This window comes from Artemia franciscana, unplaced genomic scaffold (assembly GCF_032884065.1).
Source record: "Artemia franciscana unplaced genomic scaffold, ASM3288406v1 Scaffold_284, whole genome shotgun sequence".
NCBI lineage: Eukaryota > Metazoa > Arthropoda > Branchiopoda > Anostraca > Artemiidae > Artemia > Artemia franciscana.
This window is the reverse complement of record NW_027063596.1, coordinates 846141-990319: the sequence shown is the minus strand read 5'-3', so window position 1 is coordinate 990319 and position 144179 is coordinate 846141. Positions and strand designations below refer to the sequence as shown.

Sequence of the window (144179 nt, the reverse complement as noted above, 5' to 3'; positions counted from 1 at the left end):
TTTATATTCAAAGTCAAAGATATTATTCTTGAGGTACTTCAGACTTTCTTTGCCTTTTTTATTTGAAATAGAAGTAGCTCTAGTTCTAATTTGGTCGACACATTTTGTTGCTTAAAAATTTGGTTCTAGGATAAATTTGAAAATATTTTGTCAACTGGCATTTCAATGTCTTTTGTATGTAGAATGGTTGAGAATGTACATGATTTGTTTTGCTGGACTGGATTACAACTTGTAGTAGTAGTGGCAATTGTAGCCTGCAAGTATTACCTTTTTTGTCAATTGATCATTGCTTATTATTTTCTAAAAGTTCTATATTAAAATCCTTAGTCATTCTTGAATTACGCAGTCTTGACAACCCGTAACTGCATATTTTTTTTTATCTTCACTTTCGTCATTGACCCGTTGTAATTGTCACTTTCGCGAATATTTTACAAGAAAATTTTTGTTCTTCATTTTGTTTATTATTAATTCATATGTTTTTCAATGCTCTTTGTCCTAGCTGGTTGGATTGATCTTGTCAAATGGTTAGTTGCATAAAATAGTGCGTTAGAATTCACCACATAGACACTTTGTCTAGGACGAAAACCACAGATTTTCACAGCCCAAAAATTAGTTTTTCCCCAAATAGTTTTAGTCCTAGACTGTAAGCAGTAATTTCTTGCTGATATACAAAAAGATTTTGTACATGGAGAATTAATTTCACCGTCTTTATATAAAAAGCCAGAGTTTATATTTTTAAATTTGCAACTTTTCTAAAATTAATTGTTAAAGAAACAAAGAGATTTTTGGATAGGACTTATTTGGAAGAAAGATTACCGTTAATAAGGAATTAAATTTACCATACATTTGTCTTTTAAAAATTTCATTTATGATTTTATTGGTAAACATGATTCAAAAAGAAAAGCAAGCTAATGCAGTAAAACTGTATCAAAAAATCTTTAGAAAGAAGATTTTAATTGAATCCAACTCTAAATTAACCACTGCTGGCTAAATGATTAAACTGAAGGTCTACTGGAATGGATTTCTGGCAAATTTTTGCAGCAAACAATAAGGATTTAAGTTGTTTGGAAAAGATTCTTAAAAATGGAAAAGAAAGCTGTTTTAAACAATTTGCATCAAGATACCCTTAAACTAAAAAAAATATCATGCAAGTTTCTATTCTGGCACATACGCAGTGAATTGAAAGAGGGTGAAAAAGTTGGTTTTTGGGAATGGGTTGCTTCCAAGAGCATATTTTTCTACTCTTTGTAAAAATACAATATAACTTTATTCTGCCCCCCCTCAAAAAGTAGATGCGCTGGTTTCTAATGAATATTTCTTAAGTCATGGGTAGACATATTTTAATGACTGCATTGGTAGGATGTCACGCATTAAGTTTTTTTCTATTTACTCTTATTAAAGGGTCTTTCTTAATGTAATATGTATGGCTACTATGTGTTGCTTTCCTTAAGAATTATTTCTGTATTTCAGTTTAAAAGAGACCTTTTTGAGAGGTCAGTCGCCCGATTAGATAAATTAGAGGAAAAACTTGAAAAATTTGTTGCGATTCTGGCTACTAACCCTGTTCTGGCTCCAAATACAGAGGAGAATACAATCAAGAATACTAATCTTTCAAAAGAAAATCAAAACTTTGTTGGATGTGGCTCTTACCCAAACACTGATGGAGTGATGGAACTGCAGAAGCATCCTGCCCAGCTCAAAATATCCCAGTGTTCGTTTCCTAAAATACCAGCTGATACTGTAAAATTTGCTGCAACAGCAAACCAACGGGAACACTTGGATGAACCAGCTGTTGCCCTTGAATTTATTCAAGATACCCTTGCTATTGAAATACCTCACGTTGAACATCAAGGCACAGTAGAGTCCCCTATTTCCATGAATGCATTGCAAGTCCATACTGACAACATTCTATTAAAAGCTGCACCAGAATGTTTAAACAAAGCGACTGTGGCAACTGACGACCCATTATATGGCTCAAGAGAAATCCCAGTGAGTTATTTTTTTCTCTCTTTGTTGTTGTAAGACCCTAATTTTATTAATTTTTTTCGTTAGTTTTCCTTGAAAATAATCAGGTTTTACTTGTTAACTAAACTTATCGTTAAGTTACTTATAAAAGCTTTCTGAAAACAAAGAAACTCTAAATTGCTTGGTCCAGTTGTCCCAATGGGGCCTGAAGTTGTTCCAGTTTTATTCGTTAAACAACTAAAACAACAAGCTTTGTCTATGGCATATTTGCCATTACAACAATAGTTCCATTGATTGTAGTAATAGATTGATTCATCAGCTTTTCTCATATTTCACAAAATTTCTCATCAATCAGTGTCATGTTTTGTGTTTGAAGAATATCACATGCTATAGTTTTTCTTCACATTTTGCAAACAGTTACTGAAACTGTTCGTTAGCTGTTAATAAGCAGAAGATTGGGTGTATGGGGTATAGGATCTGGTGTGTTCTGAACGTGGTATATAAGCTGTGGACGATAATTTTAAGCAAGAACCAGATTCCAAATCTGGAAAACAAATAGAAAGCCCTGTTGTGACTTGTGAAAATTGTTGTTTATTTGTTTGACTACTTTCTGAAGATCTTGGTAGCAGTCCCACATCGGGTTATTGAATTTTGAGAAATATGCTTGGGATACATTGTAACAGTGAAAAGACTTTATTCTCAACCTTTCCCTCTCTCAGAATGGACAACAGTTCCAAGCAGTCTCTCAAATAAAAAGAGACAACATTCTAAATTAGCCTTCACATAGCTGTAACTTGCTCTCCGTTAAAAAAAAAAGTATTTTTATCTTTACAAATGTTTTTTTATTAAAATTGTTAATTTTTGGTTTGGGCTTACCAATAGCTGTGCATCAGGCTAAATCTACCCAATCTGAAACAAATTTATAGTAAATTACCTACTTACATAGACTTCGGTCTTCCACCACCTAATTTGAGATAGTGACAATTATTACATTTGGAATGTGTAAAAGATACCCATGCTTCTTACTGCTAAGTTTGATGACTCGTGAAAAGCCCCATTTACTCACTACAGTAGAGTGAGTGTTTTTAGTAAATAATTTTTGCAATACTGAAATTGGATTGACGTCTTGTTTTCGCTTTTGGTTGAACCATTTGCTTTTAGGGGTCGCAATATACAGTAGAAAAACATAAAGAAGAATCGATGTGTCATCATTCAGACTTAATGTACTCATTTGCAGAAAAACAACAACAGGAACTTGCGAAGCTACAATCTCAGATTGAGGCGCTAACGAAAGACAAGAAAGATTCAGGTATACAGCCTAAATAACTATCATTTAGTGTTTAAGCCTTATTTTGAATAGTTTTTTTTCTGGTTACACAATTTTTGAATGTCGTCTTTTGTCATAAATTATAGTCAAACTTACGATCTAAAAACACTAAATTAAATTTCTTAGTCTTATTGTTGATGTTTATAGCGTTTATGATTCATTTTAGACTATTTTGAAATTTTAGATTTAATTTATTTATTTATTCATTCAGAGTGGTTTAGTTTTATTTACATAGCAATTGAAAGTATGAATTAAGAAGCTAGAACTTTGAAATATTAGGTTTTGACCAATATAAGTTAAAACAAATTGTAATATTATAAATACAAATAGTAATGGAAAATGCAAATAGTAATAATGAAGTTAAATGCAATCAAAATACAGATAGTGACTAAAATTTTGTCTTCAAAATAGTGATGAAAAGAAATTTGTCAGTCACAAATGTTTCTACTCTACAAGAAATGTTTTAACTGTAACTATCTAACTATTTAATTAATTCATTCAAAGATACAAAAAAAAACATTTGATTCCAATGGAGAGCAAAGCTTGTATCATTGGGTTAGACACATAGTGTGGTATTTAAAAGAAATAATGAAACTCGTCATAACAATAGTAAAAATAGTATTAAAAACATAAGAAGCAAAAAATTTTTGGTAGGAGGGACGTAGAAGGGGATCTCTAGGCCGGGGCACAAAAATAAATTGACACACACAGAAAAATATGATATATTTTAAAATTTGAAACATTCCGCCATCAATTAACAATCTTTACTATGTCCTTCTTGAGATATTTTCTTAGAAAAAATTTACAAAATTTTTAGAATTCAGCCTAAATTTCTTGGAAATTAAAGTTATTGGTATTAGATCTTTGAAAACTTACAAAAATAATTTTTCAAATATCTTCTCGACCACTGACGAGCTTAACAAGGGGGCTAATCAGCAGAAATTTCTTGTAAAAATAATTATTAGGGTTTTTGTATTTGAAAATGCCATATTGAAATATTAACTTTTCATTTATGTTTAAATCTAACAAATTTAAGAAAAAGAATATCGTTTTCGTCTGTAATGCAGTTTTTAGTTTTGAAAGTCGATGTAAAAAATCCCCAAATATTCTTACTTCCCTATTTTGAAGACTTTTTAATGATTTTATTTGCGTATTAAACGTATACATATACCTTTGACAACAATCAAACAGTTTAGCAGCAATTCACATAATAAGCAATTAAAGAGTGATATTCATTCCTGAGAGTCTTAATAATTTTGGATTTCTTAAAGCAAAACAAGAGCTCATATGGCACTTGTGACGAGAGGTCCGATACGGTTCGGTAATGTAAATCACGCATCTAGAACTTGTGCTTATCCTTGAATTCGCCAAAGCATTAGAAATCCCCCATTTTCCCCAAAGATATCGAATCTGGTCCGGTTATGTCAATCAAGTATCTAAAACTTGTGCTTATTCTTCTCAATTCTAAGCGTTTTCCGAAATTTCTAGTTTCTGAGATTTCCATTCCCCCCTCCACCCTCTAATGTCCCCAGATCCAATCTGAATTAAAAATGGAGTATCTGAGACATGACATCTTCTTACATATCAAGTTTCATTAAGATCTGATCACTCATTCGTGAAATAAAAATATCTCAATTTTCACGATTTCCCCTCCCTCCAGCCCCCTCCAGATGGTCAAATCAGGAAAAAACTGTTATCAAGTCTATTTGTGCAGGGTTCTGACACGCCTGGCAATTTTCACTGTGCTAGCACGTTCAGAAGCACCAAACTCTCGAAAGCACTGGAAATCCGCCTCTCAATTCACCCAAGGAGAGCAGATCTGGTCTTGATATGTCAATCACGTATCTAGAACTTGTGTTTATTCTCCCTACCAAGTTTCATATCGATCTCTCCGCTCTAAGCGTTTTCCAAGATTTGCAGTGTCCACCTCCGACTCCCCCCCCCAGTGTCACCGGATCCCGTCGTGATTTAAACTAAAGGCTCTGAGACATATGGTCCTTCTAAACATTAAATTTCAATAAGATCTGATCACCCATTCATAGGTCAAAATACCTAATTACTTTTATTTTTTCCGAATTAACCGTCCTTACACTTCTATTTGTGCAGGGCTCTGACACGCCTAGCAATTTTCACCGTGCTAGCACATTCAGAAGCACCAAACTCACGAAAGTACTGGATATCCCCCTCTCAATTCACCCCAGGAGAGCAGATCTGGTCTTGATATGTCAATCACGTATCTAGGACTTGTGCTTATTCTTCCTACCAAGTTTCATACAGATCTCTCCGCTCTAGGCATTATCCAAGATTTGCAGTGACTCCCCTCCCACACTGTCACCGGATCCCGTCGTGATTTAAACTAAAAGCTCTGAGACATAGGGTCCTTCTAATTATTAAATTTCATTAAGATCCGATCACTCATTCATAAGTCAAAATACCTAATTATTTTTAATTTTTCAATTTTTCATCCTTGACATTGGATTCAAATAAACTTTTGGCCTCTTCTGCATCTTCAGTTGTCTAAAAAACCAGCCCTGTCTCCTTATTTTCCAGCAGCCCCAGTATATATTTTATAGCCTTACGAACGGGAAATGTTTGTTCGAAAATTAACTTCAAGCCATTAAACTCGTTAACAACAATCAAAGGTATCAACAAAATCATCTTCACCACATTCCTCTCAGCCATATTTTGAAGTTCCATTAGAAGCGAAAGCAAATTTTATTCGTAACAAATGAGCAAATGGGCAACCCCAATCTAAATCAGGGAAAAGACTATTTCTAATTTAATATGCTCTAACTACTAGTTTAGTGCCCAAACTGGTGAAACCAGGGCCGACAGACAGACACACCGACAGTCAGAAATTGCGATCGCTATGCGTCACTTGGTAAAAACCAAATGTCATAAAAAGAGAAAACAATTAAAATGTATCTTGTGTTTAGTAAAGTATTTTGAACAGTGTATTTTGGTTTCCGTATTTTAAATAGTAACAGTAATCACTGAATTAATCACCAGATGTGTAAATAGTTCCAAAGCTGCCAGTAGCAGAATTTCAAAAGCTGTCGACACTTTTAGCAGCACGAGTTGTGCTTGGACAGGTTTGCTTTGAGCAAAGTGTTTCTATGTGTAAAATATACCGAAGAGTAACAAAATTATCTTAGTATAGCTTACAGATAGAAATATCAATAGTTTTCTGAATCACAATTAACAATTGAACCTAAATCAGTGCTATACACTAGCCATAAATATACTTCTTAATTTTATATGTACCTTTTTCTCAAAATTACTGTACCATATTTACTTTTTTACTGCTTATTGAGTATAGTATTCAAAGTCGGAAGTATACTGTATATAGCTTAGTAATGTTACTTTACGGATCATGTTTACGGATTGAGAGTAAAAAATAGTTCCTTTGCAACGGCATGTTTTAAACTCATTGATCACTATACTACAACTCTAAAAAGCACCCTTTTATTCTCTGGGAGGACAATATTGAATGGGAGCCTGGCAGTTGGGAGGCCAATATTAAATGGTAGACTCTGCTTTAACTGTATGTGCACCTTGACAGCTTTCAGCTCTTTAAAAATTCTTTCAAAAGAGAAATTAAATGTTTAGAGAGAACTCGGCTATTTGTGCAAAAATTGGACAAATATTTAGTTCCAGTTGAAAAGAAGTGGAATAGCTAAGAACTTCTTCAAAAGAAAGAAGGATAACAATGGCTGAAAAGTTATTTTTCAAATAGTAAGATTGAAACTCAATGAGCTTTTAGTTTGAACAAGTTTTAAAAAGTAGTAGCGTGAGAAGAGATACATCTCTTCTTGCAGAGGAGAAAAAATGTATAAATCTTGTGAGAAGAGATATTTCAGAGCAGATACATTTGTAAAGAAAAAAACATGAAAAACAAAAAAAGCTCTTTCTTGTTTTGTAGTTCCTCTTGTCTAGGGTTTTGATTCCCTCTAATTCGAGTCACTTACAGTTCATTACCACAAACCGTTTGATCAATCGTTAAACACATATATCAGTTAATAGAGCAAGAAATAAAGACCAACCGCTTATAGAAAAATAAGTCTGAGAATGATATAGAACTTTACAAGAAAACAATCTGAAAATAATAACCAAATTTTATATTCGAATATAATAAACAACTTCTTATGAATCATGTTTTGAGGTCAAATCTTTTTTAATCAACTCTTCCCCGAATTTGAGTATAATCTATAGCTTAATATTATCTCGCTAAAGGGGTAGAGGAGAGGGGCTGTAATTTCTACGGTAAAAAGATTATATTTAAATTTAAATTCAGTTAATAGAGCAAGAAATAAAGACCAACCGTTTATAGAAAAATAAGTCTGAAAATGATATAGAACTTTACAAGAAAAGAATCACCATAATCTGGAAAATGTAACACTCTTATGCATTGTCTTGTCTTATTTGGCTCCCTGTTCAACAATATGTCCATATATAATGGTAGCTACTATGACAATTTCATTCCAGCCTCTCTTAATCTGTTCAGATTTAACCAGATTAACCGAAGTATGTTGGTTTAAGTTTTTTTTGTATTTAATTCTCGTCAACAGATGCTTCTTTATGCAAAACAAAACCAATTCGAAAAAACAGCAAAATTCTGTATATAATAAAAGGGCTATGTGTAGGCCCATTAAGAGAGGGAGGGCTAGACACAGTTTCCAGGGTAGTGACCTTCATATTAAACATAAACCTTTTTCTCTAATATTTATGGCTGCAGTCTTAACATTTTTCCTAATACACCACCAGTAACTTCAAAAAAGTCTTATAAAATTATTCCAATCATCTTCCACACTGTAAATTTTAAACTCTAAAGTTGAGTATTCAACTGTTCCTGGAAAGTTTCTCTCAAATTCTCATCCTGAAGTCTACTAACACAAAAATTTCACCAAACATAACTTTCTTTCTGAAATTTCAGCTTTAAATTAACCCTAGACATTACTAAATAGTAACTTTTAATTTTAGCATCAATAACAAAACGCCTCAATACCCTAGTATCTTGTATTGATCCTACTAGTCCTTAGTTTATTATAACATAATCGATAAAGATGGCCCTCACCATCACATGAATATCATGTCAACTCATGGGCCATTTTATGGCCGGACACCTAATTGGTTATAACTAGATTGTTATACCTACAAAACTGCAAAAGTCTGTAGACCAGGACACCATCTGTTTCGGTTCGCCTGGGTGTTAAAACTTCCTAGTATAAACACAATATTTGTACCTGGGACCCTATCTATTGGCTTCCGTACCTGTGATGAATATTTAACTTAGTCGCTTGTATCTCTGTCAATCGGTTAAACAGGGGCATATCTTACTATATTTGATACCCTGAACATTTTAGTCATAAAATGAGCAAATGATAAAATGATTAGTATTCTATTTATAATGCCTTCCCATCCTATACTAGACTTATTGATTTTCTTATTCATCAGGAATCGTACTCGTTGTCTATGTTCTTCATCCTTCCTACATGAGTATGAAAATTCTCTATTGCATAATTTCCTGCTTCATAAACCTAGGATATTAGTATTTGAAACTCCAAATAAGTCTATTTTGACTCGTCTGAATTCGGAAGTAAAAATGTTAATACGATAGTAACCTTTTAACGTCGTATACTTTCAAGTTCTAAATTTCATGTTTTTTAAATCATTGAAATTATTTTGGATTCAAGAAAAGCAATGGTCCTTGATACCAGTGTAGGACGGGGATCAACATATCTTCTCAAGTTTATACCAAGGTACTTAAGCCAGTTTAGAACCGGGTAGCAAGAAGTCTGTGGAACCTCGAAGATGAATGGAGCCGTTGTGCAATCCTGCTCATGCTGGCAAATATGATGTTACTAATGGGAGGCAACCTATAGTAGATAAATTAGTTAAAAAGGGTTATTTCAGCCCGAAAACGCCAGTTAAAACAAACCAAGCCCAGAAGAATTATCCATTAATCTGAACCCCGTGCAAATGCTGTTTCGTTTACTAGACTATAATTTCCTCGCTATGCACCATTTCTCAATTGGGTTGGTGGGGGGGCTGATGTCCTCAGAAACCTAATTAATGAACCTTAAAACTATGTTAACAAAATAGCTGTTTCAAAAATTTGACTGAATATGTGGCACTGGGTAGATTGCCCTCTTATTACTTTTGACGCTGAAAAGTAAAAAAAAAAACAAGTTCATTTTCTAATTTGGAAGCTCTCGTCTACATTATTCTATTAAGACGTATGTAAATTTTTCTTTTTTCAGTTTTCAATTTAACTTCCTTTTCCCAATTCGGTTTTATGTCACTATCTTTAGACTATCTGGCTTTATTAGAGTGGTTCTTGGATTAAATTACAACTCAGCCATTGAACCTAAGTTGTTTCTTTGCTTTTTCCAAAGACAAAACCACAAAAAGTGCCTGTTTTATACAATATAACGTGCTTATGGTTAGGAACAGAGTTCTCAAAATTAAGAATAAGAACAAACACAGAGTTTAAAATGGAAAAAAACAAACAGCCTGTATTTTTACTCATAGATTAATCATGAAGATGTTTAATTAAATTAAAGATGTTTCATAAAAGGGTACAAAAATATTTTGAAGAAATATTTAAAATGTAAATCATCTCAATAGTTAAGATAAGTTGAGCTATACGCGGTTGAGTCCAATGGTTAATAAGTAAATCTTACCGATATTAAAAAATCTAAGAACTATATCTCCTTTTACTATAACTAAACAATGTTTCAGTCAAAATCAAGTGTATATTTCTTATGATATTTTGTTATAGGCATTTTTATCCGTGTTGCTGAACCTATTCCACTTTCCGAAGATGAATGTTACGTAGATGGATTAAAGGATGATCAAAAAGTCCATCTATCCAATATTTTATCGATCAAATTCGACAAAAATCTTACAAACCCCGTTAGCCAAGTAAATCCACCAATAAAGTTTTCGCGAGGGCATGTGTTGCAAAGTATGTGTTGGAAGGTTAATGGTATCAGGGCGTTAGATTTTATGTCGTTTTTAAAGAAAAAGTATAAAGCCAAAATCATCAGCTTTGACAATTTTAATTGTCATGCGTATGTCCCCATCAACTTTCGTCACCCAAGGCCTTATCCTCCACCAACAGGAGTAGCATTTTGGATATTAGAGGTTGACGAAACTTAAACAGGTGTTTATATAAAGAGGTGTAAATATAAACAGGTATTACAGGTGTTGGAAGGTTAATGGTATCAGGGCGTTAGATTTTATGTCGTTTTTAAAGGAAGAGTAGAGCCAAAATCATCAGCTTTGACAATTTCAATTGTCACGAGTATGTCCTAAACAACCCTCTTCGCCCAAGGCCTTATCTTCCACCAAGAGGAGTAATATTTTGGATATTGGAGGTTGACGAATTATAAAAGAATTTGATGCTTTAACCATAATTAGGTTTTTATAAACGTGTTTTTTTTCGGATTATTTTATACAAATAAATCTATTATTTGAAGCTACTAATTTACAACTAATTATGTCCAATTAAGACAGTTAAGACATCCTTGACATTCATCTTGTAAATGATTAACAAACTGAATTCAAAATCAGAATTGAATCGCTCCTGATATTTTTTTTACTCTTCCTTTGGGAGGTTTTGCTGAGCATTTTCCCGAACTGTTCATAAATGTTGCATGACTGAGTCATTGAAAATTATAGATTTTGATTACCTTTATATGCCCAAGGCCTTATCCTCCACCAAAAAAGTAGCATTTTGGATGTTGGAGGTTGACGAAATATAAAAGTATTTGGTGCTTTAACCATAATTAGGTTTTTATAAACGTGTTTTTTTGGATTACTTGATACAAATAAATCTATTATTTAAAGCGACTAATTTTGTCAAATTCAGACAGGCTAGAAATCCTTGACACTCATCTTGGTAATGATTAGCACACTGATTTCAAAATAAGAATTGAACCTCTCCTGATATTTTTTTTACTCTTCCTTTGGGAGCTTTTGCTGAGCATTTTCCGAACTGTTCACATATGTTGCATGACTGAGTCATTGAAAATTATAGATTTTGACAACTATACCGTGATAGCCAAATTCAAAAAAAGCTATAAAAAAGCATTCCTTTTACTAATACATGGAACATACTTATTGGTTGTTGATAGCATATTCATGTGTGAGTTCGTATTTCAAAGCCATTCTCTTAAGATAATATTCATTAATCCAACCAAAAGAAGTATACTGCAAGTATTATAGTAATACTGATAGTCATAAAAACAAAATATTTCACATCAAATACCCGCCCCTGCTAAAAGAGACAAAGAGCAAAATACAAAAAAAAACAAGTTCACGTTAAAAGGAGAACCATGAACCACCTATAGAGATTTCGTCAAAAGGAGAGAAATGTTGTCATTCATAAAATGGGGCAATAAGTGACGTAAGACTGAAATATACTGTGGAAATAATTTTGTTGAATCTCTTCAGGGAAAAGAAGTTCAAGCTTTTAAAGAATTCAAAGATAATTATCATTATAGTTTGGTTAATTTGAAGCCTGAAGGAGAGATTCTCATCAAGCAAACTACCCAGGAACTGAAAAATAATGGTAACTAGTTTCTAATGATAGTTAAAACTACTTATACAATAAAAGAAGACAAAATGAAAGAAAGGTGTTATCCACTGCCTTGCAAAAATTCTAGAATAAAATTGACTGTAGCTATTAAATAACATTTTCGATTAGCTATAAAACATGTAGACCAATGTCCTCCCATAAACTTGAACCACAGTCATCTTACAGATAAATCTTTCCCGTACTAATTTGTGAATTGGAATTCTGAGCGCTGTCTGAGCTTCTTCAACATTGATACTAGATAATTAGCAATAAGTGTTGCATACACATGATAAGTTTTTGGATATTTACGTGAAACATTATATTGCCAACACGTTTATCCGTGGAAATGACAGGTAAAATGGTAGTTCTGACAGCATAATTCTGGGTTGGGATTTCAATTGTTATCCTAAGAATGAATCTAGCCGTCGAACTCTTCGGGTCCAAAAGGATTTAAAATATGTGATAAATGTTACTGACTTAAAACGCATTCACTCCATGAATTCAACCTCTTCCTGGAATTGAAGGCCAATCTCTTGTCTGAACTTTTCATCCTAATTTCTATACGAACCACCGCTAAAGCAATCAATAAAGTGGCGAATTATAGCAACAAATCTGAACATTTTCCAATTATTAATAAGTCTGAGTGTGATAAAAAAAATGACTTGTTTCAGTCAGGCTGTAATTTTACACTTGACAAGATTAAGGTGAAAGTTTAGCTACTAGAAATAGCCCCATCATTAAATATGTCACAAAAGCAGGTTCTCCCAAATACCTATGCAAGTGATAGCATTTTCACTTTACCTTTTGCAAAAAAAGGCTTTCCCGATAAAATTGTTTTGCGTAGGATATGAAGTCCATGTTATGTCCGAAAACACTGAGATTGTAGCTTATCAGCGTGCCTTTGAGTTCCGGTTTTCTTTATGGAAGGCGTAAGAAGTCTTTTATGGGTCTTACCAATAAATTTAGGTCGTATGCAAAATGTCACTTTCCCAAGTCTCTGTTTAAACATTGCGCTAACATTGTTAATCAAAATAATGAAATTCAATTGGCTTGAAAACAAGAGGAATCGCCGAAACAACAAAAATCTATATGGAATGTATCCTTTTTTCATTTTTTTTATCTTTTTAAGAGCCACTGGGAAACAGGAATATCAAAAAATCACATTTAAGGTCTCAATTTAAAGGAATTTTTTTAAAATAGTCATTTTTGTAATTAACAAAAATAATATTTAAAATACATTTTTTTACTTAATTTAAAGAAACTTAATTTTCATATATAAAATGGTGGTATACCTAAAAGAGTGTTTTGGGGTGCAGTTTTATAACAAAGAATACATTCTAGCCAAAAGTAACTGAAATTAATTTTCCTTCTTTTGAAATAAATGAAAAAATGAAATTAATATTCCGGTTTTGAAGAAAAAATATATACATAGATATACATTTGCTCGTTTGAGATAAATTCTTAGTTTTCTAAAAGAAATTAATGATTTTTTGTTTTTTATATGAATGAGATTTATTATATATATATATATATATATATATATATATATATATATATATATATATATATATATATATATATATATATATATATATATATATATATATATATACTAGCTGTTGGGGTGGCGCCATATTAGTTACCTGCCATTGTAGTTGTGTCCCTATGTCCCACCTATGAATATATATATATATATATATATATATATATATATATATATATATATATATATATATATATATATATATATATATATATATATATGTATATATATATATATATATATATATATATATATATATATATATATATATATATATATATATATATATGTTTTTAACTACGTAAAACTTGCGAATATACAACATTGTTTGCTGTCCCATTGTCTGTACATATAAATAGATTGTCAGGTTTACCAACTCTTGAACATGCAACATATGATGGTCCATGGGAAAACAATCCGTATTCAGATCTATACCTCATGATTCTAATGATTGCCCTTGAGCTTTGTTGATGGTGATTGCTAATCGACGATTCCCTGTGTCGCCGTCGTTATTTATATATCCCCCTGTGCCCCCCGGTGTCCCCGTTGTAGTTGTGCCCTGTGTCCCGGTCGTCATTTATATTCCCGGTGTCCCGGTCGTCATTTGTGTCCCGGTGTCCCGGTCTGTATATACATTCGTTTTTGAATTGGTCTTTTTTTAGCTTTTAGTTTTTACCTTTTTTTTATTTTTTTAGTTATACCTCATGATTCTAATGATTCCCCTTGATCTTTGTTGATGGTGATTGCTAATTGAACATTCCCTGTGTCCCCGTCGTAATTTATATATCCCCCTGTGCCCTCCTGCGTCCCCGTTGTAGTTGTGTCCCTGTGTCCCGGTCGTCATTTATATTCCCTGTGTCCCGGTCGTCATTTGTATCCCGGTGTCCCGGTCTGTATATACATTCGTTTTTGAAATGGTATATGATGAAATAAATTTTTGTTTTTTCCCCTTTTTTTCTTTTTAGTTTTTTTTTGGTTTTTACTTTTTTTTAGTTTTTTTAGTTTTTTTTTTCTTTTTTCTTTTTAGTTTTTTTTTATTTTTATTTTTTTTAGTTTTGTTTTTCTCCTTTATTTTTCATTTTTTTTCCCTTTTTTCTTTTTTTTTCTTTTTTGGTTTTTTTAGTTTTTTAGCTTTTTTAGTTTTTTTATTAGTTTTTAGTTTTTTTTCTTTTCAGTTTTCTTGTAGTTTTTACCTTTTTTTAGTTTTTTTATTCATGTCCTGGTCGTCGTTTATACTCCCTGTGTTCCGGTCGTCATTTGTGTCCCGTTGCTTTGTTGTACTAATCGAACATTCTTTGTGTCCCGGTCGCTTTCTCTTTGAGTGTTCCGGTTGTCATTTATATTCCCTATGTGCCGGTGTCCCGGTCGTCATTTGTGTCCCGATGTCCCGGTATGTAATTTCGTCAGTCGAAAACATGACGTCAGTCGACACACAAACATGACGTCACTCGACAGACACACACACACAGACAACTTATTTTTATATATATATATATATATATATATATATATATATATATATATATATATATATACATATATATATAGACATAGACATAGACATTTTTTATTTTCATCCAAAACATATAAATTGAACCAAATATTTACCATTAACGACCACTGTTAAGAAGTATTATATAAGTTTATATATATAAGTTTCACATTTTTCCATTTCCCTGTCAGTTTTTACCTATATATTCTTTTTTCAAATATTTTGCCTCTGGTAGTCAATAAGATTATTCAATTGGAGTTCACACTAGGAACAGTAAATTTTTACAAATTCCTTAATTGAATACCCAGTTTTATTCGTCTTCTTTTACTTGCCTTTCAAGCCCTTGCTTCATAGATTTATTTTTTTTCACAAAGATTTTTCATCTTTGTAAGACAAATTCTATACAACAATCAGAAAGGAATCGGGCAGCAAAGTCAATCAAAAATGACATCATACCCCAGAGAAGCGAATTTTGAAAATATACTTGATTTATATTATCTTTTCAAAAGGCACGCATGTTGGATCAATATAATGATTCAGATTTGTCGATGATTCTCTTTGAGGATCTTTTGCTATTTTAGAGTTTGTTATTTTGTATGTCTCATTTTTTTGGCTGATGTGTCCTTTAACTCTAAAGCCGAGCTTCATCAAAAGGCAGCTTCGTCTCTCCTGGCCAGCTTGAGGGCTTTCTTGTGCAGTTCTCTGAATTTTTCACTGTTGGTGGTTTTTCTCTTGTCCTCCAGAGCAGTGAATCATTCTGCGGCAAACCACTCCTTAGTGCTTTTGGCTTTCTTTCCTAGAGCTTCCCAAGCAACTCCATTTGTGATATTTGCAGGAACTTCTTTATGATTTCCTGTGCTTTTGTACCATATTCATGTTCCAGTTGTTCCTTGACCTGAAAATGATTTCAGACCAAAATCAGCTCCTTTTCCTTGAATCTTGAATTTTTCTATGTTATATCCGGGAATGGTCGTCGTTTCTTCTGGTTAGAATGTTTTATTGTCATAACTAAGAAAAAATGGATCTGAAACATTCTTCGATCCATTCTCTGGTCATCTGACCACTTTACAGTAAACTAGGAACGAATTTCATCACTGACGAGTCTTCATATAGTAAAGTTGAAAAAGGTACAAGTATCTCTCGATTTCGGCGTGAAAGTTCTTGAGCTGAATACGAGTATATTACCTCGTTATATTGTATTATCTCGTTTTACTGTAATACCTTAATTTTCAAGCCAAGGGACTGTATGTATCCTGGATAGAGTTTTGGCCAAGGAAAATCTGATGGTGTACTTTGCATTTCGACCTGACACCATTCTTAGAGGTTTTACGTATTTTTTGGGGGGTTACTACGGACCACTTTCGTATTTTACTAGTTTGTAACTATTTCTGCGACCAAGATAAAATGTTGTAACATATGATTATCAAGTCACCATTTGTCATCGTGTATACGAAAGTAGGATTTTCTGTAAAATTGGAATTTATTTTAAGAATTGTGTTTTGTTAATTCTCTTATATTTGAGACAGTAGACTTTCCTTGTTATTTAAGCCAAGGAACTCTAAGCTACTTGTATCAGGGGCTCTAAGATTTTTAAAACTATGGACCATATTGTATTTTACTAAGTTGCAGCTACCACTTCAACCAAAGTGAAAAGAAAAGTATGTTACATTATGTAGCCTATGATGATTTAGTTTTTATTGAAAATTGCATTATTTTATTATGTCAGTTACTATGGTCAGTCGTCAATTTTCTTATTCAAATAACAGATGTTTTTCCCTCAATAATGGTGGAGGGTAGTGAAACAGTCAGAACCATGGTCTGACCATGCATTTTTCGGATCTGCCTTTTCGGAAAATTTTAAAACGGTCCAGAATCTCAGAGTGGTCGTTTTATATTGCATTAGATTAACGGACTGTCTTGACTACTATTGATCTTGTTTTGCCTTCCAATATGCTACTACACCCAGGTTTGATATCTGGGTCAATTATTAGCAAGCTGAGATAGAACCCACTGCATCACGATAGGGCCTAGTTTCGCACAACACTGGTGGGGCGAAGCAGGGACCTTAGTAGTCAAGAAGCTTCGTTAATCCGACTACTTACTTACTAAGAATATTTAACGTTGTTAAAATTCCCAACATAATCTACAACTTTCGTTAAATCTTCTGACATCTCCCCCTATTTGATAAGATTTTTGTCAATATGACGTAAAATATAATTTCCATTTTTAACTCAACATTTTGTTATAGTTGTTAAGTGGTTACTACCATAACTCTTCGCAAAACAGCCTCAAAGGAAAAGAAAAAACTATCAATTTCGTTTGTCCTTTATCTTCTTCAGTTGCTTTCTCTACTAAGCACCAATTTTTATATGGCTGCTTACTGTAGATACGTTCAGTGATTGTTTGATATTCAATTGGAATCATTTCTTTCTATCTATAAAATTATAAATATTAATTATTTTGAAAGCGAACGAAATTTACTTGGCTCGGAGTTATAAGTTTTATTATTTACACTCAAGTTTTCTACTTATATAAATTTTTTCATATATTTTTGCATCTAATAGTCCTTAAGATTTTTCAACTGGAGTTTCCATTAGTAATAGCAAATTTTTACAAATTGTACACACATTTTAATCGTCTCCTTTTACTTGCATTTCAAGCTCTTGCTTCATGGATTTAAGTAAATTTTTCTTCTCCTTCTAAAAACCAACATTCTTCATAGTTGTATTGGTTGCTAATTCCATGTTAAAATTAGAAGTAATATAGCTTCTATAATGAAGCAAGGTCTTGGAAGGCTTTTTGTCAAGTTTTGAATCTTTTAGAAAAATACTTGTACAATTATTGTAGGAGAAATTTAATTTATGTAGGAGAAGCACTAAATAACTTAATCGTCTTAATCGTCAGAAGGAAATCAGAAGGAAATCAGGCAGCAGAGTCATTAAAATATGACGTCATACCCTAGAGAACTTAATTTTGAAAAGATCCTTGGTTTATATTATCTTGTCAAAAGGTACGCGTTTAGCATCAACATGTATATGATGATTCAGTTTAGTCGAGGATTCTCTTTTAGGATCTTTTACTGATTGTAGTTCTCATTTTTGGCTGCTTTCTCCTCTAACTCTTCAGCCAAGCTTGACAAAAGGGCAGTTTCGTCACTCCTAGCCAGTATAGGGGGTGTCTTGCGCAGTTATCTGAATGCTGCCCTGTTGGTGGCTTTTCTCTTGTCCTCCAGAGCAGTGAGTGTTTCCACTCTGCACCATTTTTTGGTGCCTTTGGTTCTATTTCCTAGAACTTGACCAGGAACTCCATGTATGAATCCTGCCAAAACTTCACTATGACTCCTTTGCTTATGTATCATATTCATGTTCAAGTTGTTCTTGGACCTGAAGATGGTTTAGACTAAACTCAGCTCCTTTTTTTTCGTAATGTTTTCGTGTAAAATCCGGGATGTTCTCTGTGTTTCTTCTGCATGGAAGGTTTTAGTCTTACTCTTTTTACTTGAAAGAAATGATCCGAGGCATTCTTTGATGCAGTGTCTGAACATCTTAGCATTCTACAGTTTTCTATGGATGACAAACATCAATGACGGGTCTGTAAATGGTCAAGTTGAGAAAGGACACTAGTATCTCTCGATTTTCAGGTGAAAGTTTTTGAGCTGAATAAGGGTATTTAATACTGACAGATGGTTTTGCATAGCCAGAAGCAGTAGCTGTGCTCCGTTGGAGCATCTTTCTCGTCGGTCAAAGACTAACATACTCAGAAGGGCCGAGCTGAGAAGTACTTCGGGCATTAAGGCCCCAGCAACGAACAGTTTGTCTTGATTTGGATAACTATCTATCATATGCTGGAGCATATAATACAATTCAATTATTCAGGGGGTCAGAGGATTTGCGGGTCGGTGTGTATGCGGTGGTGACTGTATTATTGAATTGGTTACTCACAATCCTGATCTGGGGTAGGCGACTATGTATCGGTTCTCATTCCAAGACTGCTGCATTTATACTCTCTTTTGGGATGACTCTGACAGCGTGTTAATCAGATCTATCACTGGATCTACTGTTCCAGCGATAAAAATTTCTTGCCACTGACTGGTTCCTTGGCTATTTTTTGGTCCGATCGTTCGTTGTGGTCTCTGTTAGGCATAGAGCACCTAACCTCTAACAATAAGCTTCTGCGGTCATAAAAGGCTGAGTCACATCACATTTTACAGAAAAAATGTACTAGGTGCACTAATTTAAGGCTTAACCTTAACATTCAGAGATGGCTTTGGTTGACGCTTTGCAGCAGTCCCAGAGACCTTTCTAAGTATAGCTTAATTGTGCCTGTTTCATGTAATATAACGAAAGGATACTGTTTATTATATAATTATTGACACTACTAATTATTGTTTGTCTAATGTGTGTGCCATGCCATTGAAATATGATAGAGTAGTCTTAATCGGACTGTTTTCACCTAACTTAACTGTGGCACCATCTTTTTTTGGCAAAAATTCTAAGTTTAGCTGAATTGTGCCTGTTTCAGGCAATATGACGAAAGAATACTATTTATAATATAGTTATTGACACTATTAAGTTTGTCTAATATGATAAAGAAGCCTTAATTGGACTGTTTTAACCTGAGTTAACTGTGGCACCATCTTTTTTTGCAAAACTTGTAGCATTAAATTTGCTCGGAAGAACACCAGATGACAGACCACTGCCCTAAGAGCTCCTGTCTAACCGTAAGAAGCGGAAGCGATGCCGCAAGCGTGGCGGCAAACGAGGTCAGCTGATGATCCCAGTTATCGTTTCATTAAGATCAACTAGTCTTGCTCCGAAAACCTCACCCCATCAACGTATCCTGGTTAAGATAGACTGTTCTACAAATGCCAATATGCCATCTCTTATTCCTTTCAATCAAGCTCCGGTATATTCGACTAGTAGTGATCAGTCTCCCCCCCCCCCCCTATTAAGATCAGTGACTTTTAATTCGAAAAAAAGAATGCCAAATTTTCTCGTTATAAACTGCCAGTCATTGTGTAACAAAATGGAAGAATTTGAAGTTATCGTCCGTCAAAATAGTTTCCCAGTTATCAAAGTTACAGAAACTTGGAATCCTGATAGGTTGTCAGGTCATATGGCAGGCTACGAAATTTTCCTGAGCACACGTGCTGATCAAGGTGAGCATAGACTAGGTGGAGGTTTGCCTTATACATACGGAAAGACATCCCTTGCAAATTATTACCGGAATTATTTGATCCAGCTCATGAAGTAATCTGGGCTATTTGCAAACCTAATTCTCTTCCCCAGCGTTTTTCTTGTATTATAGTCGCTTCAGCATATTACCCAGAAAGTGCCAGAAACCGAGATGGCTTGGTTTTCCACTTCCAAACGACTATCGATCACCTGAGAAGTATATACAGTAGCCCTGCTTTTATTATAGGAGGAGACTTTAACCAAACCAAGAAGAGTTGGTTATCATCTTGTTTGTCTTTAAAACAAGTAGAACACATACCCACCCACTCTTTGGGGGGCATATTAGACCTTATACTCACAAATTGTGATGATTTTTACTCCCCTCCCTTTTCTCTTGGTTCCGTTGGCATGTCAGACCACAACACAATTCTTTGGAAAGTAAGAGAGTCTTTACCAAAGCCCAAACTATCCCGTGTCACTCTTCGTCCTTGTACGGAGTCGGCCATCTGTGAATACGGTCGATGGATTGAAACATATGACTTCTCCGAAGTATACAATACCGGGCTCTTGGAAACTAAGGTATCCGATTTCAATGCCATGTTATACAGTCAATACCTAAAGATCTTTACAACAAAATCATTTGTTGTTAGTCAATACGACAAACCATGGATATCTCCAGCTATTAAATCACTAATAAAAGAGAGGTCTCACCTCTACTCCAGTAGTGATATTATCAACGGCAAGAAATTGCGAAATCAAATAGTCTCTTTGGTAAGGAAAGCCAAAGCTCGCTATGGTCGTGAAACCATGCCCTCCCAATTACTTACTTCAGACCCCAAAAAGTGGCATAACGCTGTTAAAAAAGTAGCCGGCCAAGCTTTTGACAGCAGTGTAAAGATCAGCAATGATGGTGGGACCTTAAACAGTGCAGAAGAAGTGAGTGAATTCTTCGCCAGGATCTGCACTACCTATCCAACTATTACGGCTCATGAAATGTCAACCATACTTGAAAAATGTGAGCCTGAGAAAAACATAATAGTCAGTGAGTTTGACGTATACACGGAATTACGGAAGATCAAACTGAACACATCTTCATACCCTGGTGAATTACCTGCCAAACTGCTACGTGAATATGCAGCCTTCATAGCATTACCACTGTCCAGCATCATTAACGAGTGTTTTGCTTCTGGCTATTTCCCGTCACAGTGGAAAAGGGCCTATATTAGAATTATTCCAAAAAAGCACGTCCCTAGTGCATGCGATGATCTCCGCCCGATCTCACTTACACCTTGTTGGTCGACAGTAACCGAGGCCTTTATACTCAAGTTTCTTCTGAAACAAATTCATGGGCGTATTGATAAATTCCAGTATGGTGGACTCCCCAAGTGTAGTACTACAATCTACCTAGTACGGATCTTTGACTGCGTTCTCCAATGGCTTGAAAAAGGTAGCTGTTTCGTCGACATTTGCGCAGTGGATTTCCTAAAGGCCTTTGACCTAATCCGCCACCTGACTGCAGGCATGAATCTCCAGGAAATGGGGGCCAAACGACGCACCCTTGGCCTTGTACTTGACTTCTTAACTGGCCAAAACAAAAAGTCTTTGAACTCCACGAAAACGATTTGGATTCATCATGGTCAGATACTTCCTGCAGCACCCCAAAAGGCACGAAATTAGCTGGAATAATTTTCCTGGCTGTAATTAGTTCTTTGCTTAATCATCACGACGACTGTTACAAGTTTGTAGATGATCTGTCCATACTGCTCGCTTACCTGGTCGAAAACACTATCATAACAAAGCAGTTTTCAGACCAGTTATTAGATCAGCTAAAGACCGAATGCTCAAGTCATGATCTTACCATTAACGTAGCCAAGTCGACGGTAATTCGTTTCAACCCTCTGAAGCGGACTAGTGACTTTCACTAGTGCCTTTAGTTTCAGTGCCCATATTAATTTAGCCGTCCACAAGGCTAATGCAAGCCTTCAGACATTTACCAAAATGAGGTGTTTTGGGTGTGATACTGAAAGTCTTCTCCATGCCTACATGTGTTATATTCGCCCGTTGCTCGAGTACGCGTGCCCGGTGTGGGGTCCTTCTGATATCCGCACAGCGTACCTATTACGCGACATAGAGTGTGTCCAGAAAAAAGCAACAAGGATTATACTCTGAAACCGTGGCATATCCTATGGTCAATCCCTCCCTAAATTAAATTTATCTCTACTTAAAGTCCGGCTTGAACACCTTATTCAGCAATTTGGAAAATCCGTCCTAGCCAATAAGAGCCACCGATCACTACTACCCAAACCAGCCCCTCCCAATAGCCGAACTCGGTTACAAAATAAACTTCTACCCCCCAAAGTACGAACTAATCGATACGCCACCTCATTTGTGCCTTTCTTCCCATAAATTTTTAATGCTGAGTTGTAGTGTGTGATTTTTGTTTAAATGTATGATTTTTGTGGAAAAAACTGAATTTAGCTATGCTACGATAGTTTTTAAATATATATATATATATCGCTCTCTCTCTCTCTCTTGCTCTCTCTCTCTCTCTCTCTCTCTCTCTCTCTCTCTCTCTCTCTCTCTCTCTCTCTCTCTCTCTCTCTCTCTCTCTCTCTCTCTCTCTCTCTCTCTCTCTCTCTCTCTCTCTCTCTCTCTCTCTCTTTCTCTCTCTCTCTCTCTCTCTGTCTATCCTCACTACACAACCGGCTTCCAGATTTTTCTCCAAGGACGCCAGTTTCCTTGGCGCTTCTTATTTGAGAAATATATGATCTGACGTCTTATTTTGGTCCAACATTTCATTATGTTTCGTGAAGATTTGATTTTCCGATGGTTTAACACACCTTTGTTTACCCCAGTGCACTACTACCCCTTTCAACTGAGAGTAGGCAGTTCGCAGGGGAGGTACAACCTTCCAGCACTTTGAGGTGTACTTTAGGGACATCGCCTTCAGAGGATATAAGCCGGAGTCAAAATACTTCAGCCCGAACTTCCTTTGGTGTGTGCCTACAGTTGCCTTATGCAGTGAGTAGAATCTATATTGAACCAAAAGCCTATATGCAGGACTAATAAGGTATGGTAATGGTATAGTAAAAAGTATACTATAGAAAAAATGTAGTAGATGTTCAAACAAAGAGTTAAACGCATTAAACCGGAAATTTATCAAAAATTGAATTTTTATCAGAAATTCAGAACAGCTAACTAGGTATATCAAAAAGCAAAATTTTAGGATGAATTTTTCTAGTGGTATGAGTGAAGGATTGCTAGGGAGAGGCTTTACCATTTATTCTGCCTATGTGTAAGTCATGAATTGGTAATGCTAGTAATTGTAATGGTAAGAGCAACTGAAGTAATTTTACAAGAACTGGTAGTTTTGCACGAACTTTTTACACAAACTGATAATTATTTTTGCACAAACTGATAATTCTATATGCATTTTTAAGGAGGAAATAACGTAGAAAGTCTTCAGTTAAAATTACAAAACAAATGAAAAATACCACCAATTGTTCATTTGTTACTGACAACTTCGAAAGCTTTCCCTGAAATTGTCTAAAAAATTGGAGCCATTGAGCATCTAGACACCATGAGCTTTTTCTCATACAGTATGATCAAAGCGTATTTTTCCACAGTAATTTTTGTAATTAAGCCAAAAAACAAAATTAGTATTAACAGCCACACCGAGAAATAAAAATCTTGTCTGACGGGGCGGTAAGAATACATTAAAAATAAAACACGAAAAATAAAGTATGAAATAACTAATACAAATCTCACATTCCATTTGGCACAAAAAACCTTACAACAAAACAAATTCAACTTTTTTCGAAATAACACTTCTTTGGTGTTTCAGTACATAAGGAATTAGACGTACTTTCTTAAATGCATTAATTTGGAAAGTTTTTGTCCCTTAGGAATTCTAAGACGAGCACAAATAGACTGCAGTATGTGCAGGAGACGGCCCTTACAATTTAGTGCGTTGTGAATGTACTTTTATTGGGTCTCTAATTATTTTTTTTATTATTCCTTTCATTTATGTACAATTATTTTCAATAAAATTACGTCTACAACATTAGTGACATTCAAACGCAAGTTTTCTTTTGACTAGATTGGTACTTGAGTTAATAAAAATCTGACTCCCTTTCAAGCAGCACTTGATTTTTATGATTCTAAATATGTTTCATCAAAGGAACTTCTGAAAATGACAATTTCAGAAGAAAATGACAATTTCTATACAGCACATCTACACAGTTTTTTTCCCATGTGAATTGTTCTATGACCAAATAAAGAAAATTTACGACCAAATGTTTTTTTGCACATATTTTTGGTCCAAAAGGTATACCTTCAATGCGAGCCCTTTTTTGGTCGGATAAAATGAAACGAGAAGCAAAGCTTTTCATAACTTTGAAAATTGGAAGGATTTTTTCAAGTAGAAGTTTTTTGTGGTAAAAAAAACTGCAAATAAAATAACAACGTTCCTCACATAAATTACACTAAAAAGGTTTCTTCTTAGAGTGAGTTTTTGGTGTTTGGATAAATAAGAATTGGAAGAGAAACATTTTTCACATATTCGATACTCGAATAATTTTTCCCCAGTATGGGTTTTCTGGTTTATAGATAAGTAATAGCTAGAAGCAAAGCTTTTGTCACATATTTGACACTTAAAGGGCTTCTCTCCGGAGTAGTTCTTCTGTGTACTGATAAAGTAGATTTGCGAGCAAACATTCTCTTGCATATATAACATTCAAAAGGTTTCTCTCCAGTATGAATTCTTAGGTGGTTAGACAAGTCGGAACTAGAAGCGAAGCTTTTTTCACATAGTTGGAACTTAAAGGGCTTCTCTCCAGTGTGACTTCTTCTATGTAAAGACAAATTGGATTTACAAGCAAAAGTTTTATTGCACGTATCACATTTGAAAGGTTTTTCCCCAGTATGAGTTCTGTGATGTTTACTTAAATGATAACTGGTAGAGAAAGTTTTGTCACATATTTGACACTCAAAAGATTTTTCTGCAGCTTGACTTCTTCGTTGTATGGTTAAATCAGGCCTATAAATGCAGCTTTTAGCTTATTTTTGACACCTAAATGACTTCTTTTTAGTGTGTTGTTTCTCGTGGCTGCATTTCCACCAAAAAATCTGTGTTTTGTTCAATCATCTTATTCTCTATGATAAAGGCTTCGAAAACTTCATCAAACTCGGTCACAAGCTCATGATTAAAACTAAAATCAGTTTCTTGCTTAATGTAAACGTTAGCATAGCTAGTTGCAAAAGATTCCACATAATCTTGCTTGGATTGAAAGTCTTCAGCTAACAACACCTTATTGCCATCTAGAAAAAAATATCAAGTGAAATCACAGGCATTCACTGGGGGCGGAGGTGGTCGTACCTTAGACTGAAGATTGGCAAATTTAGTAAAAATAGACAGAGGTCAGATTACATTCACTAAAGTTTTATATTAGCCCTTCACCCTTGTATTTAATATGATTTTTCAAAAGGCCCTTATACACATCGTTTGCATAACTGTTATCAGAAAGACATTTTTCACACCACATCAAGCGAAGGCTCAAACCCACGTCATAAATGAAAGAGTTTAAGGAAACAAAACAAAGAGAGCTGAGAGATACCTTTTATATATCACAGGCACCACTGCCTCTGGGGTGCTAAAACGGCGTATATGAAATATCTCATTGACAATTTCGAAGAGCAAGCTTCCTTTCCATGACGATAAATAAAAGTTCAAATAGGGATAACTTCTTTTTAATAGACAGTGATAAATTTCCCGTGTCTCTATTTAAACCCAAATTCTTGAATAAAATTTTCTTAATTTCAAGAGCTACACAAAAATTTTGTCTTATAACCCAGGCCCTAGAAATCAAAGAGACATTATTGAACAAAATAAAATGGTCTGGAATATTAAAATATGTTCCCAAAAGGGCTGAAATGAAATCTCCAGGCTTTGAATTTTGCTTTAAATTCGATAAAATAGAGTCTTTATGCTCTAGCAATATCATTTCTAAATTTTGGTTAGTACGTCAAACACATGAGCTTCCACAAGTACAGGGGAAATGATAGATACCACATTGCTGCCCCAATGAAGTGAGATCCTTCCCAGAGTTTAGAAAACTACCCAAAGTATTGCTACTCTTTAACGCTACCTTTAGACCATTACCCTGTTATATTCTTTTAAGTTTTTCACTTAGCCTGGGTACATATGGTAAGGAACAAAAACATCCTTCTCCTGAGTTGTCTCCAAGACTTTTTTAGAAATCTCTAGAAAAAATTTTCAAAGAGAAACTAGTTCACTTTATAAAAGAAAAATTCCAGGGTAAGTTGAGCGGGATTTTGAACTAATCGTTGAAAAAAAGAACGCACAGTGGGAAAGAAAGTTTCAAGAGTTAGAGTTAAAGAGAGCTGAGTGATGCATGTGATATACATTACTTCCGTTATTCCATTTTCATTAATTTGAATAATGAAATATTCTATTTAACACAATATTGAACATCATTTTCAGGATACTTCTTTTGAGTTGGTCTTGAATATACAGCTTAGTTCAACGCTCGCCCCAAGCCTTTATTTCAATGTGAAAGATTTTTATGGAATAATTATATAGAATAAAATCATTCAACACTCAGCTCACCTTATACAACTTGAGAATTTAATTTAGAATTAGATACCATGCTTTTTGAACTGAAGAAAACTGAAAAAAATATGTTCGAAATACTAACCAATTATAAAAGTTTGGCAATCAAACATGAATAGAAATTAATTCCGAAGTAAATTACTCAGTACAGTGATTCCTTTTAGACTTTGGGATACTGTATATACATTTTTAAGAGAAGAATAGTGAGGTTTTTGAAAGGGCAGAGAGTGTATTGACCAGTTTTCCACTCTTAGATTATTAATCAAGAAGTACCTGAGTCAGCAAACACCTTTAGTCCTCAGTTTTATAGATTATAAACAAGTGTTTGATCCAGCTGATGGAAGAGCTTTAGCGAGGGTCTTATCCTTGTATGGTATACAAGGCAAATACATTAAACTGATTATTGCAAAGTAAGAGAAAAAATATTGCTGCTGAAATGAAATGGGTTATTTGCTGGTTTCGTACTAAGTCAGGAGTTTGGCAGGGGTATGTAATATCCTCATTTGTATGGATCATTTTCATGGACTTCATCATAAGCAGCAAAGCTAAGGCAATACGAAAACACGAAATCAAATAGGGAAGTAAAACTCTCCGGGACTTAAATTACCCTAATGATTTAAACATAGTAGTAGAAAGTGTTAGAAAAATGTTCAGATTTTTAGAGATTTTGCAAGTTCAGGGTGCAAGAATAGGCTTTAAAATTACAGTTAAGAAGACTAATTTGCAAAGGCTAAGGCTAATTTGGTAAGGCTCATACTTAAAAAAAAGTTTGGAAGATTAGGAAGATAAGTCTGCCACCTAAGATTAGAACATTGGAAATTGCAGTGATGATAGCGGTCAAGTACGGTTCTGAACCATTGTTTCAGGTACCCGACTGACTGGCCGCATCTCAAACAGAAGGTTGTTCAAAAAGTGTGATTGAATCCTACTCTGTAGGGCTATAATGAGGGAAAGATTGAGATGAATAAGGCATGTTCTACGGATGAAGGATGTCAGATTATCCTTTTCGGCCTTTCTGGGCAATACAATAAGCAGGCTGTCCCAAGTTTGGGTGGAAGGATATCGTAAAGAACGATATAAGAGAAGCGGGAACTTTCTGGAATTGTAAAGAAGGAGGGTTTGAATAGATTGGGATGATAGAGGAGCATGCATGGCTGTGTTCTCCTCAGGCTTCTTTGAGATTTAGTGAGATTTTAGTAGTTTAGTGAGCTTTTTTCAGTCTTGGTTTACTCTAGAAAGTGATAACATCTTTTCTGGATTTTATCAACTTGAAACTCGGTAGGATCTTCAATTAATTCAGTTACCAGTTTTAATAGTGTGACCATTCTTTCAAAACATTTTTACACGGATTAAAAATGTTGTAATATACCGATCTTGTATCTGGACATTTAATTATATTTTGTAAAATAGATTTTTGATGGTTTCAATTTAAGTGTGCCAAGCCGTTTTTTACGTAACCCTATTTGACAAGTAGAAGAGGGGAAGTTTCTTGTCGCAAGTACCATTGTTCCTGCCGGGAGAGTCTTCTTTAGACTTCGGGAATCAGGTGGAACGGGGGCTGACGGTTCCCTTGTCTATTGGGGTTCGTCCCAGGATACTTCCAGATGAAACAAGTAGAGAATGCTGTGCTGAATTTTCCCGTAAGGGCGTAATCAAAAGGAAATGCCAACTCCGATATAATTAAATGTGGTTGCTTTTTTTTTGCAAAAGATATGTTAAACGAAGCAAAACAATTTATTTGGTCTATGGCAAGGTATGCTACTCGGCAAACCGAGAGGTGGAAAGTTGGTGACACTTTTGCAGACATTTTCAAAGTTCTTGACTATTGTAATAAAAATTCAGTTACCAAGCCAAAGTTCGCTATATAGGAACTAGATGAAGCCCCTACAATTGTTGGCGAGGCAAGCGCTACACAAACCCACAAGGTAAACGATTTATGCCTAGAATTCAAGAGTTTTGTGGCTACAGCTAAAGTGTGAGTCTGGCACTCCCTTGACGAGTAAATCCCCACGCCTTGCTAATCCAGCAGCTGTCAATCCTCAGCCATCTTATGCTGTTGTTCTCAAAATGCCAAAATCTCTCGAGAGCTCCGATGCTCATAAGCAGTTTTTTGATGGCGTATGTCCCAACTCAGCAGAAATAAGTGAGCTAAGAAAGTTGAAACAGGACTGGAAATTGTACGTCACATCTAAATCATCTACTGAGAATATTGTTGAGAAAATGAAAGCTAGTAAGCCTGAGGTTCCTACTATGCTCAAAGAGAAAATGTTTATGGCCGTCTTGAAGCAGGTTATACCTGACATGACTCATGCTAGTGCAGAATCCCTTGTTCCAAGTGAAACAAGGGCAAAAAAAATCGGTAACTTCGCAAAAAAAATTGTTTGAGCTGGATTTCCGGACCAGCAAGGATCTTAAATATTTTCTTGCGGTATCAGTTCGGGTCAGCTAAGAGATGCTGCCTGCGGAAGAGGTCAAATTTCTCCCAAAAAGGTGTTTTTTCTGTCATGGAGTTGGTCACAATGTGACCGACTGCGGACTGACGTCAATTTGTGGTCGCTGTAGTGCTTCTGATCACTCATCCACGAAGGTAATAGGTGCACGAAAGATATGCTCTGCATTTTGTGCAAAAAGTAAGGTCATGCATACTTCAGTGCAATGTGTCCAGCTAATAAGTTGATAAACAATGCTAAGTCCCTATCACAATGAGTCTAAAACCCACCCACCCAAGATGCAACGAAGATATAAACCAAGGATCTTTTGTCTCTTATGCGATTGTCAAATAGATTTTGAATGGAAATTGGCTAAATCGGTGTGTGTTTTTAAAAGACTTTTTATCCAAATGTTACATATGTATATTCAGGAGCACTTTGCAACTACTTTGAGTCTGAGCCTTTTAGAACAATCAGCCAATGGTAAAGTATTTTTGGTGGCTGTACACCGCTCTCAGTCTCAGTTGTGGTGGTCTAGCAAACTTTGTTAAATCATCTTTTCCGTCTTCAATTTAGATTCAACAATGTTGAATCCCTGTTTGTGTGACCTTTTGCCAATGAAGATCCAGAAATTTGTTGTGCTAAACACATATCTGCTCACAACTACCGTGACGACCGATCTGAAAGACTTTTCACCATTAGTGCCACTCGTTTATATAAATGCTTGCGAAAAATAAAAGTGCATAGTTTATGCTGTATCGCAACCGGTGATTTCAATTGTGATATAACCGATACACTTAATTCTTCTGGTGATTATGATCGCCCAAGTATTATTTTCGGTCTGTTCGATGATGATTATGTAGTTGCACTGAAGAATGAGAGTTTTAATTGCGTCCATAATTCGTGATTTACACCTAGCTCAGAACATATTTGTCATACGTCAACCGTAACTACCACGGGAATTGTTGTTAGTGATTCCAATTTAACTCAGAACACATCCATTTGTCTTTTAATGCTCTGATCAGTGATTGTGACCCGTCTTCTAGCCGGCTTCCGAAAAAGAAAGCTGTATTTTATGCTAATTATTAGGACAGGGCGTCTCAAGATCTTTCCCAGAATGCGAGCAATGATGTTCTCGCAAAAATTTGTATACAAACTGATTTGTTGATGCAGAGTTCAAAAAAGAATATGTGTAACTCCCGAGTTAGGCTGAACATTTATTTTAGTGAACTTACACATACCCTAGCTCTTGTAGAAAAATCGACGGTACCTATTAGGCGAGTAAAAGTTGGAACAGTAAGATCTCGGCTGGACAACTAATTATAACTTGCGAAATACTTCCTTGTCTGCTAAGTTTTGGCTTTCAGTTTGGATTAATGTGAATAAACCACACGATCTTGGTTGCTAGAAATGTGTATTTATACTACAGACCACTTTTCAAAGCAGCTTTCTCTGCATCAGACTTCAATTATTTCGGCTTGTTCGGAAGAAGCTAGGTCTCGGCCGAAAAAGTTGTGGTCCAGTCTTGCAAAAGATATGCCAAGTAACATACGGTCTCACATACCGCTTTCCTTATGGGTTGATCATTACAAAAAAGAATTTTTAGCTCCAGATCCATGTCTGCAAAATAATTAAAAATTGAAACTCCGAGATTTTTTAAGCACGCTATTAGTCCAGGACTGATAATTACAAAGAGCCCGATTATTTCTGCAATTGGAAAACTGAAGAAAAAAAGTCTGGCACAGCATTTTGGCACAGCATGAGTCATTGTGCGGTAAACTGTTGATGGAAAACTTAGTACTCCTTCACCAAATGATATTTAATCTGGGATTTGTCCCTGATTCCTTTTCAATTGAAATGTTTGACTCCTAATCTTAAGAAAAATATACCTCCTTCTGGATGTTCATCTTTTCACTCAGTAACAGTTACAATTTATTTTTTAATATTTTTGAGAAATTGATAATTGAAGAGATGAGGACTAAAAAGTACAGTTCAGGCCCACCGATTCAGTTTTTAATCTCGGCTTGGGCGTGGTCATGCCTTTTCTTCTTTGGCATCTGCTTTAGTTGAGTCAGAAAAACATGGTGAAAGCATTACTTTAGCAGCCGATGATGTAACACCCGCAATTTATTCACTTCTCCATGAGGAGATTATATTTGATTTGGGTTTTGCCGGTGTCGGGCCGTGCATCCTAGCCCCTCTGGCTGACATATATGAAAATCTGAAAGTGGAACTTAGGCTCCATTTCTTGCTAAGGGGTGAGCTAGTCTCTTATATGATTCTGCTCTGTTTCTCCGTGGAAATCCCCTTCCCCAAGTATAGAAGGGGGTAAGACAATGTGTTATTTCGTCACTGACAGTATTTAATAACAGTATTGTAATGCCACAATCGAAGTCACTTATGACTTCTAGAGACACGGCAGCAACTGCTTTCTTATTTTTAGAAGCGACCTTCTTTAGGTACAGCTGTATAGTTGTAAATAAGCGGCAGTTTGATCGTCGTCTGTTGGCCCAGGTGTAAAATGCTTTGATTTTGCCTCATTGTCTGTAACTTAGCCCATTTGGTGCATTTTTACAGCTACAAATAAACTGAAATTACGCTCACTGTACTATAAGTATGCAAAGTTTTGCTACGTAACCACGATCGACAAGCAATATGTATGTTACGCGCCAGTACAGTGTTACCACCCCTGAAGAAGCGATTCTGTCGCAAACTGACCGATATTATTCATCAGTCAAGGTCCACCCTTGAACCAATGTTTTACAGTAGTAGTCGGCATCAGTTTGTGATTGTTTCGTTTTTCTGTTTTGTTTGTGTTAAATGAATTAGCGTCTTGAACTTTGTTGCTGTTTTCTTTTTTGTGCTCCATCTGTTTATCCAATGACAGGTGTTCAATTCAATTCAATTCAATTTATTCAAAAAGAAAAGAAAAGACATAACAACAATAATAATAAAGATCCTAGAAGCGAACTTGTTAAGGACCAAAACAACAAAAAATTGTAAATGAAAAAGAGAGAGAAGAAAAAAAAAAAGAAAAGAGAAAACAAGGGTAATTAAAGCAAATTGAACAAACATTTAGAGAAATATAATATCAAGATTTTAGTACATTGTTATATAGCGTCCGAAAACTTGTGGATAGCTCAACACTGGTGGGTATTAAATTCCATTGAATTATAGATTTATAAATTGGGGATCGCTGGGTGGAACTAGAGATACACCTGGGGACAATGAAGGAACGGTTGGATGAACGGAGACAGTGGCCTTCAGAATTATTACTATTAAAATAAGATAATAAGTGGGGAGGAAGATTTTTATGGTAAGCGGTGTATGCAAGGGATATATTTAACTTTTTGATGTTTTTTTCAAAAGGGATAATACCAAAATCGGAGTACAAGTCCTTGGTGGGATATAGTCGTGGCAACCGAAAAACTGCTTTGACGGCACGGTTTTGAGCATATTTTAATTTATTGGTAACTGAAGGATAAATATTGCACCATACAGATCCGCAGTATGAGATATATGGGTAAATAAAAGAATAATAAAGGGTGACAAGGATATCGGGAGGAAGAAAATAATTCACACAATTAATTATACTTACCTGTCGCAAAATTATGGCTCTGATATAGGACACATGTGTTGCAAATGATAGGCAGGAGTCTATGTGGACACCAAGAAACTTGGCAACTTCGACCTGTGGGAGGAGATTGGTAGAATATTTTAGGCCAAGTGCTGGCTGAACTTCATTTTTTTTGTAAGAGGTTTGAAATAATACCACTTGACTTTTCTTGCTGTTAATGGTCATGCAGTTAACGAGACACCACTCCTGTACTCTATTCAGAAGGGTTTGAGTAGAGGTGACGACGGATGGTAAATTAGAACCGGTGATGAAAAAGTTGCTATCGTCAGCAAAAAGTACTTGGTGCACTGATGGGCCCAGGTCCGTAATCAAATCATTAATATAAAGGAGAAAAAGCATTGGACCAAGAACAGAGCCCTGTGGGACGCCCCTCCGGACAGGTAGGGGATGTGAAGTCACCCCGCCCAGTCTCACACTCTGTACTCTACCAGAGAGATAAGAGCCGAACCATGAGAAAGGAACTCCGCGAATCCCTAGGTTATTGAGTTTACTTAATAAAACACTGTGATCAACCATGTCAAAGGCCTTTGAAAAATCCAGAAATAAGCCCAATACAGTATTTTTAAGGTCAAGTTGGGAACGTATAAACTGTGTGGCGTCTATTAGTGCATGAGCAGTTGAAAATTTGGCACGGAAGCCATATTGATGAGGAGAAATCAACGAATCTGATGAATGATTCCCAAATACAAAGGGAGAAAGACGTCGGAATATAATTCTCTCGAGCACCTTAGATATAACTGGGAGAAGTGAGATTGGACGATAATTGCTTATCTCAGACGGATCACCTTTTTTATGAATCGGGATAACAATTGCTGATTTAAATATTTCTGGGAAGACTCCTTTGGTCATAGACAGGTTTGCTATGTGCACAATGGATTCACAAATATAGGAAGATACGGTCCTAAGAAGCTTATTACTTATGCCAAAGAAGTCAGGTGTACAACTATTAGAGAGAGATTCGATAACTTGAAGCACCTCTTTGCGATCAGTTGGAGAGGAAAACATGGATCTGGGATTCTTGCTAGGGTGTACTGACTGTGAGAAGGAACAGGAGTTAGCATTTGGAATATTAGTGAAATAATTATTAAAAGCATCCGGTACTAAAATTGGGTCAATTAATCTGCCACTGATGTCCCTAAGGTTAATAGGAACAGATCTTGAATTCCTTTTTTTTTGAAAGGATTTCATTTATTGTAGACCAAATTTTTTGCAAGTTCCCTTTGCAGTGAGAGATTTTTGAATAATAATAATTTTTGTTTGCTTCCCGGATGAGTTTGGTATATATGTTTTTGTATTTTTTATAATTAGTCAGGTCAATAACGCTACTAGTTTCGCAAGCTAACTTATATAGGTCATTTTTTCGGTATGAAGAGATTATCAGGCTATTTGACATCCAGGGGCGTATATGGGTAGTTTTTCGGTTTGATTTACGAACTGGAAAGGTTGAACTAATAAGATCACTCAATCCCTGTGTAAAACTACTTGTAGCTGAATTAACATCCTGACAATCCAAAGTCTTGGACCAGTCGAAGGATTTCAAACAATCCGTGAACCGGTTCATATTCACAGTATTATATATTTTATTAGACGTAGGGGCATTAGTTCTACGGGGTTGAGTAGCTGATAGGGAGGGTAAGGAAAGATAGATTGGAAAGTGATCTGACAGGTCAGAAAATATTATTTTGGAGGACAGGTGGTTTCCCAGGGAAGTGGATACAAAAATGTTATCAATTAAAGTAGCGGTAGACCTCATGGGATCAACTCTAGTAGGAAAAAGGATTGTGGGAAGAAGACCACTTGAGGTAAATGTTTCAAAGAAGGTGTCACTACCATTGTTATTGCTAACATTTAATAAATTACAATTGAAGTCCCCAAAAACTATTGCCTTCTTTTGTGGTAAATTAATAAAACTAGAAAAATCATCAAACTGATTACAAAAGAAAGGTGTCGGAAATGAGGGTGGTTTATAAAATAACGAAAAAATAAAAGAATTCTCGTCTACACTTATGTCGACGATTATTGAATAAATGCATCTATTATTTATAGGTTGCGAGAACAAGAATTCACAATCTAATAGTCTGGTGAATTTTAGACTTGATCGGATGTAAAGAGAAATGCCACCAGAGGACTTGGTTAATTTTCTTTCAATATGAACAGCTTGAAAGCCAGTGAGGGAAAAATCATTAGTATCATCAATTTCTGAAAGCCACGTCTCCGTTACTCCAATTACGTCGAAAGGGCAGTAACCATTTGTTAAAATTAAATCTTTAAAATTAGCCCACTTATCCCGTATGCTTCTGATATTAAAGCAAATTACATTAAGTTTGGTCTCTTCCATTAGCTTAGGTTTCACATTTTTCACAAAATCAAAAGTGTCGAGATATTTACAGTTAATTTGGTTTAAAGGGCTATCGGGGCTAGCTAAGGTGTTGGTGGACAGATTATTTTGGTCATCGTAATAATTAAAAACAATATTATTGCACAGTGACAAATTATTAAGAAACGTAAAATCTTGTAAAGTACTTGTACTTGTGTTTGTTTGACTGTTCATTTCTTAAGCAGTAGTTTCTGTGCTTCTGGACATTTATACGAATAACAGGGGTGATCGGAGGAGCCACAGAGAGCACATTTCATGACAAGTTGACACGGGTTTTCTTTGGAGTTCTGGTGGTCACCAGCGCATTAAGAGCATTTCGGGGAAGCTTTACAGTTATTTGCAGTATGGCCGTAGCACTGGCATTTGTAGCACTGGGTAGGCAAAAACTTGTACTTAGTTATAGGTAGACGCTCGTAACCAATAACAAGGGGATTCTCAGTGGCATAGTTTAGGTGGTCACGTGACTCAAACTTTAATCGAAAAGACCTCGTACTTCCTAACTGAACAACTTCTATACAGTTATTAGCGAGATCGCATAGGTCACTTTTAGATGTTCCGTCAGGTACTCGGCGTACTATACCGAAAAAGGCAGGACTCTTTACTTTAGCATTAATGGATTGGTCTGCTTTGCTTAATGCATCTGCCAAAGTATTGGCGGCACCCTTGTCCGACAGAACTACTTGCCATGCCTCCCTCCTAGGCCTCAAAACAACTATGCTTGAACTGACACCCCCACAAGCTTTATCCAGGAAATCTTTTCGAGCGTCAGGATTATTCAAGTTTTTTGGTGGATTTTTCACAATAACTGAATAGGACGGTTTTGCGGGTGGGGGAAGTTTCATATCAGGAATAGTTTGCACGACTGACCTTGCTTTATGGTGCTCAGCGAAGCTTTTAAATTCCATGTAGAGTTCATTAACCTTTCGAGTTAACGTAGCTGTTGTCTCCCCTGGTACACATGGGACCTGATCTGGCTCGAAAATCAGATACTGAGGTAGGCTGATCTTTTTCTCATCACAAAGATCAAAGGCTCGAACCATATCACTTACATTATCAGTCACTTTGGGGCGCTCAGTTACCCTAGTAATAGAGGCGTCAGCCCACAAAATCTTCTTTGCTTCAATTAACATATCTCCTTTGAAAAAATCGCAAGCAATTTTTACAATATTATCAGCTGAACAACCTGGATTTCTAGCCCGTGAAATGAAATTCAGCACGGGATTCAAGACAAGTCTTTCACCTGGCATCATCCGGTGAAATGATCAAATTTCATCAAAATTCGTGGGCGGGGCCACAATAGTTGTCAGTAAAAGCAATAGCAAATCAGGTAGCAATACTCACAAGATATATATTCAGAAGTTGCGTACACAATTTTAATTATCCAAAATCCAATTATTCAAAGCAAATTGTGCACAGCACGTTACACAACTTAAATAGTTGCGTACACGATTTTAATTATCCAATTATCAAAAGCAAATTGTTCACAGCACTATATAGCATTGTACACAATTTCAATAGTTGCGCAATGAAATAAATATCCAAACAATAATCCTCTGCAAGTTAACCAACCAATATAAACTGGTTTTCATCCATATAGGTCAAAGACTGAATGAAGACTGAGTTAAATACAGCTGTTAAATACATTTATTCATTCAGTAGTAGAATTAAAAACTTATGACGAGCAAAAGTATATCCTATAGTAATTTGCACTTAGAACGACCAGAACTAACTACCAAAGAATAAATGAACCCCAGAACAGACAAATATAAAAATAGACATATCATCAAACAGAGAGATAGCATATATATCGTGATGCTTTCTGAAATAATTAGTTTAATGTCTATTCAGTCTATGTTTATTGCTGTATTTTTTTCACTTCTTTTGTGTAGGTCACCATGGCCCAATTGGGCTTTTTGTGTGAATAAATCGATCTATCTATCTATACTGATATAGATGAATAAATCATTCCTGAAACAAGTAGAACTTAAAATATATAGTGAAGCCAAACTTAAAATGAGCAGAAATTACCACAAACATGAGTTTGTCTACTACTCCCTCATCTCCCTAAATGTGTCTTGTAAAGCCTAATGCATCCTTTGCACTTAATTGAAATCAAATATTTTAAATTTATAACTTTGAAAAATAAAATAAAACTGTTATTTAGAACATTGAGTTCTTCAGTTATTTTGGAATTCATATAGATGCGTATTAAACATTCGGTTTACTTTCATAGGTTCTTTCCAGTTACCTTGATGAAAATAGAAAATTCACAGTAGTTTTTCATATTTTTTGCAAACATTTAAGAAAATTCAAGCAAACTAGTCAAAATTGATTTAGTTTTCAACAACCTCGATTTGAAGAACCAAGAAAAGGCCATAGAGGGCAAATGTTAAGTCTTCAATGTAGTGAGGAGACACAGTCTTATCTGTAGCAACTTCATTTCTTTTATTAGTTTGACTTGTGAAACTAAGTATTATTCTAATTTTTTTGTTGACCTCTATAAGTATCTTTTAGGTAAATGTTTGATGTTATTATTTCTTCTAATTTGTATTCGTTTTGGGTATCAGTTGTACTTTAATAGTTGTTTCTGGTCGTTTTATGTTTAAATTATCATAAGAATAGATTTTGACTCGTTCTACAATTTTAAGTTTTGATATGCCTCTTTACCTTTCTTTGAAAAACTTGTTTTTCAAATTTTTTTCGTTTATTAATACCTAAAACATACAAACCCAAAAATACCATACCTGAACATACAAACCCAACCCTTATCCAGTCTTTCGAAAAAGGCTTACACGTTATGGGAAGAAAGGAGAGATTTTGGGCCGGTTTATAAATATATTTAGTCATAGAGCAGGAACTGATGAGAAGTCTGAAAACAGAAACCGGATTGACTAGAGGTAGAAGAGTAAAGCAAGTACCGGGACTTCAGTGGGTAATGGGATCTCCAGACTGTGCTTACGTTAATCTTCTGATGCAAGAACTGACAGTTGTTTCGTATCACACAAGCGACTAACACATAGAGTCTGGTATTTCAAGGCAGCAGAGGGACTGCAAATAAACACAAATAATTATTGATTTTGTCGAGCAGTCATCTTCTTTCGAAGGTTATCCGCTATCACTTTGAAGACTTGCTACTGGCAAGACTGCTGCAGAAAACTTTAATACCGAAAAAGCAGTGGAAGTCGGGAAGAATAGTCTTGACGGAATGGTAGGGAAATCTCTGAGGGAGCACTCTTTCAGACAGAAAGATCAGACAGTCCTTGCTAAGGCGAAGCAGATAAACTGGGAAAAAATCTACCACATAAACCATTCATTTCTGTTTCAGGGTCTTTGAACTATACGCAAAAGAATGAATATGGGTGAAGAATCTTCATTTGAACATGAACTTTTGTTCCGATTCTGCGTCGCTTTCTTATGATTTTAGAACGCCAAATAAACCAGAACTAGCGAAAACTATCAAGCTACTTCAAAAATTGATGCAATTGGGAAAAACATACTATGAATCGCACCTGTGTCTTAGACGCAGGTGCATTGCTTCGCAGGATTCCCTGGGTGAAGAAAGAAACATATTCGGAGATCTTAAACCGATATTGGAGCATTTTTTCGGCCAAATGTCCAGACGCCATTATTGTCTTTGATGGCTACATCGCCGCTTGTTGGTCTTGTTACTTTATCGTTGTATTCCTGAGCACCACAAGGTGTAATTGCAGAGTGGGCCTAAGCCAACCACTTTAGGTGCAACTTGGTATATCGAAGCCATTGTTAAGAAGAGTGGGACTGAAACTTCCTTTTGCTCACGCCATTCTAGGCTGCGACACAACTTCCCGTCTACAAGGACTTAGCAAAGTGATTGTGCTTAAACGGCTGAGAGACTACAATAAGCTTTGGAAAAATACTAAAACCATTCCTAAAATTGATGCCTCGAAAGAAGAAATTAAAGCAGCGGAAGAGGCTGTAATTTCTATATTGTACCAGTGGCATATTAAGAGGGGGGCGCAACCCGTCGGGTGTAGTGGTTGATTTCTGGTTAGGACCACTTGCTCTGGTTTGAGTTGGGACGAAAGTTATTTTTTTTTTGTATTTGGTTTTTAATAGTTGAGTTTGTAATAAGTTTTTAATTAATAAGACTGTTTTTTTTTGCAAACAAGTTTGAAACAATGATTTCGTCACTTTGTTTGGTCTCTGTTAGTTTTTACTAATATTGCATACCGCCAAAAAGTATTTAATTAAATTCAGGTTTATCAAGGAAATCTGTCTGCATTACTACAAAAGCCAACCGAGAGGTGAGAATCTTTATTTCCTAATAAAAAGGAGGGAAAATCTAAAATCCTACCTTCTTTAGGCTGTCAAAATGATATTTCGAGATTAAGCTTTTCCAACGGGACTGAAAAGCAAAATATTTACTTCTTTTTACTGGTAAACATTCACGATGGCACTGAAGGGAAAAAATTGCTATCATTACTTTTTTTGGCTGTCTGTTTTGGTTTTTTGGGGTTGCTTTTTTTGCGAAGCGGGCTAGTTTTTAAAACATTGTTGTTTTTAGAATATTTGTATAAAAGAATTTAAATGCATGAGACGTGCAAAAATTATTAATTTAAGTTTCGGATTTTGTTGAAGAAATGGTGACCAGTTTATTGCCTATTTACATGTATTTACAGCTCTGCATTATATGACATATCACCTCCTCTGTTCATCCTAAAACAATAAAATAAAGGCCAAACTCTTTAGAACTTTAACAAAAGTTCGTATGAGTATATACTTAAAACTAAGTTTATGATTCGAAATACTCCTTCCAAGGTCGGAGCAATCATTTAAGAAAAATAAATTTTCGAAAAATTGTTTATAAAAGAAGGCAAATAATTACGTATTTGTTTTTTTTTATCCTGCTGGTATAGATGGGTCTGAATTCTCAGTTTGAATCAGTTGAATGGCATCAATTTTTTTTCAAATATTTAATAATAAAATAAAAGTGGAAACTCACACAACTTGAGTTAATCGAAGAAACGGAGTGCAACTAAAAATTACCTCAGAATTGCTCACCTTCCTGAATACCAACCAGTTACAACAAACAGATATGTTTTTGTATAGGGGTTGCATATATTTGTCTACGAAATTGTCTAAACTGCTATATATACCGCTGAGGATTTTATACTTATTTTGATACAACCCATCCAATCATATTTCCATGATTGATTGTTTATAAATCAAAATTTTCACACGACAATTCTCTAACTTAAGGCGAAATCTGAGACAAATTTCATATTTTAATTTTGTGCTCAACAGACTTAACAAATTTAAACGTTTGAATTGAATATCTGAAAACCTCAGATTAAAAAAAATAATTAGAATCTACCACAACTTGGAACCCTTGGAATTTAAATCACCAATCTAATTAGCAAAGACAAGAATAACAAACGCATAATTATTTATTCTTTAAGGAGTATTTCGACTCATATGCTTAGTTTGAAGCAAATACCTACATGCATCTTTATTAGAGTTCATAATTTTCTGACGATTTTGGCCTTTATTCGAGTATTTGAGGATGAATAGAAGAGGAAATGGTAACAAAAGGGCTTTAAACTGACAGAACCAATATTCACCTAAATATTAAGGTAGACTTCGATCGTGTAATAAATAGATATGGCGGGAGTGGAAATAGATAAATAAACTTTTTCCAATGAAAGTGTAAATTCTGTTATTTAAGTGAAATATATTGAACTTCCAAACTTAAAAAGATTAAAACACTCCAAACTTTTGTTTATTAAAACACTATTTTTAAAAAGAAACAGTGATTTGATAATGCGTTATTGCCTATACTTAAAACCCTCGTTTTAAATGTCTTCCATGTATTTCTATCTCTTCGTTCCGTTTTTCTTGTTACATTCCTAAAAGAACTAGTAATTAATGTTTAATATATCTTTTATGAACATACAAGTTTTATCTTTATTCTCATTTCCTACTCATCATTGCTATCATAGTTACTAAGCCATGCCACAAAGCTAGGCGACATGGCAAATGGTTTGACCTATACGAATTGTCACAAAGAGTGCATGACGCCAAAAGGTGGTTCAAGACCAATTTTTTTTTGCAATAAGAAGATTGACTCACTTGCTATAGTGGTCAGAAGTGAAAAGGCAAAAATTTACGCAGAAAATATTAAATATCCTTTTTTTTATAGATGGTGAAAAGCTTTTTTTTATGGCAGGATGGTTTCCATAACTTAATATTTTTGTATTAATATTTTTATACCATTTTAATTTTAACATATATATTAGAACTTTTATCCTTACCAGATATCCTTACCAGATTTTAGATTAAATAACGATCATTTTCACTTCCTACCTACGACGCATAATTGTCAAGGTTCCCTTTAAATTGCGAGTATTTCTTTGTTCGCCAGTTTATCCAAGCAACCTATATTGTGCACCCCATAAAGAAAATTCTAGATCCGCCCCTGTATTGCACATTGGCAAATCTACTGACAATCTTGACAGTTACAGACACCAAGTCTTTCAGCAGAAAGTAGCAACGTCTACTACTTTTGTCCATCCCCAAGATCTACCTCCTAATTCAACAACAGTGAAAATTAACTGTGTCCTATCCTATCTTCAAGTACAAAATTGGATTGGGCTTCAGCGCCCTGCCCCTCTAGAAACACATGTTGTACCCTACCCTCACGGATCTTCCAGTGACACCGAAGAAAATTGTCATCGTCTTGAATTGTGGTTGTAAGAGATCCCGTGATGGTGACCGGAGCAGTTGTCATGAAATGGCATTGAATGCAACATTACTTAAAAATTTTGCAAACGAACTAGTTGCTTTAATGCTTAGGTCCAAGTAAAAGATAAAGAAAAAATGTGATTAATTAAATAAATATGATAAGTCTTCAATCCTTTTGCAATTTCATATTATCCGATATTCTTTGTGCAAATTAAGATCTATGAATTAGCTAGTTGTGAGAAGTTGCTTATTAGATTCTAAGAATTCGGGGTAATCAAGCTTAGCTTGGATGGTAGTAGTGAGGGGGTGTGGTGGTAAAATAACATCGACGGGACTTCTTTTCTGCATTAGCAGTCTAGGTTTTTCCTGTGTAAAGTCAACTTCGCAAACTATTTATCTTAAACCTATATCGACGCTTTTCTTATGAGTGGGAGGGGGGACGGCTGAGCTTGAGCATTCAAAACAAAAAGACTGCATATTCGTGATCTATATTGACTTTCTATAACTGCAAATTAATTTGTTTTTAAAATGTCGCAATTTTAGAAGAAAAACGGAAAACAATGGATTTTGCCCCGTCCGATTTTTATATGTTGTAGAGAATTTATTTCCGATTTGAATGGTACAAACATCCAAACTATTGTAATTTGTTTGAGGTTGAACTTTAATATGACTGTACTATAAGGCTTAGGAAGCAAAGACTGATGAGTTTTAGAGAGGGCAAAGAACTGTTTGCACATTTTTTTATAATTTGATTTAAGTTTGATGTGATTTTTTTCATATTCGAGCTCTAGAGAGGGTAGAAAACTGTTTGTGCCTCTTTTTTTTTAATTTCATACATTTTTTTTTAAATTGGAGCTCTAAAGAGGGTAAAGTACTGTGCACACTTTTTTTTAGATTCAAGGCAGTTGGAGCAAGTTTTAAATCTTTGTTTTACGATAAGACCCACTTGAGCAACAAGTTGACTACTTATGCAATTATTGGTTCTTAAGAAATGCCTTATCTGATAGAGACTAAGCATCGTATATTTTGGTTTTATGAGTCTGCGCTTCTATTCAAAAAAAAAATATATTCGAGTCACGATGCTCTACTGTGCAGCTGCCTTTAACCAGTCTCCTCTCTGACAATATTCATTTCTCACGCAAAGACTATTTCTCTCAATTGATATTAAACATAAAACCTAAGAGAGTTGACAAGTCAAGATCAAATCTTCTAGGTCACAAATTAGAGGAAAACCAGCAGTTCTTGTAAACAGTTGAAAATATACCTTTGCCCGAGCTAGTATTTGGCTCCGGATGATCTTCATCAGGTTTCGGAAACAAACGTTTTTTAGGTAACATACGCCAAAAAACCCTGATCCGTCTTCATTGTACAATCGTTACGGGCTAAGATTTAAATCATTCACCTTTTTCAAAAATCATAATTTGAATGGTGGCTCTGTCCACTATTCAAACAGGTCTGGATAATCATTAGAAAAGTTTTCCTCTTTTCTAATTCCATTAGAAAATCCATTCCATTCTTTGGAATTTTTGGAATATATTCTTTGGAATATATCTTTTCCATTAGAAAAGTCATAAAACATATGCCATGACAACTTTTGTAAAGTTTTAGCCACCCCTTTCTAGCCACAAAATGATCTTTTTTTCTTACTTTTTTTTACGCAGCTTTAATGACCAATATAGATCCCAAATTGTAACCTGTTCAATCTTGCATCAAATAATTAGCAAAAGTTGTCAAAAATAAATATGCAATAATAATAGACAAGTCAGATTATAGGAGACGACAGATTACATAGGGCCTTTGAATAGATTGGGCGTAGAATAAAGCTGAAGCGAAACACATGTTCAAGTTTTGAATTTGTTTCTGAAAGTCTTTACAGAGAAATTGACGTCCTTAAAAAAGGCCAAAACAATTCATCTGGAAATTTTGGAGGTTGCAATGCAAGTCGATCCAGCAAAGAGCAATCGCCTTTATTTGCTACCCTTTCTTTGGGAAAAATGTGGGGCTCTACAGGGAATGCATGTAACGTTGGAGCCCAATGACTATAATTAAAACTTGTGTAGTTTACGGCATCTCTGTAGGTTTTCTTTGGGTTTTGCTCCACAGTTTGTTTGCTTCACAAATTATGATATGAATTATTCTTCTAGCGTAATATAATCGTGACATTATTATTATTAACTGTACTATTATTATTATTAACATTATCATTCACGTGACATTATTCTGAATTGATTCACAGTTCAAAATGAACACACCTGTGCTAAATTGGATATTCCTTTTACAAACCAGTTGGCTTTTTAAGTGAATTAAATAAAAAAATAATTTTTTTAGCTGAAAGTAAGGAGCGACATTAAAACTTAAAACGAACAGAAATTACTCAATATATGAAATGGGTTGTCCCCTCCGCAATCCCTCGCTCTTTACGCTAAAGCTTTTAATTGTTTTAAAAAGCAGAATTGTGGCAAAGAGTCAAACTTTAGCGTAAAGAGCGAGGGATTGCGGAGGGGACAATCCATTTCATATACGGAGTAATTTCTGTTCGTTTTAAGTTTTAATGTCGCTCCTTACTTTCAGCTAAAAAAATAAGTTTTTTTTTATTTAATTTCTGAACGTTTTTGAATTAATGCATGTTTGGTTTTGGCTCTCCGCACATAAGTTATTAAAATGAAATTTGCATATTAATTCCTTTTTTGGCTAAATGGCTTTCTCTTAGTTTTGATCAGAGGATGTTGAGAAATAAGGGGTGAGGAAGGAGGCCTAGTTGCCCTGTAATTTTTCGGTTACTTAAAAAGGCAACTAGAACTTTGAATTTTAACGAACGTTTTATTAGTAAAAAATATGCGTAACTTAAGAATTAACTTACGTAACAAACTTTCATAACCTTATATTTTTATTATGTATACGAGGGGGTTTGTACCTTCGTTAATACCTCCCTCTTTACACTAAATCGTAAGTTTTGTCCCAATTCTTTAAGAATGACCCCTGAATCAGAAAGGCCGTAGAATAAATAGTTGAAATTACTAAAAATACTTTACCATAAAGAGCAAGGTATTTATCTCCTCCTAAATACGTCGCTCTTTATGCTAAAGTATTTTAAAACCCCTCATATGCGTAATAATCTCTGTTCGTTTTAAGTTTCAATGCTACTTCTTCCTTTCATTTGAAAAAACGTTTTCATGTTTATTTTTCATTGTTTTCCTATAGTAATGCTAGACAATCCTGCGCCCTTTACATTGAATTTTTCTTCCCCCATGACAGATTCCTCCAAGGAAAGATCCTCCAACATAGCCCCCTCTCCTCAGCCCCACTCCCAAACAAAATAAAATCCCCTTGAAAACGTCTGTACACTTCCCAATAACCATTACTATATGTAAACACTGGTCAAAGTTTGTAACTTGCAGCCCGTCCCCCAGGGATTGTGGGGGAGTAAGTCATCCCCAAAGACATAGTTATTATGGTATTCGACTATGCTGAACAAAATGGCTATCTCAAAATTTTGATCCGTTGATTTTGGGAAAAAAATGAGCGTGGGAGGGGGCCTAGTTGCCCTCCAATTTTTTTGGTCACTTAAAAAGGGCGCTAGAACTTTTCATTTCCGTTAGAATGAGCCCTCTTGCGACATTCTAGGACCACTTGGTCGATAAGATGACCCCTGGGGAAAAAAAACAAACAAACAAATAAAGACGCACCCGTGATTTGGCTTCTGGCAAAAAATACAAAATTCCACATTTTTTTAGATAGGAGCTTGAAACTTCTACAGTATTCTCTGATACGCTGAATCTGATGGTGTCATTTTCGTTAAGATCCTACGACTTTTAGGGGGTGTTTCCCCCTATTTTCCTAAATAAGGCAAATTTCCTCAGGCTCGTAACTTTTGATGGGCAAGACTAAACTTGATGAAACTTATATATTTAAAATCAGCATTAACATGCGATTCTTTTGATGTAGCTATTGATGTCAAAATTCAATTTTTTAGAGTTTTGGTTACTATTGAGCCAGGTCGCTCCTTACTACAGTTCGTTACCACGAACTGTTTGACTTAATCCCTGTCTGTCAGATTTTGCAATCTTTGGCAAAGGATTATAGGTCCTGACTTAAATAAAATTATTGTTATTAATATGTGACGTCACCATTACATTACCGGTTCAACGACAGTCTTTGGACTTTGATTACTCCGTATATGAAAGGGGCTTTTCCTCCTCAACGCCCCGTTCTTTACGCTAAAGTTTGACTCTTTCCTTAAACTCTACTGTTTAAAACAGTAAAAATCTTTAGCGTAAAGAGCGGGGCGTTGAGGAGGAAAAGCCCCTTTCATATATGGAGTATTTCTGTTCGTTTTAGGTTTTAATGTCGCTCCTTACTTTCAGTTAAAAAACTTTTTTTTTCTTATTTAATTTCTGAACGTTTTTGAATTAACGTATGTTTTGATTTTAGCTCTCCGCACATAGCTAATAAACACGAAATTTGTGTATTAATTTTTTTTGGCTAAATGGCTTTCTCACTTTTAATTGGAAAATTTTGAGAAAAAAGGAGCTGGGGAGGAGGCCTAGTTGCCCTCCAATTTTTTGATTACTTAAAAAGGCAACTAGAACTTCTAATTTTTTACGAACGTTTTCATTAGTAAAAAATATACGTGACTTACGAATTAACTTATGTAACGAAATTCTATATTCGTATGTTTTTATTACGTATATGAGGGGAGTTAACCCCCTCGTCAGTACCTCGCTCTTTACACAAAAACTTGAATTTTGCCCCAGTTCCTTAAGAATGACCCCTGAATCTCAAAGGCCGTAGAATACATAGTTGAAATTACTAAAAATACTTTAGCGTAAAGAGCGAGGTATTGCGAGGAGGTAAGCCCCTAATATGCGTAATAATTTCTGTTTGGTTTAAGTTTTAATGCTGCTCCTTACTTTCAGTTGAAAAAACGTTTCATATTTATTTTTTCATTGTTTTTCTAAATAATGTTATAAAGTCCTGCGCCCCCTTCATTGTAATTTTCTTCCCCCATGAAAAATTCCACTATGGAAAGATCCTCTCACCTAGGCTCCCAACTTCTCCCCCCAAACCAAAAAATTCCCCTGAAAATGTCTGTACACTTCCCAATAGCCATTAGTATATGTAAACAATGGTCAAAATTTGTAACTTGCAGCCCCTCCTACGGGGACTGTGGGGGAGTAAGTCGTCCCCAAAGACATAGGTGAATAAAATGGCTATCTTAGAATTTTGATCCCGTGACTTTTGGGAAAAAATGAGCGTGGGAGGGGGTCTAGGTGCCCTCCAAAATTTTTGGTCACTTAAAAAGGGCACTAGAACTTTTAATTTCCGTTAGAATGAGGCCTCTTGCAACATTCTAGGACAACTGAGTCGATACGATCACCCCTGGAAAAAAAAAACAAAAAAAAAGACAAAAAACACGCATCCGTGATCTGTCTTCTGGCGAAAAATTTGAAATTCTACATTTTTGTAGATAGGAGCTTGAAACTTCTACTATAGGGTTTTCGGATGTGCCGAATCTGATGGTGTGATTTTCGTTAAGATTGTATAATTTTTTTGGGGATGTTCCCACTATTTTCTAAAATAACGCAAAGTTTCTCAGGCTCGTAACTTTTGATGGGTACTATTAAACTTGATGAAACTTATGGGTTTAAAAATCAGCATTAAAATGTGATTCTTTTGATGCAACTATTGGTATCAGAATTCCGTTTTTTGGAGTTTCGGTTACTATTGAGCCGGGTCGCTCCTTGCGACCCGATTTGGATTGTGGCTGCTTATGAGTGAAATAAGATGGTTGAATTGTAAGTGTTTGGCCCAGTTCTGAGCTTTTTGAGTAGGTCACTCAAACAAGGTCTTAAACTTGATCCGATCGTCAAGACTGCTATTAATTTTTTCAAACACGATGCAGTTTTACAAGCTAAGAAGATCCTTCACAGTGAGCTGGATATCCAAACCCGGATGGTTTCGTATGCTAAAAATGATGACAATATTACTGATATGTGCAAGTCGCTAGTCACGGCGGTAAAGCAAAATATGCTGATCTTGAACTTTGTAATTTTTAGTCCGTGAAGTACCTGCGATCGCCAAGTCTGTTCATGCCACAGTAGTTTCGAAAGTAAACTAAGTTGAAAAAATAAGATGTATCTACGTTGAATGGTAGTCGCTTCCCGAACAGTCTGCCTAACAAGTCCTAGCCACCTCAATCCACAGCTCCCTCACCAGTCTACTCTGTGATACTTAAGAACGTCCTGAAAGACTTCAAAGGCCCAAATGAACGAAAAACATTCATTGACAAGGTACGTTCAAATTCGAGCGATATAGCCGAGTTACGCCACTCCAACAACAAATGGAAACTTGTGATTCTGTCCAAAAAAAAAACACAAGCCAGATAGTCGAAAATGTTAAGCGCGCCGAACCATCGCTAAAAATTTTCGCCAAGGAGCCTGATTTTGTCACGGCGATTGAGCGAGTGCCAGAAGATTTGGACGAACTGTCCCTGAAACCGCTAATCCCCAAGTGTACTAAAACTGTAAATTATGGCAAGTCCCAAACTTTAAAGTTTACTTTCCGTCTCGAACTGATCTTGATAAGTTTCTGAAAGCATGTATAAAAGTTGGATATGAACACCTTCCTGTTGAAGAGTTGGTGTTCCTACCACATTGTTACTTCCATTGCGATGCAATCGGTCAACTCGCCGTAAATTTTAAGAACAGTGCACGGTGTTCTAAATGTGGCTCCTTCGATCATAAATTAACGCCTGATACTCCATGCCAAAAAAGTGCCTTTTGCGTTTGCAAGACCAATAGTCATACATGTTATCGTATAAAATTCGGCAAAGTTGCCGAAAAACCGCATAACTTAAACCCACAGACTCGTCTCTACTTTTTTGGATTAAACAGGTCATTTACAAATAAACTTTTTGTGTTACAAAGCCACTGCTCCAGTTATAATAGGATTTTCCTCCAGGAACATTTTGATTACTAAACATGGTATCAACATACTTACGCTATATGTAATGATGTTGTACTCCATGCCTGGCAGAAAGCTGAATAACATAGGCCAGGAATAACCTGGTTGACTTGTTACTTTCGTTAAATTGGCTCTCGGTTCTATCTTGTTTAAACTAAATGATCATTACTTAGCCGTGAGAGTGGAGTCCTGCGTTCATATTAGTGTGTACCTACCCACTGATTAAACCAACGATCATTCAGAGCGATTATTTGCTTTATCGTGCGAAAAGTTAGGTCCTTGTGTAGAAAAAAATTGGTGTCTAGGTTTACCTTATCATATAGCCGGAGATATTAATTATAGTTTGTCTAAACCAGATTCTCAGGCGTCTCTATGTACTACTATAGTTAAGGGTTTATTTAGTGATTTTTAGCGAGTATTAGATAAAATGTCCAATTTTGTGTATATTCACACGTCTTCGCAAACTTCCAACTTGAATGTTGTCACTCTATCCTCAAATCTGACCGCCAATATAGTTAATGATATATTTGATTATCAGCTGCCTGACCACTTACTTATAACTTGCTCTATCGGTGTACCATCTTGAGTTCCTCAAAGTAAGTCCGCTAGCACGGGATTCCTCAGCGCGGCGGTCTCGTCGTCACCGGTCAAAGATTGACCAAACACAGTTCCTGGAATCGGTTGAGTCGATTCTAAGTAAAATTAATGTCCCATTTCACCTCCTCCAAAAGTCATTCCAGTTGCTTAAGAATGGAGTCCTGGTTTGTCTTGATATATATATGTGCTGAAATAAGCCAAGCCCTGCATTTTACCGAAAAACAAGCTGTAAGTTCCATCTTGATACCCTTAGAATCAGTAGTTACAGTAACTGTAGTGGTAGTGTAAAAGTATGCATATAGTGCCTTCTGGCTACTTCAAATTCTCCCACAAATTACTCTTAAAGGTATGGATTAATAATATAAGCAGCTCTTCAGATATTGCTTTGCTACCTTTTTGAAAGTCCACATATTCATAGTTTGTTTTGATTTAGTTCAACATCCGCCTAAATACAACGTGTCTTCAAAGGAATTGTTCTGGGATAGTCTGCAAATCCAGAGCTTTTTACTTCGTGCACAAAAAAAAATTTGATTTTCCGTATGGAATGAGTGTGGGTGTCCTAACACTGGGCATGTGAATGACACATAGATCTTTACAAAGCAGAGGTTTTCCAAAATTCTTGATCACCATCGTAGAGTTCTTATTATAACTATTCTGCCCGAGCAAAACAAAATCGAAATATGGTATTTTAAATTTGCTGTTTTCTCAGCACCTCTTTCTTCGTCATAGTCCTCGGCTGACATTCCAGAAGCTGAAAGGCATTCGAGAGAGAGAGAGAGAGAGAGAGAGAGAGAGAGAGAGAGAGAGAGAGAGAGAGAGAGAGAGAGAGAGAGAGAGAGAGAGAGAGATAATTTATTATTCAAAATAACACGCATATAATCTTTCAACAATCATCGGGGAAACCCATTGGGTTGCATACGATTGTTGTCTCCATCCTTATGATCTAGTGATATATGTTCACAGTTCACCTATAAATAAAAAAAAGTTGTGAAAATATAACAACTTTTAACTATTAGGACACACTATTAAACAATGTCGTCGATTAGACCATAAATGATTTAGAAACGAATCACTTGCCAGACAACTTAAATCCACTGAAATTATTAACAACATCCCAGAAGGTAACGTTTCGACCCATTCTTGAAATGGCTAACAATGTCTGTCCTCTTTATACTGTCGAGGAGTGAACTCCACAGCTGTGAGCCTGTAAAACATAAAGATAAAGATCCACGTTGAGTACTTCGAGCCCCGAGACACTATCCCTGAAGAATGCCTAGTTTCATAACAATTAGACTTAAAGATTTCCTAAAAGCACTCCGGTGAATAATGATTCATACACTGATAAACAAAAATAGCTAATTAATAGTCTCTTAACGTATAAACATTTAGAACTTTCATTTTGGTGAAGCATCTCAAAGCACTATTTTCAAATCCCATGTAATCTCCTAAGTCACGAACAATTATATTTTGCAAAATTTGTACTCTTTTTAAACCTGTCACAAAGAACTAGTCCACAGCAAATAACCATAAGATATATACGGACTGATTAGAAAATGATAGAAGATCATTAAAATTATTGGTGGGAGTTCATTCCTTAGCCTTCTTGTAACAATACACTGCATCACAATGGAATTTCCAGCTAGAATAACAATCAAGATTAAATGTTTTACACTAAAAGCTTGTTTTAAGAATACACCATTCAGACGTACTAAATCTAGAAAAAGTCATAAATCGTCTTAAGAACACCAATAGATACAGCCACATCTCGTAAAACTTACCAGTTCATTTAGGGCCTAATTTTCCTTATCAATCGAAAGATTTACACAAGATAATGCTACTGTAAACACGGTGTTATCAGCAAGGGATGTGATTAATATCCCAGGAATATAAAATCGCATGGTATCTGCATAAATTAGGTTAAGTAGGGGACCAAGCACTGAACCTTGTGAAGCTTCGCAATGGACTCTATAACTTCTTGATTTGCAGCCATCTACATTCGCTCACACTGTCCTCCCTCCAAGATAAGATTCAAACCAATTCAAAGATACACCCTGAACACCTAAAAAACGTAGCCTACTCAATGAGATCCTAAAAACAACAGCATCAAAAGCTTTGCTAAGATCTATGGAAATTGAAAGCACTAGCTCCCCAGGTTCAAGCGCAGAGTTAACAAAATCTGTGAGTGGATAGTGGACTGCATGTATCGTATAATGGCATTTCCTGAATCCAAACTGTGTTTGTACGAGAAATCCATGTAGACTCAGATGGTTATACCATCTTCTATTCATGAAATTTTTATGTAGCTTTGAAAACAAAGACAACATTGAAACCAATCTGTAGTCCGAAGGATCTGTCTTGAGACCTCCTTTATCAAAGGGATAACTGTGGCCTCTTTCAATCGTGAAGGAAATTCATCTTATTTCAGTGATAAGCTAATAAAATATACGAGGCAGGGCAGAAAATATTCCATTATTAATTTAAATGTTTTAGATCATTTTTTGCTTCATTTCCTCTAGATTAGTTTCAGCAATGTTCATGGTTACCCAAAAAATCTCTTTCATTATTTAAATGGTTCAGCAGTTTTACTGCTATAATTATATGAATTTTCGCTTTCCGATTTACCTACTTTTGAAAAATACTATCCCAAAACATCAGAAATTTCCTTCGTTTCAACAACTATTCTATCATCAAGTTTTAGCTAGCTGGATTTTCATTTATCTTGCCACCATTTAATAATTCATTAATTGTCTTCCATGTACCTTTCCCATTTCTATTTTCAAATTTCATCCCAAAATGTTTTTGAGCACAAGATACGCGAAATCGATTAGTTTCATTACAAAATTTTTAAGTCATTGAACACCTCCTGTGACTCAGAATTCAGAAAAAAGTACGTACAAATCATTTCTTTTCTGGATTAGTCGAAGAAGCTCCTGGCTGGCCTATAGTTTTCTAGGAGTAGATTTCTTCAGCTTGACATTCTCACTGGACATGTTGAATCAAATTTTGGTTGAACAATACCTATAAGCTTATCAAATGCAGCGGATGGACATTCATATTCGCCATACTCCTCTTGTCATGAAAGAACACTCAGTTCTTGCCAAAATTCATCAAGATTCTCTTTTTCAGTAGTCTTTTCTTTATCCTCTGTATTTTTGGCTTTCGTGTACGTAGGAACGAAGTCACTGCCACCATAGGAAAATGATAAAAAAAACTCACCGATTATTACATCAGCAAAAGAAGTAGCAAGTAGGCGAGGTTGAACAAATATGTTATCGATTAATGTTGCTGAGTGTTGAGTAACACGCGTTGAGATTCTTACTAGAGGATATGAGAGCTAATAGAGCTAAATCAATAAGATGGTTTAGCCCAATATTCCCTTCGAAAATCCCTCAAAGTTCAACCTTGATACAGTAAGCCAGATAGCCTACTAGCAGCAGGAGTAGTATTAGAAGTATGCACTGCTACCAACACAATTTACTAGTTTAATTTCCCTTCAACATGCCCTGAAAGTTTCAAATTAATTCTCAAAACAGTTTCTAAGACATGGTTGATATATATTTTTGACAGTCTGCAGACATACCGTGTGTTTTGATGAATTTCACCTATAATATTCCTGGAAATTTCATCTTAATTCCAATAGTTTTAGTAATAGTAAACCATTTGCAAGTATAAGCACCTTTTAGAAAGATACTGCTAAATTATCCTGAACATGAACTGAAAGCTTTAACTAAATGATCCACGCTATTCCTGGGATAAAGCTATTACCCTTTCTTGATAGCCAGCATTCATAAAGTGTGTTTCACTTTAGTTAAACATTCCATGACAGTTTCACTGTAATACTAACTGTAATGCTACAGTGTAAGAGGGTGTAGGACTAGCTATAGAACCAGTTATTGGAGCAGTAGTAACAGAAGTAGTATGCACATAATGGGTATCATTTAGCTAAAAATTCGCATTATCATGCCATAAAAGTTTCAACTTAATACCCTAAGCTGTTCCTAAGCAATTGTTTATGTTCCAAGTATATAAGATTCGTCAGGTTTATTTTTACTTATCAAAAGTTAGGAGCATGAAACAATTTGTCTGATTTTATATATAGAGGAGACACTTTAAAATTCAAAAAACATTCATGAAAATCTTGTCATCATATTCAGCGTACCAGAGAGCCATGTTGTAGAAGTTTCAAGCTTCCGAGTAAAAAAATGTGGAATTTCAATATTTTTGTCAGAAGACAGATGACAATTACGTGTTTATTTGTCTGTTTTTTTTTCCAGAGGTGATCGTCTTACAAGAGGGAGAGTGTGCATTTGAACAGAAATTAAAGGTTCTAGTATCTTTTTAAGTGACCAAATAGATTGGTGTTCAGCTTTAACACCCATTTTTTACTAAAGTTTAATATGGCCATCTCGCCAAAATTTTGAGATATCCATTTTGTTCAGTATAGATAAAAGAAAAAAAACTATGTTTCTAGGTGTAAAATAGCCCGAGGAACACTTTAAGTACTGAAATTTGCCTGTTGTTTGAATATAGTATTTGTTATTGGGAAGTTTAAAGACAATTTTCAGGGGGGGAGTTATGCTAGGATTGGATTTCGATGGGAAGAATCTTTCTTAGGGAGAAAATTTCCTGGGGAATGAATATTTCAGCGGAAATGTTGCACCGATGGTATTTGATAGAATTACTGTACGAAATTCTCTAATTTTCCTACTTTATCTCTGCCAATTTTTCATGTGGAGATATTGCAAGGAAATTTCCACGGAAGGGGCATTCCTGGAATGACTGAGAATCCTATTAAAGATTAAAATCCTATTCAGATGAAAAAATGTAAGAAAAATGTGTTAAAATGTAAGGGAAAATTTTTCAGGCTGAATCGTCCGCTAGAAATTTTATGGGGAGAATGGATTTTCAGTGACGATGGAACTGACCTGAGGGAAATGGACGGGGGGAGCACACTTTATGTTCGATGAAATTCTGTGGAGGAGCCTTAGTAAGGATATTGTGGTATATCTTATAAATGGTGAGCCAGATTTTTTGGATTTGAAAAACTATCAGAAATTGGATAAATAGATTTTGTGTCAAAATATGCCGTGTCAAAATTGAACCTGTTCTAGTTGAAAATTGTTCAGAAATAAAAAAAAAGTTTTGTTTAACTGAAAGTTAGTACGGACAGTAAAAATTAAAACGAACAGGCTTTTTCCGCATATAAAAGGGGGTGTCCCATCCTCAACGCCTCATTCTTTCCACTAAATTTCTACCCTTTTTCACAGCTCCACTTTTTCAAACAATAAGAAACTTTAGCGTTAAAAGTGAGGGGATGAGCAGGGGACAGCCCATTTCATCTAAGGAATTATTTTTAAGTTTTAATTTAGTTCCTTACTTTTGGTTATAAAAATCGTTCTTTATTTATTAATTTTAAAAGGTATAGGCTAGCTTTGGCACAAGGAAACAATTTATTTTCTTACTATTGTAAAATGTATTTAAAATTTCACCTTATATAGAGTCACTGAAGCCTGTTAATAAATGCGAAGTAACCGTAATAATGAATCGGAAATCACTTTTATTATTTTCATAGGCACCTGTCTTCGTGAGGAAAATGGAGAAATGGCAGTCCTCTGGCAATAAACAAGAGGCTTAAAACAGCCTTGGTGAACTTGCCTTTGGTGAACTTTAAGGTACAATGAAATCTAAAGAGTAGTAAATATATGGAATAGTAAATCATGCGCAGTTGAATTTATGGTTTACTCAGATCAGAAAGATTGATAACTAGCTAACTAAAAGTTCACTGCCCTCCAAAATGCAAGCATAGGTTCTGATTAGTATTGCAGGCTGGGTGCATTAGTATGTGTGTTAGCCATAGCAGAGCCATGTTCATAGTTGAAGAGATTCTAGACAGGGTTGACTCCTTTGTGTTTAGTACCTTTGCACTCGTTTTTGTGTAGGCCCTACTGCCGACTGGGCAATTTGTTGGGGTAAGGCATGTACTGTGCCGAAAATCATATTGGCAAGTATGTATTCCTCCGAGGAGTCATGATGTGAGGTGGGCATCTGTGAATACAGGAAAGTTAATAATTCATTTCAAGATATAGACTCTCGGGAAACAGTTTCAACCTGAAGAGTACATGCACATAATTTTACAGCGTTATCTACTCATCTACCTCTTATTCATGATGTGAGGTGGGTATCTGTGAATACAGGAAAGTTAATAATTCATTTCAAGATATAGACTCTCGGGAAACAGTTTCAACCAGAAGAATACATGCATATAATTTTACAGCGTTATCTACTCATCTACCTCTTATTCTAGTATTAGACATTAAATAAAGTTTATTAAGAAACCTTTCCTTTTGTCTATTTTTATAATGACAGTTATAATAAGAAGGCTAGATCGACTAACTTCCTTAAAAGTGATATTAGATCAAGATGCAATAGTTTGGATATGGTTTATGATTCATTATAATTTATTCTACTGAACACATTTATAAAGTTAAATGGTAATTTGTGTAAGCAAATTGTTGGAATTTCTATAGAAGGTAATGTCAGTTCATTTATAATGGACTTATTTGTAAGCCAACTAAATTATGAGTTTACGATCCATAAAAACAACCTGAATAATACTCATCCGAGTAAAAATAACCTGAGTATACCCACCAGAGCTAATTCCAGAATCTAGCAATGGGAAAGGCAATTCTGAGCCCTTTTAGGGTTTAGATATTAATGTTTCACATTATCATAAATTAGTTTTTAAAATATATAATAAAAAGGTTTATTTTAATTTGGAGCAGCTGATTTCCTATTCCATGAAAGCAACCTTCATTCAAATATCTCATATTCAGCTTTTATTCCTATCCATTTAGATATCTGAGAATTTGCAGTAACGAAATTCACTTTAAAATAGATTTTAAATACATAGCCATAGATTAATAATAAGAGGATTTTCTACAATTGTTATAATTTAAAAAATCTAGTTTTCAGTATAATAAACTTTTCAATAAATATAATAAAAGTTATCAAGAGACCTTGAATGATATTTTGATGTAAGTTTTGGTTTACCTTTCTTTCCATGATTTGATAAATTAGGGCAAGTTTCAACTCAAGCTTGTGATGTGTTAATGGTGGGTAGTGTTGAATATTTTCTTGGAAGGTTTCGCTCTAAAGGAAATTTCTAGTTTCTGAGAGACATTTTTAAGCAAATAGGAGTTATATTATTGTGGATGGTATATTTTCAGAATAGTGTCAATTTTTATTAATTAGTCGTTGGTGAGAGATGGTGAAGAGTTGAAAGAGGGGTTGGGTGCATCCCTCTCGGGAATTTTAGTTCCCCACCCTGCCGCTAGGGGACTTCGTGTTACTAAGTATGTATTTTAGGATGACTAAATCCACCGTGGAAAAGCGCTACTAGTTATGAACTTTGCCCATTGTTTGCATATAATAATCGTTATAATTAAGTATTCAGATATTTTCAGGAGTAAATTTTTCTGGTAGGGGTTCAGGAGAGAGGATTACTTAAATCTTTTTATGGAAGAAGTTTTCATGAGGGAAGGGACATTTCTTTGAAGGGGGCACTGGATTTCACAGCATTATTTAAAAAATGATCAGAAATTAAATAAAAGACAAGTTTTTTTTACTGAAAGTAAGGAGCAACATTGAAAATTAAAATGAACAAAAACTATTGTACATATGAGGGGGCTCTCCTCCTAGTCAATACCTCGCTTTTTAAGCAAAAGTTTTTCACTTTTTTTCAAAAGAGTTTTTGAAAATTTTTCAAAACTCTTCTAATTAAACGGCTTTTATGTTTCAGAGGTCATTTATAAAGAATTTGAGCAAAATTCAAACTTTAGCGTAAAGAGTGAGGTTTTTACTAGAGAGCATGGCCCCTCAAATACGTAATAGTTTCCACTGGTTTTAAGTTTTAAATTTGCTCTTTACTTTTAGTTGGAATTTTGTTTTATTTAATTTTAAAAAGTGCATGTTGTCCTACAAAACAAACGGCTTACATAAATATTTAGTCAAAAAGACTGTCTCACAACAAGCGTTTTTATCAAGCATTTTCTTATGTGAAACATCAAATCTAGTCTAAAGAGGTTCAAGATTCTCTTGCGGGAAAATTCCGAGATAGTTATATTGAGCCCTGAGTGTTAGAGGCAGTAAAGCTGTACGGTGGCACATTTGTTTCTAAAGTTACAGGAAGTCTAACAAAATAAACTTCTAACATAGACATTTGTTTAAGTTAAAACGGACTGTCCCACAGCGAAGCGAGTTTTCACCCATTTTTTGATATAAAACAATACTTCTAATCAAAACAAGTTCAAAATTCTATTGTGTGAAAATTCTGAAATACTCAATTGATTTAGAATTATCGGAAAAACTAGACACAAATTAAACCACAAGTTTCAGAGGCAGTAAATCCTGCACAGAGGCGCATTTGCTTTTACATGGTACAGGTGGTCCTACAGAACAAACGAGTAAAATAGACATTTATTTTAACGTTTCATGTAACTTGATGATTCAGTTGTGGCTTGGAAAAATTGCGTACAGGTTTAAACCAGTTTTAGTTTATAACAAATAAATGATACATAGCTTTGTCCTTCAGCGTCCCCTAGACCATCATGACTGCTTGAAAATCGTTCGAGCACTTTTTACGCGTCGGCAGAATTAAATCGGGATAAACTAGTTAAAAAAAGTCAATCCAGTTGCTTCAAAAAGAGATTCCGATCTTTCTAGAAATGAGCTGGAGCTAAAATTTGCCATCCTTCGGTGGAATTGATTGCTAGGGCCCTCTGCTGGAATTAGTTGCTAGGGGTCCCCCACGGTGAAATTTGATGCTATGAGGATTAGTCGGGTAGAATGATGGGGGCCCGGTGGGATTAAATGCTATGGTCCCTGCTGGAATTGCTTGCTATGATTCCCAACTTTTTTAATTCATGGTTCTTTCCGCTTATATTTCATCCTTTATAAGTATTTTACGGTTTGTTCTTTCGTTTTTTGTTTAGATTTACTTTTCTTTGTGTTTAATAATGCTTGTAAATGCATTTTTATTAAAAGAAATTGTGTATATTATTCCTTAGATTTATTGTTCCACAATAAATCTTCAATATATGCCGCTAATGCAATTTAAGCATCTTGTACCCTATGTACTTAGGTATGCTCGTTCAAGATTGTCTCTAATATAAGTGCTTATTTCTGTGTAGTGAAGAGGAAAAGAAATACTTTTGATTATATATGAAGGTATATCATACTCTAACCATAATGTTACTCTCACTTTTATCTCTGATAACACGTTATGAACAAGCCCCAATATTATACAATTATACTCTCTAAAGCATTACTTAACCTACAGATGCATATCAAATGTAAATAATTTCTAGTAATCAATTTTTTCCTCGGCGTGTCAATTAATGCGGCCAAATTGGAACTCGCAATTCATTTAATTGTTTTAGAAGCTGGGCAAGGATTTCTCCGTGCGAGGAATAGGTTATCGTGTTGAAAGTATCCCCAAATCATAATAATGGAGAAGCATTCATAGTCCACCCTTCTAGCACTCCATTTTATGGCAACAATATGTCTTTTGAATCCTAATCTGGAAAAAAAATCTTTGGATTATAAGAGTTCCCTGACAAAAACGATTTGAAAAAAAAACACCTTGAAACTAATTAAATCCCGAAGAAAAAGCAAAACCTGAAGAAAATTTTTTCTTAAAGTATTAGGTAACAACCAACGTTTTATTCCAATCAGTTACGACTGGGATTGCCCTCTTCACTGGTAGACTCTAACAAGTCCTATTACGTAACAGCTAAAAGTAAACAAAGCCCATTACGTAATAAGCACCAGATTGGTCAGTTATTTGGATACTAGGGGCTCGGTGACGTAGGTTGCTAGAGCTCCAGTGGAATGATTGGGTCATTCCAGATGTTATCCCGTTGGAATAGAATGCTCGGCCCTTTTCGTTGAAAAGACTACTAGATTTCCCGGTGAAATTAGAAACTAAGGCTTCCGTTGGAAATGAATGTTAGGATAAACAATGAAAATGGAGGCTAAGGCCCCCTGGTCGTTAGGTTTATGGGTCTGATGAAAGTTGTTGCTAGGGACCCTGTTGGAATTCCTCTCTAGGGCCTCGGGTGATTTTGCTGCTATGAACCTAGTAGAATTTCTCGCTAGGGTCCTTTGTCTTGAAGGTTCCTCACTAGCGGGACCTTAAGGCTTTTCCCTAGCCCTTGCAGATCTTTAAGAAAGAACACTTGCTATTGCGTAACAAACAATCCCTATGATGTAACATCTAAAGAAATACTTATTTTTCTTACCCTGAAGGTTTTTCTCTACAACCTTAGGTTTTTTACAGACTTTAAGAAACTGTGACGTAACAATCAAGGAAGACAGGATTTGGTGGGGGTCCCAAAGGTTTCCTTAAGGAGTCATAGAAAAACTATTAAGTAGTTAATTCATGCATCGGTTATTTAGCCCTCTCAATTACGTATTGAACACCAACATCTCTTAGAAAATTAGTAACGTCTGTGTCTCAAGAATTTTTGAAGGAAAACATGTCTGGACCGGGTTTCGAAGTGGTACTGTGTTGTTGGACATTAAAAGCTTACACTACCTAAAGAGAAAGAATCTTTTTAAGTAGATACAATTAACAAATTCACCATTTTCTTTTATTCAAAAAGTCCATAAGTCCTATTATTGAATAGACTCAAATCTCAAGCCGTCTGAAAAATATGTGACGGTCGGATGAGAGTTTATTTAAATTTGTTTATTTTAGGTCTTATCAAAGTCTTTTTTTATTATCTATACTGGATTTTAGATTGCTCAAACAATTTAAGAGATAACAGAACACACAAAGATCATATGACATATATTTTTTTGAGCTGTGGCATAGGTTCGTTGTTGTGGTTTAGTTAATAGCATTTAGTCTTTTTTGTCAAGTAAGTCTTATAGCCTTATCCATCTAATTCCCTTATACCCTCAACATACCCTGAAAGTTTCAGTTTAGTAGGTCAAATTTTGTTTGTCAAAAGGGCGCACCAGCAATATCTTAGGATTGTCCAAGGCATTACATTGAAACTTTTGGGGAGTGTTCATGAGGGTGTGAAAGTCATATAACAGCAATAAGTTTCACATATATATATATATATATATATATATATATATATATATATATATATATATATATATATATATATATATATATATATATATATATATATATATATATATATATATATATATATATGTATATATATATATATATATATATATATATATATATATATATATATATATATATATGTGTGCATATATATATATATGTATATATATATATATATATATATATATATATATATATATATATATATATATATATATATATATATATATATATATATATACATATATATATAATAGTTAATAGCATTTAGTCTTTTTTTGTCAAGTAAGTCTTATAGCCTTATCCATCTAATTCCCTTATACCCTCAACATACACTGAAAGTTTCAGTTTAGTAGGTCAAATTTTGTTTGTCAAAATGGCACACCAGCAATATCTTAAGAGTGTCTAAGGGCATTACATTGAAATTTTTGGGGAGTGTTCATGAGAGGGTGAAAGTCATATAACAGCAATATGATTTATATATATATATATATATATATATATATATATATATATATATATATATATATATATATATATATATATATATATATATGTATATATATATATATATATATTTATATATATATATATATATATATATATATATATATATATATATATATATATATATGTATATATATAAATATATATATATATATATATATATATATATATATATATATATATATATATATATATATATATATATATATATATATATATATATATATATATATATATATATATATTGTCTTTGTAATTTAGCGTGTTTGTTTTCTTAGCAACTGTTAAGGGTATATAATTTCAAAAATGGATGTTACACACGATTAATAAAGAATGTGTGCATCCCGGTTATTTAGAATCTGCAAAATGCAGGAAAACCGAATGATATTTTTTAGAAAGGATCGTTGCTGGGAATTTCCGATTAATCAAAACACACTAATTAGAAACAAAAACTAGAACTATATATTTTAATTCCCAAGATAAGTACATGAAAATATAACAATCTTTTGCACTGGAAAACAAAAAAAATATTAATTTTACAAAACTTTCTGGGAAAGACGTTTTTCAAAGAAAAGTAAAGAGCAATATAAAATCTAGGACAAGCAAAACTAGAAATCAAAATTACCACAAATTAGAATTCTAGAATAATTGATACCCCAAACGAACATTTATCATAGGTTGTGCAATAGCGCAGCCTTAGTAAAGAGCGATGTTTTTCGGACTAATGCACTTCGTAAGGAAAAAATTGTCATAGATATTTTTAAGCGAGTCATTCCATTGGAAATTGAAAGTTTTACTCTCTTTTTTAAGAAAAATAAGCGATTGGAGGGCAGCAAATCGCCCTTCAAGTCCCAAAAATTTTATTTTTAAGAGAATACTGCTATTGTAAATTGAAAGTTCTAGTGTACTTTTTAAGAAGAAAAAGAGATTGGAGGGCAACCAGCCCCCATATCCCCCCAAAAAATTAGAATTTATGATAATTTTTCTATTGGAAATTGAAACGTCTTGTGTTCTTTTAAAGAATAAGAAATGACTGGAGCACAACGAATTCCCTCTCCAGCCCAAACAGTTTCTTAAGCCAATCAAATCAAAACTTTGAGATTGCTATTTTGTTCAAATTAATTGAAAGGTCCAATAGTTATGTTTTTGGGCATGGCAATCTCCCAAATACCCCAGGGCAAGAGGTTTGAGTCAAATTAGTTGCCAATTAGTAAAATATTAGGTTCTTATGGAAATAATGGTCCTATATACTCCTAAGGGGGCCCATTTAATTTAAAATCATGAGTTCTAGTTTTTCTTGTAAAGAGTCAAAAGTGATCGGACGGAAAATCGCCTTGCTCTCTTGAGGTTTCCTCTAGATTGCAGTGAACAGAAATTTTAGAATTGTCATTATAATAAAAGAAAAATCCAAAAGATACATAACAAGACTTTCAAAGTTGACACAACCCCCCGAGCATAGAAGCAAGGGTCATAAGTTATTCGCTTGGGGCATGTAAGCCTCTAATTGAACGGGTGGTCGTATTAACTTGAGCAGAGGCTCTTTTGATTATAAATCTAAGGTTATAGTCTGTTTTATGAGTTGAAACTAATAGACGATTGCTGTTGCCCTTTTAAGAGCCAAAAGTGAACGGAAGGTCATCAGCCCCCTTACCCTTCATTAGCTCTTTAAAAATCTCGATTGATTATATATCCAATCCAAATTTCAAGTGAGCTATTTTGTTCAGCAATGTTCAAAGGTCCAGTAATTATATTTTTTGGGAAACCTATCCCTCCCCCTACCACCCTCAGGGCAAGGGCTTTTAGCGAGTTTTTTTTCTGTTTTTTATCCAGATGTATAGAATATCCAGATGAACCACAACAGTGCTGCTTAAGCAAATATCTATGTGGGCGCAGGATTTTATTTACTTACTAATTTATTTTCTTTGACCAAGTTATTTTGTAAAGGCCGAGTTGTCACGAAAGATTCAAAAAGAGAATATTTGATTAGAAACTTAAGGTTCTACTGCAGTTTTTGAGAGCCAAAGTCATTGAAGGGCAGTAAGTCGCCTCCCACGCCCGTTCTTTCCCCTGACATACCCAGTCAAAATACTGAGATAACTGTTTTGTTCAACATAAAAGGTCGTAAAAGGTCTAAAGAGTCATAAACCTAAAAGGTCCACTAATCATATATTTTGGGCTAACATTTCCCCCACTGTCCTCGGAGAAAGGGCTGTTGGTCATTCTAGTTACCATCATTAGTATGTAAAGCTCTTATAGAAGGGGTGGTCGCATAAATTTCGAAGGGGGATTGTTCGATTGTTAATCTCAAATCCTAGTGTATTCTATTCAGCACTGTTGACAGATCCAGTAAATATATCTTTGGGGATACCTATCCCTCCCTCTACCACCCTCAGAGCAAGGTCTGTAAGTCAGGTAGTTGGCCCGTTTTCTAAATATGGTATGCTCATATGCAGCACAGTAGCACTGCCTAAGTAAAGATTGATGTGGGTGCAGCGTAATATTTATGTACTAATTTATTTTCTTTTACCAATGTATTTTTTAAAAGCCTGAGTTGTCACAAATGATTCAAAAAAAGCATATTCGATTAGATATGAAAGGTTCTACTGTAGTTTTTGAGTCAAAAGTCATTCGAGGGTAGCTAGTCTCCGCCTCACGCCCTATCTAGTCATATCTAGTCAAAATTTTGAGATAACTATTTTGTTCAACATATTTGGTCGTATAAGGTCTAAAAGGTCATAGAGCTTAAAAGTTCAGTAGTCACGTCTTTTGGGATGACAAGTCCCCCACTGTTCTCAGGGAAAGGGTTTGGGTTATTCCATTTAACTATTATTAGTATGTAAGGCTCTTGTAAAAGGGGCGGTCGTATAATTTTTGAAGGGACATCGTTCGATTGTTAATCGCAAGTCCTCCTGCCCCTTTTTAGAGCAAAAAAGATTGGAGAGCAACTATCTCCCCTTATGTCCTTTTTTTCCTAGGTGCAATCAATTGAAAGTTTGAGATAGCCATATTGCTTAATTAGTCCAAAAATTAAACAACAATACTATGGCATTGACACAACGTTTCAGAGCCTGGAGGAAAGGATTGAAAATCATACCCCATGGTTATATATGGTTTTAATGAAATGAATGGCCATATAATTTTTAAAGGAGGCTCATTTGATTGGAAATAGAAACTTCTAGCTCCTTGTTAAGAGAAAAAAAATTATAGAATTCAAATTAATACCCCTTTCAATGCCATATTTTCTCCAATTATAACCCATAATCAGCGGGAAGAAATTATAACTTATGTTCTAAGTGGATATAAGATTCTTATGGATCCCCTAGCCTCCTTTTTAAGAGTCTTTTGAGGCAAATATTTTGTTCAAAATACACCAAATATTATATAAATATAACTCTAGGGTTTAAGTACCCCCCCCCCCCAGAAAAAAAAGAAAAAATAATAAAAAACAACAACCTATTTAGGACATTTTATTCTAACTATCCTAGGAGTCAACCCCTGGCTCTCTCTTCAAGCCCTCCGAAAAAAAAACTCACTAATGATATTTGGCTTCAAAAATCTTGGGATCTGATCCCTGATCCTCCCCCCACGGCCTAAAGCCCTTATCCTAAAAAGCCTGTCCTTATCCTAAAAACCACAACTCATTAGCGATATACTATTTTAAAATAATAGGAGCAGACCCCTAGCCTTCCCTCTATAAGGAAACCTCCTCCCCCTAAAAAAAACTTAATAACGTTATTTTATTCCAAAGAACATTGGAGCTGACACCTGGTCTTTTCTCCATAGACCAACTCCTTCCCCTCTTAAAATAAAATCAAGAATGAAGTTTTTAGATCTTATTATTATTTATTATTAACTTGATTTTAATTCAACATATTTTCAAATTAAAATCAAGTTGGTTGACTGTGATGAAAGAGTCAAGAGCCAATGATGATTGGAGAAAAAACAAGACGTAAAAACCATGACTGATTGGAGAAAAGCCCAAAATGGGTTTGTTACTGATATTTTATTCAAAATAACCCAAGGAGATGACCCCCGGCCCTTGTTCCATGACCTGACCCCCCTTTCACCCCAAAAAAAATATTAAAGGTAGTTTGCTTCTGTGTTTTGGAATTACAAAAAAAAAGAAATTAAAAATAAAATCGGTGAACTGTTATGAAAAAATATCAGGGCTAATTCAATTAAAAGACAATGCAAACTTATTAACGATATTTTATTCCAAAAAATCAAAGAAGCTAACCCCTGGCTTTCTATTAATGATCCCCCCCCCCGCAAAAAATACATAAGCGAACAGACAATTGATTAGCGATATTGTATTCTAAAATCATGAGAGCTAACCCCAGGCCCTCCCATAATGGCCTAACCCCCACCCTTGTCTCTCGAAAAATATTATTTTTTTTATACCAAATTCATAAGTGTTGACCTTTTGTCCTCCTATCAAGGCTAGATTTGCCCCTTGAAAAATTCTGTTAGTTAAATTTCGTTCCAAAACAACAATATGTTTTTTCCCCAGAGACACGTCATATGAAGAGGTGGTCGTATAAGCTTTGGAGGAGGCTCATTCAATTACACATGGAAGTTATATTCCCTTTTTAAGAGTCAAAAGATCAGAGGGTATAAACCCCCTCATCATCACGTCCTTTTTCCAAAAATGCATTCAATATAAATTTTGAATTAGTCATTTATTAAAAATGGGTGTTATACTCCTACGGTATATAAGTTTCTTATGGAAGGATTTGTCGTATAAACTTGAGAGAGGTCTCATTTGATTAAATTTGCAGTTTCTATTACCTTTCTTAAGAGAGAAAAGTGATCAGAGGGTAAATAGCCCACTTCACGGTCTTTTGTCCCAAAATGCGTCCGATTAAAAGTTTAAATATTGTGGGACTCTCAGAAACAAACTTATTTACCACTGGTTAAGAAAGAATCAACTATGCTAGTCTGATAGTGTTAGGAAAAACTGAGAGTCTCCAATGCTAAGGTGTTGATTTTTATTGATTAGTGATCCCTTACTTCCACAATACGTGGGTCAGAACGGCTGATGATGATACGAATAAAAGATGTATGGATCAACATAATAATTATACAGACCTATGCTCCAAACTGCATTAGGCCACATGTCAAGTCTGAAAATTTTTGGTTTCAACTGCAAAAGCAAGTTGAGATATTTCCATAATAAGACCTTGTCCTTGTCACCTGCAACTTTGATTATATTGTTGGAGCCACTCTTACTAGAAACAAGGTTGTTATGGGTAGATTTAGCCTAAGACGACTTAACAAGAGGAAAGAACTTTCCATTGAGTTCTATAGAGATGACAATATGGATATTGCTAACACTCTCTTCCCGCACCAAGGACACTAAAGGAAACATCGAAGTCGCCAGACGGAAAAACCTAAAGTCTCATTGATTACACGCTCGTAACTAGGCATCTAAATTCATATGAGTTAGATACTCTTACCAAGGTTCATGGTTATTCTGGCAGTGACCATTCTCTGGTCATGCAGTAGAGATACTTCTGAAATTGATCCTTATGAAACACCCTCAAATACGCCAGACTTAAATCTTGGTACTCTGTGTTCACCCAAATATTGGGTGGGTAAATCTCTCAAATACTCCTATAACTCTATTAAAACAGGATTTTGATAAATTGATCAGTGACTCCTGTAAGACTAATTTCAGCAGAGTTCAGAATTAGGTTCAATTGTGATATGTTTTGTAAGGAAAACTTTTATAACATGTTTGGTGTTTTGTTGCTTCTTATAACATATTTGTTGTTATAAAGTTGGTTTTAGTGTTATTGATTGGGAAAATCACAAGTGGAAACCTTTTAACCGCTCAGACAACGCCAATCTTATAGGGATATTTGCAAAACAAGGAAAATTATCTCATTTGCAATAAACTACATCAATACAAGTGGGGTATCGCGGGACTCTCTAAAACACACTTTTCCACCACTGGTTAGAAAAAGGATCATTCTAGTGAAATGTTTGTTGTTGAAAAGTCTGTTTCCGTGTTATTTTACTAAAATTTGTTTTTAATGCTGAAATGTTTACTTTGACAAGTCTTGTAAAGCTCGGTGAACTTAGAACTAATAAACATATTAAACTTAAAGTTTAATATAAAAGTTAAATTAAAGTTTAATAAAGTTAAAGTTTAGTAAGTTTATAACAAATAAACTTAAAGCTTAATAGTAATAGTAACTTACAGCAAAACTAGCCCTACTTTAAATAAAGTGTGCGGCAAACTACTTTTAATTATCTGTAAAATAGGATTAATTATTGTGTAATCCTTTTGAAGGAACTAAATTGTTGAACACCTCTTAGACAATAAAATTACATGAAGTGTAATAAAGAAAGATCTAAACTTCTTGCAAATGGAAAAGAAGATTTTTATCTTATAATCATAAAATATTACTTCGAATATCGATAATTGGAATTCATTATTGAAAATAACATAGATAATAATTTTGCTAAGCACTGTGAATTAATGGCATTGTTAGAAATTTTCAAAAATATGAATTGGGCACATGTATGATAAACGCCCAACTAATGTTAGTCATTCATTAACGCATTATAGGACCATTAGTTTTTTTCATTAGTTTTTTCAGTTTAGCATGAGATAGATAAAGAGATTTGACAAACTATATGTAAAATATTCAATTTGGGCTATAAATTTGCACATTAGGTGGGGGGAGGGAGGTAAAGTATTTGGTCAGTGTTAAGTTAGGTACTTGATATGCAGAATAATTGTACCTAATAAATTAGGCATGCAGACCCGCTATACTTTTACCCTTCTTCCTTTTATGTATAGAAATGTATCCCAAATTTGCCTCTAAAGTATTATATTTTTATCTTACTTTGGTATATTTTATTAGGACTGAGCGTCAGAGAAACGTGTTTGAAGATCATTAAGTGGGGCATTTATCAGACACCTACCATGAGTAGCTGTAGTCCTATTATTGCATTAGTCTGAGTTTTCTGTGAATATTGTCAAAACTATTTTCTTATGCATGTTTACTTACTTGTTGACTTGTACCCTGACCTTTTTTTCAAAGGCAAAGATGAATTACATAGGTGTAAATTCTCCCAGATGTGGAAGAACTATCGAGCTACCATTGGAAGATGACGATTCCCTCCTCCTAACTACCCTGACAAGTCAGTTTCCAGATGCAATTGGGTTGATGTTCTATTGTGAATCATCACAAGCAACAAGAGGACTGAAACTTAGCGAAGGGAAACTATGGCCCCCTAGAGGAGGATGGTCAAACATCATTTACAGTTGCACCAGTATTAAAGGTAAGAATTGCTTATTGAAGTATTTCAATAAGTATGGATTGCAGAAAGTTCGAATTTTAAAAGTATAAACGGAAGTCAAAGACTCAAAGTGGAATATTTTTCCCTTTATTTTCATTCTAACGTTGTTTTAGAACAAACTCAGCCATAAAGAAAATTGAAATTGGATATTTAACACCTGGATAAGGATGGGGTATGGTAATGGTAAGTGGTAGTGGGCAGTGTGTTCAAAATACAAAGCTACTGGAGGCGGAGCAAACCTTTGTAATGTACAATTAAGCTCACCAGGTCGCTTGGTAAGTATACCCAATCATACCTTGCAGAGTGTTCAAATTTTAAAAGGATAAACAGAAGTCAAAGACTCAAAGTGGAGTATTCTGTAGTTATTTTCATTCTAACGTTGTTTTAGAGCAAATTCAGCCATCTAGAAAGTTAGAATTGGATTTTTAACACTTGAATAAGGATGGAGGATGGTAATACTAAATAATAGTGGTGAGTGTGTTCAAAATACAAAGCTATTAGAGGCAGCGCAATCCCTTGTCATGTAAAATTAAGCTCGCTTGGTCGCCTAATAGGTGTACCCAAGCATATATTGTAGAACGTTAAAATTTTAAAAGGATAAACAGAAGTCAAAGACTCGAAGTGCAGTATTTTGTATTTATTTTTATTATGACGTTGTTTTGAAATAAAAAAAAAATACCCATCCTGAAAATTGGACCTGAAATCTTAACACCTTGATAAGGATGGAGGATGGTAGTGGTAAGTGTGTTCAAAATACACTATAAGCTAGTACATTTATAAGAGCTAAAAAGAACTAATTTTTGTAAAAAATGCCAAATGTCCAATTTATCAAACAAATTCAACTTGAAAATCTTCCAAAATGAAGGATTCAATGAGTAATCCCCGCGAAAGCAACCAGTAGCCATAAGCGTACCGCATCTGGCAATACAGTGACAGTGGTCAGGTATGGCTTTGTAGTCAATGCGCTTAGGAAGGTTAAGAAGGCAAAAAATATTTTCGAGAGGACTGATGATGGATTGCCAAAAATCAGGCTTTTTTGGCCCTTCATTTAGGGCTAATCAAAAAACAATTTGTCCTCAAATGGCATAGGATAGTGTCAAAATGAAGGATTTGAAGGAAACTGGAACTTCATTGGGGAGATTAAAAATTGAGCTTTGGGATGAGGGAAAGCTACTAGAGACAGAGCAAACCCTTGTCATGTGAAATTAGACTCGCCCAGTAAGTTAAAATATTATGGCTACAGATCCTGTCCTAAACTAGCTTTGTCTAATATTGGACAGGCGTGACGTAGTTCTCTGCTTTGTTATTATATTTCTCTTGACAGAATCAGACCCCCCAGTCACATCATTGTTACATCTGTTAATAAGAAAAGAAAATCATGAAAGACATGATATTTGCTTGATTTAATAGTCGTACTTGTATTTGAAAAGCCTAAAATGGAAATTGGGTAAAATTAGTTTAAACAGTTTCCACCAGCACTAATTTGTTCCCTAATATGAAGAAATCATTGAATTGTTGTACCCTAATTTAACATTAAGAGAGTTAGTTTAAAAAGTTTCTACCAACACTAATTTCTCTCCTTATACTCCGTCCTCTTAAGTTTTTTTCCAGATTTCTCTAACAGATAGAGGAATCAGTGTTCTAAGTTATGTTCTTCTGTCTAAACTATCTTTATTTGGAGTGCATGGAGTCTCACTAGAATGGTTTAGGTCCTACCTCTCAGAGAGATCTCAGTATGTTTTGGTTAACTGTACTTCTTCCTCTACTTTGCCTGTATTGAAAGGTGTCCCACAAGGCTCTGTGCTTGGTCCACTTTTATTTCTAATTTACATCAATGATCTTGTTGATGGTCTTCATCCCCATGTTCACCCTGTTCTTTTTGCTGATGACAGTAACTTTTTCATTGCTGCGGTGGACCTGCCATCTGCCACTTCTATGGCTCAAGGTCTTCTTGATAAAATAAAGGATTGGTGCTGGTCAAATGGTATGGCTCTTAACAGCCGAAAGAGTGCCATTGTCAACTTCAGGACCCCTTACCGTATGCGAGACGTACAGGAGCCAATCACCCTGACTTTTGGGAATGATATTATACCACAAGCTACTGTGGTGAAATTTCTTGGTGTGTATCTTGACTGTTTTCTTTCTTTCAAACCGCATATAACTCACACCCGTTCCTTAATCCTCCGCCAGTCTTCAATGTTGCACCGGATTAACTCATTTCTTCCTCCTGATATTATGGTTTCTCTTTATTATGCTTTTATTTATCCTTACCTTTCTTATTGCTGCTCTGTCTGGGGTAATAATAATAAATCTCTTCTCTGCTCACTTCAAAGAGCCCAAAATAGGGCAGTGAAGGCTACTTTTCTTCTCCCTCGGCTTTACCCTTCCTCTGATCTTTATAATGATACTGGAATAGCTCCGCTGGATCATATTATAGGTAAAAGTACCCTTTATTTTGCGCATTCTGCTTTTCTAGGTACTCTCCCACCGCCCCTACAGCAGTTTTTCTCACGGACAGGCTCAGGTAGGTACTTTTCTTCTTTACGTAATTCTTCTCGACGATTTATTTTACCAAAACGATCTTCTACAGCAAGCCAGAGGTCTCCAGTATATCAATCAATTCTATTATGGAACTCCATCCCTTCGGATGTCCCTCTTTTTCTTTCTGCAAAGGCATTATTTCGTCGGGTATTTCCAATTCAATAATTTTTCTCTCTTTATTAATCCTTTCCTAATTTGTATGTCTCTTCTCTTCTTTTAAAATCATTTTCAGCTATATGTTAATCTCCTTCTAAATCTTCTATCTGTTAAATATCCTATCTATTCAATGTCCTTGTCTTGTTCCAGTGTTTTTTTTTTCTTTTTTTTTTTTTTTCTTGTTTTTTTTTTGTATATATTTTATAGTAGTGTTTTATTCTTGTTCTCTGTGGTCCATTACAAGCAAAGCTTCTTGGGCCTAGTAACCACTTTACTTTTGTAATAGTTTTTTCTTTTAGTATCAATAAATTGATTGATTGATTGATTGATTGATTGAAGTTTTCATCTTTTCTAGTTTCAAAAGTTATGCCTTAAACTTTGACTCATTGGTCAGTCAAGAAATTTATGCTTGAAATTTGAACAATGTTTAGGTCGAGAAATTATAGTGAACATAAATGTTGCTGTAGTCGTGTGTAATTTTGATTTTACCAACAGATGTGACTATGCTGTTGCTCAGGGATAAGTCACTTGTCTAGATTCTAACTGAGAATATTGTTAGTCGTTAGATTTCACCTGACTATCAGACCTTCTTAGATTTGTTTTAATTGCTCTTAATTTTAATTTTTTTTTACCTGTTATTTTATTCTGTTTTGATTTTTTTTTTTTTTAAATTTGGATTTGTTTCATCTTGATATCCATGTTTTTTTTCTTATCTTTTTCTTTATTTTATTTTTATTATGGTCTAAAACTTTCCAATTTTTGCCCAGAAAATGGGAACTAGATTACTTTGGGACATTCTCTAATATCAAACAGTTCGTGGTAACGAACTGTAGTAAGGAGCGACCCGGCTCAATAGTAACCAAAACTCTAAAAAATGGAATTTTGATGCCAATAATTACATCAAATGAATTGTATTTTAATGCTAATTTTAAATATCTAAATTTCATCAAGATTAGTCTTACCCGTCAAAAGTTACGAGCCTGAGAAAATTTGCCTCATTTTAGGTTTAGGTTAAATAGGGGGAAATACCCCCTAGAAGCCATACGATCTTAACAAAAATCACACCATCAGATTCACCGTATCAGAGAACCTTTTTGTAGAAGTTTTAAGCCCTTATCGACAAAAATGTGGAATTTCGCATTTTTTGGCAGAAGACAAGTGACGGATGCGTGTTTATTTTTTTTTTGTTTTTGTTTTTTTGTTTTTCTCCCAGGGGTGATCATATCGACTCATTGGTCCTAGAGTGTCGCAAAAGGGCTCATTCTAACGGAAATTAAAGTTCTAGTGCCCTTTTTAAGTGACCAAAAAAATTGGAGGGCTCCAAGGCCCCCTCCCACGCTCATTTTCCTCCAAAGTCACCAGATCAAAATTCTGAGATAGCCATTTTATTCACCATAGTCAAAATACCTAATAACTATGTCTTTGGGGACGACTTACTCCCCCGCAGTCCCCGTGGGAGGGGCTGCCAATTACAAACTTTGACCTGTGTTTAAACATAGTAATTGTTACTGGGAAGTGTATAGACGTTTTCAGGGGGACTGTTTGGTTTGAGGGGAGAGTTGAGGGGGGGGGCTTACGTGGGAGGATATTTCCATGGACGAACTTCTCATGGGGGAAGAGACTTTCAATGGAGGGGGCGCAGGATTTTCTAGCATTATTTAAAAAAACAATGAAAAAATTAATATGAAAAGTTTTTTCTACTGAAAGTGAGGAGCAGCATTAATACTTAAAACGAACAGAAATTATTACGCATATCAGGCGTTTACCTACTCGTAATACCTCGTTCTTAACGCAAAAGCGTTTTTAGTAATTTCAACTATTTATTCTACGGCCTTTGTGATTCAAGGGTCATTCTTAAAGAATTTCGGACAAAAATTAAGCTTTAGTGTAAAGAGCGAGGTATCGACGAGGGCTGAACCCCCTCATATACGCAATAAAACATACTAGTATAGAAGTTCACTACGTAAGTTAATTTGTAAGTTACGTATACTTTTTACTTATGAAAACGTTAGTAAAAAATTAAAAGTTATAGTTGCCTTTTTACGCAATAAAAAAATTGAAGGGCAACTAGGCCTCCTCTCTAGCTCTTTTTTTCTCAAAATCTTCCAATTATTACTATGAAAAACCCATTTAGCCCCAAAAAATTAGTAAGCAAATTTCGTTTTAATTATTTATGCGCGGAAAGCCAAGATAAAAAAATGCATTAATTTAAAAACGTCCAGAAATTAAACAAAAAGAACAAGTTTTTTTAAATGAAAGTAAGGATGACATTAAATGTTAAAACGAACAAAAATTAATCCGTATGTGAAAGGGGCTTTTTGTCCTCAACGCCTCGCTCTTTACGCTAAAGTTTTTAAAAATTTTAAGAAGTCGAGTTAAGAGAAAAAGTCAAACTTTAGCGTAAAGAGCGAGGCGATGAGGATGAAAAGCTCATCAGTCTCTCCACACATAGGGCAACTGTAAGGACCGGTAAAGGCAACTATATAATAGTTAATCACAAGCTACAAGAATTTGGCTCACCATACACCTAAATTATAGTTAGTTACTAAAACTGTTACTTAGTTACTTAGTGATATTTACTAAAACTCTAAATTCGAGCTAACAGGATTGTCAATAAAATTATGATCGACTGTATAATTTTGTAGACTTGTGTTTCCCTGACATTATGTTACAAAATCAACAAGTTCAGTCAAAGTACAAAATAAAACAAACAAGGCAGTTCAAATACAAACTAATCATTGTGCAGAAATATTTACTAAAATAGCGCATTTTAGGCTAGATCGGTATTTCATTGGGCCTCAATCTGCAAGCATTTAAGTTAGTATGGTGTATTTGTTGCCTTGCCTTGTATACTGTATTTTGTGTATTTGTATATTTTATTTAATTTGGGAAGTGTACAGACGTTTTCAGGGGAATTCGTTTGGTTTGGGAGGCTGGGTTGATGGGAGGAGGCTATGTGGGAGGATCTTTCCTTGGAGGAATATGTCATGGGGGATGAGAAACTCAATGAAAAGGACGCATGATTTTCTAGCATTACTATAAAAAAAAATAAAAAATAAACATGAACAAGTTTTTCAATTGAAACTAAGGAGTAGCATTAAAACTTAAAACGAACAGAGATTATTAAGCATATGAGGGTTTCTAAAAATACTTTATCATAAAGAGCGAGGTATTTAGGAGGAGATCAATACATAACTCTTTATGCTAAAGTACTTTTCGTAATTTCAACTACTTTTTCTACGGCCTTTCTGATTAAGGGGTCATTCTTAAAGAATTTGGACAAAACTTTAGATGTAAACTTAGGATTGATCAAAATTAAGAGAAAGCCATTTAGCCAAAAAAAGAATTAGTATGCAAATTTCATTTTAATAATTTATGTGCGGAGAGCCAAAATCAAACATGCATTAATTCAAAAACGTTTAGAAATTACATAAAAAGACTAGTTTTTTAACTGAAAGTAAGGAGCGACATTAAAACGAACAGAAATTACTCCGTATATGAAATATGTTTTCCCCTCCGCAATCCCTCGCTCTTTACGCTAAAGTTTGACTCTTTGCCATAATCCAATTTTTAAAACAATTAAAAACTTTAGCGTAAAGAGCGAGGCATTGCGGAGGGGAAAACCCATTTCATATACAGAGTAATTTCTGTACATTTTAAGTTTTAATGTTGCTAATTACGTTCAGTTAAAAAACTAGTTTTTTTTTTTAATTGCTCAAGAGAAGCAGTTGTGTTCTGAAAAATCTCGTTAAGTGTCCAGTATTTTGTTGGCCTTACAAGACCTAGTTTCTCCTTTTCTTTCTTTTTTTGATGGCAAACTAATGTGGCTTAAGAAATTGTCTTTGCCACCTCATAGTCAGAAATTAATTTTAGACATATTTTTTCAATTGAAACTAAGGAGCAGCCTGAAAACTTGAGATGAAAAGAAAATAATCTGCATTTGAGCAGGACTGCCCCCTCCTTAATACCTCGTTCATTATAATAAATTTTGACATTTTATCCCAATTCTTTAATTCATGAAACACGAAGTTGGTTTAATTAGAATAAAAAGCTTTTTAAAAGCACTAAAAAAATAACTTTTTTGGGGAGAGCGAGAAACTGAGGTGGGAACAACCCTGCTCACATAGGGAATGATGTCTGGATGTTTTAAGTTTTAATGTTGCCTATTACTTTCAGTTGAATTCCTTTTTCCCGATTTTATTAGTAGTAATGACGGCGGGTGCGGCAGAGATGTTAAAAGTTTAAAAAAGTTTGCCAGACTACCATCTAGAGTGAAACGAAATGCAGGTCGTCTCCGAATGGAGTAGAAGGGGGCCGTAGTGAAAGTTTTAAGGGAGATCTGAACATCATGGGAGTATACAAAGAGAGAGGATTTGTATGGTTTGGAATGGAGGAGAAGTTAGGCGGCTTGATGATGCAGCAATTAATACTAGTAAGTATAATGGTAGCAATAGCAATAGTAGTAATAGTATTTATAGGTTATTCAAGCCCGCCTCTAGTTATTCTGTATCTAAACAAGATATAATTTTTAGAACCTTATTTGCGAACTGTGACCCTTTGCCAATGTTGTCATGCAACTTTTTAGTCATGTCAATGCCTAACCTTATCGGCTCTTCCGTGAACCTCAATGGGTTAGCCTGGACCACCATAGGAGTTACCGATATAGATGAACAAATAAATCTTGAAAGGAATCTAAACTATATCAAATACACATACCCATCTTAAAAGAGAACAGACATTACTGTCCTCTTCTCTCTTCCCTAACCAAAAAGGTTCTATCATAAAAGTTTTTAAGTTTCGTCCCTAGGCGCAAAAGTTTTTCTGTGCCATCGTTTATTTTTTGAAAACTATGTGTATTTCAAACACTGTAAATTAATTTTTCAATACATCGATGAAAAATGAGAAATAAATCCCTAGAAGAATCAAGAGAGCTGGGGAAAAGTGGCGAGATTAATTCATATAGATCTCAGCAAATCAAACTGTTAAGCACACATATCTTTGCTACCAATTTAAATGTGAACAATAAAAATATTGGTGTTTCAAAATATATAGAACTCATTATTTATAATAATACCAGGCAAAAATTATAAGCCTGAAAAAAAACTAGAATGTTTTTTAAAAGGCAAGTAAACATCCAAAAAACAAAATGATCTTGATAAATATCAATCTCTACATCTATCAACTAATAAATTAAATTTAGGATTTTTAACCAGAAGATACTTGTCACAGATGCGTGTTTATTTGCTGTTTTTTTTTTTCATTCTAAGGATGATCATGCCAAACTAATTGTAAAAAAAAAAAAAAAAATGGGAAGAGGGTGCATTCAACCGGAAACTGAAAATTCAAGCGCTCTTATTAAGTAGCCAAAAATATTAGAGAACAGCTAACCCACCCTTCCAGAGACCTTCGAATTCCTCAAAATTCATAAAAAAAATTAAATAGAAAATTCTGACATACCCATTTGATGCAGCATAGTCAAAATTTTACGAACAACATAGTCAAATAATTATACCTTTGGAAATAAACATGACCCAATATCCCTTTGGTAAAATGCAGTAACTCATAAAAAAGTTTGACTCTTTCTCTCAACTCTACTTTTTAAAACAGTAAAAAAACTTTAGCGTAAAGAGCGGGGCGTGGAAGAGGGATCAGTCTCTTTCATATACGGAGTATTTTCTGTTCGTTTTAAGTTTTAATGTCGCTGCTCACTTTCAGTTATTTAATTTCTGAATGTTTTTTAATTAATGCATGGTTTGATTTTGGCTCTCCGCAAATGAATAATAAAATGAAATTTGCATATTAATATTTTTTTTTGGCTAAATGGCTTTCTCTTAGTTTCGATCGGACGATTTTGAGAAAAAAGGAGCGGGGGAGTCGCCTTACTTACCCTCAAATTTTTGGGCTATTTAAAAATGCCGCCCCCAAACCCCCCGTTGTTAAAGACTCTTTTGTACAGGTTTTTTGTTGTGGGGGGACTTCATTGTTACTAATTACTAGTTTCGGCGCAATGGTTCTCCTGTCCTCTTGTGTTTAACATTTTTTGAAGTTATTCCACTATTCATTCATTTCAATTTTTTTTAATTAAAAGAGGGCCTTTCTGAAGCCAAGAGCGGGGGGTTAGGGGGGCGGTAGCCCCCCACAACAAAAAACCTGTACAAAAGAGTCTTTAAAAGGGGGGTTTGGGGGGAGGCAGCCCCCCAACTGCCTCTTCTAATTCCTGTACGTTTTAAGGTTCGACTTTGGGACGCAGCCTCTTTAACTCTTTAAGAAAACGAAGTTTTTTTTCATATTATTTCTGTACGTTTTTCTTCAATCCATGGTGGATGTAATTTAATAATAATTTTCCATGTTTATTTTCTCACTTTCTGTATCAATAAATTCAAACTGACAAAATTATCTAATTTTGATAATTTTAATAGTTTAGCAGCTTAATTAAAATTTAGCAGATAGTGGTTTTTACCCACCCGCCTCCGGTTTATGGGCCCAGCGCGCTTCCGCTGCGCCAATCTGCTGTTATGCTTGTTATCAAACAAGTTATTACAATAGAAAATTTCACCAACGGCTTCAATTAGGAAATCAATTTAAATCGTTCTTTTAACTTGTTTCCATCAAGCCTTACCCCCCGCTTCAGTATAAATTCTTGTGGACATTCCAGTATGTAATTCTGATCACATTATTTTCTCCCTTTCTGTAAAAATAAATTCAAACTGACAAAATTACCTAATTTTACAAATTTTAAAAAATTAGCAGCTAGCGGTTTCGATCCACCGACCTCTGGGTTATGGGCCCAGCACGCTTCCGCTACGCCAAGCTGCTGTTAGTGTAAGAATTTTTCAAACAAGTGATGTTATTACAAGAAAAAATTTTACCTTCAATGGGGAAATGGGTTTTTCTAAGCTAGAAAATCGGGGGGTTAAGATGTTCCAACGAAACTTTCCAGGAAAATTACTCGGAGAATTCCGCGTCGAATGGGTCTTCGTAAACCCAGATCCGATGTCGGCTGTGACCTGTAGGCGTCTCAGAAAAAAAATAATATGAACATTAAGTGACTATGCGTGGTTTCTGGAAAACTGGGAAGGAGTTATTGGATCGAGCTGAAATTTCGCGGATAAGCTCCTGGGCCCTAGGGGACCTTAACTTGTGAATTTCAGCCCGATCGGACAACGTTAAAGGGGGGCTGGGGTTGACGGGTCGAAACTTTCGGCCAGATTTTCCCCATGAAGGAAAAGTCGGAGGGGGATGAAATTTGGCAGGTTTCTTAGTTGGAGCTCGGGCTACGAAATGCATCCCTCACCATCCCTCTGCAACCGCGGGAACCGAAGATCGCTTAACATTGTCGTGGTTCGCCTCTTTAAAGAGGCACGAGTGTGCCTCCTTGACTTAAAGCTTACTACATCATTTGCGTTTCACAGGAAACGAATAATATCCCATATGTTTTCCTTTGTAATTATTACAGTCTTCCAAATAATAATAGAAATTACCATGAAATGAGGTCTTTACATATCAGATTTTCTCAATTTACACAATTATAAATCGTGTATTCAGTTTTGTTTAATTAGTTCCTTACAAGACTGTTCAGAACCCTTACAGTTCTTAGTATAGTGTCAGTGGCGCAGTAAACTTTAATTTTTATAGGTAGGGTAAGGGGTAGTAGCCAAAGTCTTGTTTGTAATGATTTTGGTTCGTTTTAAGCTTGATTTGCATATTCAATTTTAAGTTTTCTTAGGTTTAAGATATATTTTTTTTTTATTGAGTGCCTGTATTATATTTGTTTGCTATGATTGTTTATTTGATTTTTGTTCCATTTGCATTTTACTTATCCTTTAATAGTAATTTCTCGTTGTTTTGAGTTTCTAATTATTATAGTTATTTGTCTCTGCTGATCTTAAGTTTATTATGTCCTGTACTTTTCTTTGAAAAACCTTCTTTTACTAAAAGATTTTTTTACGAATTGTTGATCATTTTTTACCAAAGGTTCAGGATTTTCAACATTCTCATCAATTTTTTTTCATTCAAATTTTCTTCTTTGTATCAAAACACCAAAGTGTTTTATGTAACATTAACATTTATAAGTTCAACGTGTATAAAAATTAGTCACAAATAGATATAGTACACTTACAAGCAGTCACAACAACAGTTGCAAGTTGTCGCAGTTGGCAGCTGTCACAGTTCCAATCACAACCAGTCTCATTTGTAGCCCTAATAGTAGCAGGAGAGTTTGTGATTCTGAATATTTTCGAGCTAATACCCTTACCTCTTCCTATAGATAGGGTTTTTTCATAACATGTCAGTTTATATATTTTTTTGCTCAATACATTGCTAAACATTTTGCCTAAATACCCCTAGCCTTTTTGGATACATCCAGGATTAAACACTCCTCTCTTTCTTAATGATGAATTGTGATAATAATAATAGTAATTTATTTATGTCATGTATGCATGCATGGATGTCAAATAGGAGTATAGGAAATAAATGAAAAGGAAACTGAAAAATTCAAAATTACACTTCGAACGAAAAGGACGACAATAAGTAACTCATAATACTAATAATAACTCATATATCTTTGATAACTCATTAGTGCATAGCACTGAAATCACTGAAACATAACGCATAAACACTCATAATACACAGCTGTTTTGTTTAAGCAATGGCGACAGAACTGTTTTTCCATTAAACATAACAATTGCGGGAAAATGTATTCTATTTTCTGTAGATCGTCTAAGAAATTGATCGCATTGTTAATTCATTTTAACATTAATATCAAATATTCGGAATTTCCGTATGATATACTTGTTTTGGAATCATTGTGGAATTCCAAGTAAATATTTACAAAACCGGAAAAAAGTAAACGAATTTTTATCACTTTTACTAAACTGGAAAAATGAAAAATATATGAAGTGCAAACATTAAATTATAAATTATAGAGAGTGTTCCTTTATCAAAGTGACCATTCACCCTGACTAGCAGGTCATAAGTTTTCCAAAGTTTTCCCAATACAGACGGTAACACCAACTCCTGCTTAGATTAAATTGACAGATCATAAGACAACCCAGGTAATTAATGGAATGTTTCTTTAAAATAATTAAATAAAAAAAAAGTTTTTTGAAATGAAAGTAAGGAGTGATATTAAAACTTAAAACGAACAGAAATTACTCCTTATATGAAAGGGGCTTTTCCTCCTCGACATCCCGCTCCTTACGCTGAAGTTTTTTATTGTTTTAAAAAGTAGGGTTGCGAGAAAGAATCAAACTTTAGCGCATGGAGCGGTGTGTCGAGGAGGAAAAGCCCCTTTCATATATGGAGTAATTTCTGTTCGTTTTAAGTTTTAATGTCGCTCCTTACTTTCAATTCAAAAAACTTTTGTTTATTTAATTTCTGAAAGTTTCTGAATTAATGCAAGTCTGATTTTGGCTCTCTGCACATAAATAATTTAAAATGAAATTTGTATATTAATTCTTTTTTTGGCTAAATGGCTTTCTCTTAGTTTTGATCAGACGATTTTGAGAAATAAGGGGTGGGGAAGGAGGCCTAGTTGCCCTCCAATTTTTCGGTTACTCAAAAAGGGGACTAGATCTTTTAATTTTTAACGAACGTTTTTATTAGTAAACAAAATACGTAACTTAAGAATTAACATACGTAACAAACTTTTATATTCTTATATTTTTGATTATATATATGAGAGGGTTGGTCCCCTCGTTAATACCTTGCTCTTCACAATAAATTTTGTTTTGTCCCAATTCTTTAAGAATCACCCCTGGATCAGAAAGGCCGTAGAATAAATAGTTGAAATTACTTATTTTTTTTTTAGCATAAAGAGCGAAGTATTTATCTCCTCCTAAATACCTCGCTCTTTGTGCTAAAGTATTTTTAGAACCTCTCATATGCTTAATAATCTCTGTTTGTTTTAAGTTTTAATGCTTCTCCTTACTTTCAATTGAAAAAAACTTTTTCATGTTTATATTTTCATTGTTTTTTTTTATAGTAATGCTAGCAAGTCCTGCGCCCTTTTCATTGAATTTCTCTTCCCCCATGAAATATTCCTCCAAGGAAAGATCCTCCAAAATAGCCCCCTCCCCTGAACCCCACACCCAAACCAAAAAAATCCCCTTGATAACGTCGGTACACTTCCCAGTAACTATTACTGTATGCAAACATTGGTCAAAGTTTGTAACTTGGAGCCCCTCCCCCAGAGACTGTGGGGGTAAGTCATCCCCAAAGACATAGTTATTATGGTTTTCGACTATGCAGAACAAAATGGCTATCTCAAAATTTTAATCCGTTGACAATGGGAAAAAAATGAGCGTGGGAGGGGGCCTAGGTGCCCTCAAATTTTTTTGGTCACTTGAAAAGGGCACTAGAACTTTTTATTTCCGTTAGAATGAGCCCTCTTGCAACACTCTAGGACCACTTGGTCGATACGATGACCCCTGGGGAAAAAAAAACAAATAAACACGCACCCGTGATTTGTCTTCTGGCCAAAAATATGAAATTCCACATTTTTGTAGATTGGACCTTGAGATTTTTTCTGTAGGGTTCTCTGATACGCTGAATGCGATGGTGCGATTTTCGTTAAGATCCTATGACTTTTAGGGGGTGTTATCCCCTATTTTCCAAAATAAGGCAAATTTTCTCAGGCGCGTAACTTTTGATGACAAAGACTAAATTTGATGAAACGTATATATTTAAAATCAGCATAAAAATCCGATTCTTTTGATATTGTCTTTTAGCATCGAAATTCCGTTTTTTAGAGTTTCGTTTACTATTGAGCCGGGCCGCTCCTTACTACAGTTCGTTACCACGAAATGTTTGATTCCCATATTCGGTTAAGTTTCACTCTAATTGTTATGGGAATATCCCAACCCGCTTGGAAGTGCGTCAAGGTGGTGTTCTTTCACCGTATCTTTTCAGTATTTGTATCTGCAGTGTGTTATACAAAATTAAGCCCTTTCTTTTTTTTAATTTGGTAAATGTCTCTTTTATTGTGTATGCGGGTGATATACTTCTAGATCTAGCCGTTCAAGATCTAGCCTCTCGAATTCCGTATCATCTATTTCAAAACATTTCAAAACTGTTGGTCTGTCATTGAGTATTGATAAGTGTGAGTACCTAGTCTTTAATGCAAAGTCTATGCCCATTTAAAATCCGCATTCTAACTTCTCCATCCATTGTGTCTCTGATTTGCGGCGGTCAAGCATTCATATTTATTGGAATCTACTAACTTTTAGGATCAATATTGTACGGCATATTAAAGAAAACTTAAAGCGGGTTATGGTAAAATAGTAGCTAATCGTGTACATTAGTATAGAAAAGCGCTTGCATTGCTATAAACTGGTTTTTGCGACCATTCAATACTTTTCCTATCCGGTATTTCACCTATCCTGAAAAAAAGACAAGATATGGCTGAATTGTGTATATTATATTTCCGCTATTGTAAGTTCCTCTTTCATTTACCCCGGTCTTATAGGACAAAGAAAATAATTCGGTATTTTTGGGCTTCTGACATTATTACTCCTCTGCGGAAGTTAGGCTCAAAATTGGAAAAGGATTATAATTTTTCTCTGGGCCCCTTCCACCTCTTAGTTCGTTTATTTTCCCGTTAGTTTTCACCTGTTTTCGCTTTATAGTTGTGTTATCTCTAAGCAGTTCTTTCGTTAGTAGAGTTATGGTTGTGGTATATATGTTTTATAGCTCGTATAGTTGTGTTATTTTCAAATGATACTCCATAATAGAGGCTCCGAACACCCAGCATTGTATATTAAGCTCTGAATTTGACGTTTTTTCTAACGTGACCAGATTCGTCCTGCACCGTGTGCCCTTTTCATTGAGTTTTTCTTCCCCCATGACATATTTCTCCAAGGAAAAATCCTCTCAAATAGTCCCGTCCCCTCAATCCTACTTCCAAAACCAGAAAAATCCCCCTGAAAACGTATGTACACTTCCCAATAACCATTATTATAAGTAAACACTGGTCGAAGTTTGTAACTTGCAGCCCCTCCCCCATGGACTGTGGGGGAATAAGTCGTCCCCAAAGACATAATTATTATGATTTTCGACTATGTTGAACAAAATGGCTATCTCAAAATTTTGATCCGTTGACTTTGGGAAAAAAATAAGCGTGGGAGGGGGCCTAGATGCCCTCCAATTTTTTTGGTCACTTAAAAAGGGCACTAGAACTTTTCATTTCCATTAGAATGAGCCCTCTTGCGACATTCTAGGACCACTTGGTCGATACGATTACCCCTGGGGAAAAGAAAAAAGAAAAGAGAAAAACAAACAAACAAATAAACACGCACCCGTGATTTGTCTTCTGGCAAAAAATACAGAATTCCACATTTTTGTAGATAGGAGTTTGAAACTTCTACAATTGGGTTCTCTGAGACGCTGAATCTGATGGTGTCATTTTCGTTAAGATCCTACGACTTTTAGGGGGTGTTTCCCCCTATTTTCCTAAATAAGGCAAATTTTCTCAGGCTCGTAACTTCTGATGGGTAAAACTAAACTTAATGAAACTTATATATTTAAAATCAGCATTAAAATGCAATTCTTTTGATGTAGCTATTGATATCAAAATTCCATTTTTTAGAGTTTTGGTTACTATTGAGCCGGATCGCTCCTTACTACAGTTTGTTACCACGAACTGTTTGAATTCGGTTTAGTAGGATCAATCCCTAATTCTATCTCCCGTAGATGTGAGTTTAATATTTACAAGGAAAGCAGTTGAGGTTTTTTAAGCGTATGTTAGACCTTGATAATAAGTTTAGACCTTGTTAGACCTTAATAATAGGTTAGTGCTGAGAGGGGGTATAGGATCAAAGTGCATGAGACAGAGTAGGTTAATTAGTATGGTTAAATATTGGGAAAGGGTATCATCGATAGAAGATAATAGGTTAGTTAAACAAGCATTTTTAGTGATGCTTCGAGATAGGAGGAAGGATTCATAGCCAAATCAGGTGAAGAAAATATTAGACCGTGCAGGGCTAGGTAAATGCTCGAATGAGGGAAATGGGATAGGGGAGATGGTAGGGAATGTATCTAAATTAGTTGCTACTAGGCTAGAATCTCAGGAAGTTCCCGTCTCTTGGAATATATGTGGAGGTCAAGGGGAACTGGGGCGAAGAAATTTATCTAAAAATGGGATTGGCCCAGAAAGATTTTAAATGGGTAGTGTATGTAAGGGGGAATTTTATATATCTCGGAGAACGTAGGAAATATATAGGGAGAAATAGATTAAGGGATGGTCCTTACAGTTGCCCTATGTGTGAAAAGATGGATGAGTCTCTGTGCATCATTTCTTAGGGGAATTTAGGGAGTTGTGTTTGAAAATATTTGGTAGGGAGGTTGGAAGAAGATATTGGATTTTGGAAATTTTAAGGATCAAGTGCTACTTAAATATAAATAATATTGAAAAGTTCACCCAGGTATGTAGTATCGTGATAATTTTCTTAAAAAAATTACTTTTAATGTCTTTTCAGTCTATGTTTTGTTGCTGCATTATTTTGCTTTTTTAATGAATATCACCATGACCCAATTGGGCTTTCATGTGAATAAATCTATTCATCTATCTATCTATCCATCTATCTGTCTATATGTCTATCAGTCTATCTATTTATATTAATTACATTCTGCATTGATATTAAATTTTCAGAAAATAACAAAATATTATGAGCATACGACAAGTGACTAATGTCTATACCGTCAATCACATATTGGGGGTAGGTACCAAGTGGCTGTTCTGATTGCGTTATTAAATATGAAGGGGGTAAGAACCAACCCTTGTTTTAATCCACTACGTAGAAAAATTTGGTCCGAAAGTCGCCCTCTCAAAAATTTTTCACCGATGAATTACCATACCTACCCGTCAAACAATGGCTAGTAACTGACAATGGGTTCACTCGACTACGCAACAATGATAAAGACGCAATTTTAGCTGTTCCCTAGATATTTCTGTTGTGTTCTTTAGAGAACCCTTCTGAACATAGTGTGATTTGAACTTGTTTGATACACCCCTTAACATTATCTAAAAGTTTTACCTTTATATTCTAAGCATTTTGAAGACTATGGATAAAAAATGTCTGCTCTTCCCAATAGCCAACTCTGTAAATAAGAATTGGGCAGCTTAAAACACTTGCCCCAGAGATTCTGGGGGTTACGTCATCACCGGAGGAACAGTTTTGTGAGTTTATTGACTAGATAAAACAAGATGTTTACTCCAAAATTTTCATTAGATATCTTTGGAGGGAGGGCAGCTAAAAAGGAAATGGGAGCGAGACTGGTTGTCTTCCAACCACTTTAAATATCTTCCGTAACATGCCCCGAGAGTTTGAACTTAATGCTTCCAGCTGTTCTTGCGATATGGTATATACACCCTTTTGAATAAGCAGGATGCATAATATATTTAGATTTAATTTAACGTGCCCCCTAAAGATTCTCTTAAAGTTTCACCTTCATACCCTTAGCCTTTTCGAACATTCCTAGAATTAAAAATTCCTGTTTTTTTTAATAATAAATCCTGCATGTAAAAAAGGGTAAATTATATAATTTACAATCTTTACTCTGGGAGTATTGTAACACCGGAGGCATAGTTACTAGACCTTACGACTGTATTGGACCAAATAACTTTTTTTTTAGTATTGATCAGCACTGAGAATAAGTAGTATCTAAGAATGGTAAAATGGCTAGTTACCCTTCGATAGCTTTTCAGCATTCTCTTAGCAACTGAGTAACCTCAGCCGTTTATTAAAGAGGACCTGGGAGGTTGTCGTCATCTGGTCATCTCTGACTTTTAAAAGGGGAACTACAACTATCAGTGTTCAATTAGATGATATTTCTTCAAAATTTTTACAGCCATCCCTTCCATGAAATCTTTGTATACCCCCAGTGTATAACTTATAACCATAGCCCCCAGGATCTGGAAGGGGGCTGTGTTTACCCCATATGCATTGTTATATCATATTTGGACTCTTTTAAACAATGCCCCAGAGGCATTGTCCCATTATAATTGGACTATTTTAAACACAATAGCTATCTCATAATTTTATTCGGATACGTTTGGGAAAGAGGGGTTATGGTAGGCCTAGTTTCCATTCGATCACCTTTAATTCTTAAAAAGGCAATAATAACTTTTGATGTCAATTCTAATGAACCTCTTCCGAAGTTTAGACAACCACCCCTTTCACAAGAAGCTTATACATCCATGGGGTATAACATACAATAGTTACCCTGGGCTCTGGAAGGATTGATACATGATTTTTAATGAATCTGAACAAAAGGGATATCTCAAAATTTTGATCGAGTGTATTTGACTAACAGAAGTGGGGGAGGGGGGGGGGGGGTTATCCCCCTCCCTCTGGTTGGGCTGGACAGGTACTAGACCATTCTCAGGGCCGAAACCAGGTGCAGCAATAATGCTAAAAAATTGAAAAATGAATTGGATATTGTATTTTTGAAGATAAAATTAATTAAAAAATAGTTAAGAAACATAAAATATACAACAAAGACAGCAGCATCAACTTTTCCCGTAGACTGAACCAAACAGAAACAGCAAGTTATATATATATATATATATATATATATATATATATATATATATATATATATATATATATATATATATATATATATATATATATATATATATATATATATATATATATATATATACATGTTTATATTTCTTATATATATTTTATATAGATAAAAAATATAATAAGATGAGCTACAACCTTCTTCTCTCCTTTCCATCCTCAATTCATATGGAAGAAAATAATACAATGTTTAAATTATCTTGTCAAGACCAAGATGTTATCTAAATTTACACATTCATCTTGGTCTGAAGTCAGATAGTGTCCATATGACTGCATCATCAAACCGACCTCACATGCATAGACCTTATCATATATAATATGAAAAAACTTCGTTTTCTTAAAGAGTTAAAGAGGCTGCGTCCCAAAGTCAAACCTTAAAACGTACAGGAATTAGGAGAGGCAGTTGGGGGCCTGCCGTCCCCCGAACCTCCCGCTTTTAAAGACTCTTTTGTACATGGTTTTTGTTGTACACCAACAAACCCCCAGCTCTTAGTTTGTGTGCTCTGTGTCTGGGAAACAGTTTCAATAATTATTTTAGAATGTAAATGGAGTGGTCAACTTCATTGTTACTAATTACTAGTTTCGGCGCAATGGTTCTCCTGTCCTCTTGTGTTTAACATTTTTCGAAGTTTTTCCATTATTCATTCATTTCAATTTTTTGTTAATTAAAAGTGGGCCTTTCCGAAGCCAAGAGCGGGGGGTTAGGGGGCGGCAGCCCCCACAACAAAAAACCTGTACAAAAGAGTCTTTAAAAGCGTGGGGTTTGGTGGGCGGCAGCCCCCCAACTTCCTCTCCTAATTCCTGTACGTTTTAAGGTTCGACTTTGGGACGCAACCTCTTTAACTCTTTAAGAAAACGAAGTTTTTGTCATATTATTTCTGTACGTTTTTCTACAATCCATGGTGGATGTAATTTAATAATAATTTTCCATGCTTATTTTCTCGCTTTCTGTATCAATAAATTCAAACTGACAAAATTATCTAATTTTGATAATTTTAATAGTTTCGCAGCTTAATTAAACATTTAGCAGCTAGTGGTTTTTACCCACCCGCCTCCGCTTGATGGGCCCAGCGCGCTTCCGCTGCGCCAAGCTCTGTTATGCTTGTTATCAAACAAGTTATTACAATAGAAAATTTCACCAACGGCTTCAATTAGGAAATCAATTTAAATGGTTCTTTTAACTTGCTTCCATCAAGCCTTACCCCCGCTTCAGTATAAATTCTTGTGAACATTCCGGTATGTAATTCTGATCACATGTTTCCATGTTTATTTTCTCCCTTTCTGTATCAATAAATTCAAACTGACAAAATTACCTAATTTTACAAATTTTAAAAAATTAGCAGCTAGCGATTTCGATCCACCGACCTCTTGGCTATGGGCCCAGCACGCTTCCGCTGCGCCAAGCTGCTGTTAGTGTAAGAATTTTTCAAACAAGTGATGTTATTACAAGAGAAAATTTTACCTTCAATGGGGAAATGGGTTTTTCTAAACTAGAAAATCGGGGGGTTAAGATTTTCCCACGAAACTTTCCAGGAAAACTACTTGGAGAATTTCGCATCGAATGAGTCTTCGTACACCCAGATCCGATGTCGGCTGTAACCTGTAGGCGTCTCGGAAAAAAAGAAAATGAACATTAAGTGGCTATGCGTGGTTTCTGGAAAACAGGGAAGGAGTTATCGGATCGAGCTGAAATTTCGCGGATAAGCTCCTGGGCCCCGGGGGACATTAACCTGTGAATTTCAGAAGCAGAATTTTTGGCGCAGCTTCCGCTGCACTAAGCTGCTATTAGTGTAAGAGTTTTTCAAACAAGTGATGTTATTACAAGAGAAAATTTTACCTTCAATGGGGAAATGGGTTTTTCTAAGCTAGAAAATTGGGGGGTTTATATTTTCCGACGAAACTCTCCAGGAAAATTACTCGGAGAATTCCGCGTCGAATGAGTCTTCGTACACCCAGATCCGATGTCGGCTTTAACCTGTTGGCTTCTCGGAAAAAAAGAAAATGAACATTAAGTGGCTAAGCGTGGTTTCTGGAAAACAGGGAAGAAATTATCGGATCGAGCTGAAATTTCGCGGATAAGCTCCTGGGCCCTAGGGGACCTTAACTGGTGAATTTCAGCCCGATCGGACAACGTTAAAGGGGGCTGGGGTTGACGGGTCGAAAATTTTGGCCAGATTTTCCCCATGAAGGAAACGTCGGAGGGGGATGAAATTTGGCAGTTTTCTTAGTTGGAGCTCGGGCTACAAAATGCATCCCTCTCCATCCCTCAGCGACCACTGGAACCGAAGATCGCTTAACATTGTCGTGGTTCGCCTCTTTAAAGAGGCACGAGTGTGCCTCCTTGATATCTGACATGACAATTTCTTCTATTTTAACTATGAAATTTTTTTCAAGAGAGAATAGACGAAGATCGAATAAAACAAGAAGAACGAGACTATGAACTTGCTCGAAGACTAGCCCAACTTAATTGTGGCACTGTGGAAGTACCAGTTGAGTTCCAACCACCAAAAAGGTAGCAAAATTTTGATTGGCTTTTCCAAACCTGCCTAATATTTTTTCTGTACGGTTGAAGAAAAGCTAACCCTGACAACCTAATTTTAATCTAGGTAAAAGTAATCTAAAGTAAATCTAAAGTAATCCAAGTAAAAAGGGATTTAAAGTGATTAAAGATATTTAATAATGTAAAAATACTTTAATAATAAATAAATATTTCATTATACTGTTAGGAAAATATATTCAAGACCAATAAGAGTATTAAACATCCTTTATGACTGAAAAAAAAAATCATGGGATGACATAAATTTTTCTAGAATATCAAAATACACTTGTGCACAAGGAAATGTATTTGTACTGAGAGAATATTGACATTGAGAGTATATATTGAGAGAATATTGAGAATATGACAAAATTGAATACCAAAGATTTCTGCTGAGTTCCGCTCAGTGCAGCTTAAATTCCTCGTAACACTCAACTAACAGACACACGCCTTTACTCTTTTGGTACTTAGATGCTTAGAAGTCTATATTTAGAAACAACCCAATATATTGTTTTTTTGAAACGCAATTAAAATTTTGATTGGTTTTCCCAAACTTGCTTAAAAATTTTGCTGCGCCGCTGAAGAAAAGCATAACCGTGACAGCCTCATTTTAATCTAACCATAGGTACAGTATTTTTTTTGTCCCTTCTAATATGTAGTTTTGAAACAGACAAAACTCTTAATGTTATATTAGAGGACCTAACTCTAGTGGTGTTTCTCCGCTTTTAAGTCAATGTTTAGCCTAAATGTGTAGTGTAATAAGAGATTAAGTAATTTCTTATTACAAAAAGTGATTTAAAGAGATTAAGGATATTTAATAATATAATAAGACTTTATTAATAAATAAATATTTCATTATACTCTTAGGAAAATATCTTCAGGACATACAAGAGATTTGAACATCCTTTTGGAAGTAACAAAATAATTTTTTGAGATGACATACATTTTATTAAAATTTCAATATACTATTGTATACAAAGAAATAGATTTGTACTAAGAGAATATTGTTTAAGACAAAATTGAACACAAAAAATTCTGGTGAGTTCCGCTCAGTGCAGCTCATCTTTTTCTTAACACTCTATTAACAGACACACGCCTTCACTCTCTTGGTACTTAGATGTTTAGAAGTCTATATTTAGAAACAACCTAGTATATTGCGTTTTGGAAACTTCAGCACTGCTATTTTTCGTGTAAGTTGCATTACTATACATTTTAATTAATAAGGTAGCAATAAATCGTTCATTTTGTGTGCATACACCTATAAAAATTATTGACTAACTGCAAGCTGCTTTCCAGAAAGTATTTATCGACACAAGTTTTATTAACATACTAAAGCATGGATTAATGTCCTTTAAGCAAACCCAAAATGTTTGGGAGTTTCTAAATAAAGTTACATTATTGGCAAAAGTTTGATATGGCCGTGGGAAGGGAGAACTCTAGGAAAAAAACACGCTGAATTCATTTAAACAAGGGTTGAGTCCGAAGCTTTGTGGGCTGCTAACTTCAAAGTACATCAAAACCTGGAATTAATCATAGAGGAAGTGAAAAGGATGTCTGAGAAAGATTCCATGACCTTACAACACCAGAATATGTCAATAAATAGCCTAAAAACAAAATTATCTATTTCATCAAGAGAATCTTCTCCAAATTTGACGTCGAATTTAGTTTGTTGTTTTATACCCCCTGAAACAAAGAGAAATAAGTTTTTTCTCCAATTACAAAAAAAACTCTAGTGAGCAGCCCCTAAGATGCTACAGCTGTAATCACATAGGTTTTTTCAATTATTATTGCCTTACGAAATAAAACTTTCAACCAAATTATCTTGGCTCAGTATAAATTTGCTCATGGGAAAAAATATCAGGAGATATAGCCAAAGAAATACCAGAAATCCCTCCTTAAGAAGTGGTTACCACGTTTAAACAAAATTATAAGCCAAAACTTGAAGCGCAATGCTTCTCAACATCTTAGAAAAACCAATTCCCCAAGAAGATGTAGTTGTAGAAGTAACAAAAACCAATGGATTTCATCTAATAAATCTAACTCGTATTACGAACAATCAAATGGAGAACATATAATCAACTGGATTTCTCTGGGACACGATTAAAGCTTCTAAAACCTATACGACCAAACTTCGGCGGCAAAATGTATTATAGATCGAAATTATAATAATACCAGTCCTTAGTAACCACCAAAATAAAACACCAAGAATTTTTAGTAGTTTTTTATAGTCAATACACATATTTCTGCCCTTGTAGACTCAATAGTATCGGTAAATGTTTTCAGCACTTTTATGACTAATAAATTACCTAGGTTCATTATAACAAATGGATAGATCAAATCCTAATTTATCAAATTAAATAAAAAAACTAATTTTTTTAGCTGAAAGTAAGGAGCGACATTAAAACTTAAAATGAAACAGAAATTACTCTGTATATGAAATGGGTTGTCCCCCCCGCAATCCCTCGCTCTTTACGCTAAAGCTTTTAATTGTTTTAAAAAGTAGAATTGTGGCAAAGAGTCAAACTTTAGCGTAAAGAGCGAGGGATTGCGGAGGGGACAACCCATTTCATATACGGAGTAATTTCTGTTCGTTTTAAGTTTTAATGTCGCTAATTACTTTCAGCTAAAAAAATGGGTTTTTTTTATTTAATTTCTGAACGTTTTTGAATTAATGCATGTTTGGTTTTGGCTCTCCGCACATAAATTATTAAAATGAAATTTGTATATTAATTATTTTTTTGGCTAAATGGCTTTCTCTTAGTTTTGATCACAGGATTTTGAGAAATAAGGGGTGGAGAAGGAGGCCTAGTTGCCCTCCAATTTTTCAGTTACTTAAAATGGCAACTAGAACTTTTAATTTTTAACGAACGTTTTCATTAGTAAACAATTTACGTAACTTAAGAATTAACTTACGTAACAAACTTTCATAACCTTATATTTTTATTATGTATACGAGGGGGTTTGTACCCTCGTTAATACCTCGCTCTTTAAACTAAATAGTAAGTTTTGTCCCTATTGTTTAAGAATGACCCCTGAATCAGAAAGGCCGTAGAATAAATATTTGAAATTACTAAAAATACTTTAGCATAAAGAGCAAGGTATTTATCTCCTCCTAAATACCTCGCTGTTTATGCTGAAGTATTTTTAGAATCCCTCATATGTGTAATAATCTCTGTTCGTTTTAAGTTTCAATGCTACTTCTACCTTTCATTTGAATAAACGTTTTCATGTTGATTTTTCATTGTTTTCTTATAGTAATTAAATAAAAAAACAAGTTTTTAAACTGAAAGTAAGGAGCGACATTAAAACTTAAAACGCACAGAAATTACTTCGTATATGAAAGAGGCTGCTTCCTCATCAGCGCTCCGTTCTTTACGCTAAAGTTTGACTCTTTCTCTCAATTCTTCTTTTTAAAAAAGTAGAAAACTTTAGCGTAAAGAGTGGGGCGTTGATGAGGAAGCAGCCTCTTTCATATACGAAGTAATTTCTGTGCGTTTTAAATTTTAATGTCGCTCCTTACTTTCAGTTTAAAAAACTTGTTTTTTTTAATTTAATTTCTGAACGTTTTTGAATCAATGCATGTTTTGATTTTGGCTCTCCGCAGAGGAATAATCAAAACAAAATTTGCATATTTCTTTTTTTGGCTAAAGGGCTTTCTCATAATTTTGATCGAATGATTTTGAGAAAAAAAGAGAAGGGGGCAAAGCCTAGTTGCCCTCCGATTTTTTACGAATCTTTTTATTGGTAAAAGATTTACGTATCTTATAAATTAGCTTACGTAAAGAACTTCTGTATTCTCGTGTTTTTATTACATATATGAGGGGATTTGACCCATCGTCAGTACCTTGCTCTTTACCCTAAAGCTTAAATTTTATCCCAATTCATTAAGATTGACCCCTGAATCACAAAAGCCGTAGAATAAATAGTTGAAATTACTAAAAATACTTTAGCGTAAAGAGCTAGGTATTTGAAGGAGGTGAGCCCCTCATATAGGGTAATTTCTGTTTGTTTTAAGTTTTTTTGCTATTCCTTACTTCCAGCTGAAAAAGCTTTTTCACATTTATTTTTTAATTGTTTTTTATTTTAAATAATGCTAGTAAATCCTGCTCTCCCTTCATGGAAATTTTCTTCTCCCATGACAAAGTCTCGATGGAAAGTTCCCCCAGCATATCCCCCTCTTCTCAACCCCTTCCCCCAATCAAAAAAATCCTCCTGAAAACGCCTGTATACTTCCCAATAACCATTACTATATGTAAGCACAGGTCAAAATTTGTAACTTGTTGCCCCTCCCACGGTGACTGTGGGGGTTTTTCGACTACGCTGAATAAAATGGCTTTCTCAGAATTTAGATCCATTGACTTTGGGAAAATAATTAGCGTGGGAGGGCGCCTAGGTGCCCTCCAATTTTCTTGGTCACTTAAAAAGGGCACTAGAACTTTTCATTTCCGTTAGAATGAGCCCTCTTGCAACATTCTAGGACCACTGGGTCAATACGATCACCCCTGGGAAAAAAAACAACAAAAAAATAAAAAAAAAACAAATAAACACGCATCCGTGATCTGCCTTCTGGCAAAAAATGCAAAATTCAACATTTTTGTAGATAGGAGATCGAAACTTCTACAGTAGGGTTCTCTGATACGCTGAATCTGATGGTGTGATTTTCGTTAAGATTCTATGACTTTTAGGGGGTGTTTCCCCCTATTTTCTAAAATAATGCAAATTTTCTCAGGCTCGTAACTTTTGATGGGTAAGACTAAACTTGATGAAACTTATATATTTAAAACCAGCATTAAAATGCGATTCTTTGATATAGATTTTGGTATCAAAATTCCATTTTTTAGAGTTTTGGTTACTATTGAGCCGGGTCGCTCCTTACTACAGTTCGTTACCACGAACTGTTTGATGCTAGAGAATCCTGCGCCCTTTTCATTGAATTTTTCTTCCCCCATGACAGATTCCTCCAAGGAAAGATCCTCCAACATAGCCCCCTCTCCTCAGCCGCACCCCCAAACAAAATAAAATCTCCCCTGAAAACGTCTGTACATTTCCTAGTAACCATTACTATATGTAAACACTGGCCAAAGTTTGTAACTTGCAGCCCCTCCCCCAGGGATTGTGGGGGAGTCATCCCCAAAGACATAGTTATTATGGTTTTCGACTATGGTGAACAAAATGGCTATCTCAAAATTTTGATTCGATGACTTTGGGGAAATAATGAGCGAAGGAGGGGGCCGAGTTGCCCTCTAATTTTTTTGGTCACTTAAAAAGGCCACTAGAACTTTTTATTTCCGTTAGAATGAGCCCTCTTGCGACATTATGGGACCACTTGGTCGATACGATGACCCTTGGGAAAAAACAAAAAAAAACAAAAAACAAACAAACAAATAAACACGCACCCGTGATTTGTCTTCTGGTAAAAAATACAAAATTCCACATTTTTGTAGATAGGAGCTTAAAACTTCTACAGTAGGATTCTCTGATACGCTGAATCTGATGGATCGTTAAGATCCTACGACTTTTAGGGGGTGTTTCCCCCTATTTTCCTAAATAAGGCAAATTTTCTCAGGCTCGTAACTTTTGATGGTAAGACTAAAATTGATGAAACTTATATATTTGAAATCAGCACTAAAGGCGATTCTTTTGATGTAGCTATTGATATCAAAATTCAATTTTTTAGAGCTTTGGTTACTATTGAGCCGGGTCGCTCCTTACTACAGTTTGTTACCACGAACTGTTTGATATAACTGGACACAAATCACCAGACACAGGACCAATAAACTTAAGCTTCCAAAAAGACATCAACATATTTTTTACAAACTGAATAATTTACAAGAAACCCTTGACTTATGAAGCAATTATTGGCTCAAATTTTCAGAAGTCAAATTCAATGCTGTTAGATGTGGCTAATTCAAAATTTGTTTACTCCTTTAGAACAGAATATTAATGCCAGTATAATTCAGGTGAATCCAATAAAAAGACAAAGCAATATTGAAATCCTGGACATTGAAAAATGAAACGAATAAATTAAATTAAAGAAATTTCTGAATTATAAAAAAAAGGTCGGAAACACCTAAAAAACAACTACTAACACTAATAACTCATCGCAGTACCCAGCCACCCTAGGCCAACACAGCTACGGAGGCTCCTCCTCCATCCCAATTTATTCAAAGCGTCCCTCTATACACCCTCCCAGGAAGTTCCCAATTTTTTCAGATTTTTCTATATGACATCATTCCGCCTTAATCACCGACGAACTTCTTTCGGTTTTGCCCTAGACGGCTCATCAAAAAGGACAATCTTTGCCAATCTATCATCCTTCATCCACAGAACATGCCCTAGCAATCTCAACCTTTTTATCATTATAGGCTTAGAAAGCAGGATTGAGCCATACTTTTCATACAGCCTCCTGTTTGAAATACGGTCAGTCAGACAAATGACAAGAACAATCCATAGGCAATTTCTCCGGAAACATCCAGCAAATCCCCAGCTGCTTTTCAGAGCGCCCATGCTTCACAGCCATACTTGACAACTGTCATCACTTGAGCTTCCAATATTGTAATTTTGGTTTGCACGCTTATTCAAGTTTCTTTTTACCTAAAAAAAACATTTCGAGCCTTGGCTATTTTATTTTTGACATCTTCACTGCTCTAACAGTCCTTGCAAATAGTACTACCAAGGCAAGTGAAGCTGTCCACCTTTTCAATCTTTTCGATACCCAAAATCAATTTTTCATCTGCTCTTAATCCTAGCCTTAGTGACTTTGCCTTCTTAACATTTGTTTTGAAACCTATTCTAGCACCCTGGACGCGCAAAACCTCTAGAAGCACATTTTTATCTAGGATGTTTAAATTGTCAGCATAATCTAAGTCCATGAGATTTTTTTCTCCCCATTTCATTCTATGGTCTCCTATTGCCTTTCCTGTACCTTTTAAGAAGAAATCCATCCAAACGATCCATATAAAGGATGATAAAACACATCCTCGCTTAATTTCTTATTTCAAACGAAACCAGTTGCTGACCTCATTTCCTACTTTAACTGCAGCAATTTTAGTCTTGTACATAGCACTGATCATTTTAATATATTTGTCTGGGTACCAAACACTGATAAAATTTGCTAAAGCTCATCTACCAACAGAATGGAACTCTTGCTCATAATCTATAACGATGTAGATAACTTCGACGACCACACTGCCTTTACATGACGCAAGTATAACGGTTCAAAATAGGGATGAAACCTTTTAATCGACAGTGAACAGATCTAAAAATTTTAACTGGATATTCCGGACATATATGCAGTGTTCATCAGCATCATCATCATCAGGGTTTTACTGCTGATGATGAACACTGTATATGTGTTCGAAATATCCAGTTAGAAATTTTATTTCTGTTTACTTTCAATTAAAAGGTTTCATCCCTATTTTGATCTGTTATACTTTAATCTATAATGAATCTTTACAAAACTGACTACTAGCCCCATTTCCTACTTTAACCACAGATGCGTTTTCTTGTACACAGCACTAATTATTTTAATGCATGTGTTTCGTATACCATATAAGGATAAAACTTTTGCTAAGGCTCTTTTGTCAACATAATTGATTGCTTGCTCATAATCTATAAAACTGAGCACAAAATGTGTTTGATAACTCAGATACCTCTCAATTATTAACTTAAGATTGACAATCTGAACGATACGTCCTCTACATTTTCTAAAACCACATTGTTCTTCTCTTAAAACTTTGTCTACAGCATCTCTCAGTCTAGAAAGTATCGTATTACTAAGTAATTTGCTACATATAGAGACCAGAGTAATGCCTTGATAATTACCACACTCACTCTTATCACCCATCTAATACCTTTGTTTGATTAAGGTTTTCCTAAAATGGCTAGCCCCTTCCCCTTTTTCAAAACCACATTCATACTCTTCAATAACTTATCTCTATCTTCATAGCCACCATATTTAAAAAACTCTTTACCACACTATCAGCACCTGGAGCCTTATTATTTTCCAATGCTTTTAGTGCTGTCGCTAATTGTTTCTTACAAAATAAATCTTTTAAAACCAAAGTATCACAAATACTTTTTCATTTTCCTCTAAATCTTTTCGTGTAACCTTATCTCAGTTAAGCATATTCTCACCATATTAAACTTTAGAGAAGGCTCACTCAGTTGAAAATTGGTAGTTCAAATTTTAAGAGTAAAAATCACGGAGGGCAACAACTTACCTTTTACTGACAACCCCTCTTTTCACCAAACGCATTTGCTTGCAATTGTGATTGCAATTTGCTTTTCAAAATAGTCCATAGAACATATAACAATGCCCCGAGGGCTGATATACCCCCCTTCCCTCCCGATAGTTCTTTGGAAAGGTGTACAAGTTATACCTGGAGGAATAAAAAGTTTCCATTGAATGACTGGTCAAATAAGCTTTATATAGGGCTCAGTTTATTTGAAATTGGAAATTATAGTGCCCTTTTTAAGAATTAAAAGTGATTTAAGAGCTTACAACCCTCCTACCACCCCCATAATTTCCAAAATAAGCATCAAAACAAAGTTTTGAGGCATCCATTTTTTTATTGTTAAAAGTTTCAGTTATTATTCGTTTGTCAACCCCGTTCTTTCCAAGGACTCAAGACAAGGGTATAAGCAGCACATTATCTATGGCAGCACATTATCATTATCCCTAAACTATTTTTATTTTTGCATGAGAAATGGTGACTTGTCATAATTTTCATACCACAATTTTCAAAACTTTGCAATTTTCAATATTTTTTCTGTGGTGAATTACACTCTCTCCCCTTGAACAAAAAGGAAAATTCTTTTTTTGCCAGGATCGCACTGGTATTTTTTGTTTTTCCTTCTCGGGTGATAGTATCGAAACACTAGTCATGGAATATTGGGAAAGCTCATATTTAAGAAGAACTACAAAATTTAGTTCTCACATTAAGTAACAATTTGAGATTAGGCCACTTCAAATTTTGAATGTTTGCCATTATGTCCACCAAATATCAATTTTCTCCTTAAGAGAGTCAAATGCTGGTTAAATGTAACCAATAAGTTAGCCAATTAATTTATTATGATGTAAGACCCTAAATCAAATATTTTGAGATCCTCATCTTAAACCAAAATTTTTTGCATGGGCAGTGGTGATCTACCTCCTTTTTTCACTTTTATTTGCCATGATTAGCAGGCTACTAAACCATCATAGAGAGATGTTTAATGTTTCATTGGAAAGGTAATACTCATATTCATATTTACATGTTTTTCACAAATTTTTCATGATGACTTCATATCAAAATATATGACACCAAAAATGGCATATGTTGATTGCCATTTCTGGAGTGTAAGGGATGGGAACCAAGAAAAAGGATATTATTAAAATCTCCATTGTTGAATACGTATATTGAACAACTCGTGCGAAAGTTTAAAGGAGATAGGAAATAAAGCCAATATCTAATTTATTACTCAACAATAATTTATGTTGATCTCTTCAATTTCATCGTGAGTTAGGTTAATTTTCATCTTGTCGTTGGGTGATGCTTGTATTAAAAAAATAAAAATAAAAATAAAACTTAAAACTTTTCATGATCTGAGCTTTTCTCGCGTAAGCAAAGAGTGAAATTGTTTTAAGGATTATATCGTCGCAGATTGCGCAAGAGATATGCAAAACTATCTAAAAAAAAACTGGCACGTGATATTTCCCTATATCTATGAAATATAAAAAATTGAACTTTGCTGAAGTTTTTAGAGCTCCTTTTTTCTTTTTTCTTTTTAAAGGGCAAGTCATTTTACGCACATTATTTATAAACTTTTCCGTTTTCTTTGAGAGCGACCTGTTTCTTTCGTTGGTTTTTTAACTATTAATTCTACAAATGTAGGGATATACATGTAGCAAGCAGGTCTTGTAGAGTTAGTTTAGCATATATATATATATATATATATATATATATATATATATATATATATATATATATATATATATATATATATATATATATATATATATATGTATGCTGCATGATCAGCACAGCTATAATTTTTTCTTCTTTAATGTTTAAACTTCTCTCTTTTACTTCCATAACAAAAACTCGCTGCTTTAAAACTAATTACCTTAAAGCTTCATTCCAATGAGCACCTCCAAAGTCTTTACTCTTGAGTTTAATCCAAAGCTTGAGTTTTGAGATCAGGGCTAGAGTTGTAATTTTTATGGGGTAAGGAGGCAACTACCCTACCCAGGCTTCAGTTTATCCCCCCACCCCCAACAAAAGTTTAAATCTTCAAAAATCTTGTGAAAACTAAGCTAAGCCATCATTATTCAGAAATTCCAATACATTTGTCAGTTTTCTCGACTATATCCTTACGTTTAGGGTACTACATGGCTCAGTTTTCAGTTTTCACAGTTATTCTAATTCATTTGCAAAATAGACTCTGATTTCGCCTCCCCCTAGGATTATTACGAACTTAAGCCACTTGTTGAGGTTCGAGCACTTGTATCACTGGGTAGGAATGAAGATTAATGGTGGGACTCCAAAGGCTCAGCCATAATAGACCCAGCTCTATGATAAGAACCTGAAAATTCTGGGGGGAAAACACCAGAAATATCAGATAATTCGCCCCCTACCCAGCATTGCACAGCTGACTGTTCAACTGCGCAACAAAATAATTTGAATCACAAATTTGCATGTTTTTATCTTATTCCAAGGAAAACCAGAGGTTGAAGTACAAATATGCATGTTTTCATTAATTTTCGAACAAAAATACATTTTGAAGCACACAATGACATATTTTCCTTTTGTTTGCAACAACAAATTTTGAACAAAATGTTTTGCATTTTTATTTTCATGCAATAATTCAATTTGAATTACCAATTTGCATATATTTATCCTATTTCAAGGAAAACTCCAGTTTGGAGCAATATTTCATATATTTTCATCAATTTTCGAACAACAATACATTTTTAAGCACAATTTGCATATTTGTCTTTTGTTTTGAGCCAAAAAAATTGAAGAGTCTATTTTGATTTTTTTTTTATTGTTGTGTTTTGTGCAAAAAAATGATTTGAATTGCAAATTTCCATATTTTCATTTTATTTCAATGAAAACTGCAGTTTTAAGCACAAATTTGCATATTTTCATTCATTTTTGAACAACAATATATTTTGAAATACATTTTTGCATGTTTTCATCCATTTTTGAAGAAAAAAATATTTTGAAGTAAATATTTGCATATTTTTGTCTATTTTTGAACAACAATATATTTTGAAGTGCAAATTTGCATATTTTCATCATTTTTGAACAACAATATATATTGAAGTGTATATTTGTATATTGTCTTACTGTTTAGAGCAACAACAAATTTGGAAGATCACTTTTACGTATTTTTATTTGTCTCTTAAGGATTAATGCATTTTAAACGACGCATTTACATATTTTCATCTTATTTTGAACAACAAATTTTGAAGCACAAATTTGGTATTTTTTTATTGTGTTTCGTGCACCAAAAAGTTGAAGTGAAAATTTCCATATTTTCATCTGGTTTTGATTTAAAAATCGTCGTCTATTTTTAGATATTTTACGATAAATTTATTTAAAACAAGAGAATTCAACTCAATTAATAAATAGAACTACAAAGAAAATTGTTTTGTAAGAGCTTAAGACATAGTTGACAACACAAACTAATTGAAATACTGCTAATAATTAAACAATAATTACTCTAGCCTCATTTTCCAGGTCGGAGATGATAATGACCCAACAAATGCAGGCAGAAAACAAGAAACATGATCTCAGCTCTTGGAAGTACTCAGAATTAAGAGACACTATCAACAATTCCTGTGACATTGCTCTCCTCGAGGTAATATAGTTACTTAGTCTCTGGTCTAGTAACAGGTGATATGTAAGGGAAGTACCCCTCCCCAACGTTTTCTGCCAGTTGACGCAAAAATTTTGTTAAGTAAAACAATGGCACTTAGTGCCACCATTTCATTCGGTAAATTTTAGGGTGTAAATGGGCTGATTTAAGACATATGATGCAAAGTAAACAAAAGAAGATCAGCTTCATTCGGTAATGAACAAAAATGAATTAATTTTAATAGTAATATCACCCTGTTAAAAAAAACAGTCGTTAACATTCATTTTCCCGTTCAAAAAAGTATTTGCTAGTGACGCCTCTGCCTCTAATGGTCTTGTTTTAAAGTTATTGAGTCATACATAAAAATAGTGAGTCACAACAGCAAAACAATATTAAAAATGAAGAGACTAAATAAAGTATAACAAAATATAGGCAAATTATGGGAAGTCATAAAACCATTTGAACAAGATGAATAATAAAATTGCAAAACAATTATATACGAGGGCTTAGGTACTTATACCGAAAGTATACTTATAAAACAAAATTTGTAGATATTTCTTTCGACAAAAATGAATTTTTCAGTATTGCCAATCAGCAATGGACTGATTTTAAGAAATAAATTCCTCAGTTGACTAGATATTTAAAGAATATGGCTGTTAATTTTTCTCACTAAAATTTGCAATTAAATTTTGGAAATCTGTCATTGTCACATCGGTAGGTACCACCATGTAAATGACGAACTACAGCCAAGAGTAATAAAAAAACTAAAAACACGTTCCAAAAACTATTGAATGAGAAAAATTGGCATTTTTGGCTTATTCAAGAATTGTAACTATTATCATAACAACCTGAGAATCCCGAAAAACCGCATCTGATCCATACAAAAAGTAAATTATTAGAATTACCATGGCCAAAAATATACAGAATACTGACAGTCCCCTGGCTTGAACACCAAGAAAAATTACTTTCTGTAAGGGTACCACTGATTTTTCCTCTTTACGTTCCTTTTTTGCACTGCTGGCAGGGCACTAGAGTTTATAAAGTGTTGTTTAAGGGCTCATTTTAAGCAAATTGAAATTTCTATTGCCTTTTGCAATTAACAAAGGAAACTATTTAAAATGAAATCCATATTTTCACCAAAAAACAAACAACCTCTTCATATACAAGAGGATTATGTATTGTAGGAGGCCATATTTGTGTGACTCTATTCCCTGTTTTCCTTGAGATGATTCTTTACTATTTCTAGCTAAGAAAAAGCTGTAGGCTTTTTGTGAGTGATTTATTGTGAAATTTTTGTTTTCAGCATTGATAAAGTAGGTTTAGAAGGAAGCAAGTGACTTTTCAAATTGTTCCTTTTGTATATAGAAAAATCTATTGTATGATCAAACAGTTCGTGGTAACGATAACTCCTTAAATAAATAATTTTTAAATGATAGGTTAATGTAAATGTTTTTTTTTCTTATTATTTCACTGATTTCTCCGTCCTATTTAAATTATTGTAGACTAAGTTTAAGTACACATACTTCTAAGGGACAAAACAAAAAATCAGGCAGTGGAGTTGCTAAAATAGGAGATTGTCCTAAATATAAAATTAATTTCAATCGTATGCTATTGGATTCAATCCGACGCCATTTCTTAAGGGGTTTTCGGCTATTTTTTAATTGTTGAAAATTAGTTTTCAAAAAAAAACATTCCATCAAAACTAATGAAAATAGCCATTCCGGAATCGGTTTTTCCATTGTGCTACGAGAAGAGAGGATTTGAAGTATGTATGTATTAAAAATATAAATGCTGGCATTTGTTTCGGTCTGATTCCTTTTTCAAAAAGGGTTGTCGACTATTTTTTGAAATTCCTAAACATTAGTTTTGGAAACAAGATTTTTTATATTAAAATTAATCTTGATGAGAGTAACCATTCCGGAATGAGCTAGAAATGGCAATTTTTCCTCATTGGCCAGACTTTTCTATTATACTAGGAAACGAGAGTATGTCTATATTAAAAATATAGATAATAAAACAATTGCAAATTTAGAAGAATTTTCTTTGGGGAGAGGAGCCAGTTTGTCAAAGTCTCAAAAACATATAACATTAGTTGTATTTGAAAGCTATTCAACCATAATATACCTTTCAAAGTTGATATATATATATATATATATATATTTATATATTTATATATTCAATATATACCGATCAATATATATTCAATATACAACGATTCAATATATATTCAATATACAACGATTCAATATATATTCAATATACAACGATTCAATATATATTCAAATATATATTCAATATATACCGAACCTGGAAATTCCAGGTCGAGAAAGTGAGTAGTTTGGAGTGATTCGGTGTAAAAATCTTTCCCTATTTATTTTTTGCTCTCTGTAAACTATATTGTTCAGCCTTAAAAAATAAGACTAATTTCCTGTAAAGACATTTTTCGAACAAACAACCTTCTAACTTTGGTATGGAAACATCTTTAGCCATCCTATATCGTGTAATCGTGAAGATTCATCAAATGCTTCGTGTTTTACTGTTTTATATCATATCGAATCAGAAATTATGTAAGGGTCACTAAAATAACATATCTGTTATAGGCTTGTAAGAAAGAATTCCATCGTCGCCTCAAGGTCTACCATGTTTGGAAAGGAAAAAATTCCAAGAGAGATGTAAAAGAGGAAAAGAAAAGTGCACCAAAATCGATTCTAGATGCTGCTGATAAGGCGGGTAAGCCCATATTATGCTTTGAAAGTGAGGCTTATTAACTTAAGCCCCTTGAGAAAAAAATTTATAGATTTTTGTCAAAAACTATAAGAAACAAAAAACTAAGTGGAGATTCTAATGCTATTTAAAATTATGAGCATTTTTTAGTTAAAAAAAATGGGGACTAAACATAAGTATTTTATGTATTCAAGCACACATTGAAACTTACAACTGAAATTTGACTATTATCAGCAGTTGAGGTAAGCCGTAAAAGTCTACATTAACTTAAAGTCTTCTTAGAGCTAAAGTCTACTAAAAGCTAAAGTCTGCTTACAGCTGAAATAAGACTAATATCCGTAGTTTAGGCAGAAAGTCAAGAGGCGAAGGAGGTTAAACTTTTCAATTTACATGGATTTTGTGGCAACCAGATTATTGATTTGTAACTATTGATATTTTTTCTCTACTGTTTCCAATAATATTTGTATAGATTATTTAGCTTGTTTTGGTCAAACAGTTCGTGGTAACGAACTGTAGTAAGGAGTGACCCGGCTCAAGAGTAACCAAAACTCTAAAGAATTGAATTTTGATATCAATAGCTACATCAAAGGAATCACATTTTAATGCTGATTTTAAATATATAAGTTTCATCAAGTTTAGTCCTACCCATCAAAAGTTACGAGCCTGAGAAAATTTGCCTTATTTATGAAAATAGGGGGAAACACCCCCTAAAAGTCGTAGGATCTGAACAAAAATGACACCATCAGATTCAGCGTATCAGAGAATCCTACTGTAGAAGTTTCAAGCTCCTATCTACAAAAATGTGGAATTTTGTATTTTTTGCCAGAAGACAAATCACAGGTGCGTGTTTATTTGTTTTTTTTTTTTTTTTTTTTCCCAGGGGTCATCGTATTGACCAAGTGGTCCTAGAATGTCACAAGAGGGCTCATTCTAACGGAAATGAAAAGTTCTAGTGCCCTTTTTAAGCGAACCAAAAATTTGGAGGGCATCTAGGCCCCCTCCCACGCTCATTTTTTTCCCAAAGTCAACGTATCAAAATTTTGAGATAGCAATTTTGTTCAACATAGTCGAAAACCATAATAACTATGTCTTTGGGGATGACTTACTCCCCCGCAATCCCTGGGTGAGGGGCTGCAAGTTACAAACTTTGACCAGTGTTTACATATAGTAATGGTTATTGTGAAGTGTACAGACGTTGTAAGGGGGATTTTATTTTATTTGGTGGTGGGGCGGAGGAGAGGGGGCTATGTTGGAGGATCTTTCTTTGAAGGAATCTGTCTTGGGGGAAGAAAAATTCAATGAAAAGGGCGCAGGATTTTCTAGCATAACTATAAGAAAACAATGAAAAATAAACATGAAAACGTTTATTTCAAATGAAAGGAAGGAGTAGCATTGAAACTTAAAACGAACAGAGATTATTACGCATATGAGGGGTTCTAAAAATGGTTTAGCATAAAGAGCGAGGTATTTAGGAGGAGATAAATACCTTGCTCTTTATGCTAAACTATTTTTAGTAATTTCAACTATTTATTCAACGGCCTTTCTGATTCAGGGGTCATTCTTAAAGAATTGGGACAAAACTTACGATTTAGTGTAAAGAGCAAGGTATTAACGAGGGTACAAACCCCCTCGTATACATAATAAAAATATAAGGTTATGAAAGTTTGTTACGTAAGCTAATTCTTAAGTTACGCATATTTTTCACTAATAAAAACGTCCGTTAAAATTAAAAGTTCTAGTTGCCTTTTTAAGTAACCGAAAAATTACAGGGCAACTAGGCCTCCTTCCTCACCCCTTATTTCTCAAAATCATCTGATCAAAACTAAGAGAAAGCCATTTAACCAAAAAAGGGATTAATATGCAAATTTCATTTTAATAATTGATGTGCGGAGAGCCAAAACCAAACATGCATTATTTCAAAAACGTTCAGAAATTAAATAAAAAAAACTAATTTTTTTAGCTGAAAGTAAGGAGCGACATTAAAACTTAAAACGAACAGAAATTACTCCGTATATGAAATGGGTTGTCCCCTCCACAATCCCTCGCTCTTTACGCTAAAGTTTGACTTTTTGCCACAATTCTACTTTTTAAAACAATTAAAAGCTTTAGCGTAAAGAGCGAGGGATTGTGGAGGGGACAACCCATTTCATATACGGAGTAATTTCTGTTCGTTTTAAGTTTTAATATCGCTCCTTACGTTCAGCTAAAAAAATTAGTTTTTTTATTTAATTTCACAACAAAGTCAAAACTAAATTAGAATTTATACATCCAGATAATAAAATCTGCTATCACCGCAACGGACCAGAACCAACTTTCAAGGGTTCCACCAAACCCGGAGGTTTGTATACCAAATATACAAATAACTAATGAGCTTTATGCTTATGTTTTTGATTACTGATGGCTCGCGGGATAATTTGAAAATCGAACAATGAAAAAATACTATTTAAAATATCCTACACTCTGACTTTCAACCAAAAAGTTAACACAGAATAGGTTATTAAATACAACATTGTATTGTTAGCTCTTTGTTGTTGATACAAACCAGTGTTGACACTTCTATTGAATTGTAAGTATATTGCATCCCAAAAAAAGCGGCACCTGGGCTTTAAAATCTCCTAATAAAAACTCCATACTTGTACATGCGACCCTGTCTATTTACTCCTGTAACTGCAAGTAAAATTCTTTTGGGTGACTAGAATCTCCGTCAGTTGGTTCAACAGGGGCATAAATTGCCATAACTGATACCTTGAATTTCTTAGTAATAAAATGAGTAATTAGTATTCTATTATTAGTACCTTCCCAGCTTAAACAAGACTTAGCAGTGTCCTTGTTCATCATATCTATGTACCCCATCCTTCCTGCCTGAGTGAACAAATTCTATATCACATACTTTCATGCTTCCCATCCCTGGGATATGAGAATCTGAAATTCCTAGTAAGTCCAGTTCAAATCGTCGCAATATGTCAGTCAAAATGTCAGTACTATAGTTGTTTTTTAATGTTGTAAAATTCAAAGTTCAAATTTTCATTTTCTTCAAATCATTGAAATTATTTTGGCCTCGGGAAAAGCAATGATCCAAGATACCAATGCTGGTCAGGGATCAACATATCTTCTCAAGTCTCCAGCTAAGCACTTGAGCCAGCTTAGAACCGCACCGTAAGAAACCTCCAGTATGAGTGAAGGGCTTTTTTGCAATCCTGGGCTCATCTTGGCCACAACATAGTTTTCAGCTATTACCGGTGTTCTTCGATCAACAAGAGTCAAAATTCTGCACAGTCAGTCCCAAGGCTATTACCTCCAACTCATTATATATTCATGCTTTCAAAAATTATGCAACTACGGAGATGCAACCCATAGCAGATAAATTAGCTAGGAAAAGTTTTTCAGCCCAAAAATGCCTACCGAAACAGACTATGCCTAGAAAAATTATTAATTAATCAGAATCCCTTGCGAATGCTGTTTCGATTACTAGGCTACATTTTCCTCGAGGGACACCACTCCTTAAAAAGAAATGGAGCTTCATGCAAGGCCCCGGTCTTGGAGGTACCCCAAAAGGGTCAAGGCAGCCCTTTGTAGAGCCCTTTCTCGACAGATCTCGATCTTACAAACTGCCACAGTTGTCCTCCCAACGACAATCCTCCCACGATGGTGTTCTGTGTCACCATACAAATTATACCATTACTGGGAGAATGTCTGTAACCCATGTAACTTGTAGACATGCTGTTGAGCCCTGTTTAGTGTACATTTGAGGCGCCTTCTTACTCCTCCATCTATGTTTATGGCCCGGGTGAGGGTGCTCCAGTTTCTATTATGGACCCCCAGGGACAAGGTCCCCCCTGGTCCGTTCCTCATATCTCTAGGGCGTTACACTATCACTACCTGGGGGAAAACTGAGTGGCTTGGGGGGCCTACATTATGTGGTGACAAAATTCCTTGTGAAAGAATGGGTTGTTAAAGAGATTACTAAAGTTATTTGACAAAAAAATACCCATATAATCGGTCACATTTATTTAGCTTTAATCAAGGGCAATAAAATATTTAATAGTCATTAATTGTGTTTGAGTTTTGGCACATTTTCATTATTAACTGATTTTCCTGTCGCATTAAATAAATTTCTTAAAAAAACATTTGAAAAATTAAACTTAATAAAATTAAAAAGTTAAATTAAAAATATTAATAATTTACACTAATTTCTTACAAATATTAAACAAAAGTAATCTATGAATAATTTCTTTTTAAAAAGTAATTTCAAACATTGTTTCAACTAATGTTTCAGCAATGTTCTGTTTCAAACAGTGAAACATATTTCGAGGATATTTTGCGTCTTCTTACATTTTTGAGAAGAAAATGTGTTGAAAATATTCAAGGTTTGAACTAGTCAAATTTACTTCTCTGCTCTTTTTAGTTTTTAATATAATGTTTAAAAGGGTCACCCACATTTTTGGTGGTCGATATGTCACCACTACTTAACCCCCTTCAATCAGTAAATTTTCAGAATCTATCGAGACCTCGCTGGAAAAGATCAGAAGGTATGTTTGCAAGAATTCCTTTCGAAGGGAGAGGAGGGGTAGGATGGTCAGATAATAATAAAAAAATAAAATAAAAAGGCTAAATTGTTCGAAAAATATAAAAATACAGGAATAATCTTATTATATTATTCTTTATTTTTCAACAAAAGGGCTGCATTTCCGCAAATTCACACTGCTTACATATTCCAATGGCCGAATCCGAAAATAATTGACAATTGACAAAATGACAGCCAAATTGTCCGAAAAATATGGAGACAATCTTGCACATATCTCTTGATCATCAGATGAGGACATCACATAGCAGTAGTCACGTGTACACCTCACTATGTCATTTACAGTAGCCAACTCAGCAATTCATTACGCGTGAAAAGAAATGATTCATTAGTACATGACATGACACGTAACTCTTCGGGTGCGTTTTGATTCCGATCCAATAGAGTGTACCCATAAGGTTTAAGTGTAGCTTGGTGGTATGCCGAAAGTAAAAATCTCGACTCACCAGGATATATTTGCTTGTTTTAAGTAATAAGTAATTTCATGGATATCTCTGATTGACGCTTTGCAGGAGTCCCAGAGACCATCTAAGTTTAGCTTAATTGTGCCTCTTTCACGTAACCTAATGAAAGGATACTGTTTGCTATATAATTATTGACACTCCTAAGTTTTTCTAATGTGCGTGGCATGCCATTGAAATACCATAAATTAGCCTTAATTGGACTGTTTTTCATCAGAGTTAACTTTGGCGCCATCTTTTTTTGGCAAACTCGTAGCATTAAATTTGCTCAGAAGTACAGCGGATGACAGACTACTGCCCCAAGAGCTCTTGTCTAACCATAACAAGCAGAAATAATGCCGCAAGTGTGGCGGAAAACGAGGTCAGCGGATGCTCCAAGCTATCGCGTCATTAACAACAACCAGTCATGCTTCGAATACCGAACCCCGTCAACGTGTTCTTTTTTTAAATAGACTGCCAAACAATTGCCAATATGCCATCTCTTATTACTTTCAATTAAGCTCCAATATGTTCGGCAAGTAGTGATCAGCCCCCCACCCTATTAAGGTCAGTGACTTTCAATTCAAAAACTTGAATGCCGGATTTTCTTGTTATAAAATGCCAGTCATTATGTAACAAAATAGAAGAACTTGAAGTTATCGTCAGTCAAAACAGAATCCCAGTTTTTACATTTACACAAACGTGGAATTTCGATAGGTTGTCAGGTCATACGGCCTGCTAAGAAATTTTCCTGATCACACTTGCCGATCGAAGCGACCATAAGGTAGGTGGAGGAGTTACCATGTACATGCGGACAGACATCCACTGCAAATTATTACCGGTTTTATTTGATCCAGCTCATGAAGTAATCTGGGCTATCTGCAAACCAAAATCTCTTACCTGTAGTTTTTCTTGCATTATAGTCGCTTTAGTATATTATCCAGAAAGTGCCAGAAACCGGGCTGACTTGTTTTCAACCTCCAAACGACTATTGGTCACCCAAGCTTTTATAAAGGAGGAGACTTTAACAAGACCAAGAGGAGTTAGTTATCATCTTGTTTTTGTTTAAAACAAGTAGTGCATATACCCATCCACTCTTCGGGGAGCATATTGGTATGTCAGACCACAACACAATTCTGTGAAAATCAAGAGAGTCCTTACCAAAGCCCAAACTATCCCATCTGAGAGTGCGTTCTTGTACATATTTGGCCATTTGTGAATATGGTCCATGCATTGGCACATATGGCTTCCTCAAAGTGCACGGTAACCCATATATAAGCACGGAGTCCATATGTAATATGGTATCCGATTTCAGCGCCACTTATACTGTAAATACCTAGAGATCTTTACAACAAAATCATTTCTGGTTAGTGGATACGACAACCAATGCATCCCACCAGCTATTAAATCCCTTATAGAAGAAAGGTCTCGTCTTCTACTCCTGGGGTGATAGTATCAATGGCAAGAAATTGCGAATTCAAATAGCCTCTTTGGTAGAGAAAGCTGAAGCTCGCTACAGTCATGAAACAATACCCTACCAATTACTTACTTCAGAGCCTAAAAATTGGCACAAATCTGTGAAAAAGTGGCCTGCCAAGCTTCTGACAGCAGTGTAAAGATCAATAATAATCATATGTCTTTAATCAGTGCAGAAGAAGTGAGCAAATTCTCCACCAGGATCTGCACTACCTATCCGCCCATTACGGCTGATGAAAAGTCCACTATACTTGAAAAATGTGAGCCTGAGTGCAACATAATTGTCAGTGAGTTTGACATTTACACGGAATCACGGAATATTATACCGAATACATATTCATACCCTGGTGAATTATTTGTCAAATTGCTACGCAAATACGCAGTTTTCATAGCATTACCACTGGCCATCATCATTAACATGTGTGTTGTTCCCGGCTATTTCCTGTCACAGTGGAAACGGGCCTATATTAGAGTTATCCCTAATAAGCACTCACCTGGTACATGCGACAATATCCGCCCGATCTCACTTACACCTTGTTGGGTGAAAATAACGGAGACCTTTATGTTCAAGTCTCTTCTAAAACATATTCATGGGTGTATTGATAATTTCCACTAAAGTGGGCTCCCCAAGTGTAGCACTACAATCTCCTAGTACGGATGTTTTACTGCGTCCTCCAATGGCTCAAAAACGGTAGCTGTTTCGTCGACATTTGCGCAGTGGATTTTAGAAAGGCCTTTGACCTTGTCTGCCACCTGACTGCAGGCATAAATATTCAGGAAATGGGTGCCAAAATAAGCATCTTTGACCTGGTACTTTACTTCTTAACTGGCCAAAAACACAAAGTCTTTGCACTGCATGAAAACGATTCAGATTCAATATGGTCAGATACTTTTTGGGGGACCCCACAAGGAACGAAATTAGCTGGAATAATTTTCTTGGCTCTTATTAACTCCCTGCCAAGTTATCACGACGACCGTTACAAGTTTATCGATTATTTGTCCATAGTGCTCGCTTACCTTGTCGAAAACACTATCATAAAAAAACAGCTTTCAGACCAGTTATTTGATCAGCCAAACATCGAATGCTCAAGTCTTGACCTTACCGTCAACGTTTTCAAGTCAAAGATAATTCGTTTCAAGCCTCTGAAGAAAATTTAGATATGACTCTTGTCCCTTTCGCGCTTGTGAGCGAAATGAAAATCTTAGGTTTAACTTTCAATAGTGACTATAGTTTCAGAGCCTAAATTAATTCTAGCGTCCACAAGGCTAATGCAAGCCTTCAGACACTTACCAAAATGAGGTGTTTTAGGTGTGATACTGAAAGTCTTCTCCATGCCTAAATGTATTATGTTCGCCCGTTGCTAGAGTACATGTACCCGGTGTGGGGTCCATCTGCTATCCGCATGGTGTACCTATTAAGTGACATAGAGTCCGTCCAAAAAAGAGTAAAATGGATTATACTCTGAAACTACGAGATACTCTATGATTAAGCCCTCGCGAAACTGAATTTACCTCCACTTAAAGTCCGGCTTGAAAACCTGATTCTGCAATTTGGAAAATCTGTCCTAGCAAATACGAGCCAAGAGTTACTATTTGCCGAACCCACCCCTCCCAATAGTTGAACTCCGTTATAAAATAAATTTTTACCCCGTAAAGTACAAACTAACTGTTGCGCCAACTTATTTTTGTCTTTCTTCACTTCGATTTTTCAATGCTGAGACATAGTGTCTGATTTTTGTTTAAATGTAAGAATTTGTAAAACATTGAATTTAGCTATGCTTCGATAGTTTTTAAGTATACCGATGTCTCTCTCTCTCTCCTTTTGAATTGTGAACAGCCCTATTGATGATATAGTAAGTATCATTCAACACAAGCATTCTCACATATTTACTCTAATGAAAGAGATTATGGAGAACAATGGATATGAAAATTATGTCATGATGAGACCGGACCATAAATAACTGTAACATCTCCTGAGATGATTCTTCAATGGATTCGGCTAAATCATTAATAATCCACCAAAAGTTTGGTTCAATAATATTTAACACGTTAAGTCTGCACATGAATTTCATGTCTGGTGCAATAGTCTTTATTTTATCATAGGAATCTTTCCATACACTATAGCAATAAAATAGGTTTTAAAGATTTTCTAAAAATATTTTATCACGAATTTGATTTATTTTTGTTTAGAGTGTTGTTTTGCCAGAGATTGAAGGTTCGCTAAGAACTGATCATATTCCATTTTTAAATTGATAAATATTTCTCCTCTCGCTGACAAAATACAACAGACCTTCCTAAGCTCAATCTGTTGAAAAAGTACTCAAAAAATAAATTACATGGCTTCTTTAATACAAATAAAAGCACTACAGGACATATTTACAGAGGCACATGGAAAAACAACTTGAAGTGAGCACTTGACCATATTTACATGAACAATAAAAAAGTACATAAAATAATTACTTGAATATACATTTATATGGAGATTAAAAAGTAATTTTTACATGAGAACCCGTGGTGACCGCTGCAAGCGGCCGAGCTGGTGTGGATGTAAGACATATCGGTTGAGGGTTGGGGCCGTCCAGTTATGGTAAAGGATAATAATATAATATTATACACTTTTTTAAAGCAACGATTTTGTTTTATGCAAAAATAAATATATAAATAAAATATATAAATTAAACCATGTTAAAAAACAATAAATATAAAAAATAGTACTTATAAAATCAGTAGAAAAATGACTATAAAATAAACTGCTGAGCTGGAGACTGTCAGGGATAGAGTTGGAGAAAAAATATCCCACTTCCCACCAACTATAGGGCTTTTTCAAGATCAAGACGCAGTCTGTACTTTACACATTTGTTTGTATCTGAAGTAATGTAATTTATGTGTGGTAGTACCTTCAAACTGTCGGCGCAGAAATAGATGTGACATAGAGTTGACTTAAAAACTCAGGGAAATCTATAGGAATCTAAAAAACGTATTTTATTAAAATACTTATTACCATTTTCAATAATTTTCCATTTGAGATCTAAGAACAGCTACTTTTCAGATGATTTGGGTATGAGACCATATGAAAAAGACCCATCTATCTATACGCCATCTACGACTTAGCCTTTTCGGTAATGTGACTTTCAAATCATATTTGGAATTTTGCATGTAAACCGGTAGAAAATATTGATGTTTAACGTTTAAATTACAGGATTTATGTGCTGGGTCATAAAATTTACTCTTTTCCGATAAAATTGGACTACTTAAATGGTTATGGTCACGGCATGACATTTCTCCAATACCCTCAACAAATTTTTTCTTACAAACCTAACACATATCTTTATTTTTAATGACCAAATTATCTTCTGGTGATAGTCACTGAATAGTTTATGTTGCGCATCCTTGAAATTGGCTTATTAGCTGTTTTAATAAGTGCAACTATAGCTCGGCCTATAAATTCTTTCCCGCCCATTGTCTCAGATACCTCTATCAATTGCATGGTATTTCTCGAGTCTCTTTGAGGCATGCCCATTAGAGGAAGCAACGGCTTCGTGTTCTTTAATACGGTTTGACTTTGATGGATTGCACAAATCCATGAGTCTAGCTTCGATTTCATACTCCACTTTGCTGTTTTGTAAGAGCAAATTCTAAAAATTCTTAAGCCGAAAGATGGTATTGTCTCCAAAACCGTCTCCAAGGACTAATACTGCTCTTGCAGTACTTCAATTGTTTTTTTAATTTTAATTCTGTTTAAAATCTTGAAAAAAAAATTGGACAATAATGAAGTAAATTGTACTTGTTCCCTTAACTTAAAACCCGAATAATATGTGCAATAGGAAAGAAACATCCCATGGTAGTAGGTTCACATACAGGCTCACTTGCAAGATTGTAAAGAAACCTTACCCAGTGTTTAACGATTCAATGGACGGCGCCCTTACTCAATATATTGCTCCCTTTTTATCTTCAAGTTCACCCTCTTCATACTCTGTATCGTGCAATAGTACTGATTCCCAAATCTTTAAATTCTCATTTGCCCACACAAAAATGACTATCTCCATAAGTGTTACAGGATATTGCCTGTTTAAACAGTTAAAATTGACTTAAAGAAACTCTGCTCCCTCTAAACCATCATTAACTGCCAAATCATCAAAATATGTATTAGTAACACTTTGATTTGCCTTGGTTTTATGTCCCATGAAGAAGACTGAATACTTGAAACACTTAAAGTCATTATAAAAAGAGAAGCGTTGTACACCTCGATAAGCTCTCAAATCAGCATTATATCTTGCACCCCATTTCTTCTTCTCGCCTTTCAGATGATTCTGAAAGCCTTTTTATGTCTGAGCAAATTCCTTTTTAAATTTTGTTACATTTACATCTACATTTTCTATAAACAAAACAATTGACCCTCTCCCATTTTCATTATAATTTTCCAACCTATTAAAAGTTCTTCCCGCCCAATTCATATACATCCTCAAAATTATGCCAGCCAGGGTGAAGTGTCGACATCTCCGTTTGTAGGTAATGCGAATCTATAACTGTCTCGCCCCCCCCCCCACTTAACATCCTGAGTCTGTCGTTTAAGAGGAGCCCGAATCTTGTTGACATAGGATTGTGCTACGTCTACTGGATCCGTATGGATACTAATACTTACAAAATATTGAAGGGGTCTCCAAAATAATTTCCAAAAATATAAGTATTACGTAATTGATATCAACCAGTTAAAATTGGCCAAAACGGGGAGTGACCCGCTCCAACTTTCTCCTAGCCCCCTCATAACTATCACTCTTTGTGGCGGGTATTTTCTCCACATTTCTTGCCAATAGGTGATCAACCCATTCTCAATCCTTATGGAGGCTAAGATCCTGCACAAACACATCTCAATCAAACATAAGGGGAGCTATATTAATCGGGTTCACCCTCAAAATTAAACCCATCTTGTGTTCAATATTCTCTGGAGCGTGTTCCAAGTCCATTTACGACTCGATATATTCATAGAAGTTTTAGGCCCCTTAAATGCTGGTATTTGAACGTGAAAAATAATACGAGAATATTAGCTCATTGAAACACTCTTGATTTCTTCCAGTAAAAAAATTTAGATTAGGCTGCAACACTTATATAAGGCTGTAAGTGGAACACTTGCTTAAACTTAAAAGTGGGTGTTTTCAGATCTAGAAGGACAACACTAGTAATATGTAATAACTAGAAATTATATCATAAAAAGGTCCCAAACTCATTCTTCAGATGATTGAGACAGGACTAACAACTATAGGTTTAAAGCCCATACATTGACACCCAGGATCCTTCGGGTTCATAACCCCCATCTTACCATTTAAGAATCTAACATCGGAAGTTACCATATAAACGCGGGTAGAGTGTGCCCACTTTACGTTTCAGGCATTATATTGTTCTAAAAAGTCATAAAAACTTACTGGGGGGCGGTATTGGTGGTTGTTTGCATTGTCAGGGGTTTTTGACTAATGGAATTTGTCAGCAAATCCTTGATCCATACTGGCATTTCTGGCACACCTTGAAAGATTAATAAATCTCTTGAATCCCTTGAAGAAATTCTAATTTTTTGCTGTGAAAGAAGTATTTTTCTGAAAAAGAATATTAATCTACAGATACTCAGACCCTTCAGAACTAACAGACCAGGGTCCCGTATTAACCGAAAACCAATGGTGTATTTTCATTGCAATAAAAACATATTTGGCAATACCCTTAAATTTTCCTTTTTAGAGGAAACAGTGGAACGTTAAGTTCTCAACACTAGAATATACTATATCTGGAAGCAGAAAGATCCTAGTTATTCCTTCTCTTTTAACTCACAAGAATGTCTTTTTTTACATATGTCCCTGGGGTTTTCCTTCAAAAATATTGACAGGGGACCCCCTATATTAAACTAAAAGGAATGTGTTACTTTTTAAAGATGGGTAATATCGTCAATACTCTAATAGTCTGAGAAATTTATCTCACACAAAAATTGGTTTTTAGCGTTAAATATTAGCGAAAATGCTTAAAAGCCGTGAAAAATAATACGTGAAAAATAATACGAGAATATTAGCTCATTGAAACACTCTTGATTTCTTCCAGTGAAAAAATTTAGATTAGGCTGCAACACTTATATAAGGCTGTAAGTGGAACACTTGCTTAAACTTAAAAGTGGGTGTTTTCAGATCTAGAAGGACAACACTAGTAATATGTAATAACTAGAAATTATATCATAAAAAGGTCCCAAACTCATTCTTCAGATGGTTGAGACCAGACTACCAACTATAGGTTTAAAGCCCATACATTGACACCCAGGATCCTTCGGGTTCATAACCCCCATCTTACCATTTAAGAATCTAACATCGGAAGTTACCATATAAACGCGGGTAGAGTGTGCCCACTTTACGTTTCAGGCATTATATTGTTCTAAAAAGTCATAAAAACTTACTGGGGGGCGGTATTGGTGGTTGTTTGCATTGTCAGGGGTTTTTGACTAATGGAATTTGTCAGCAAATCCTTGATCCATACTGGCATTTCTGGCGCACCTTGAAAGATTAATAAATCTCTTGAATCCCTTGAAGAAATTCTAATTTTTTGCTGTGAAAGAAGTATTTTTCTGAAAAAGAATATTAATCTACGGATACTCAGACCCTTCAGAACTAACAGACCAGGGTCCCGTATTAACCGAAAACCAATGGTGTATTTTCATTGCAATAAAAACATATTTGGCAATACCCTTAAATTTTCCTTTTTAGAGGAAACAGTGGAACGTTAAGTTTTCAACACTAGAATATACTATATCTGGAAGCAGAAAGATCCTAGGTATTCCTTCTCTTTTAACTCACAAGAATGTCTTTTTTTACATATGTCCCAGGGGTTTTCCCTCAAAAATATTGACAGGGGACCCCCTATATTAAACTAAAATGAATGTGTTACTTTTTTAAGATGGGTAATATCGTCAATACTCTAATAGTCTGAGAAATTTATCTCACACAAAAATTAGTTTTTAGCGTTAAATATTAGCGAAAATGCTTAAAAGCCTTTATTAGGATGAAAAAAATTGTTTTTTTTTAGCATATGCTAAAAATATGCCATGAAACCCCTCTCTCAGAAGAGGTGAACGAGACCCCTCTACATCCTAGTTATTTATCCATTTTTTAGTCTGAACACGAGCGTAAATTAAGTGTGAAAGTGCGGTAAGTCTTCTAATGGGAATAAATATCAAAGAAGTCACACTTATATTAAGATCGGCAGCTTGCGTGTGGAATACTGAAGGGGGCACATCACGGCTATCCATGGAAAGTGTAGAAGGTCCGACAGCCTTACTAGAATGGGGCTTGAGAGCCAAAGGAATACAATCATTTCCTTGCATGGCAGCCGTTGGTCTCGATTGGCCGGCATACACAATAACCGAAGGTCTTAAAGAGCGTAAATCAGAGGTGACTTCATTTGGGCCACCTTATCTAGGTGGAAGAGTTCCTTCCCTTGCCCTTTTTGTAGGAGGGGGGAAATGGTCTAAATCGTCCTAAAAAAATTAATTTTTACTTTTTCATGAAAAAAAACTACATCTTATTTTCAAAACGTCACCCTTAATTTTAACTCACCCCCCATCGCACCCAATATCTCTATATCGATGTTAGAAAACCATAGTTTTCACGCCCGACGACGATAAAGAAAAAAAATATTTTCCAAAAAAACAATTTTGTTCAGAAAGGTAAGGAATTCAACTAACAAAAAGTAGAATTACATAATCGACCTAAGTTTTTAAAATACCTCGGTTCAAGTTTTTGCTTTTATTCTCTCTACAATACAGTAAAAGAAAACAGTTGAGTTATAAAAATTTTATACAAGTACGTTTAAATTCAACGGAAGAACATTCTAAAAATGCCTTGGTGACTACTTTCTTTCCCTCTTCTTTATTATTGTCAAAAACCTTCCTTCTCCAACTTAAATTTTAAACTCTATATGCACGTATTTTAGTTTAGAAGTATTTTTTCACTTGAGTGAAAGAAACTTATGAAAAGTAAAGTAAAAGTTATACGAAATTTGCCATTATTTAGCTGTCTGAGAATTAAGAGTTAAGAATCTTCCAGGTTAAGAATTTGAAATTCAGGTTACAATGAAATAATCAATTGAAAATACAGGGTTTCGCTTAGATCCGAGTATATTAATTGACAGTTGTTTCGTTAAATCGATACCTGGTATACCTGGCCCTAGCAGCAGAGAACGAATATTCCAAAGAGTATTACCGCGCAGAGTACCTCGTTGAGGTACGACAAAAAGAATAGTTTGCCTTAGGGTTCCTTGTAACAGGCTTCAAGTGTGAGAAAAAAAAAAGTATAACCAGATCTCATGTCAAGGGGGATTTGTAATATACTCACTTACCGATTGACATAGACTTGGCTGAAGCAACTCAGAACTGAAATTTTCAACTCATGATGCGACATATGTGTCTTAAATCTCTTTATAGTAGGATCCATAGATATTCTTTATAAAGAAAAATATAATTTTGACATAAGGAATTCAACTAACAAAAAGTAGAATTAAATAATCGACCTAAGTTTTTTTTATATTCCTCGGCTCAAGTTTTTGCTTTTATTCTCTCTACAATACAGTAAAAGAAAACATTTGAGTTATAAAAATTTTATACAAGTACGTTTAATTTCAACGGAAGAACATTCTGAAAAATGCCTTGGTGACTACTTTCTTTCCCTCTTCTTTATTATTGTCAAAAACCTTCCTTCTCCAACTTAAATTGTCAACTCTATATGCACGTATTTAAGTTTAGAAGTAGTTTTTCACTTGAGTGAAAGAAACTTATGAAAAGTAAAGTAAAAGTTGTAGGAAATTCGCCATTATTCAGCTGTCTGAGAATTAAGAGTTAAGAATCTTCCAGGTTAAGAATTTGAAATTCAGGTTACAATGAAATAATCAATTGAAAATACAGGGTTTCGCTTAGATCCGAGTATATTAATTGACAGATGTTTCGTTAAAAAGTGATAAAAGTAATCCTGGTATATGCTTCAAAATACCTTCCTAGGAAAAGTTTGTAAGCCCCGCACAATTTTCCTAACCTAATAACCTTTTTCGAGGCGATGAAAAGTAGCTAAAGTTGAATTGTTTCAGGAATTTGGATACTAGAAAACGCTAGAGGTAAATATCTTAAAATCAAGAAACTGCAGGGTTACATCTGGCCCATTTCCGGGGGGAGGGAGGCTCTCAAATAATTCAATAATATTGTCAGAAATAAAATTATTTGCTATTTATATTACAATAAGGAAAGAATATTATCCAGCCTTTTCATTAATGCCTAGAAAATTTACATTTTTCGGAGCATTTCGCACTCAAATCAAGGATTATCTTTTACCCATAACACCCCAGTTTGCAATTCACATGTAAATCAGAGTGTTCAAATTTACCGTCTGGTAAGAATTCGTGTCACGCAATTATCATAAGAGCAGCTATTTGGCAGAATCTAAGCCCTTAAACTATGGAAGGGTGTAATTAACGGCTTAATACATGCAGGTACATATTTCTTTCTTAGCAACTTGCTTGAAAGCGGTTCAACAGCATTTAAGGAATTTTGTAAGAAACTTAGCTAATTCTATCATTGTGAAAATCGTGTAATATCAAGAAAGAGGGTTTTTTTATAGATATTTATCTAATATAAAGAATTACATTAAGTTGAGTTTGGGTAAGCTCATTTTTTCTGTGGGGAGGGTATAGAAAGAGACTTACCAGTTGATATCTTTGAGGAATATCCGTTTTTAAAAAACCTTGTTGTGGTACGTGCAAAATATGATCTAAGACTGAAGGATGTCCCGATCTAATTCCCCTTTTATACCCCTGGAGACAATAGAAACTTATTTTTTTCTCACTAGAAGAACAGTGGGCTAAAATTTTGTTTTCCTGGAAAATAAAGGATAGTAGGGAGCCTGTGTTCATAGGAAAATCAACAGTCTCTCTAACGGTTCTGGTCATTGAAAATGGTGGTAAAAATAGCTTGTTTGCTGACATGAAATGGTGGAAAAGCGTGAACATATTGGGGTGATCTAAAAAACCATGCCCTAACTTGAGGGAGGACCTTGAAGGATTTTAAAAATAACAAACAAACCCTACTACATAACATCCAAAGAAATGCTAATTTGACGGGAGTTATGTAGGTTTTTTAAATAACAGGTGGCTGTTTCTGTAAGAAAGCATTCCCTATGTCGTAATTTACACATGTATCTTGAAAGATTGCCGTTCAACTTTTTCGTCATTAAAGGAATAAGGGATATCTGCTTTTTACCTCACCAAATTTACAGGACCGTCACTGCTAATGCAGAGGATAGCCCAAAGCCCTATCTTACTCATATTTTGTCCAGTGTCTCGTGTTTTCAATGAAAATAAAATTAACTGTTATTTTTTTTTTTCAAATAAAATATTGTTTTGTTTTGTAAAAAGCTTTTGTAAAATCAGAAAAAAATATTCAATCTTTTTTACAAAAGTATGTTTGAATCTTAACGCAAATCATTAGCCCTAATGCTGGGACTCGTGGTTGCAGACGGTGTATGGTCAAGGGTCTCGTCAGTTTTTATGCAGCGGTTGAATGTATGAACTGCACAGGTCACAGAGAATATGCTGCCTTAAAATATTCTGAAAAATAGAGGCTGCCACAGAGGTCATGAATACGTGTATCAGTTTGTTTACGCTATAGTACATGTATATAGTGCCCAACAATCGCAAAATTATTTTTTAGATTGTATCTTTTATTGTGTGACAATGGATTTTGTCAATAAAATGGTTAGCTTCATTTAAAGGATTCCATTTCTAACATTCCACATTTAACTCTCACTTTTCCACTCGTGACTCTACTTTTAACACTCAAACAAAACTCTAGAATCAAGTGAGGATGCAGGGAGGAGGGGCAGTGAGGGCGATCGCACCTGCTAAGCAAATTTCCTTAGAATCCTTCCTAGATTTTGCTATTGAGTACTATATACAAGAAATAAGGACTGAAAAATAGATGATTCACTGAAATAAAAATAATGAATCAACAATAAAAACAACAATACAATCAAAAAACAATGAAAGAACAATCAACGTAATAAAATTGTTCAAAGAGGGTATGTATTATAAACGTAAGACTGAAAAGTATCACTGCTCCCCGGGTAAAAAAGAAAGACAGATGAAGTATGCCTAGTAGATACGTCCAAATGGAATTTCTTTATTTCCATAATTGAGATTGAAGTAATTCAAGACTCTTTTACCATGGCTTTAAATATTTGCCTCCTTTCTCGCAGCCGCAGGACAATATATGAAGTACCCTGAAAATGATGCCAATTCATCTTCCAAAAATCTAATTTCTGCCTCATTTGGTGGTACTCAAACAGCTTAAAGAAAACTCTAGAATCAAGTGAGGATACAGAGAGAAGGGACAGTGAGGGTGATCGCACCTGCCAAAAAAAATTTCCTTAGAATCCTCCCTAGATTTTCCTATTGAGTACTATATACAAGAAATAAAGACTACAAAATCGATGATTCTCTAAAATAAAAATAATGCATCAACATTAAAAACAACAATAAACAATCAAAAAACAATGAAAGAACAATCAACGTAATAAAATTGCTCAAAGAGGGTACAATGGAAGTAAGGACTAAAGAATCGATGATTTTCTGATATACAAACAATGAGTCAATGATAAAAACAACAATCAACAAAAAATGAAAAAACAATCACCTTAAAAAAATTGTTCAAAGAGGGTATGTATTATAAACGTAAGACTGAAACGTATCACTGCTCCCCGGAGACTAAGAGACAGATAAAGTATGCCTAGTATATACATCCAAATGGAATTATTTTATTTCCATCATTGAGATGAAAGTAATCCAAGACTCATTTACCACCGCTTTAAATGTTTGCCTCCTTTCTAGCAGCCATACAACAATATATAAAGTACCCTAACAATGATGAAAATTCATCTTCCAAAAATCTAATGTCTACCTCATTTGGTGGTACTCAAACAGCTTACAGTTGTGATGAAAATACCGTCTTGTCATCTATTTCAAAGGTCAAAATTATATTTTTCTTTATGAAGAATATCTTTGCATCCTACTATAAAGAGATTTGAGACACATATGTCGCATCATGAGTTAAAAATTTCAGTTCCGAGTTGCTTCAGCCAAGTCTATGTCAATCGGTAAGTGAGTATATTACAAATCCCCCTTGACATGAGATCTGGTTATACTTTTTTTCTCACACTTAAAACCTGTTACAAGGAACCCTAAGGCAAACTATTCTTTTTGCCGTACCTCAATGAGGTACTCTGCTCGGTAATACTCTTTGGAATATTCGTTCTCTGCTGGTAGGGCCAGGTATTCTAGCACCATTTATCACCCCCTATACTTATTTATCCTCTTCTTCTTGACATCATACTCTGAACCTGATTCAGTTCTCTTCTAGTCTCATAGAGAATTTTTTTTTAACAAAAAATCAAACAGGCTCAAGAGTTTGTTGTCCACTGCATCAAAATGTACTCTGAATTATTTGCCAATCTTTTGCCCTAGTAATGTGTAATAACTAGAAAATATATCATAAAAAGGTCTCAAACTCATTCTTCAGATGTATTGAGACCAGACTACCAACTATAGGTTTAAAGACCATACATTGACACCCAGGACCCTTCGGGTTCATAACCCCCATCTTACCATTTAAGAATCTAACTTCGGAATTTACTATATAAACGCGGGTAGAGTGTGCCCACTTTACGTTTCAGGCATTATATTGTTCTAAAAAGTCATAAACACTTACTGGGGGGTGGTATTGGTGGTTGTTCGCATTGTCAGGGGTTTTTGACTAATGGAATTTGTCAGCAAATCCTTGTTCCATACTGGCATTTTTGGCGCACCTTGAAAGATTAATAAATCTCTTGAATCCCTTGAAGAAATTCTAATTTTTTTCTATGAAAGAAGAATATTAATCTAAGAATTCTCAGACCCTTCAGAACTAACAGACCAGGCTCCCGTATTAACCGAAAACCAATGGTGTGTTTTCATTGTAATAAAAACATATTTGGCTATGCCCTTAAATTTTCCTTTTTAGAGGAAACAGTGGAACGTTAAGTTTTCAACACTAGAATATACTATATCTGGAAGCAGAAAGATCCTAGTTATTCCTTCTTTTTTAACTCACAAGAATGTCTTTTTTTACATATGTCCCTGGGGTTTTCCCTCAAAAAAATTGACAGGGGACCCCCTATATTAAACTAAAAGGAATGTGTTGCTTTTTAAAGATGGGTAATATCGTCAATACTCTAATAGTCTGAGAAATTTATCTCACACAAAAATTAGTTTTTAGCGTTAAATACTAGCGAAAATGCTTAAAAGCCTTTATTAGGATGAAAAAATTGTTTTTTTAGCATATGCTAAAAATATGCCATGAAACCCCTCACTCAGAGGAGGTGAACGAGACCAGTCTACATCCTGGTTATTTATCCATTTTTTAGTCTGAACACGAACGTACATTAAGTTTGAAAGTGCGGTAAGTCTTCTAATGGGAATAAATATCAAAGAAGTCACACTTATATTAAGATCTCGATCGGTCTCGATCGGCCGGCATACACAATAACCGAAGGTCTTAAAGAGCGTAAATCAGAGGTGACTTCATTTGGGCCCCCTTATCTAGGTGGAAGAGTTCCTTCCCTTGTCCTTTTTGTAGGAGGGGGGAAATGGTCTAAATCGTCCTAAAAAATTAATTTTTACTTTTTCATGAAAAAAAAACTACATCTTATTTTCAAAACGTCACCCTTAATTTTAACTCACCTTCTATCGCACCCAATATCCCTATATCGATGCTAGAAAACCATATTTTTCACGCCCGACGACGATAAAGAAAAAAAATATTTTCCAAAAAACAATTTTTTTAAGAAAGGTAAGGAATTCAACTAACAAAAAGTAGAATTAAATATTCGATCTAAGTTTTTAAAATACCTCGGTTCAAGTTTTTGCTTTTATTCTCTCTAGAATACAGTAAAAGAAAACATTTGAGTTATAAAAATTTTATACAAGTACGTTTAAATTCAACGGAAGAACATTCTGAAAATGCCTTGGTGACTACTTTCTTTCCCTCTTCTTTATTATTGTCAAAAACCTTCCTTCTCCAACTTAAATTGTCAACTTAATATGCACGTATTTTAGTTTAGAAGTAGTTTTTCACTTGAGTGAAAGAAACTTATGAAAAGTAAAGTAAAAGTTTTACGAAATTCGCCATTATTCAGCTGTCTGAGAATTATGAGTTAAGAATCTTCCAGGTTAAGAATTTGAAATTCAGGTTAAAATGAAATAATCAATTGAAAATACAGGGTTTCGCTTAGATCCGAGTATATTAATTGACAGCTGTTTCGTTAAAAAGTGATAAAAGTAATCCTGGTATATGCTTCAAAATACCTTCCTAGGAAAAGTTTGTAAGCCCCGCACAATTTTCCTAACCTAATAACCTTTTTCGAGGCGATGAAAAGTAGCTAAAGTTGAATTGTTTCAGGAATTTGGATACTAGAAAACGCTAGAGGTAAATACCTTAAAATCAAGAAACTGCAGGGTTACATCTGGTCCATTTCCGGGGGAAGGGAGGCTCTCAAATAATTCAATAATATTGTCAGAAATAAAATTATTTGCTATTTATATTACAATAAGGAAAGAATATTATCCAGCCCTTTCATTAATGCCTAGAAAATTTACATTTTTTGGAGCATTTCGCACTCAAATCAAGGATTATCTTTTACCCATAATACCCCAGTTTGCAATTCACATGTAATAGCAGAGTGTTCAAATTTACCGTCTGGTAAGAATTCGTGTCACGCAATTATCAGAAGAGCAGCTATTTGGCAGAATCTAAGCCCTTAAACTATGGAAGGGTGTAATTAACGGCTTAATACATGCAGGTACATATTTCTTTCTTAGCAACTTGCTTGAAAGCGGTTCAACAGCATTTAAGGAATTTTGTAAGAAACTTGGTTAATTCTATCATTGTGAAAATCGTGTAATATCAGGAAAGAGGGTTTTTTTATAGATATTTATCTAATATAAAGAATTAGATTAAGTTGAGTTTGGGTATGCTCATCTTTTCTGTGGGGAGGGAATAGAAAGATACTTACCAGTTGATATCTTTGAGGAATATCCGTTTTTGAAAAACCTTGTTGTGGTACGTGCAAAATATGATCTAAGACTGAAGAGGTGTCCCGATCTAATTCCCCTTTTATACCCCCGGAGACAATAGAAAGTTATTGTGTTCTCACTAGAAGAATAGTGGGCTAAAATTTTGTTTTCCTGAAAAAAAAAGGATAGCAGGGAGCCTGTGTTCATAGGAAATTCAACAGTCTCTCTAACGGTTTTGGTCGTTGAAAATGGTGGTAAAAATCGCTTGTTTGCTGACATGAAATGGTGGAAAAGCGTGAACATATTGGGGTGATCTAACAAACCATGCCCTAACTTGAGGGAGGACCTTGAAGGATTTTAAAAATAACAAACAAACCCTACTACATAACATCCAAAGAAATGCTAATTTGACGGGAGTTATGTAGGTTATTTAAATAACAGGCGGCTGTTTCTGTAAGAAAGCATTCCCTATGTCGTAATTTACACATGTATCTTGAAAGGTTGCCGTTCAACTTTTTCGTCATTAAAGGAAGAAGGGATATCTGCTTTCTACCTCACCAAATTTACAGGACCGTCACTGCTAATGCAGAGGATAGCCCAAAGGCCAATCTTACTCTTATGTTGTCCAGTGTCTCGTGTTTTCAATGAAAATACAATTAACTGTTTTGTTTCAAATAAAATATTGTTTTGTTTTGTAAAAAGCTTTTGTAAAATCAGAAAAAAATACTCAACCTTTATGACAAAAGTATGTTTGAATCTTAACGCAAATCATTAGCCCTAATGCTGGGACTCGTGGTTGCAGACGGTGTATGGTCAAGGGTCTCGTCAGTTTTTATGCAGCGGTTGAATGTATGAACTGCACAGGTCACAGAGAATATACTGCCTTAAAATGTTCTGAAAAATAGAGGCTGCCACAGCGGTCATGAATAAGTGTATCAGTTTGTTAACGCTATAGTACATGTATATAGTACCCAGCAATCGCAAACTTATTTTTTAGATTGTATCTTTTATTGTGTGACAATAGATTTCGTCAATAAAATGGTTTGCTTCATTTAAAGGATTCCATTTCTAACATTCCACATCTAACTCTCACTTTTTCATTCGTGACTCTACTTCTAACACTCAAAGAAAACTCTAGAATCAAGTGAGGATACAGGGAGGAGGGGCAGTGAGGGTGATCGCACCTGCCAAAAAAATTTCCTTAGAATCCTTCCTAGATTTTCCTATTGAGTACTATATACAAGAAATATAAACTGCAAAATCGATGATTCTCTGAAATAAAAATAATGCATCAACATTAAAAACAACAATAAACAATCAAAAAACAATGAAAGAACAATCAACGTAATAAAATTGTTCAAAGAGGGTACAAAGTAAATAAGAACTAAAGAATCGATGATTTTCTGAAATAAAAACAATGAGTCAATAATAGAAACAAAAATCAACAAACAATTAAAAAACAATCACCTTAAAAAAAATGGTCAACGAGGGTATGTATTATAAACGTAAGACTGAAATGTATCAATGCTCCCCGGAGACTAAGAGACAGATAAAGTATGCCTAGTATATACATCCAAATGGAATTATTTTATTTCCATCATTGAGATGGAAGTAATTCAAGACTCATTTACCACCGCTTTAAATGTTTGCCTCCTTTCTAGCAGCCATACAACAATATATAAAGTACCCTAACAATGATGACAATTCATCTTCCAAAAATCTAATGTCTACCTCATTTGGTGGTACTCAAACAGCTTACAGTTGTGATGAAAATACCATCTTGTCATCTATTTCAAAGGTCAAAATTATATTTTTCTTTATAAAGAATATCTTTGCATCCTACTATAAAGAGATTTGAGACACATATGTCGCATCATTAGTTGAAAATTTCAGTTCTGAGTTGCTTCAGCCAAGTCTATGTCAATCGGTAAGTGAGTATATTACAAATCCCCCTTGACATGAGATCTGGTTATACTTTTTTTTTCTCACACTTGAAACCTGTTACAAGGAACCCTAAGGCAAACTATTCTTTTTGTCGTACCTCAACGAGGTACTCTGCGCAGTAATATTCTTTGGAATATTCGTTCTCTGCTGCTAGGGCCAGGTATACTAGCACCATTTATCACCCCCTATACTTATTTATCCTCTTCTTCTTGACATCATACTCTGAACCTGATTCAGTTCTCTTCTAGTCTCATAGAGAATTTTTTTTTAACAAAAAATCAAACAGGCTCAAGAGTTTGTTGTCCACTGCATCAAAATGTACTCTGAATTATTTGCCAATCCTTTGCCACGTCTGCTTTTCACTTTGATTTGTATAAGTTTGCACCCTTAGCAAAACTTGGGTTTTTTCCCCTGCTAACTGACTAGACTTTGTATTATTCCTAGCCCTTTTTCTAACAACATTAGAAATAGTCCTCTCATCCTCAATCCATTGTAATGTAAACAGGTGGTACGTTCTCAGATATTGTATTTTGAGAGAGGATTTTTCAATTATTTTTTTTTGTCCCATTTCTATAGGAGCCTTTCATGTTGGTGTCCAGGCGCTTAGATTCTCATTTCATCTTGTATTGCACACTTATTACACTGTAATGGTATCAAAGAACAATCAAAAATACTACAACTCACCAAATGCAACAGGCAACGAATGTGTAACCTATTTTTTAACTGGGGTCACCTCTGATTGGCTAGCAGATATCCATGTTAAGTAGCAATCTTGACTTTGACAAAGTTTACCAATGCTCTGCGCAAGAGACAAAGTGGACCAGTTGATACTCTCCTGAGTTATGTTACGGCGACAGTAACTCCGGCCTTAATTCAATTATTTTAAACAAAATTATAGAGGGGAGGGTGCTCCACTTTCTCCTTTTGGCACTGCTGCCCCTCCAATATTAAGGCTCTAGATCCATGCCCGGTTAGGGGCTACCAATTTCATTTTTATTCGTGTTAAAACACAACATACTAATTGTCAAAGTAGGGGGCGGAAAGAAATCGGCTTTGAACCCTATGTTGTATCTTGATACCCTTAAGGGTAAGCCTTAAGTGTAAGGATATTGCTGTTGCTTAAAATTAAAGAATCTCATTAAAATACCAAAGAGTTTTGTAAAATCAATTATTATAAAACTATTCACCCGCAGTGGGCACGTACAAAGCATTTTATCTTAGGACGGGAGAGGTGCTTAAATCGAAAATACAAATTGAAAACTTGCAGATTTTGCTAGCAATATTGTAAATTATTAGTAAAACATGGAAATGATGGGATTGGGCTAGAACACGTAATCGTTACCTTTTTTATATGTCCGATACCAAGCAACTAAAATAACTTGTTACTGAAACTATTAATTAATGAATTTTGTAGAAAGTGCAGGTAACATTCCTTCCAATTCTAAATATTTTAGCCAATGTCAACCTTCATTGCTATTTTTATATGGAATATTAATTTTCAGTTCACTTTATTTTAGAAAATAACTATAAATCCAAATAAATCAGAAACTGCGAATGCGATAATGCTATATTTCGCTTACAAACTAAAGATAGAAAAAGGAAAAAATTGTTACCTGAATTTTTCTGATTGCTTATTTTTTCATTTTAGCTTCGTAAAAGCTATTTCTAGCAGTCAGTCTATTTTTCAAAATAATCAAAATAACCCCCCCTCCCCCCCACCACCAAAAAAAAACGCAAAACGAGTATACATTTTATAATGGCTGGTATAACCCACCCAAGAAGTAATTTTAAAAAGTGAAAAAAAATTAAAATTTTAATACTTGAGGAGAAAAACATAAATTAGAAAGAGCTTCCTTTCTTGGTGCAACAGAATTATGCTTTTTACCGAGGGATGAAATCATGATTAAATTACAGCTATACCACAATTTTCTTATATCCATTGCCATTCTTCCTCCCAAAATCAAAAAATTCATACATAAAGACAAGTGCAGACATCTGGATAAAAAACATTACTCTGAAGGATCCACTCTCTCAGAAAAAATTTCTTGATTGAAACCAACATTTTGATGATCTCACAAACGCTCTCCCCTCTGCAAACACGTAATCTTGTACTATGTAATTTCCCCCCCCCCCCTATCTTTTTCCAACTGATCTGATTCTCCAATGAAACCAAGCTATGACTACAATTTTTTTTTTAATTACACAAGATGAAGCAAGGATAAACATCCGAAAAGCACCACAATGAAAATTAGAGTGCCAAATATCAAATTGAACTGTGAATAAATACGTTTATTTTTCAGCCTCTATGTCTGTTGTACGACCAAATGCCCAATCTTCATCTATAATCAATGAACAGCGTTACTTTCGAATCCCCTTCGAGGATCTAAGCAGTCAGTCGAAGGGATGGTGGTATGCTCACTTTGACGGGCCTTGGATTGCTAGACAAATGGAGATCTATCCGGATAAGACTCCAGTATTGCTGATTAAAGGTAATGTCATATCAGCTCACGTATATTTTTATATATAGAACCGATGTGGATTTTTTTTTATTAAGTTTTTCTAATTTAATTTCTGTAGGTAGACATACGTAGATTAAAAGAATATTTGTTGGGAAAGTGGGGTTTTTTATGGGGAGGGTTGGAGTGGGCTAAAGGGCTGGAGAGAGGAGTGTGTTGAAGGGGTTGAGGTGGAGGAAGTTGTGTTGGGATGAGGGTTGCTACCCTGGGGGTGTTTGAGAGAAGGTGATTGTCTTTTTTCTTTTTCCTTTCGTTAATATTTTAGTTATTGTAAAATGTTTCTAGAAACATTTATGTAGTTTTTTCTATTATTTTTAGTTTAGGATGTCTTCAGGAATGTTTATGTAGTTAATCGCTACGCGTTATCAAAATTTAAATTTTTCCCTACCGTAGTGATTTATATCTGTAATAGTTTATATTTTTGTTTATTATGTAAATAAAAAAAAAAGTCTGGTCGTTTCTTAAATAATATCAAAGAATCTGTCTTTCCTTCGTGAAAAACTCTCTCACTTTCGGAAAATACTTCCATGGAAAGTTCTTCTTGTATAAAATACCCCGCTCTACCCAGAAAAATTCCACACATACAATTGAAATCCTGCTGAAAATTACACCCGAAAAAATGACTTCCAGATGATTCCACCTTAAAAATCCTTCTTAGCACATCTTTATTAGAAAAAGACTTTAATTTCTGATGGTTTTCAAAATCACGACGGGAATTCCTCCAATTTTCATATTTTTCTGAAATTTCCCCCTTCCAGTGGAAGGTTAATCAGTTGAAAACTCCTCCATGGAGAGTTCTCCTGCGGTAAGTTCCCCCATGGAGAAATTTTTCCGTGAAGAGCCCCCTCACAAGTAAAAGATTCTCCAGGTGATTCCAGATTGGTGACAATTTCCCTCTAACAACTATCCTTAATATTCTCACATCCAAAATTAAGGTGATAAACAGATAATAAGACAAACAAAAATTTTGTATTGGAATTCTGGCAAGGTCTACAAGTTTTGAATTTCTCCTGAAAAATTCATACAACAGAAAATTCCCTGCTCACAGAAAATTCTTTCCATGGAGAATCCTCCTGCAGAAAATCCCCCCCCCCCCCCAACCGAAAAACATCCGGACACTACCCAAGAACAAATGCTATACGCTAATGCTGGGCAAATTTTATACCTTGGAGACCTTTCCCAGGGGATTTGGGTGGTCATGTTCCCCTAAAAGCCATAGTTTTTGGACAATTTTACTATGCCGAGTAAATGGATATTGCAAAATTTGATCGGACAAATCCTTGGGGAAAAGAGTCGTAGGAGGGGGTTAGGTGACGTTCAATCTATTGAGCACCTAAAGGGCCCTTTTTTTATTAGGACTCTTGAATTAGCGCTTTCCCGATATATTAGAACCATTGGTTCAATAATATCACCTCTGAGATAAAAAAAAACAAAAAAAAAACAAATGGACGCGCAGCCATAGCCTAATCTTTCTTTTGGCAATCAAAAACAAAATTCCACAATTTTACCGACCGGACCTTGAAACCTCTGCAATATATTTTTTGTTGAATCGTATGTATGATTTCTTTTTTAGTAATTGTATGTGCGATTTTCATTAAAATTCCTTTTTTAGGGGGTATTCCCCCTTTTTTGAAACACAGGCTAATTTTCTCAATTTCTTAGCTTTTGATGGGCAATACTAAACGTAGAGAATCTTATATATTTGGAATCAGATAAAAAGGCTCTTTTTATATGTGTATACTAGCTTTTGGTGTGGCGCTTTGCGCCACAGCAACACCTAGTTGGTGGGGGCACAATGCTCTTCGATTTGTCAATTTTTATCTTTAGCCCAATATTCTCTGTATTCTTGGTGATAGTGTCAAGTAGCTGCTTCAACCGTTCTTTAGACTCTACGAGAAGGACAACGTCGTCCGCGAATTCCAGATCGGACAGTTTTTTACTCCTTACTTTTACCCAATAGCCCGATTAAAATCTCAGGGCATAATCCATTATAATTATAAAGAGCACGGAGGAAAATACACACGATTGACGGACACCAGACATAATCTTGAAAAATCTGGTTGTGGCATTTTCGGTCTTTCCAATTCTTCATAAAGCGCTATAATCATAACTACTATTTCCTCGGAAATTTCCTCGGAAATCTGGGGTATATTTGTTGTGATAGTTCAGAAAGTTGTGATCACTAGCCCCCATAGTATGTCTTCAAGGTGATACCTTTTAATGCTAAACACGTATGTGAAACTTGTCATTAAATTAACTATTTTTTGAATCTTTCCTGGTTAAATTGGTTGCCTACTTCTGATCAAGCAGATCAAATGTAGTCAAATATCAGAGCCATTATTCCAGTCACATCCCTATCTACAATGAAGCATCCACAAGATACTTTCCTAGGCCCTTCTCTATCATCCAGTTATGATTAAATTCCTTTCTAAAGAGCTTACTGAAAGATGGAACTTTGTAGATGACCCAACTGCTATATAAAGTCAATAAGTAACCCTATGAGCATCATCAATGATATCGTAGACAACACTGCAGACTTAGAAATGAGAGAAAATCCCTCTAAATTCCTCTAAAAACCATAATGACAATATTTTTCCTCTAAACTTCACCACATTCTCTCAACTCTATGCCCCCAAAGATTTCTGTGTCTTCCTTTAACTTATATGGGGCACAAATTTCTTCCAATTTAAAGTAAAATATAAGTGTTAAGGATACTAACCATATAGGTAACGCGTCCATTCTCCACCTTAAGTTCTTACATAAATGTAGGGTCCCCTTCCAATTCTTTTAAGATCTATGCTTCTTTTGTCCATCTGCATCATATATATATAGGCTACTTGTTGAGTTCGACATCCTGACATCTCCTGTGAAGAATCAGAAAAAAACTGATTCAATCCCAGACACAAAGAGTCTTGATAGTTTTCAAAGAAGCTAAGGTTCCCTACTCACTCCTTCTAAAAAAAAGACCTGGTTGGAGACACTTGAGCACAGGAGGAGTACATCGCGCGTCCCTTTTGCCAAAAAAAAAGGTAATAAAAAACCCTTGCACGGAAACATTTCCCCAAAAGACACTCCCTACCCAGACTCAGCCTGCCACGGACTGATTCTGAACCCGTTCCTATAATCTCCGCCATTCGTTGTTTTACCTCCAGATATAAAATTAAACTTTGTCCCCTTTATTGCAGATGAAATAAACTACTAGTTTTTTATTATTATTTGTTGCTGATGACACTTAAGCCTTGTGTGCATTTTCTTGTCCCGTTTTTTCCCTTTGTCTAAATTTGGCCTTTTAAATCTTTTATTGTTAATATTCTCTTATATTTTGTTTTTAGTTTTATCAGTTTCTACTTTTATAAGTTGTTGACGATTTGCAGTTTAATACTTTTTACTAAGGAATGGTTCATCATTCTGATATTGTTTTTTGACTCTGTTTCCCACTTCATTGATTGCTGTATTGATTGCTAGTGATTGCTTTATTCTTTGCTGTTTTTTTTAACGATTTTTTGCCTGTATTGCTCTTTATAACTTTGATATGCAAATTTCGCCCTTTTGAGCTAGCGATGGGAGGTTATTGAAATAGATATCTATTTTACACAGCTTTTACATACTCTCTTTCATTTCTTCATTTTTGTTTTACCCAGCATAAAGGTATCGGGTAAAATATTATACAAAGAAAGTAAGTGATAGCTTTACTTAATATTCTGTGCTTTACATTGCTTTACGGATTTTCGGTCGTTCATTCGGTTTTGTTGCTACCAGATATCTTTTGATAGCCTTATCTTTACTGCATATGCTTTAAATAGCTCCACAAAATGATTCTCGTTAATTTTTTTCTTTTCTCTTTACCAAGTATCTTTTGATAGCTTAACCTTTACGTCTTATGCTTTACATAGCTCTAGAGAATCGTGTTCATTTATATAGTTTTGTCATACCAAGCGTCAAATGATAACTTTAGTTTTACTTTTTATGCTTTAGATAGCTTTACAGATTCTCGTTCATTTATTCATTTTCGTTTTACCAAGTATCTTTTTGGTAGCTTTACTTTAACTTTGTATGATTTAGGTGTAGATAACCTTACAGAGTTTCGTTCATTTATTTATTTTTTTGCTTTACCTAGAATCTGGTGATACTTTTGATATTTCTCTTCGATTTACTCATTTGCTTTACCTAGTTTATTTTGATCCCTTTTTCTATGGTTTACAATCCATTATAAATTCTAGTTCATATATTCATTTCTGTTTTATCAAGTAATTTTTCATAGCTTTACTTTTATTTTTTATGCTTTAGTTTAAGATAACCTTACAGAGTTTAGCTCATTTATTTATTTTGCTTTACCTAGTATCTTGTGATACTTATGATATTTCTCCTCGATTTACTCGGTTGCTTTACCAAATTTATTTTGATTCCTGTTTTCTATCGTTTACCATCCATTATAAATTCTAGTTCATATATTCATTTTTGTTTTATCGAGTAAGTTTTAATAGCTTTACTTTTATTTTTGATTCGTTAGTTTTAGATAACCTTACAGAGTTCGTTCATTTATTTATTTTGCTTTAACTAGTATCTTGTGATACTTTTGATATTTCTCCTCGATTTACTCATTTTCTTTACCAGGTTCCTTACCATGATTCCTTTTTTCTATGGTTTACAATCGATCATAAATTCTAGTTCATATATTCATTTCTGTTTTATCAAGTGAGTTTTGATAGCTTTACTTCTATTTTTTATGCTTTAGTTTTAGATAACCTTACAGAGTTTTTTTCATTTATTTATTTCGCTTTACCTAGTATCTTTTCATAGCTTTACCTTTACTTTCTACGTTTTCAAATCCTGAAAGACTATCGTTAATTTATACCTTTTCTGTTTATCGTCTTTTGATAGTTCTATCTTTGATGTTTACGCTTTACATAGCTTTACAGACTCCTGTTCATTCATTCATTTTTAATTTTACCAATGTGTCTTTTGATAGCTTTACTTTTAATTTTTATGCTTAAGATAGCTTTCCAGAATTTTTCCTTTTGTCCTTTTTATTTTGCTAAGTATCTTTTAATAGCTTTACCTTTACTTTCTATGCTTCACATAGATTTACTGATCCTTGTTCATTTATTCATATTTTCACCAACTATCTTCTGATAGCTTTAATTTCACTTCCGATTCTCTAGATAGCTTTACATATTTTGTTCATTTATTTGTTCTTGTTTTACCAAGTTCTTTTTAAAGGCTTTACTTTTAAAGAATGTTGTTCATTTACTCATTTTGTTTTACCAAGTAGGTTTTGAAGGCTTTTCTTTTACTTACTATGCTTTAAATAGCCTTAGAGATTTTAGTTTTCAATCCATTTTTGATTTACTAAGCCTCTTCTAAAAGCTCTACCTTTACTTTCTGTGCTTTAGATGGTAGTCCTGATTCCCGTTCATTCTTCTTTTTTTTACAAAGTATTTTTAATAGCTTTTCCCTTACCTCCTATGCTTCACATAGCTTTAGAGATTCTCGCTCGTTTATTCAGTTTTATTTTGCCAATAATCTTCAGATAGCTTTACTTTTAATTTCGATGGCTTAGATAGCATTACAAATTCTCGTTTACTTGTACATTTTTTTTACCAAGTATATTGTGATAGCTTTAATTTCACCTCGAATTATTTTTATAGCTTTACAGATTTGAATTCATTTATTTATTCTTGATTCACCAAGCATCTTTTAATAGCTTTAATTTCACGTTTTTTACTGGATTTACTCATTTGTTTTACCAACTATATTTGATGGGTTTTTTTTCTATGGTTTAAATAACATTATAAATTCTTATTCATGTATTAATTTTAGTTTTATTAAGTATGTTTTGATAGCTTTACTATTACTTTCTTTGCTTTAGGTTTAGATAACGTTACACAGCCTTGTTCTTTTCTTTATTTTGTTTTACCTAGTTTCTTTTGATAGCTTTACCTTTAATTTCTATGCTTTCAAAGCTTTAAAGCTTCTCGTTACTTTCTTCCTGTTCTGTTCACCATCTTTTGATAGTTTTACCTTTGATTCTTAAGCTTTTCATAACTTTGCAGATTCCCGTTCATTTATTCATTTTTTTTACCAATTGTCTTATGATAGCTTTACTTTTACTTTCTATACTGAAGATAGCTTTCTAAAATTTTTCATCTATTCATTCTTCCCAGTTACCTTTACTTTCTACGCTTTACAAAAATTTAATTATTCTTGTTCAGTTATTGATTTTGTTTACTAACTATATTTTGATAGCTTTAATTTCACTTCCGATTTTCTGGATAGCCTTACAGATTTTCGTTCATTTGCCAAGTTCCTTCTAAAAGCGTCATTTTTACAGACTGTCATTAATTTACTCAGTTTTTTTTTTTACCAAGAATGTTTTGAACACATTTCTTTTACTTATAATGCTTTAAATAGTCTTAGAAATTCTCGTTTTCAATTCATTTTTGATTTACTAAGTATCTTTTGAAAGCTTTATTTTTACCTTCTATGCTTTATATGGTACTTCAGATTCTTATTCATTCATCTATTTTTATTTTACCAAGTATTTTTGATAGCTTTTCCTTTACTTCCTATACTTCACATTGCTTTACAGATTCTATTTTGTTTACTCATTTTTATTTTGACGATATATTTTTGATGGCTTTACTTTTAATTTATATGCTTTAAATAGCATTAAAAATTCTCGATCATCTATTCATCTTTTTTTACTAGCATATTGTGATAGATTTAATTTCACCTCCAGTTATTTACATTGCTTTACAGATATTCATTCATTTATTTATTCTTGATTTACGAAGTTTCTTTTAATAGTGTCACTTTCACAGATTCTCTTTGATTTACTCTTTGGTTTTATAAAGTATATTTTGATTGTTTTTTTTTTCTATGGGTTACAATGCATTATAAATTCTTGTTCATTTATTTATTTTTGTGTTATTAAATATGTTTTGGTGGTTTTGATTTTATATTTTATGCTATAAATTGCTTTACAGATTCATGTTTTTAATTTACTTGTGATTTACCCAGTATCATTTGAAAGCTTTGCCTTTACTTTCTATGCTTTATATGGTCTTACGGATTCTGGTTCATTTATTCAATTTTTTCCTACCAAGTATCGTTTGATTGATTTTTCTTTACTTTCTATACTTCAGATAGTTTAACAGATTCTCGTTCATTCATTCGTTTTTCTTTTACCATGTGTCTTTTCATAGCTTTATTTTTACTTCATTTAGTTTAGATAGCATTTAAATTTTCTTTCATTTATTCTTTATTTACCAAGCGACTTTTGATAGCTTTAATCCCACCTACAATTCTCTAGATAGCTTTACAGATTTTTGTTCATGTACTTATTCTTGTTTCGCCATGTTTCTTTTAATAGGTGCAATTTTACAGACTGTGCTTCCTTTACTCATTTTGTTTTATGAAGTATGTTTTAATAGATTATTTTACTTACTATGGTGTACATAGCTTTACACTTTTTTTGTTCTTTATACATTTCTGATTTCCCAACTATCTTGTGAAGGCTTTACCCCTATGTTCTGTAATTTTTATGGCATTAGAAATTCTCTTTCATTTATTCCCTTTTTTTACCAAGTATCTTTTGATAGCTTTTATTTTACTAAAAGTTATTCGGATAGCTTTACAGATTTTCAGTCATTTATTAATTTTTGTCTTACCAACTTTCTTCTAATAGGTGACCTTTCAAAGATTTTTGTTCATTTACTTATTTATTTTACCAAGTATCTTTTGATAGTTTTTTTCTATGGTTTACAAGGCACTACAAATTCGCGTTCATTTGTGAAATTTGGTTTTACCAAGTATATTTTCATAGCTTTACCTTTACTTCCTACGCTTTAGATAGCTTTAGAGATTCTCATTCATTTATTCATTCTGTTTTACAAAGTATCTTTTGATAGCTTTACCTTTTACTTCTTATGCTTTACATAGCTTTACAGATTGTCATGCATTTTTTTTACCAATTATCTTTTGAGAGCTTTACTTATATTTTCGAAGCTTTTCCAGAGTATTAAAAGTTTTCATTTATATTTTCATTATTGTTTTACCAAGCATCTTTCCACAGCTTTACTTTTAGTTACTATGCTTTACATAGCTTTGCAGGTTCAAACTCATTTTTACAATGTTGTTTTACCAAAGATGTTTTGATAGCTTTGTTTTACTCTCTATGCTCTACATAGCTTTTGGTAAAAATAATTCGGTCAATTATTCTTTTTTCTTTTACGAAGTATGTTTTGATTGCTTTATTTATACTTTCCATACTTAGATCCACTTACAGATTCTCATTCATTTAGTCATTCTTATTTTACCAACTTTTTTTAGTTTTACCTTTACGTTTTATTCTTAGGTATCGTCACTGATTCTTGTTTATTTATTGATTTTGTTGCACCAAACATCTTTTCATAGATTTACTTTTACTTTCTTTGTTTTATATAGCTTCACTGATTCTAGCTCATTTATTCATTTTGGGCTTACCATGTATCTTTTTGATTTTTATGCTTCACATAGCATTACAGGTTCTAATTTTATCTTTACATTTTGTCTTAACAAGTATATTTTGATGGCTTTACCTTTACATTCTATGCTTCAAATAGCTTTACATATTCTCTTTTTTCATTTTTGTTTTACGTAGCACTTTTGTTAGGTTTACTTTTACTTTTTGTGATAAACATAGTCTTACAGATTTGTTTGTTTATATAGCTTTGTTTCACCAAATTATTTTTTATAGCTTTCTGTGTTAACTTTAACTATTGTAGTAGCTTCTCGTTTTCTCTTTAATAACTTGGACAATTGTGATTGATGTAAATTTTGGCTTTAATGGTTGTGTAACAACACATAAGTTAATTGTTTATCCCCTCACCCTCAAAAGCTTATTAGCACAAAAAGAAGTTACATTGGTATATCTAACATAGTAAGCTGAAGTTATTCATATATTCTTTTTCTGCTAGGTTGTGATGACATGCAAATGTGTGATTTAAGCTTAGATGAGACCGGGCTTACACGAAAACGAGGAGCAGAGATTTTTGAAATAGAATTCCAACGAGAATGGGACAAGTTCGGTGGGAAACCGTATTCAAGACCAGCCGAAAGAAGTACTGTCAACGGCAGTACCATGAGTATAAAGTGAAATCAAAATTATTATAATTTCTAATTTTTCCTTTTTTTTCAAATTATTGAATTCATTGAAAAACATTTCAATGTAATTTTCGAATTTGTTTTTTTTTTTTAACAAGGGTTATAGTTAATACTATCTCATAATAAATGTATAGTCACTTCTTGATATTTTTAGCTTTTCTTTTTCATATTTTTATTCGTAAGATCAGAACAATATGGATATTCAGAAAATATTTCAAGAGACACAAATATATATATATATATATATATATATATATATATATATATATATATATATATATATATATTTCAATTGTTGCCTTTTGTTGCTAAAAAGAGGAATATATTAACAGGATAAGTTTGTTTTGGTGTTACTTGGTTGTTCTACATTTGCTGGGTTTTTTTTCATAGGCATGTATTTTGGGGGTGATACCTGACACGGGGATGCCATGGATATTCTGTGGTAGGCACAACAATTGACTGGGTAGAGAATGTAAAGTGCCGAAACCCTATAGACAAGTGTATTCTCCTGATGAGCCCTTGTGTTGGGTTGTCGCCCCTGAATTATTTGTATTTATTGTTTTTATTGTTTGGTAGATGACGACTTATACTTATTGACGACATGATTGTCTGTCCATGGATTATTCTTTATGGTTGATTATGTATGGCTATGCTGTTTGACCTATGTGGTTGTATGGATGAGTAGGGTTAAGGCCCCATTCAAGTGCTGGTCTATATTAACCACTAATTTAGGAAAACAGTTTTCCCTTTCTCCTTCTATCTCCTTTTTTTGTGTTTGTGCTGTTACATTCATGATTTCACTTTTCATTATATATATATATATATATATATATATATATATATATATATATATATATATATATATATATATATATATATATATATATATATATATATATATATATATGTATATATATATATATATATATATATATATATATATATATATATATATATATATATATTTGTGTGTTATTTTTGTGCTCTTTTTTTGTGTGTTCGGTGTTGAACCTTTTTGCAGCGGAATATAACGATAGATAAATACTTAATCATTCAAATTGCTGCAAAGTTTGTTTAGAAAAGGTGCAATTAAGGATGCGATCGAGATTTGTAAGAAATGCCTTTCAAGTGGATATCAAACAGTTCGTGGTAACGAACTGTAGTAAGGAGCGACCCGGCTCAATAGTAACCAAAACTCTAAAAAATGGAATTTTGATACCAATAGCTACATCAAAAGAATCGCATTTTAATGCTGGTTTTAAATATATCAGTTTCATCCAGTTTAGTCTTACCCATCAAACGTTACGAACCTGAGAATATTTGCGTTATTTTAGAAAATAGAGGGGAAACCCCCCTAAAAGTCATAGAATCTTAACGAAAATCACACCATCAGATTCAGCGTATCAGAAAACCCTACTGTAGAAGTTTCCAGTTCCTATCTACAAAAATGTGGAATTTTGTATCTTTTGCCAGAAGGCAGATCACGGATGCGTGTTTATTTGTTTTTTTGTTTTTTTCTTTTTCCCAGGGGTGATCTTATCGACCCAGTTGTCCTAGAATATTGCAAGAAGGCTCATTCTAACGGAAATGAAAAGTTCTAGTGCCCTTTTTAAGTGACCGAAAAAACTGGAGGACACCTAGGCCCCCTCCCACGCTAATTATTTTCCCAAAGTCAACGGATCAAAATTCTGAGATAGCCATTTTATTCAGCGTAGTCGAAAAACCTTATAACTATGTCTTTGGGGACGACTTACACCCCCACAGTCCCCGTGGGAGGGGCAACAAGTTACAAACTTTGACCTGTGCTTACATATAGTAATGGTTATTGGGAAGTATACAGGCGTTTCCAGGAGGATTTTTTTGGTTTGGGGGAGGGGTTGAGAAGAGGGGGATATGTTGGGGGAACTTTTCTTAAAGAATTTGTAATGGGAGAAGAAAATTTCCATGGAGGGAGAGCAGGATTTACTAGCATTATTTAAAAAAAAAACAATTAAAAAATAAAAGTGAAAAAGCTTTTTCAGCTGAAAGTAAGGAACAGCAATAAAACTTAAAACAAACAGAAATTGTTACCCATATGAGGGGCTCACCTCCTTCTAATACCTCACTCTTTACGCTAAAGTATTTTCAGTAATTTCAACTACTTATTCTACGGCTTTTGTGATTCAGGGGGTCATTCTTAATGAATTGGGATAAAATTTAAGCTTTAGTGTAAAGAGCGAGGTACTGACGATGGGGCGAATCCCCTCATATATGTAATAAAAACATGAGAATACAAAAGTTCTTTACGTAAGCTAATTTATAAGTTACGTAAATCTTTTACCAATAAAAAGATTCGTAAAAATTTAAAAGTTCTAGTTGCCTTTTTAATTAACCAAAAAAATCGGGGGGCAACTAGGCATCGTCCCCCGCTCTTTTTTTCTCAAAATCATTCGATCAAAATTATGAGAAAGCCATTGAGCCAAAAAAAAAATATGCAAATTTCATTTTGATTATTCCTCTGCGGAGAGCCAAAATCAAAACATGCATTGATTCAAAAACGTTCAGAAATTAAATAAGAAAAACAAGTATTTTTAACTGAAAGTAAGGAGCGACATTAAAACTCAAAACGCACAGAAATTACTTCGTATATGAAAGAGGCTGCTTCCTCATCAACGCCCCGCTCTTTACGCTAAAGTTTTTTACTGTTTTAAAAAGAAGAATTGAGAGAAAGAGTCAAACTTTAGCGTAAAGAGCGGGGCGTTGATGAGGAAGCAGCCTCTTTCATATACGAAGTAATTTCTGTGCGTTTTAAGTTTTAATGTCGCTCCTTACTTTCAGTTAAAAAAACTTGTTTTTTTATTTAATTTTTGAAAAGCGAAGAGGTTCGCACCCTGCTATGTCTTTCCTATCAGATATTTACGAATTAATTAGTGGCTTAATGCAACACAATGAACCACCACCACTTTTTTCCATTGTAGACCCCTTGGATGCTCCGTCATTTCCAAATAATGTGGCTACGATTGTGGCTTCTTGCCTAAATGAGTGTATCTGTATGCTAAATTTCTTAGTGAAATAGCAAGATACTTGCTCACAGGTACCAATCTCAACTGTCTAGTTATCAGCTTCACCAAGTCAGCCACCCAACGTTCCTGTCGTGCTAAAGAACATTCCTGCAAATATTAACGGGCATAACCCGAAGTTTCACCGTGAATTTGTGCAGAAAATTGGCTGCACAGAGAAAGTAAAGCGCAAATAAAGTAAAACACATGGTTAGTGGAAAAATGGATTGGTTGTTTAATTATATGATGCAGAATCAGCCATTGCAGCAGTTACAACCATCTCCCCATATTAAAAATTGGTACCGGGGCTATTAAAACTGAACATGCCAGTATAATCAAAATAGATCCTGATTATGATGTCTCCTAGATTCCGGGGCTTGATAGCAACGTTGCAAGTGCAAAAAAGGTATGGAATTTCTAGAATAGTGCAGCTGAACTTTAAAACAAAAGAAGAGTTTGATATCGCAATCAAGTTTGGCTTCAAGATAGAATATTACCTAATCTGAGTGACTCTGCAAATTGAAAAACCTAAGCAGTAACTAGTTGTCCAAGTATTTGGGCATTTATTTTTAATGGGCATTTTAAGAAAAATAAAATCCCAAAATCTGTGGACACACGTAGACCAATTATTGTATATTTGACGTTTGGTAAGCTTCTTAGGAAGCTTATCTATAATGAAATTAGCACGAAATAAAATCATGGCGACAACCAATTTGGTTTTCGGAAAGGTCTTGGCGTGCAAAACGCCCATGCAACTCTTCTAGTGATTTTTGAAAAGCATAAAAAAGGCGAAAAGTGGCCTTTAAATTTGTGCCATTGACATTTCAAAGGATTTTAACGGTATTCTTTACTCCCAAGTAATTGTGACTTTCTTTAGAAGTGGAGTAAGTCTGTATTTTTGCACATGCCTGAGGCAGTGACATCAGAGTTTCTTCAATCCGGATATGTTGGTAAGATACTGTTGGAAATCGCATTTGTGTGTGCCGTGGTGTTGAGCAAAGTTATGTTCTTAGTATGGCAATACTTAATAACTCTATTAGTGTTTTCACCTGACAGATTCCACAGTACTTAATTGAGCCATACGTCGACGCTAATCACTTTTCTTATGCCGATGACATTCTTCTCTTGGCTGGCAATCTTGGGGCACTCCAAAGCGCTGTTGATGATGCTTCCTCCGGGCTTAAAGCAATTGGTCTTTCAGTTGCTACTTCCAAAGCAGACTTTCTTGTCTTTGGACTGGTGATTACCTCTGATGATACAATCCAAGTTGTCTTTAGGGCAGTATCCTAACTTTAGTTTGTAGTGGAACCATATTTGTCTTAGACATTCTCGGAAAGAAAAATACAATTAGACTGAATATTTGATTTATTATTATATTAATTGCTGAAAGCTCATCAGCTCAAAATTTAAAAAAAGTAATTTTTATGTTTATTTCATTCGTTTATGTTTATATAATTCGTTTTCAGTAAAGAGCCAAAGACACACTAGGTTTTAGACTTATACACTGAGAGACGGAGGCAAAACCCAAACTCTTGCCTGTTGTGATTTTTGCTTGTTACAAGCTTGATTTGCATATTTAATTTTAGTTTCAATTGTTTTAAGATTTATTTATTAACTTATATTAGCACCTATTGTATGATTGCTTGCAATGACTGTTTATTTGGTGTCTGTTCTTTTGGGTTTCAGTTATACTTCAAAGCAAAATATTTTTGTTTGTTTTGTGTTTTATTTGCACATATAATTTAAGCTTTCCTCGTTTTAAGATATATTTATTAGTTTATATTTGTACCCGTTGTATGCGTTTTTGCTATGATTGTTTATCAAATTTCTGTTTCTTTTGGATTTCATTTATTCTTTAGAAGTAATTTCTGATAGTTTTGATCAGATTATTGTTTCAGATGAGTTTCAGTTATTGTGTGTTTCTATATCTTCTGATCTTGAGCACAATATGGCCTTTATTTTTCTTCAAAAACATCTTTTTCGGAATTAAAAAAAACAGTTTCTGTTCTAGTTTGATGGCAAAAATTTCAAGTTTTTCAAAATTCCCTATTCCAACATAAATTAAAAGGTTTGGAAAAAACTAATAAAATTCAACTGAATAAATGACATTTAATTATATGAATTACTGCTATCTCACCAACTG

At 34.5% G+C, this 144179-nt stretch overlaps 2 protein-coding genes across 5 annotated transcripts in view; both read left to right on the top strand.

The window, feature by feature from the left end:
* LOC136043035 (uncharacterized) overlaps positions 1-11146 on the top strand; it is a 70594-nt gene extending 59448 nt beyond the window's left edge. For 2 of the 3 annotated variants that reach the window (XM_065727937.1, XM_065727935.1), the window contains one exon: positions 10074-11146. In XM_065727937.1, the coding sequence (XP_065584009.1) occupies positions 10074-10453 (380 nt within the window). In that variant the 3' untranslated portion in view covers positions 10454-11146. Of the gene's footprint in view, positions 1-1470; positions 1990-3126; positions 3275-10073 lie in introns of all 3 variants that reach the window. The other variant, XM_065727936.1, reaches the window with a different exon arrangement.
* A 49113-nt stretch (positions 11147-60259) lies between these two features.
* On the top strand, positions 60260-139151 carry LOC136043016 (myosin heavy chain 95F-like). Of its 2 annotated transcripts, none has more exons than XM_065727900.1 (7): positions 60260-60309; positions 68139-68379; positions 89073-89190; positions 100941-101061; positions 103659-103788; positions 129639-129827; positions 138812-139151. In XM_065727900.1, exons 2-7 carry the CDS (start codon positions 68145-68147, stop codon positions 138988-138990), a joined length of 972 nt encoding a protein of 323 aa, XP_065583972.1. In that variant the 5' UTR covers positions 60260-60309; positions 68139-68144; the 3' UTR covers positions 138991-139151. The 2 variants fall into 2 exon arrangements, with proteins under 2 accessions (XP_065583972.1, XP_065583971.1); XM_065727899.1 differs by having other exon boundaries at positions 60261-60355; positions 138812-139150.
* Positions 139152-144179: the final 5028 nt, after the last annotated feature.

What these genes read in the sequence shown, in the direction of transcription:
- LOC136043016 (XM_065727900.1), top strand. Translation starts at nt 68,145, where the DNA reads ATGAATTACATAGGTGTAAATTCTCCCAGATGTGGAAGAACTATCGAG. An exon ending in GAGTTCCAACCACCAAAAAG is followed by an intron (nt 89,191 to 100,940) that starts GTAGCAAAATTT and finishes CTCATTTTCCAG; the next exon opens with GTCGGAGATGATAATGACCC. An exon ending in TCCAGTATTGCTGATTAAAG is followed by an intron (nt 129,828 to 138,811) that starts GTAATGTCATAT and finishes TTTTTCTGCTAG; the next exon opens with GTTGTGATGACATGCAAATG.